General features: G+C 45.9%; 1 protein-coding gene, 1 long non-coding RNA gene and 1 pseudogene across 5 annotated transcripts; 2 read left to right on the forward strand and 1 right to left on the reverse strand.

The window, feature by feature from the left end:
- Positions 1 to 23,405: 23,405 nt before the first annotated feature.
- On the reverse strand, positions 23,406 to 25,763 carry LOC125091776 (uncharacterized). The gene is made up of 3 exons (XR_007124753.1): positions 25,619 to 25,763; positions 24,758 to 24,874; positions 23,406 to 24,524 (listed from the first exon to the last, which is right to left on the reverse strand). It is a non-coding gene; the product is annotated as an uncharacterized LOC125091776 (long non-coding RNA).
- A 94-nt stretch (positions 25,764 to 25,857) lies between these two features.
- Positions 25,858 to 72,684, forward strand: PRAG1 (PEAK1 related, kinase-activating pseudokinase 1). 4 transcript variants are annotated; one of them, XM_047715759.1, is made up of 6 exons: positions 25,858 to 26,137; positions 30,298 to 30,788; positions 32,831 to 34,665; positions 53,860 to 54,017; positions 64,508 to 65,265; positions 71,316 to 72,684. In XM_047715759.1, the coding sequence occupies exons 2-6, from the start codon at positions 30,459 to 30,461 to the stop codon at positions 72,507 to 72,509; spliced, it is 4,275 nt and encodes a 1,424-aa protein (XP_047571715.1). In that variant the 5' UTR covers positions 25,858 to 26,137; positions 30,298 to 30,458; the 3' UTR covers positions 72,510 to 72,684. The 4 variants fall into 4 exon arrangements, with proteins under 4 accessions (XP_047571715.1, XP_047571723.1, XP_047571731.1 ...); XM_047715767.1 differs by having other exon boundaries at positions 30,336 to 30,788; XM_047715775.1 differs by having other exon boundaries at positions 30,372 to 30,788.
- Positions 72,685 to 119,431: 46,747 nt separating this feature from the next.
- On the forward strand, positions 119,432 to 120,709 carry LOC125091799 (aspartate aminotransferase, mitochondrial-like; annotated as a pseudogene).
- Positions 120,710 to 143,814: the final 23,105 nt, after the last annotated feature.

The raw sequence follows: 143,814 nt of genomic DNA on the forward strand, positions 1-143,814 counted from the left end.
GAGTCAAAATCAGCCAAAGAAGATCTGAGGAACCATTAACAGCCAATGGGAGCCTAAGAAAATCTGACAATGGAATGTCATCTGGGATCCTGGATAGATCCTGGGACAGAAAAGAATATTAAGTAGAAATTGAAGAAATCTGAGTAAACTAGGACTTCGGTTAATCATAATCTATCCATATTGGTTCATTAATGATAACAAATGAACTTACTAATATAATGTAAGGTGCTCATAATAGGGGAAATCAGGTACAGGATGTATGGAAACCCTCTGTACCACAGTTGTAAGTGTTCTAATCTAAAACTGTTCTGGAAAAAAAAAAAAGACTGTTCTGAAATAAAAAATGTTTTTATTCTTAAAAAAATCTAAATAGGTCATGGGTAAAAGGCCAAGTATGATGAATCTTTAAAGAAACAGGTTGAAGGCAGACTAAGTAGGAATATTCCAGAATGTTAGGGTGTCTTCTGGCCCTTTTCTGCCATTAGAGGTACTTTGGTAGCACGGTTTATGGTGTGTAGAACACTACCTTAAACTTTGGACTTTGCCTAAGATTAACTCCAAGGAAACTTCAAGGATTTACAATCTCCCCGTTTAAGGAGTGGAACAAAGACGAAGACTGGGCGTCTCTAATGATTAACCAACATATTTACATTCTCCGTGTTGGAAAAAAAAGAACTTCATTGACACAGAATGAAATCGACCACTCATGGGTAAGACTTACTAAAATATTTTGTTTTCATAATATATAAGTGTGATAAATAAAGCTTCTTTATTTTAGAAATATTTCTTTTTCACTTTTAAAATCCTTTGGAAGGTTGTAGTGACTAATATTTATGTAGTGACTTGGCCTCATTTCAGCAATCTCCCTCTTTTTATCTTTTACTCTTTGCAAAGCTCATATCCTGGGTAATTCTTGAGGTAATTCATCAGTTTAGTTTATATTCAGTACTCGAAAGCCTTTCAAAATGTGTGGCATTTATTTCTCATTACATAAGGTCCATAGTACCTGTTAAATTATAACTTGTGTTTTAATACTGAGTAAATCATAACCAGCTCTTAATAAAATCGCCCCTCAAACTAAACACATGTTCTACTTTGTCCAATACCATTTTAGACTTTGTAAGTGAAATTTGCCTCTCTTCCTCCTCTCCTTCGTTCCTTTCCTCCCTCCATCCCTTTCCTTCCTTCCTCCAAAATGCTTACTGAGCATCTACTCTGGCCAGGATTTGGGAAAACATTTTATTTTATTTACTTAATTTTTAAAATATTTTATTTATTTCTTTGAGAAAGAGAGAGAGAGGGAGAACAAGCAGGTGGAAGGGAAGAGGGAGGGGAGAAGCAGGCTCCCCACTGAGCCTGGAGCCCAACTTGGGGCTGGATCCCGAGTCCCTGGAATCATGACCTGAACTGAAGGCAGATGCTAGTGGACTGAGCCACCCAGGTGCCCCTGGGGAAAACATTTTAAATAACATATGGTTGGTCAAGGACTCCCAGTCCAATAGGAGAAGCCGGTGATGGGCAGATAATTAATCCTCATTAAATGCATATTACGCTAGAGGTGTGCAAAGGATGCTTATGAGGGCAATGTAGGACAGAAGGCTGTTCCTCAGGGTGGGGGAAGTCCTCACTATTATTACTCAGGATGGGGGAGGGTTCATCCCCTCCCTCACCTGACACTTGGCTATTACTTTGCCGGGATTGCTTCCTTGCCCTGAGGTACATCTGAAGTCCGGTCATTTTAATCATTTGACAAATGCATCAGATGTAATGGAATCAACCAGCCCTTCCCTCTTATCCTGTCCTGACTTTTCTTTGTAAAACCTCCTAGAGGTAAAAAACTAACAAACAAACAAACAAAACACACACACACACACACACACACACACACACACACACAAAACCCCAGAAAACAAAGTGTTTGTGATATATCCTATGATAAATCCTGGAAGGAACAATGCATTCTTTCTGTCCTCTGGCCCTCTCCACATTAAATACATAAAACAGAAGGGGTTTAGAAAAGTGATCACATTTAACTGCTTCCCGTATTAGCCAAACATTTGAGTGGAAAGCCAAATTTCTTTTAGGGTTTAAAAGTTTGTGAAATAATTTTTTCAATAGTCCTTTTAAAGAATGCTTTTCTCTGAAAAAAGCACTGTGGCCTTTCTAAATTGTGAGTGATTAGAAAAGCCTGATTTTTACATCAACCCCCAAGTGATACATAGCTATCAAGCCATAATCTGATAGTGCTGGTCTCATGACTGTCTTGGAAAAACAATGTCCCCATTGTAACGTCACAAAGGGGCAAAACGGGAGCCTCTCAGAAGGGTCTTAGTGTCATGCTTCTGCTCCAAAATGTGCTGAGTATCAGGGACCCATGTCACATTGTTGGGTAAGGCAGTGCCCATGTCACTACACAAAACCATATTATGTAGGCTTGACAAGGGCCATGACAAATCTTAACACTGACATGTGAGCTCTGAGACTGTTAATCAGCCCCCGTCTTCCAAAGATCAAGGTTAGCAGTAGACTTTCTAAAGGTTTTTGTCAGGAAGTGTTTTATTAAAATTCTTGTTTATTATTTAATTCAGCAAAGAGACATTTCTAAGTATGTGAACATGAGAGGGAAAAAAATATTTACATATGAATTACACATGCCCCCCTGGGCGCTGTCTCACGTTTAAATCAGATCCCACAGACACTTTGCCCACATGAATCTTAATCCAAGATGTTTATGAAACCACCAGACCGACATCTGAACTCTCTTTTCCGGTGCCAGTGATTTCTGGAAAGAAAGACGCTGTAACTTACACTATGTGCTTAGTATATATGATCTGCCTTGGCTAAACCCTGGGTGTTGAGTCTGCCTGCAGTTTTGATTTGTCAACAATAGTTTCACTAAATAAGGAAAGTCCCAAGGGCAGGTCTTTGATTCCATGTACCACTGGTGGGTCTGGCCTCTCAGCTGGTCCAGATAAAGGGAATTCGGTGAGCCCACCCCCCCAAGTTTCATAGAGGGAAATGCTGACCGCAGGCTTCCCCCCATAAAGCACTGTTAGCAGAAGACACAGACAGAGAGCCGTGAGAGCTTGACAGAGGTCAGAGGTCACAAGGCCCTTTCTTGATCTCAGGGATGGCTTCCTCAATCTTCCCCTCCCAGCGTTCGCACCTGCAGGTAGTGCGCAGGAGGGCGGAGCCAGGAGTTCCATCACGATAGGCTCTCTGACACATGTGACCCCACGCGTCGCCTTGTCCAGACTCTTTCTTGCTCTTCCATTGGGTTCCTCTCCACTTTCTTGGGAGCAGCTATTACTCATTCTTTAAGATCCTTATCAGATACCACGTCTGCCAGGAATATATCTCTTGTGCTGGGATAACTAGCTGTTCCCATCCCCACCCCGCCCCCATGTTCCTATCACGTCTTACAACAGGCATCACCCTTGGGGCGGGTGGATGTCTTTATGGTGTCCTTACGCCAGCAGTGCGTGACTCTTCCAGTCACTGCCTGGACGTTTGTCCAGGAAATGAAGCTAAAGAGCTGGGAGAATGGGGATAAGGATGGGTGACGGGAAATTATTGGGGAGGAGAATGAGTTGCAGGACTGAATGCGAGGTGCTCTGAGATCATCAGTGTGGGATCAGCACGAGAGGAAAAGGCCAAAGCAAATATAGTCAGTCTCGGAGTGGAACAGAAGAGCCCTAGAACGAAGACAGGGTTAACTCTGGTCTTTGGAAGCAACGAGAAATGGAAAAACAAACAAACCTCAGCTGGGTTGCCTGAAATGTGTATGTGTGTGTGTGTACATATGTGTGTGTGCATATGCATGTGTACATATGTGTGTGTACATATCTCTGCATATGGCATAAACATTGTTTTGTAAACGAGGGTAACAGCCACCCGAGACACATTTCCCTTGCTTTCGAGAGTAATTTTCTTGGCATGCCACGACTTGTGCTAATTCCAAAGAGATAATCCCAGTAGAATCACGTACTTCGTCATTCCCAAACCCAGATGATGTTCCAAGTTTTAAAAGTAATTTCTTTTGTCCTTCTCTCAAAGGTGGTTGGGCCATATGACTAATTCCCAAACTGATAAAAAATCAGATCTTTGAGAAGTCTGTTACTCAAGGTACTGGCACTCATAATAGATCCAGAAGGATACTACATAGGAAGACTGACTTCTGCTCAAATATGGTAAGCTGAGACCTAAGTAAGATTGTCTGATGTTTCTCAAATCCTTTACATCCAGTACAAGGAGGCCAACTTCCAGATAAATGTGGAAGATAGGGCTTCTTGACCTGGTCAAATTACGTGTGATATAACTGTCATATTTTGTCGGTATTACAGGTCAGCAAACATTTTCTAGAATGAGCCAGATGGTAGATATTTTCAGGACTACAGGCTATCCTGTCTCTGGCACAACTACTCAGCTCTGCCTTTGTAGCATGAAAGTAGCCACAGGACAAATGTAAACAAATGGACATACGTCCATGCTCCTGGCTGTGTTTCAGTAAAACTTTATTTACAAAAACAGGTGCAGGGTTTGCTGATTCCTATTAGAGTTGATGATACAGCAGAAATACAAAAAAGATTTGTAACCCTTCAGCTTTTAAAATGCCTGTTCTGCATTTTTTTAAGGTACAATAATAGATCAGGTTAATGATTTTGTTCTGGATCAGACCCGGATTTGAATTTTTGCCCTGCCCCTAATTACCGGTGTGACACTAGGCATGTTACTTTACCTTCTAAACCTTTATTTCCCTGTCAATAATACCAGTTATGATATTATGATACTGACTTCATGGTTTGCTTTGAGGATTAAAATATGTCACCCACATATAGATATTACACAAATAATATGTGTCAAGGCCCGAGCGCCACTGCTCCATAATGTTATCTGTCTCATGCATTTACATTGTCTTGGAAAAGGCCACGACCATCAGCAAGAAAGCCCAGCGCGGCCTCGCCTGCCTGCCTGTGAACCTTTAGGAGAGTTACACGCTAAAGGGTGATTCAGACCGCTATATAGCTCAGCTCCTTAGAATTTCTACCCATGACTGACCTTTTCAGGGTTTCACAAACCTCAGGAGATAGATTCAGTAGCAACTTGGTTACCTAATAGTCACTTTTCAAGGATAAAACTTCAGGTCTGCCAAGGAAGGGAAACTGAGACCTTTACATGGTTTTAAACCAATGTTGTACTGTCATTCAGTTCTGCTTCTTCACAGTTTAGCTTTTCTCCTGGTCACAAGGGCTCCCTTGTCTCTGATTTTCCCAGTGATTAGCGCACTGACTGTCATGCACCAAGCACTTACTAAATGCTTTTTGAAGGGACATTGGCAACCAGAAAGAATGAGGAACCAACAGAAGATAAAACTACATGTCCGTGACTCTTGGGGTATTTCCTTGGGACCGTGACTTCCTAACTTTATATCCAGACCCTTCCAGGGATAGGACTAGTCTCAAAGCAAAGAATCACTTTCTCTAGTTTCTTTTTCAGTGATGGATCAAAGCAGATGTAGATCTTATTCTATACACTTAGCTGAGCAAGGAATGTAACTAGATTTTCCTATAACCCAGCTAAAATTTTGTTTCGTACCTTTTCTCAGTGGTAGGGACTTTAACCCAGTTAATACCAGGTGCCCTCTTGTGCCTGATTTTTGTGTCTAGGGCCTGGTGGAGTCTGGGATTCATCTAGTCCTTGGCCACTGCCCATCTGGGGAGGCATCTCCGAGAGGCCGGTTTTCCTGGCTGGCCCTGGTCATCGGGCACATCAGTGTCCCATCCCTCCTTACTACAGAGGCCCATTCCTTCCATTGCAGCGTTCTTTCTTTCTGCCGTGTCCCAGAACGGACTCTGTGCTCAGTGTTCCACTGTTTTCCTTCCTCGAGGCAGTAGGCAGGAATGTCCTAGGTGATTTATGAAGGAAGGACACAGAGGGTACATAGAAATGTGGTGGAAGCAAACACACCTACAAAACTAGTTAATATTGCAAAATTGCTCTGCCACATAGATCGTTCAAATTAAGATGAATTGGACAAGAGGGATGCACACCTGTGTGCGAATAGCCCGCCTAGCTCCCGGGTGCAGGATTGGGCCAAAGGGGAGAAGACATTGCTACATAGATGGGGCTTGTCTTGGAAACAAATAAAGCCTCAAAATGTGTTGCATTTAGAACAAGCCACAGATACAAACAACTGCCTCAGTAGCCGTTTGGTTCCTGGGCAGAAAACGTCAGCGGAAGCTCAGTGCTTGTTTAAGTGGATGCCAGAGAAGAGATTTACAGCTTCAGGGAGGGTTGGAAATGGTCTTTAATATATTCCCAGCTGTGCGAGTTTTGTGATTCTTTAGGAGTTTGTGCGTGCATGTGTGTGTGTGTGTGTGTGTGTGTGTGTGTGTGCGCTTTTGGTTTGACATCGTGGCGACAAGTCCCCTAAGAGCTGTGCTATTACCTTCTTGTGTGACCTCAGAGAAGGTTCTTCCCCAACCTGCTTGTGTCCTCACCTATAAAATTGGGATAACGATGCTTCTCGTGTGTTTGGAGGATCGATTACATTGGGTAAAACTCTTTGCAGAGTGACCGATGCCTTTTGAATATTTGATAACAAGTAGATAAATCTTGATAGAAACAAGGACTCCCAAAACTTTTGAACTCAGCTATTTTCAGGGTTTCTAGAAACAGTACACCTCTTGTGGGCCAATTTTGACACAGACTTGGACTCAGATATTAATTATAATGATAATTGCAGCTAGGTTCCCAGAGCCCTTGCTCCTCCACGTTTCCGTAAGGTAGGCGGAATTGTCACCCAGATAAGGAGACTGAGCACACAGCTGATGACTGGCAGAACCTTCCTTTGAAGTCAGATAATTGGCTCCAGAGCTTCTGTCATCAACCACTGCACTCCATCTGCCACTGACTTGCAGTCTATATTAGTCAAGGTTCTCCAGAGAACCAACAGGGTATGTGTATATATGTACATATGTGTGGAGGAAAAGGGAGGGTTGGAGGGGAGAGAGAGATTTTAAGGAATTGGCTCATGTAATTGTGGAGGGGTGATAAATCTAACATCTGCAGGGCCAGCTGGAAACCAGGAGAAAGTTGCAGTTCAAGTCCAAAGGCAGTCAGCTGGCAGAATTTCTTCTTGTTCCTGAGGTCAAGGTTTTACTCCCTTTTGCCTGCAACTGACTGGACGAGGCCCACCCACCTTATGGAAGTAATCCACTTTACTCCAAGTCTACAGATTTCAATGTTCATCTCATCACCAAAATATTTTCACAGAAACATCCAGAATAACGTTTGACCAAATATCTGGGCCACCCATGGCCCAGCCAAGTTGACATATCAAATTAACCACCATGTTGTGGTTCTCCACAAAAATCCACTGATTCCTCCCTAGCTTTCCATGACCTGACAATCAGGTAATAGAGCAAGTGAGTTGATTCTGAAAAGAATTCTCGAGATGCTAAGATAAAAAGTGCTGTACAATTACTCAGGTTTTCTACTTCCTTCTCCACTCCCTACCCCCTTTTCTCTGCCTTTCCCCCTGCTTCTTCTGGGAAAAGAAGGAGGTTGGAGAGAGAGAGAGATTTAAGTTTCAACAGGGATAGTTTTGCAATCCAATACCACAGCATGTCGCAACACTGTGACGCTTGAGGCAAATGTATCTAAAAGACAAATTCCATTTTAAGTGCCTACACTATATAATAATTCAGCACTTAACATATCTTGGTACTTTGAAGTCTTTATGGGTGCTTTCCTCCTCGCTTCTCAGGTATGCATTTTTCAACACGTAGCAGAGTTTGAAGAATCAAAGTTGAGTCCCTAGTTTTCTCTGGGTGAAGTTGCAAACCTGCTCACGTATGATTATTCACATCATAGCTTTATTGCAAAAGGGACCAGGGGATCTCAGGCAGCTGCAGCCACCACTTTCTCAGTCCCTTCAGCCCCCAGCACATTTGCCTATTCAGATATGGAGAGAAAGCCGTGTTCTGCTCTCCCCGTGGAGAGTCGTGGGCCTGGAATGACAATACAGAAAGAAGGCTGCCTATTGCAATGTCTGTGACAGGTTCCCATGGCCTTGGTTCTCATCCTATTTCATACAAATGCTTCTGCTGAAAAGGCAAATTGCTAATTGCTATATGAGTAAGTTATGATAAGTTATTAAAAACAATATTGAGGGGCACCTGGGTGGCTAGTCAGTTAAGTATTTGCCTTCAGCTCAGGTCATGACCCCAGGGTCCTGGGATGGAGCCCTGCATCAGGCTCCCTGCTCAGTAGGGAGCCTGCTTCTCCCTTTCCCTCTGCCTGCTGCTCCCCCTGCCTGTGCTCTCTTGCTCTCTCTCTCTGTCAAATAAATGAATAAAATCTTAAAAAATATATATATACATATTGACTTAACTTGCAAAAAAATCCCTTTTGAAATCAATTTTTATTCGAAGCTGCGAAAACGCACATATAAATCAAATATCCATCCACTGGAGAAGGGATAAACAAGTTGCAGTATAGCCACGGAATGGATACTGCTGAGAAGTGAAAAAAGAACAAATTGCTACTATGTGGGGCGCCATGGATAAATCTCAGAAGTCTTATACTAAGTGAAAGGAGCCAGATACAAAATACTACACAATGTATGATTCTCCTAATATGATAGTACGGAAAAGGAGAAACTCTAGGGACAGAAATCACATTTGCAACTTCCAGGGGCCGGAGGTGGCAGGAAGGGACTGATCGCAAAGGGGCATGAGTGACCTTTTTGGGGTGATGAAACTATTCTATATCTTGATTGTAGCGGTGGTCACAGGACTGCGTACATTTGCTGACATTCATAGACCAGCAACACCTCAAAAGGGTGAACTTCCTGTATATAAATCATGCCTCAATAAACGTGACGTCAAAGAAAAAGATGTAGGATAATGCAAACATCTGGAGAGAGCCAAAGACGAGGATTCCCAGCAAATGCAGAATGGCAAGTGAAACAATGGCCATTGCTAACCTCTCATGCTCTCCCAGACCTCAGGGGAACAGTGAAGAAGAAGGAAGACAAAGGGAGCAAGCAGAGGGCAAACCTTATTTTCCACCCCATTCTAAATGCTTCTACCAAGATTTGCCACTGCTTTGGTTTATTACCAAACACTCTCACCGTCTGCTTGAAGGTGGAAAACATCAAGTCGGTGTTGACCTTCTCGGTGCACGAAGAGATTGAAATCATGACCCACCCCAGGATGGGAAGCCTTCTTCCCGCTCTGGCTTCATAAGGGCACTAAAGGGACAGCAGCCAAGGGAGTCTGGTTTCCCTCTTTCCATGTCTGGACTGCACCTCAGGCAGGTATAGCAGGAAGGCCAAAAAAAAAAAAAAAAGGAAAAGAGAAAAAGGAAAGAAAAGATGTTTTTTCATTTGCCCTGAAGGGCTACAAAAGCGAGGTGCATGGGGGAGGGGCGCTGCTAGAGTAAGTTAGCAGAGGAATACTTGAGCCTGTAAGAGCGCTACTGTTATCAGTAAGTCTCACTTCTAAGGAGCAATCTGCTATCCCGTCTCTCTCTCCTATGGTGATTCCCTGTAACTTAGTTCTTCACTGATCTCTACTGACCCCTACTAGCCCCCTTCTAAGTAGAGAGATAGAAGGTAAAGAAGAATATATGTTCTTCGCAATGTCTGGAACTTACTTTCTGTGTTCACACTGTGCTCGGTGCTTTCCGTGTATTATTTCACGGACTATCAAAAACAGCCCTATGAGGAAGGTACTGCGAGCACTCCCATTTTTCAAATGAGGATACAGCGACCTAGAGAAATTAATGAACTTGCTGAAGGGCGCTCAGCTATTTAGAGGGTAAAGCTGACAGTCAAACCCACACCAATGCCAAAGCCAGAGTTCCTGCCCACTAAGCAAAGACTGCTCTATCGTTGCAAAGCCAAGTCATTCCTTTCAGAAGAAATGGGCATCGCTAAACATCACCTTCTATCTTTCAAAAATATGCAGGATATGTGACTAGGGCTGTCCAAGAGAGTCAAACACAAGCTCTACAACCTCATGGTTGTGGGAACTCGTGTGAGTTGCGTGCTTTCCCCAAGTCTGTTAACTGTAAAATTGGAATGATGACACTTATCTTACAGAACCATCTTGGAAAATAAATGGGATCGTATGTATGAAAATAACACTACAAATTATATTTTTTCCTCCAAAGAATAATCCCCCCGAAGTTTAATTATTTGCTATTCTTACCCATGGCAAATGGACATGGAAAAAAGGCTGGATACATTTAAAGCAATCGATCTGTGTTTTTCAAACTTTTGGAGGTTTTAGCGTGCCTAAAACCTGGAGAATGTATTGAGTGTTATGCTGGATGTGAAGGCAGAAACAGAAATAGTATTGCCTTTTGCATAACCACCATGTTCTCAAGAAAGACCTACTCTTGGGAAGTTGGACAAACCTTCCCACACCCCCCCCCTTTCCAAATCCTGCCCTTGCATGAAATCTTGATTTATCTGTACATCTGAAATTGCAATCTTATTTGTTCATAGGTGCTCCATCCCTAGAAAGACATAAGTGAACTGAAAACCATAATACACTGAAAGAAGTTTGGAGTTAGAGTAATTTGTATATAGCATTAGGGAACACCTACTTTTTAGTTCCATGTAATGCAGGAATCTCTTCCATAATATCTTGATGGATTATCTGAACTCAAGTCCTTACATCTTACCAAGGTGGGGAGCTTGCTGTCAGGGTCCGTAAACTTACTGCCCCTCCCTATGATCTACCCTCACTAGTCCTAGCTTTCGTATAAATGAAGGCCCAGTTCCATATTATCCGGCCCAGTTCCATATTATCCTTCTATCATGTATCGATGAAATATAACCCTGCTGCCTCCACTTTCTATCAAATCCCCTTTTCTGTGGGGTACAGCTTCCAGGCTCTTACTGTTTCTTTTCAACAGTTTCCAGACTCTTGACTCTGCTAGGCCTTAGCTCTGCCCAGTACCCCATCTCCCGCCATTACATTGGGGCTAACATTGTCTTGACCTTTTGGCAACTCATCACTTTGTGGTTGGCTTAACCTCAAGCCTATAATGTGAGAGACTGCAAAGGAAAAGGTGAGGCCCCTGCCTCAAAAAAGTGGTGATGAGAAACAGGTGTTGAGGACTTGACCAAGTCAGAGAATGCAGATTCTTTTCAGCACCCTGAATGTTGGCCCTGCAGTGTGTGGCAGGAGAAGCCTATGAAACTGATACACTGTATAAAATCCAGGAGGCCAGTGGGTTAATTTAGAGTGAGGGACAACTGCTTCAGGATCCAGAAATGACTAAGACTCAACACAATTTATTTTTCTCTCTTTCACACAAAGATGTCATGGAATTCTTCATCAAATGCCTCCATGGAGTCTGTAGGTGCACCCTAAACTGCATGGTCTTCATCTATCAGCCCAATGGTCCGCTGAATCTCTTTTCTGCTTCTTCATATTGAAATAATGAGTTTCTGCTTTTCCCTCCGGTATCCTGTGTGCAGAGACAGCAAGACAACAATCCTGGTGGAGAACAAACCTGAAAAGAAGACAGACTTCCACTAAATATTTTCTTGACAAGGACTGGCAGGGAAAGCATCAAAGACTCTGAGACACACATATGACTCCTCTTCTATGGGAAGTTCACTCCTACAGGCGAAGAAGGATGTGAAATGAGTGTGAATCAAGGTTTCTGACCTTTAAAAGAAACTTGTAAAATGGTTAAGAACAATGGAAGGAGGCATGGAAGTGACGAAAGGGGACCAACATAAATGGTATTGGAGGTCACAGTAGACGGTGCTAAGAGCAAAAGGACATGGTGCAGGTGGGGGCAGGGGGCAATGACCCCAAAATGAACTTTGCAAGATGAATAGAATTTAGATGGGCTGGTGGGGGGTGAGAAAAGAGCTTTATAGGTAGAACTGATTAAAAAATATGGAAGGAAACACTCATCAGTAGGGTGAATGCATCTGTCACAGAAGACAGATTTAAGGAGGCACGTCAACACAAACTAGGTACGGAAGCTGAGGGGAAGACCCAGAGAGATTTGAGGGAATCAGAGGGGGAGGAGAGTCTGAACTGCTTTTCTGGATCCCAGAGGGGAAGTCAAATTACCCTTTGGAGGTAGAAAATGACAGCATTTGGACAAAACAAAATAAGTATTACTTTGCAGAGTAGTTGGAAACCTTATAGAACTTGTTAACCTTAAAAGATACAGACTAAATAAACATATATTTCAAAAGTGTGACTACAACCTTGCAGTTTATACACAATGGATAGGTTGCTAAGACAAACTAGGGATGTGTCTATATCCTGATCTGACGTTAGCATCACAAAAGGCAACAATATCTTTTCTTTTCTGAAGTCCATGTGATTAATCTCTAACGATAAAACCCAACGTAAGTGGTCTTGACTTAGATCTTAGACCCGGGATCCCATGACACAGAGATGATGTTTCTGGGCACAAATGTTTTCTAATAACCTCATCCCCAAAACAGGGTTGTTCGCTGCTTAAAAGTGTCTGGTTTTCTTTGAAATAGTTTGTGTGCTAACAGGGACTGGCCTTATTTTCTTTCTCAGTGGTCTTGGAAAGCCATTGAACTTTCTGGTCTGTACATTTCTAGCTATTCCTCTTGAAAAGTCTTGGATGGTGGAATTGGGGATAAATGTTGAGATCTTTCTGTTGTACTGTAACATTGGTTAAAAATAAGTGTACTACAGGGCGCCTGGGTGGCTCAGTGGGTTAAGCTGCTGCCTTCGGCTCAGGTCATGATCTCAGGGTCCTGGGATCGAGTCCCGCATCGGGCTCTCTGCTCAGTGGGGAGCCTGCTTTCCTCTCTCTCTCTCTCTCTCTCTCTCTCTCTGCCTGCCTCTCTGCCTACTTGTGATCTCTGTCTGTCAAATAAATAAAATAAAAATCTTAAAAAAAAATAAGTGTACTATTAAGATGCTGTTTTTATAGATGATTAATTTTTTGTCTGGAGTGTCACCTCAGAGTACCTCAGTTTTAGGTACTTTCTCCTTCTACACCACAGAGAGCCCAGGAGCTGTTGCTACATAATACTAGTAACAAATTCCTATCACTCCCGAGTGACTATTACACACACACACACACACACACACACAAAAGCAAATTCTGCTTTTTAATCTTTAAAGTTTATTTATTTATTTATGTTTGTCTGTTCATTTGTTTATTTATTTACATAAGTAATCTTTATACCCAATGTGGGGCTCAAACATACAACCCTGAGATCACGAGTCATATCCTCTACTGACCAAGCCATGGGTGCCCCAGATTCTTCTTTTTTAAACATTCATTTTATCAAATGAAGGTTTGGGGTTTTTTGTTTGTTTGTTTTTGGTGAGCAGGAGATATGCGTCTCTCACTAACATTTTGTTTTTAAAATATTTAAATGCCACGAGAAACACAAAGCACAATTTTTTATCACGATTCTTCTAATAAACAGAAAATAGATACCTTGGAGGCTTTGATATGATGTTTATTTATTTTTTTTAAAGATTTTATTTTTTCATTTGACAGAGATCACAAGTAGACACAGAGGCAGGCAGAGAGAGGGGGGGAAGCAGGCTCCCTGCTGAGCAGAGAGCCTGATGCAGGGCTTGATTCCAGGATCCTGAAATCATGACCTGAGCTGAACGCAGAGGCTTAACCCACTGAGCCACCCAGGCGCCCCGACACGATGTTTAAAGGACAACACATTTGCGTTTTTCACAAAAGTGTAAACAGAAAACCAGTGTGCCTGGCAGGGGAGGGCGGCTGAAGCAGACAGGCATTGGCACCAAGAACAGCGTCTTCAGTCACTGTGGCTAAGGGCAGTAAGGAAATGCCAAAAAGGCCTTCAGGAGAAACGTATTTGCCTTACACTTGGAGCAGCCACAAGAAGGTCTGGGGCAAGCAATGAAAGGACAAGGAATTGCCCAGACTCCAGATGCCAATGTCAGCTGGGTGGCTGAACTTGCTGTCTACCCTGAGGGCAAAGGAAAACTTTCCTTTGCTGTGTGCTGTCTTCAATTTCTTAACCCCTGGACTCGGAAGGAGAGCAGGGAAGAGGTTAAACGAATGAGGCTCTGTGGAGACCTCCAGCTTGGCTGCTTTGGGAGCTGCAAGTTTATTGGAGCTAATGACTCAGAACAGTTTTGAACTCTCGGCGGGGTTCATGTCTCCACGGCTTGCCCCGCATTTGGCACAGATAACTGAGCCTTGGCTGGAACAGCCGTTCTGATAATACGGTGGAGAGTTCCGTTTCTTTCCCAGAGATTGCCCTCATGATGAGATGGAGACAGAACCTTCAATTGGTGTTCACTCTGATGTGGATTTTAATGGTTCCATAAATGATTAAATTGGACATCTTCCAAAGTGGAAAAGTCATAAATAAAATTTAAGATTTTTTTCCCTTTCTTTTCTTTTATTATAAATTTCTTTCTCTCTGCCTCTCCCCGCTCCCCTTTCCTCTCCTTCCTTACCTTACCTTACCCTTCCTCCTTCTCCTCCTTCTTTTTTGTTACACTATTAAGGAGACACCATAGGGATCTCTCATAATTTTGAGCTTTATTAAGGAAAGACCTGGAATAAAAAGGCCTGGATTATAGTCTAAGTTCCACCACCTACCGGGTGTATATTCTGGGTGAATACAGTTTTGTGAATCTCAGTTTTCTCATCTGTAAGCTAGAACTCTTAGCCAGAAATGAGATTCGGCTCACCTGACTCAGCCCAGTGCTCTGTGTGTTTACCTCAGGATCTTACTGGTGCCTTTGTATTTGCCCCCATAATTCTCCCCCAGGTGTCTTCTCTGCAGACCCCTTAGCCTCTGTCCTTTGCTCTGTCTGCATTCCCCGTGATGCCAGAGAGAACAACTCACACGCCAAGAAAAGGGCTGGAACTTGGTTCTTCCAAATCCATCCCAATAAATACCCTAATCCTGCAAGACTGATAGAGAACCACAACACAACCACAACAGAACAGATACCCTTAGCCACATCCTGCTTCCGTGTGTCGCTTCGCTTTCCAAGTGGTCACCCGTCATGCTTGCAACCCAAGCCACAGCATCCATCATAGGGAAGACCTCGTTAACTCCCTGGGGAATGGGGTTCCCCTGCTCTGCGACCTTAGAGTATTGTTCCTTCCAACATGGAAGGATGTCATTATTTGCCATCAAAAATGCACCGTCCCTACACCTGAAACTGACATAATACTATATGTTAATTACACCTCAATAAGAAAAATTTTAAAGAAAGGAATATAATTAAAAAGAACGCATGGTCCTGTTTGGCCGTGTCATCCCCCATTCCCCGACTCCCCCACTCTCTGCTATACTGTCCAGCTCAGAAAGTCAGGAAGCTTATCTGTTTAGCTCATCACTGTATCATCGGGGCCTTGCCTGGAGCCTGGCACAGGGTGTGTCCTCAGTAACAATGTGCTGAATGAATGATGATGCCTGCTCTAACAACACCCATCACTCACGGAGTATAGTATATTCTGGGAACTGTAGATTAATCGTTTGGTTTACCCCAAAATTCATATACCTACCTACCCCTACCTACCCCACAGGGGATGGTATTAGGAGGTGGAGGTCTTTGGAAGCTGATTAGGTCATGAGAGGGGAACACTCCTGAATGGGATTAGTGCCTTTATAAAGTAGACCCCAGGGGGTTCCTTCACGCCTTCCACCATATAAGGACACAGCAAAAAAACAGCCTTCTGTGAACCAGGAAGGGGCTTCTCACCAGACATTGAAGCTGCCTTGGTCTTAGACTTCCCAGCCTCCAGAACTGTGAGAAATAGATGTTTGTTGTTTATGGTACTTTGCTGTAATAGCTCAAGGGTGCTAAGACACCAGGTTCTGAACTAGGTGGTTTACAAAGCTTACTTAATTTTCAAAACAATCTCTTGAGGAAGGTATCACTTCCTGTGTTTTACAAACAAGGAAATTGAGGCCAGGAAGAGCACCAAGAGGGAACATCCAAGTCTGCTTCCAGAATCGGCAAAGGCTTTCCAAAAGTGACAATGATAAGATTTATGATAATTTAATCCCTTCCAAGTCCGGCCCAAACCAAATTTAAGTGGCTGAATTTCTCTGGCAGGTTAGCATCTTAATAGGGAGAGAAAGACAGACAGACAGACAGATAAGTATCTCATGTATGTGATCATATAATTGATATTTATCAAGGAAGGTTCTATCAACTATAGGAAATATTAATAAATATGAGACATAACCATCTGGTATAGATCCGGACTAAGCTGGTTAACTATGGAAAGTATGGGGGTTTTGTCCTTTTGCTCCCCCCGCCCCCACCACCTGCCACCACACTCAGTATAGCCTCTTGGAGATCAGGAACTGGCCCCTTCTGGCTTTCTCAAGATACTGATGCCAATCTGTCAAGCCCAGGTTGGGTGTATTACAGCCCAAAAGATGTGGATCTCTGTATTATCTTCCCTCTCATACAATAACGTTGTGATGCCTGTCTTTTAATTGAATTACAAACAAAGCAACACTATGCCCCGATTTGAAAAGTCACATTTATTTTCATTCTGGACACTGGCTCTGTGGGATCATGCAAGTGAATGGTGCTGTCATCCCCACTTGGACTCAGTCAGCTGAACTGGAAGAGATTTTGTGTTTGTGGTTTTCTTTTTCTTTCTTTCTCTTTCTTTCTTTCTTTCTTTCTTTCTTCCTTTTTTTTTTTTTTAAGAAAAGAGATTAGTGAATGCGTGTCTGTTTGAAAGCAAATTCCTTTTGGAGCAAAACACCAGCACTGTGTCCTGGTGATGAGTCCTCTCTCCTCATCTTGTGAGCCTTGACCTACGGATGAGAATATTAGATAATAAAAGGTTTCTTTTGAGAAGAATCAGAGGTAAAACTCTACAATTCCCTCATCTCACAAATGCACGTTTTTCTTTTTCCCTTTTATGCTCTTGTGTTACATCTTTTTGGAAGCTGTTTTCTCATTCAAACAACCCCTACAGGGCCAGCAAGTCTGGAAGAGCTGCAGGTGTCCCCTGGCCACTGTTTAAAAAGCCTACTTGTTAATCAGCCCCATCACGTGTCTTTTGACCCCTTTCCTGCCCTGTTCGCTACATGTCTCTCCCTGCCAGCCACCACTGCCACTTCTAAAAGGAGGAAAAAAACTGAACAGTCGGTCAAAAGGGCCATTATCCTAAGGCCTCCTTAATAAAGCCTGGGGCTTTCCAGTAAATTAGTTGAAGGTTTTGCTCTCCTCCCCCTTTCTAGATATGGTGGTCCCCTCCCCCCCATTCATTGGTCACTTGCAAAGCTTGGTGACTCTGCTACCTTCTGTGACCACTGGACATTCTACCAAGCATTCCTCCCGGAGCCTCTCAGCTACTCTCTTGATAGGTCAGAACCAGTTAGGGCTGTAAATCCACAAGCAGATTAGCCTGACCTACACAAAGTACAGCAAGGGGAATATTGTGGGCAATGCTGTCTGGGAGTTTAAACAGGGGTTCTAGCAAATAAATAAACCACTTCCCCCACCCCTCCAGTCTTCTATACTTGATTATTGACTGTTCTGACCATGTAAATCCACCCCATATGAGAATGCTAATTCTAGGAAATTCTGACTTGGGGAGAATTCATTTACTGGTAAGCACCAGTGTCTGGAGAAGGCTCTGGGGTTGGATAGAAGGTTCTAGATAATCTATGTCAATTACATAGTGTGGGCCTAAAATTGAAGGAAGCTTGCATGTATCTGCAGGTCCTAGAGAGGAAGGTTTGTTTGCTTCCCCCCATGTCACCCTACCCCACCCAGCGCAGAAACCAGGCACCATCTGTCCCTTCACTCAGTTCATGCTCTCAGAAGCATGAAAGGAGGAAGCAGGTAAAAGTATTTTTGGTTTCCTCATGTGGTGGACCATAGAGAGAAGTAAGATGTCCTCAGAGTCACTTGGGCTGTACCAAAATGGGATTTTACTCCTAGAAAGGGCTGAAGCTGGTTATTAGTAAAATGCTGTAAATGTCCAAAAGATGGTCTTTCAATCCTTTTGTAGTAGATTTCCTATGAGAACCCTAAGGAAAAAAGAAGGAAAGAAGAAAGACCACCTCACTTTAAGGGTGAATAAGTAAAGGAAACAGTTTGCTTTTCAATAGGCTTATAAAACTTTACAATAGATGGCGAATGATGTATCTTTCTAGAAAAATAAAATAAAAAACTTTCTTTTCTTCTACCATTAAACATTCCTTGGGAAAACATGATTCAGAGCACTGGCTTACCTTTGTAAGTAAAACCCCTTAGATACAGTCCATATAATGACAGTCTCACGGCTGGGTTTTGACGAATGATGACTAGGTCGCGGAAGCCAACAAAAACAACGCAGGGGTCAGGACACTCAGAAACCTACTGACCTAGTAAAATGCAAAACCAAAGCTGCCTTGGGGGAGACAAGAGGAGAAGGATGTTCAGCGGTGGGATGGTTGAATGGTGAAGCGTGTGATGTTTTCTCATCCATGATTTATCAGGTGGCAAATAGGCCTGGAGTTTCTGTGACTTTATAGAATTGTGGATCGATCTGTTTCCTACAGGAGCTTAAAAACTGATGGTCTTTTGAACGACTAAGGCTCACTGACTTAAAGGTAACATGACATTTGGGGTGCCTGGATGATTCAGTCGGTTGGACATCCAACTATTGATGTTAATTCAGGTCTTGATCTCGGGGTTGTGAGTTCGAGCCCCATGTTGGGCTCCACGCTGGGTGTGGAGCCTACTGAAAAAATAAAATAAAATAAAAATTAAATTAAAAAAAAAAAAAAAGAAACATGAGCGTTTCCAGACCTGTTTGATTCAGCAATAGGTAGTTCACTTACAGAAACATAAGTGTTTCTCTCAATCTCTCTCTCAATTATAGGAAGTATATGTAGCACAAAATACACCACTTCAACTTTTTTAAATGTACAGCTCTGTGGTACTAGGCACATTGACATAGTTGCCCAACTCTCAGCACCACCCGTCTCCGAAACTTTTCATCTTCCTATACGGAAACTACACCCATTAAGCAATAATTCCCTACTCACGCATAATTTCCCCCCAGCAACCACCATTCTGCTTGCCCTCTCCGTGAACTTGACTACTCTAGGGACCTCACATAAAGCAGAATCATACAGCAATTTTCCTTTTGTGACTGGCTTATCCCACTTGGCATAACGTCCTCAAGTTTCATCGTGGTGTAACAGGTGTCCATTTCCCTCGTTTTTAAGGCTGAATCATATTCCGTTCTTTTTCCTTTCATAAACAACTTCATTAAGATATAATTCACATCCTACGAAGTTCGACTCTTTAAGTGTACGATTCAATGATTTTTAATTTTTCAAGTTGTGTGATCATGATTCACAGTCCATTGGTAGAACACTTCCATCATTGGAGTGAGAACCCCCGTGCCCATTGATAGTTAGTTCCCGCTTCCAGACCCCATTCCCACTCCCAGCCCAAGGCAGCCGTTCTTCTACTTTCTGTCTCCGTCAAGTTATTTCTCCTCGATATTTCCTATAAATGGAATCTCATGTTAAGTAATCTTTTGTGCCTGTCTTCTTTCAGGTAGTGTAACCTGGAAATACATCCATGTTGTCACAGGTATCAGGGATTTATCGTTTTATTACTGAACAGTATTTCACTGTATTGACAGAACATTTACTTATTCATTCACCAGTTGATGGACATTTGGGTCTTTTGTACTCTTTAGCTCTTACGAATAATGCTGTGTGAACATTTGTGTGGGAGTTTTTGTGTGTCCTTAGTTTCATTTCTCTTGGGTAGATGTCTAGGAGTGGAATTGCTGGGCCAGAAGACAAAGTTATAGTTGACTTTTTAGGAAACCGTTAAACTATATTTCCCGAAGTGGCTGTAGCATTAGGAGGTTTTCTTAGAGTAATGAAGCAGATCTTTCAAATGGGCTTGTTTTTTCTTTGTGACTCTTCCTAACATCAAATATTCTGCTTCTTTCCAACCCTGGCTCTAGCTCAGTCAGAAAGCCAAGCAGCGGGAGTCATGAATTAATTCCTCAAATAATCCTCATTTTCACACCCTTAACTCACAGTGAGTCCACATTAAAAACCAAACAACCTTGACATCTCAGAAGAACAGGGTTATAAAATGTCTCAGGAGACCTTGGGCAAGTCATGTCAGTCATTGGGGACCTCAACATCTCCATTTTGTCCCTGAAGGATTAGACCTGGATGATCTCTCCTGTCCATTAATGATATCTCTGGAATGTACGTGGACCGGGAACAATCCTTTGATGGGCTTTGAGGTTCATCTTGATTCATACTGCCTGGGTGTGGAGATAAAGAGTTTCTCAACCATGCAAATGCCAACCCAGGTATGGAACCAGGACTTTCTCCTAACCATGGGCCCTGAAACCGGAGAGAGAGAGAGCTATCAGTGAAAGAATGGCCATTCTCTTCCTAGGGCAGGCTGAACAAAGGGACATGCTGACTTTATTACAGAAAGCTCTTTGGCCTTATATCCTTAGGGGACATTAATTAACCTGTCTCCTGTGTGTCATGCTCTTTGGAGCTGATTTTTAAAAATCTTTATCTTCTGTCTAGAAGCAGGAGTGTATATCATTCATTGGCACACTTTCATTTTAATAACTGTATTATTTTCCTAGGGCTGCTCTAACAAAGTACCAAGAACCAGGCAGCTTAAAACAGCAGAAAGGTATGGCCTCAAGGTTCTGGAAGCTGGAAGTCTGAGATTAAGGTGGAGGCAAGAGGCAGGCTCTCCCTAACAGCTCTGGGGTAAAACCTTCTTTTGCCTCTTCTAGCTTCTGGTGTACGCAGGAAATTCTTGGCCTTCCGGGGCTTTTAGAAGCATCGATTTAGTCACATGGCCTCTTCTCCCATTGTGTTCTCACACAGTCTTCCTTTTTTGGGTGTCTGTCTCTTCCCTCCTTTTTATGAGGACACCAGTCACATTGGGTTAGGGACCAACTGGATGACCTCGTTTTAACTTGCTTACCTCTTTATAGACCCTAATTCCAAATAAGGTCACACTCTGAGAAACTGGGTTTAGAATGTCAATCTGTCTTTCTGGGGGGAGTGGGAGAACACAAATCAACCTATAACAGTAACATTTTTGAAGAAAATGAGGTTTGCAATAAGGTATCTGTCACCAAATACACAACTAACCGTGTTTATGCTATAAAAGGAAAAAAAGAAAGTGTTTTCCTTCTTCAGCCCTTGACGTCTGAGCTCTGTGGCACTCGGACACAAAGGAAGATCATAACAATCTTGAACCCTTGGCTCTCAGTCCCATGTGGTTTGAGATTCTGACATCCAGCAGTTATTTAAATAATAGCTTTCAGTTTTGGTGAAAAAAATCTATTCAGTGCTTGGAATATGATACTGTCAATTATTTAGAATATTTTATCCTGTGGAGAATTGCCTAGGACTAGAGTCGGGGGGTAAGGGGAGAATGGGATGTTGGAAAAGGTTTTTTAAAACACTGGGACACAAGGATGTAATGCCATAATCACAGGACAGGGGTTGGCTGATGAAATTCCTTGAATTTCCACAGTTCAGAGAAGAAAAAGATAAGTTGGGTTGGCAACCAAAAGAGCTGATTATCACTTGGGGAAAAAGAAGGAGGGGAGTGGGGCTGTGCACACTTGCTGGACCAACCTTTGGCTGGCTCGCTGAGACGACCAGCCTCCAGCTCAGATGACTCCCTCCCAGCAATTTTTAGAACTTTTTCCTTTGCTTCTTCCCTGACCAGTCCCCTCTGGGGTGGCTTTGGGCACCTGCCTATGGCTTCCAGTGATTCCATCCTATCTCATCAGCGGCCCATCCTCCTCCCCGTTAAATGCCCTTTTCTGGACCAATAGCCCACTGGAGGAGCCCACCTTCTCCATCCCATGTTCCTCTGTCCCTGATTTCCTTCTTCTATGGGGTCCACTGGAACTTCCTGCTGTTATAAGCAGAGTAACGAAGAGTTTAAGCTGGTCTCAGACACTCTCCATCTGACACAATTCATTGCAACCTGAATTCCCTTCACGTCACCTCCTTCCTGGCTAGTCTCCCTCTGCACACGGCTCTAGGTTTCAGAAGGTCTCAGAGAGAGGGCCCATGCTCTTTTTCTCCATGGCGTCTTCTAGATTACGTGTTTGCCAACACTTTGCCACTTCATATCATCTCTTCTCCAATGTCCTTCATTTTTTTCTATGGTTCCAAACGTCACAGCTGGCAGGATACCGTCCTTCCCCGGTTGGCTGCCATACACATCAGACACGAGAGCCCACTTCCCTACTTGTACTAGCACAACCATTAGTCTACCAGTCTCTGGAGGTTAAAATTCTGCTGGTTATCTTTGATTCCTTCCTCTCCCCCATAGTAGCACCAACCTGGGAATTTCTGTGAGCTTCCTATGAGAAAAGGCATACAAATCTGTTAGCACACAAGGCCTGACACAGAGTGGATGCTCCACCGTGCAAGCTGTTATTTGTAAATATCTTAGTGCCCTCAGTGAATTACTAAGCAGTCAGTCCCCAGATCTCCCTCTTCACATCTTTCCAAACCATCCATCCCACATCCCTGCTTTCCATTCCCACTGCCCCTTACCTCCTATCTGGACCAAAGATAGAAACTCCAAGCCAGTCTCCTTGTCTCTCACCTCTTCTCCCACTTCCTAATCTATCTGGGATAGAAGATCCAGGTAGAGCCAATGAAAAACTAGCTTGGATGACGTCATTCGGTTGCTCAGAAAAGTCAGTGCTCCCCCATTGGTAAGTTTCCTCCTTCCTGCCAGTCCCACGCTGTGGTTTCAGCCTCATCTCCTATAACCACGCTCAGCCATACCGCATGGGGAATCTCTGCAAAGTCTCTTGCCTCTCCTCTGACCACTCTTTTGTGGATACCATTCTCTCAGTCTGGAAATTTCCCACTGCCCACAAATTGAAATCCTTCTCATCCTCCTAAGCCCCCTGCCTCTGTGAAACCACTTTTTGGGTTTCTGTCTTCCTTCTTTGAGCCCCCACTGTCCCGGCATTACCTCCAGCTCACAGACCTGTTTTCCCTGTAGGACCTCATCCTGAGCTTTGTAAGTAGAAGTGCTCAATAAATGTTTGTTTACTAACACTGAACCCCTTTCTCCCTTTAAGGGGAGAGACACCTCTCTGCTGTTTGGAGCTCTACTTTCCGGCTGGGGAGAAATCAGGCATTAGATTACTTTGGTTCAAACTTCCATGGTCCAACCCCTCCAGTATCCCAGCTAACCTCTTCTCAGTATATTTTCATGTGTACACTTCCTCATTCTGCCATTTTGCCGTTCTAATTTCAAACAACTCTAGCTTACCGACCACCAAAGCACTACCTATCCCGGCCTTTGTCCTAATTTCCCCCCATTTCACGGCTGTCTTATACAGACTGGTGCTCATAGACTAAAACCTTAAAGGGAATCACTCTTCTTCAAGGTCTGATCTGTATCTGGGAACCCGAGCCCTGCAGTTAGAAGTGTCATGAAATGGACCGATAAGTAACTAGAAGCAGAACGCTGTGTACACACCAATGACATTGCATTGCAGAATGCATTGTGGAAGTTCGAGCGAGAATTGTTTATTAAAATGCATGAGCTTACCGTGGCTTTACCGAGGAGATAACATACTTAACAATCACTGGTGGAACCCTGCATGAGAGAACGGGTATTTTATGTGGCTCTAAGTGGGTCTTTTGAAGTATTTTTTGATTCTTTTCATTAGGCAAGATGAAGCCATCTTTAAGACCATGTTGCTGGCATGAAAAGATTCACGTGATATGCCAGTAACTACGGAATAATGCATTTATTTTGTGTGAGCGCAGCAAAACACTTGGGGACACGGATTATTTGGCAGAAAGACTGAATTAACCCTTCCATTGCCATCCCACGCCACAGAACTGCCAATCTCGTCACACCGTTGCCTTTGCTTCTGATCCTTATGTTCTTCCGCCTGTTTGTGTGTTAGGGATACGTTAAGTAAAGAGAGGAAGATCAAGGGGGAACGGGAATGCTTTCTCTATGCTCAATCCTGTGAGGTGGGTGTCCCCAGCCAGGCCTTATAGAGGGAGAACTAGAGGCGCATCTAGCCTGAATCATGGGAACAAGGAACTTCTCGAATCCCAGGGGTGCGCCATCTCCCACTGTAACTGAATCGCATGCATGTCCTTATGCCATTTTTTTACTTCTCTGGTACAGACCACTTTGTACCTACCTGCTTATCAACCCCCCGGCCCCCTGCGCCCTCCCTCCACCAACAGGTCTTGTAAAGAGAGGCCTGGCCCCTTCTGTTTTGTTGGATGCTGACGGAGGCTAGCCAGAGTTTCCTTCCCTGTTTGTTCACATGGTTTCCTCTCACTTTGAGAAGAAGGAAAAATCGGGCTGGACTGCCAGGACTTGGAGAGGGCAGCACGGCAAGACCGGAATTGTCCACCAGTGGAACCAGATGGCTGTTGCTACCGGTCCCAGTATTACCGCTGTTCAGCTGACAGGCCCTGGCAAATTCTGTGGTCCTCTGCGCGTCAGGTTTCTTCCCTGTAAAATGGGGATGGCATCCCTCTCGTAGGGTGGCTTGGCACAGGGTAGGTACTTGAACAATGTTAGTTCCCCTTCCATCCCTCTATGCTATCTCCCCTCCCCCCAGTTCTATTCACACTAAGGAGAAATCCAGACATTGGACCATGAGGAAGTATTCCTTATATCCCTCTACCGTTCCTCTTTTCTTGCACCCAAGCCAAACCTCAAGAACAGGTCCCCCCTCCACCTACCTCCTCACCCTCAGTCCTGCTTTCACTGCCAGATCTCATGGAAAGCCCTGGAATCTCAAGGGAAACCAGTCTAGCACCTCTCAGCTGGCTGGAGCCTCACGGGCTTACCCCTGTGGACTGAAAGGCAGAGGACCTAATTGGAGTTGCCATACATTACCTCTCTGGGGAGCAGGAGGGCCAGAGGGGAGGCCACAGGTGTTTTTCCAGGGTTTTCTTTCTATTCCATTCCACCACATTGCCCTTACCCAGGCGTGCTTACGGTGGTGACCCTGGCGCTCGCTAATTCCCTGAGGAAACACCCAGGTCCAGGTTCCGGGCCCGTCACAGGCCACTGGAGGAGGCGAGGAGACTGACTAGGTGGTAGGCGGTCATACTCTGTTACAAGAGTTTTTAGCCCGGGGACTCTTTCGAACTCAGTTTATCTCAGTGAGTGAGTCACTCAGGGAAAACTGTAAACACAGGTGTAATACGGACCCGCGGAAGCCCTGGCTGTCGGTCCAGGTGAGGTGTTAGACCAGCTCTCCCCAGCCCCAACCCTTCCTTCTATGTCCAGAAAACTGAAGTTCCTGGGGGTGAAGCGACGTGCCTGACGCTCAGTCCCGGGATTGAGCGGGACCAGGAATCCGCGTTCGGGAGTCCCAGCCGGGCTCCCTCGCGTCCCCCCACCCGCCTCCTCCCCCGCCACAGTCACGGCCAACATCGGTGCCCACGCAGCTTTCGCGACCCGGGGGTCTCCCGACCTCTCTGTTCCACTCCCGATCCCTCGCTTTCTCGTTCCCCTGCCCAGCGGCCGGGCTTTACCGCCCCGGGGTCTAGCAGAGCCGGCCGGATGAAGGGATGCCGGACACCTCTGATACCTACACACGCATTGTGCTCAAAGGAAGGCAGCAAGCCGGGATCGCCGCCGCGGCGGAGGCGCGCACCGCCGCCTCTGGGGCGGGGGCAGGTGGGGGCTCGGCTCCCGGGTCCGAAGGCACCCAGCGCCGGGGCCAGGGGCGGGGCCTCCCGGGCGGGCGGGTGGGCGCGGGAGGGAGGGAGGGGCGGGGCGGGGAGAGTTGGGAGCGCTCGGGGCCGGGAGAGCCGCAGCCCTGCAGCAGGGAGCCGGAGGCGCGCGGGCCTGCGGGGGGCTAGGGGCGCGCGGGGCGCCGGCGCGGACTGCGGAGGTGCGGCGGGAGCCCCGGCGCGCGGCGGAACCGGAGGCGGAGGGGGCGGAGCCGCGCTCGCAGCTGCCACCCGGCCTCCGGGCCCAGGCAGAGGACACCCGCCCGCGGCCGGGCACGCACCGCGCGCACTCACTCTCCAAACAATGCTCCGAGGCGCCCGGCGGGGCGGCTGGCGGCTGGGCGACCGGCGGCGAGGCCGGGGGAGCGCGGCCCCGAGGTGAGCCCGCGACGCTTTCTCCAAATCCCGTCTCTTTTTGTCTGGCGAACGCGGCCGCAGAGGGGAGCTCCGGGGCGGCGGGGAGCGCCTTGGTGCCCGAGAGGGCGACTCCCCTGTCGGCTTCCCCCGGGGTGACAGGCGGCCGCTGGCGGAGGGTGGAGCGTCCGGACCGCGTGCGCCCGGGGGTTGTGCTCGAGGTTGGAGGCGCTGAGCCGGGAGCACCCGGGAGCCGGAGGGTGTTTTCGATTCATTCGAGAATCGCGCTTTTTTTAAACGGGGAAACTTTCCTTCGAGTTCGGGGAGGGGAAGCCGCCTGTTCAGCCGGTCTTGTTGGGCTTGCTGTTCTGTCTGGGGCAAGAGACCGAAGCGCTTTGCGAGTTGCTAATGGGGAAGACTTCATTTCTGCCGCAGGAGTATTGTCAAAGGAGCGGAGAGGGAGAGGCCGCCGGGGCTGCTAGGACGGGGACCCCGGGGGCGAGATGGTTTGGGGCCCCAGGGTAGCCGCCTCGTGCGCTGCCCCGGCTTAGATGTCAGCCTCCGAGCCCCCAGAGGGAACGAGATGATGCCTTTCTCCCGAGCGCTGGCTGAGCCCCCTGAAAGGCGTACTGTGGGCATGTTCCTAACCTTTGCTCCTGCTGCTTGTGTCCCCAGCTGGACACACACACACACACACACACACACACACTCTGAGAAAACAGAACCTCTCCACCTCTCCGCTTTCAGGTCCTGTAAAAGGGAATGGAGGCAGGGCCGGCTAGACGTGTTTATTTTTCTCAGGTAGAGCTCAGCCGGCGAAGGCATGGCTTTGCAGAGCTGGAAAGCCCAAAGGTCTACGGGCCAGGAGTTTTGCAATGAGATCAGGGCAGAGCAGGTTCCACGGACCTTATTGATCACTGGCCCGAGCTATGGTGTCAGCCTTTTCCCTTTTTGAGAGGGAGATGTGACAGGAAGCCCTGGGGAATTCTGTAGCTACTTTGTTATCAGGGGATCCTGTGGAATCCGGCTGTCCTCCTTGCTGGCGCAGGCTGTAGTGTAACCCATGAAAATCACATTCCTACCACTGAGATTAGATTACATAGCATTGGAGAAGGAAAAAATAAAATTAAAAGTTGGGCAAATATCGTGACACCCTGTGTGTGGGGGGGGGTGTTAGGGAGATGTGTTAAGGTTATCATTTTGTTCTTTCTGCCTGGGCAACCCCTACCAGTGGAGTATTGAAATCCAGACACCTTCCACATGTACTTTTCTTTTTCAGTGTTGCATTAATTTAATCTTCATATATAGAGAGATAGATATAGATATCTGAATATAGATACAGAAAATATGAATATTTTCTGGAATTCTGTCACTTCAGAGTAAGGCATTAACAGCCTTTGATGCAAGTGTGAGGGGCATTTTGAGCCACAAGATTTGATTTTATGGATCTGGCCACCATTCTTCAGATTCTTTCGAAATGGGATGGGAGTGTGTCTGACAACTTCAGTCTTGCAAACTGTAGCCACAAATCCCGTGCAGAAGTTTGCAGAGGCAAAGCTATTTTATCATGACTTGGATCAGAAAGAATGCTGGGATCTTTTTCTAATCTTACACTGCTGCCTCCCACTGAAATGGGGGAATTTGCATAATTCTGGGGGCTGCCTCCCCTCTGAGGTAAGGAATGTGGGCAGGAAGGTGCCATTCCCAAGCTGTGGAGAGTCAGCGCTGGGAGGCCCAGCACTGCTACCACCCTGAGAGCGTCACTTGAGTTTTTCACCATCTTTCGCTGAAAACAAATAGGTGATAATTCCAGGCAAAGAGCTCTCTAGACAGAACTGGAAAAGGATCTTTTCTTACTTGACATGATGGTAAATTCTTTTTGCTGTGACTGTGAAACCAGTTTTCACAGGAGGCAGTGAATTTGTGATGGTGGAAGTCTATCGTTTTCATTCTGTTCTCGTAGTCAAAGACTTCCCCTAAAAACCTTTGCATCTCTGAGCAGTGGTGTGGAGAGCTGTGCCCATGTCAGAGAATCTCAGAGCTGGGCATGGGAGCCCAGACAGTGTGCGTAAGCCGGCAAACGTTCTGAAGGAAGCTGCCTGTACCTCAGTCATCCAGAGCTGATCCAAAGTCCCAGGGCTGTTGTGGGCCATCGGGGACAGAGAATGGGGCACTCTGGCACCAAGCAGATGTGACAAGTTTGTGCTCTGGGTGGCCTGCCGGGGGAGGAAATGAGGGGCGGCCATCCCAGACTGCCTCTCTATGAGTCTGTGGTAGCCTTGAGGAAGTGGTTGGACGCCCACCTCCACAGATAGCTCAGCCTTATAAGGAGCTGCAGGAACGTGAAAGGCTCCCACAAAACGGGCTTCTAAGGTGTTCTTTCCCCATCCCACCAACGGGGCTTGGGAGCCTTTGCCTGCAGTAAAGGGGAGCCTCTCTTTCCCTGTGGTCAGGAAGCCAACCGCTCTCCAGGAGAGGACCAACTCCCCGCCTTGGGGCAGGGATATGGACACTTGCTCTCTGAATACCAGTGTGCTTCCTCTACTTCCCCCAAATTCAGCAGCAGAGCCGAAAGCTCTCTGTGGCTCAAGATTATGGGAGGAAAGAAAAATCCTTGCTCTCCTCCTCTGCTTGTTGAAGCTTAGTGACCTCTTCTGGGGAACTTGGTGAGGCGTGAACCTGCTACTCAGATATATTTAGGGGAGGAGAAGAACGCAACCCACAATCATCTTAAAGAGAGGGATGCCTAAGCCTCCACCAGCAGTTGCTGAAAGACAAACACTTGCCTTTATTTTGGAGCGTTCATTTAGCTTCACGAGGCAGTGGCTTCACGGTGATCCTTGGAGGGAAAGGAGGCAAATTTAGCTCTGGTCCTTGGTGATTAAACACCCCTGTCCGTGAGTGTGGAGCACTGGAAAGAGAGCATGCTCCCTGCAGATGCTGGAATGGGCTCCTGGCTCATTCCACCCGGTTAGTCCTGTTGATAATTTGTCCGGCATCAGCCCCAAAGCAAGTTCTCACTGGAGGAGAGTGGAGAGCAAACCCCAGGGCAGAACTCCCTTTTTGATGAGAATCTAATCACCCGCGGTTTGTAGAGATGATTTTCTCATGAACGTTTTCCTTCTGAGGAGGCCAGTTCATTTAAATGAGGGAAGGAGAGCGAGGAGCGGCAAACAGGCGATGGGCAGCCACCGTGTGTCACGAATGACGTGATGAAAGTTGAAGGGCTTCCAGCACAGTTGGCCTTTTGCCTTCTAGAACCACCAAACTCCCTGTGTCTTTTGGACAAGTCTTAGTTTATGTCACTGCCGTTGTTTCCTCATCTGTAAAATGGGGATAACAGCTCCCTGCCGGGCTGTTATTCAGGCTAATTGGCTAATATCTGCAACCCCTTTGAGCTCATCTTCAACAGGTGAATTTACTAGGTTCTCTGGGAGAACCTTCTGCTCCCTGTTTCGCTGTCAGAGACAACTCTTGCAACAAGCCGGCTGCCTTACCCCTAGGGCTATCGTCGGGAAAAACAATTGTGTGATAAGCTCTTCCCTCTGTTATATTTTACCTGGCCACCCTTAGACCAGAGGGCTGTGGTAATTGGGCATTTCTCTTTCTGTTTCCCTCCTGGCCTGCAGCCCCAGCTCTGCTGACCTCCCTGAGCACTGGGTTGAAGTAAGGGGAGGAGGGCCAATTCCCAAGATGCTGGATCTCCTAACGCAGTTCCCCTGAGGGGCAGGCCGGCCCCACACCTCTCCCCTTTCTCATCCGTACAGTGTCCGCGGGGCCAGAGGTATGGCTTCCAAAGCTAGGCTCAGGGCCCAGGCCTTCCTGCCCACTCACAGTCCTTGCTTGGTGTGAAGTCGTGGCTTGTCCTCTGGAAGGTGTGAAGTCGTGGCTTGTCCTCTGAAGCCACCACATTTATTTGCTGTACAGCTTTGTAGCTCTTGTCCCCAGTGCTAGACCCCTTCGGCCCTGGGGACTGAAATGCCCACTGGGCTCTGTACTCCCGTCCCAGAGCTGTGTTTGGTTTTTACAGCTTCTGATAAGGCTGCCCCACCGGAGAGTGACTAAGAGCCTTACGGCAAATCGGTGAGGGCCTCCGAAAACGCAGAATTGCTAATCTTTACCTTTTATTTTTTTTCTCTCCTTTCCTCCTTCCTCCCCCTTCTACTTCCCCTCGAAATAATCAGACTCCAGCTGGTAATGCAGCTGTCCTCGGGCTGGGCAGCCCTCTGATCGGCCCAGTGCTCTGCCACTATTCCGGGAGGCCGCCCTGCGACCCACCTCTGTCCCCCAGAAGCCCACGCCGGAGAGCTGAGCGCAAAATGAACCAGCGCGCCGCGGGCTCAAGATGCACCAGACCGTCCGCCTGAGCGCCGAGAGCCCGAAGATGTCCGCGTGCAGTGACTTTGTGGAGCACATCTGGAAGCCCGGGTCCTGTAAGAACTGCTTCTGCCTGAGGAGTGACCACCAGCCGGCGCCCGGCCAGCCCCAGCCCAGAGCCGGCCACCTGCCCCCTCCGCCTCGCCTGCCCCCCCGGCCTGACGCCTGCCGCCTGGAAGATGAAGCCGTGAACGGCTCGCCCTACTCCAAGCCCACCATCGCCGTGAAGCCCACCATGATGAGCGCCGACGCCTCCGACGTGTGGACAGAGGCAAACCTGAGCGCCGACGTCTCGCAGGTGAGGCTGACTAACGCCCGTGGTATGTTTACGGGGGCTGCTCTTGCTGTAACGGGATGGCTGGCCGGCAGCCAGGGAGGGCTGTTAGAGCATGACTCCCGAGGGGTGGCCTCCGGTCAGCCCACCCCACGACTGCTCTTTCCCAAGTCCTGCCCTCCATTCCTAGCTGCGCTCCCTTCCATCTGTCCCTTCAGGCTGAGAACCATCAGGCCGGTCCCGCAAGTGGCATTGGAGAGTGTCTTAATTATATAACTGGTGGCACACAAAAATGCAGCTTTAAAAGGAAAAAGTTTTTGAACTTTTTTTATCGCTAGTTTACAATGCATACACGAGTAGCAGTGATGGCATAAGGAATGCCCCATGTCCACGGCCATGAGTGTCCGCAGATGAACTCATGACCCCGTCTTGCTTCCTCTCTGCCCCCAGCCCCACCCTCTCCTCCCTGGGATTTTAAAGCACACCCCAGGCATTGCACCATTTCTGCCCATGTCTTTAAAAAATAAAGTCTTCCTAAAAAAGGGAACCACAAGGCCATGATCACACTTGACCTGTGAGTGGTCATCCCTTCATATCTACTTCCCAGCCGGTGTTCATGTTTCCCGTTGTGAAGCTTGGATTTCAGCAGTTTTGACCTGGGACCCCTAGAGACCGTTATATCCCCAGAGATTAGACTGGTCTTCTCATCCCACAGGTCCCCCTTACAGAAGTATAATTATTTAGAAGTCATGTAGAGCCTGCTGCCTCTAGACAGGTCTAGGAAGCTGGAAGTCTAGGACATCTAAGAACCTCTGGGGACTTGTTTGACCTTTTTGCCTATTCTGCTTTTCCTAAACCATCATGCTGAGTGGATTAGTAAGGGTGTTTGAGCCCATGTGAAATCAGAGGTCAGTTTTAAATTGGAGGAGGCTTAACTGAGGAGCGGCATTTCCTGTGGTTGCACTTAGTTCCATGTCCTTCCAGAACCACTCCATCAGTCGGAAGCTGGTTACACCCATTCACCAGGCTGCACTCAGGACCTTTGGTCTTCGCAGACATATGCCGGGGACTCCTTCAGTTCAGAATCATCTTGGAAAGGAGGCAAATGGTGGCCCAACTTTGAGGCTGCTTCTTAAAGTTTTGGGGCACGGGGAGACTTTAGAAGGGGAGGGCAAGGGGACCGTGACTTCAGTAATGGGAATGACCATCTACTTCTTCTTCTTCTTTTTTTTTTTTTTTTTTTGAGAGAGAGAGTGTGTGTGCATGTGTGTATGAGTGGGGGGAGGGGCAGCGGAAGAGAGAGAATCTCAGGTAGATTCCATACTTAGTATGGAGCCCCACATGAGGCTTGATCTCATGACCCCAAGATCATGACCTGAGCTGAAATCAAGAGTTGGACACTGAGCCACCCAGGTGTCCCATGACCAACCTGCATCTTTGCCTCAGAGCTCAACTAGTCCAGCCCCTTTTGCAAGCTCGGGCTGAGTCACACTGCCTGTAACTTGGAGGGGGAGTAGCTCTTCGGCAAGGCCCAGAGAGCAGTAAAGGAGCTGGGGACCCAGTTCAGAAACCAGCCCTCACTCTCCTACCCTACCACCCTCCCAAGCTGTTTCAAAAAGCCCCATGACTTTGGTTTCTTCAGCATTGTACTGTGACACGGTTATCAAAAAACTAACAGACATAAAACAAAAATGCACCCAAACTCAAAACTCTTGTTTTCAAAGCTCTTAGGAGAATTTCTCTCATCGGGCCATTTTGAGGGAGAAAGCAGAATGTCCTTTTTCAGATTTTTTTTTTTCCCCTGCCTCACAGACTTAAGCCAAAAGAATTACAGACCCCGGGTGGGAAGCACAGCTCAGTGTCTGGGAAGACCACTGGCTCCGGGGGGGCCCCAGCCATGAAGAGAGTCTGTGGGGAGATCAGAAGGTAGGCGTGCTCTGCAGGGAGGGAGCTCTGCAGCACGGAAGACCATTCACAATGTCATGGCACTTCCCTCTCACTTTTTCTCTCTTCCTTTTTTCTCTGACAAGGTCTAATGTAAGTCTTTTAACCTTGGGGCTGTGTAGGTCATCTGGAGACGAGCCCCCGGCAAGCTCCCCCTCCCGCAGCAGGACGACGTGCCGATAGTTTACCTGGGCAGCTTCCGAGGCGTCCAGAAGGCCGCTGGGCCCTCTGCCTCCACAGATGGGCACGCTCGCTGCCCCCCCGCCTATGCCATGGTGGGGCTGCACAGCCTAGAGGCCCGTGGGGAGCGGCCCACCGCCTTCCACCCCGTGAGTTTCTCCCCTGAGAAGGTGGGACAAGAAGAGAAACCCATGTTTCCCTACCAAGAGCTGACCTCCGCTCAGGAGAGCTTCCGCCAGAAGGTGGCTGCCTTTGCTGGGATGACGTCTGGCTGTCACAAGGGCCCTGGGCCCTGCCCCTCCCTGCAGCCCCTGCGGGAGTCCCTGCCCTTGGAGGATGACAGCTATCAGAGGTGCTCACCTCCGGGGGACAGCGAAGGGGGAGAGTATTGCTCCATTCTGGACTGTTGTCCCGGGAGCCCCATTGCCACGGACACGTCACAGGCTGAGAGTTCTCCGTGCAGACCCGGCAGAGGGGACCACTCCCCGCCATGCTGGGAGCAGGGAGTGTGTGCGGGGCCCCCCGAGGAGGAGAAGCGGGTTCTGGGCTTCCGGAGGGAGGGTTCCGAAGAGAACCCACCCCGCCTGGCCCCCAAGAAGCTGTCCCTGACCTCCGAGGCTGCCAGCTCTTCCGATGGCCTCTCCTGCGGGAGCACCAGCAGCGGGGCCGGCAGCCCCTTTGCACCTCATCTGGACAGTGACTACTGCTCCCTCACGAAGGAGCCTGTGCCAGGGAAGCCGCAGGACTCAGGCTGCCACTTGGCAACCTCTAACAGAGGCCTTGGACTAACGGGGGAACCCCAGCCTCCAGCTCCCCTCCGAGAGGTGGTACAGCCTGAACCCATCTATGCCGAGAGCACCAAGAGGAAGAAGGTGGTTCCAGCACCTTCCAAGCCACAGGCCGCAGTGGAACAGGCAGCAGCTGCTCAGGGCCAGGGCCAAGGCCAGGGCCAGGTACGGACAGCTAACACCTGGGCTCAGAAATCAGCATCTGGCTGGGGCCGGGACCGGGAAGGCCCAGACATGGCTCCCCAGGTGGCAGCCACCATCACAGTCATGGCAGCCCACCCAGAAGAGGACCACCGGACAATCTACCTGAGCAGCCCTGACTCTGCTGTGGGGGTACAGTGGCCACGAGGGCCCATGAGCCAGGACTCTGAGGCAGGGGAAGAGGAGGCTTCAGCTGGTCAGGGGACGAGCTCCAGGGAAGGCGCCCGTCCCGACGCCAGTGAGAACACGCCCAAGGGGAAGCCTGCCATTCCCCCCAAGCTGTCCAAGAGTAGCCCTGGAGGGTCCCCCGTGTCGCCGTCTACCTCCCCTTTCTCGGACCTCAGCGAGGGGAGCTCCACAGGTGGTCCCGGGCCCCAGACTTCCTCCAGGGCCCCCACAGACTCTGCTGCTTCCTGCCGGGCCAACAGCGTCGCCGCCACTGGTGACTCTGCCCGGTGCCACCCGCCTGCTGCCGCCGCCTCCACCTTGGACCAGAGGAGGCCCCGGTACCAGACGGGAGCCTGGAGCCGCCAGTGCCGGATAGAAGAAGAGGAGGAGGTAGAGCACGAGCTGTTGAGTAAAAGCTGGGGCAGAGAGATGGAAAATGGCACCGCGGAGCCCTCAAGCTCCTCCACCTGGCACCGTCTCCGCCCCACGGACAGCTCCTCTGCGCAGAGCAGCAAAGTTGGGACTGGGATGAGCAAGTCGGCCTCTTTTGCCTTCGAGTTCCCCAAGGACAGAAGTGGGATTGAGGTATTCTCACCTCCGCCACCGCCTCCGAAGTCGAGGTGAGTACAATGGTCTGTGTGTCCCTCAGGGCCCTTCCAGAAAACTTTGCTCTTGTCCTAGACCGGAAGCCCTCAGGCCCAAGCCCTGAGTCCTGCGCTCTGGGCACCAGCGTCAGCCCAAAGGCTCTTGTGCCTTTATATACGCTTCTGAGTTGTTCATGTTTGTGCTCAGCAAACAAGCCTACCAGGAGGGCCCTGCCCGGTCTTTTTGAAATGACTCTTTCCAAGAAGCACTGCCAAGCTGGTCCTCCTCTCTCCCGGTGCTCAGAGCTGTGGAAACTCGTGCCGTTTTCCTCCCCGTCTCTCAGAAGTCTCTCTAGCAGGCTTTTCTGGGGGAAATGCCCTGATTCCCCATTTCTTTAGACATGCAGAAGAAGGCCAGGGGGGACTACAAGGCAGCATTTGGAGAGGCAAAGAGATGGGGAGGCCCATGGGCGCTGCCAAATGTGTTCCAGAAACAGTTAGGCCTTGGAGCCAAGAGCAGAATACTAGGAGGCTCTGCACGTGGTTAGTAACCTTCAGATGTGGGTTTTTACGGGGAGGAAAAAAAAGAGGAGTTCATTTGAGCACGCTGAAACTTATAGCTTTTCTACCACTTCTCTGCAGTCTCCTGCCAGTTTAAAGTACCTTTCAGAGGCCTAAGAAAAAATAAGTGCCTTTTTAATGATACTGAGTTGTGCATGGAATATAAATTCTGGGAAAACATAATTTCCCTCTTAGTCCAGCAAAATGGATTTCTACCAGGGAAAGGAGAAAGCTTGCTGTGTTTTGTTGTTGTTGTTGTTATTCTTTTGTTTTTAAAATGACAGCCTTTCCAAACAGGCCTTTTCTAGTTGTGTCATTTCCAATGATTCTGTTTCAGCCCAGTGCCTCTGGGCTGCTGTCGGAAGCAGGGAGCTGTCCACAGAGAGATGCAGCTGTGACACTTGACTTTGAACATCAAGGCGTCTCAGGCTGTGATGCTCTCTAACATGGGCTTTTTCCGTGACCACTGCTTTGTTGTGCTATTGCACTGGCTACCTGCCATGCGGCGTAGACGTCCTCCAGGTCCTCAGGTGGTTGCAGACTCCTTTTGGCCGCAGTTTTAACTTCCTGAGTGAATGAGGGAGCCAGCAGCTAAGAATAGCTCCCGTTTATATGGTGCTCACTATGGACCCGGCGTAGAGCTAAGGGAATTAGACCTATTAATGCATCTGATCCTCAGAACAGCCCCAGGAGGTAGGAATTACCACCCCCAATTTATAGATGACAAGGCAGAGATAAAAGGAGCTGATGTCACCTGCCAAGGTTACACAGCTGTCCCTGGACAGCTCTGCTCCTAACACATAGGGCACTTCAGCAGGTGTAGGAAGCGAACAAGGCATGAGAGGAAAACATGGGCATTGGATCTGTCTGCCTCAGGCCTCGTTAGGTTAGTGGGATGCACACGCTTTGAACTTGATCAGAAAATCAAGTTTAGACAGCATCTGTCTTATCTATGGGCTGAGTGATCTTGAGCAAGCCACTTGGGGGTGACTGAGCCTCCCTAAAATTGGATGGGAATAACAATGCTTTTATAACACCCTGTTGTTGAAAGACTCGAGTGTGATGAACAGACTCCAGTAGAGAGGTTAGTTACTATTATTATTACTTTTTTAAAGATTTATTTATTCATTTGTTAGAGAGAGAGAGAGAACAAGCAGGGAGAGCAGCAGGCAGAGGGAGAAGCAGACTCCCTGCTGAGCAAGGAGTCCAATATAGGACTTGATCTCAGGACCCTGGGATCCTGACCTGAGCCAAAGGGAGACACTTAACCAACTGAGCCACCCAGGCATTCTGAGAGGTTAGTTATTATGTAGGCAAGAGCCACATAGGGCTACTGGTGGTGCAGAGACACCCGTACCCTATGGGAACCTCCTGACCCACTCCTAGGCATATCGCCTGAACACTACCTGGTTCCTTGGAGAAGAAACTAAACCTTTCTCATGGAAGAATTAAGGACTTGGCGAAACCTAGTCGCCACAGCAATGTGACTCAGGTAGGGTTTGTGTTAGCGGCTGGGTTGAGATGAGAGTTTTTTGGCCCAGTTTGTTACGATAAAACCATTGGGTTATATACAGCTCAAACCTGGTGGGAATCTCAGAGGTTCTGGGTTCCAGCTCTTAAAAACAAGAACAAACAGACAAACAAAAAGCAAGCAAACCGAAAAAGTTCTTATTTTCAGGACTTTTGGGGGAAGAAAATCTAGGAAATAAAAATAGCTTAAGGGAACCAAAACAAAACAAAAAAATAGCTTAAGGGAACCTAGAAAAGAGCAAAGAGCGCCTGGTACTATTTAAAACAAACTCATATACGTATATATTTTTTCATTTGGGGAAGATGTTTTAAGCATTACTGATATCTCTTGAATCATCTCCCTTGTGAGAAGATAAGAGGGTGGGCTTGGGACCATAAGGTGACTTTTAATTCTGGAACTCAAAAATAACTGAATCCCTCTGAGAAAGGTGCCGGAAACCCAGAGTCTTTGAATCTAGCAGGTCAGGGTGAAGGCAGATCACCCTATTCTACAAGAATAGAGCCCACGGTGGATCCGGAACCAATACCAGTAGTACACTGGTAACTACGGCAGGCTGATGTCAGTTTTCCAAGATGGAAAATGTTGGAAGGTCTGTGAATGACATTGAAGGTTAACTCAATTTCTTTGCATGGCCCATCTGTTAATGGGTCCTATTTCTAAGAATCAGCCTCACCCGTGAACAAAAATAGCCAATCTCATATGACTCTAGAGAAAGGGTTTGTTTCATGTAAGACAGTGTTACTTTTCACTTACCTTCACTTAGATCCTTCTGCTTTCTTGGACTATTATGGAAGAATGAAGAATCGTTTTATGGCTTGGAGTTCAAAAAAAGGGGGGGGGGGAGGTTGACTTGGCTTTCCTGGGATCTTGTTTTGGATGTTTGGCAGTAGCTTTTCTGATTGTCTGAGATGTTGTCCTCTGTAAGCTCCCATTAGGGTTCTGGAGAAGACTCTTGCCATAATGCCATATAGGCTAGATTTCATACCCTTTTCATACCCTTTATGCCCATTTCATATCCTTTAGAGGTCTTTAAGTGCACCCAGTGTTCCTCCCAGCAGATGAGGCATGGTCCAGGTCTACCAAGGCGGCCACCTACAAGTTCTGGCTCACTGATTTAGACCAATGGACCTCACCGAGGGAAATAAGCATGGGCTTCTTAGTTTCAATGTCACGTTCAAGACTTAAGGCAGTTTCATGAGAGCGGCAGCACCTGGGGAAATAATTAAGATGTAGAAGAATCAAATTTATTTCTGCCTTTTATTTCTTCGCAGATGCAAACCTGGTTTTAAAAGACTTATGGCTTTTGAGTGACAAGGTCAGTTGAGGGAGAATCCTCTGATTAGCACAGACAGAAATTTCATAGAGAAACCCCAAATTAGGATGAGAGGCCTGAACTCCGAGGAGGATTGAGAGCATGGCAGGTGAATAAGAAGGAAGACAAGTTTATATAGTTATAGTGGCCAAAGGTCTGGCCCCAGATAAGACTAACCAAAAGAAAAGAGTTTCCCCCAAGAAAGTGACAGACGTTTACTTTTGACGTTGTCACTCATGCTCGTTGTGATTTTACCCCACTGCTTAACTACATTCTCCACCCTCTGCGGGGATTCTGGGGAGCAGAGACCTAGTCTATCTTTGGGCTTCTGCTCATTCTTGAATCCCTGCTCTCCCTCCCATGTCACTGCTCCCCAGACAAGTGGTGACAGTGTCACAGATGAAGCACTTTTCTGTCCCCAGAAGTGGCCACTGGGCCATTGGAATAAAAATCAAAATGACTTCATTGTGTGGTCTCTTAGTAAAATGGTCTCTCAGCATGAGCCCCAGGGATGGAAATGGAATGATGGAAATCGGTATTTATCTTCAGACTCCATATCCAATCTGAGTTAAGCTCCAGATGCTTTATTCCTGAGGCATTTTCTGCTATAGTGGATTACTGTAGAATGGCAACAATTTACTAGGAAATCCCATAGTCTTGATGTATAATGGGCTTTTCTGTGTGGCATTTTAGGAATCACAGTTTGTATTAGAAAGCACTATGTGTGCTCTGAGAATCTTCTCTGGCTGTGTTTAGCCTTTTCGACAAAGCTGATATAAGGTAGCTGGAGGTCGAATCGATCCAGGGAAGAATGAATACTGGGGATAGTTCAGGGAGAGAGACTGCTCCGGCGTATACACTCAGTTTGGCAAACAGAACAAAGCACACCAGCAAGGCACGTTTGTATTCTGCTTCCTGCCAGGGGCAAATTAATAGTTGGCTTCTTCCCCGGAGTTTATGGATAGAAACTGAAAACACTGGACATCTAATGATGCTGTCTGGACCAGGGAGGATGAAAATTGATTCCTTTATTTCTATTCTGAAATTTAGAAAAATCACCGGGTTGAACAGTAGTCTATATCAAGAATTTTGGGACTTCTCTCCATTATGGAGCACACATCCAAGGCTAAGGTTAGGTAGGGATTAGATTCCTTCTGTAATTCATCAGGTGTCTACTTCCTGTTATGTTCTGTGTAAGGTGCTAAAACACCAGTGATTGGATTCTGGCCCTCACGGCCCCCGAGGGTTGAGTGGGTATAAATTAAATCAGCGGATGTGTTGCCTGACCACCATGGGCTCTGCCCATGTTGTTTTGGTTCCTTTTGATGAGATTCATTATCACAGCAACTGGAGTCTCAGCACATCCTCGTTCTGTTGGGTAACACAGAGGTAAGTGCAGCTCGGTGTCCCAGAAGAGGAGCGAAAGAATAGTCCTTCCTTTCAGTGCCTTTTGACCCCATTCAAGATCAAGGTTAGTACTGGTTTATAGATAACCATTTATTTTTTAAAAGGCAAGATGGGGTGGGAAGGCAGATGCTCCTTGATGGTCAAGTGCATGCTTAGCCATCTGTAAAAACACAGTAACCTGTTTGGTGCCTGGTACATAATAGATGCTCAAGAAATACATGTTGAATTGTAGGCAGAGAAACATGCTCAGCTTATCTCACTTTCTGCAAAAGCACTATGCTTTGACATCAGGAAATGTTGAGAAAGGAAGAAGTAGCCTTAAATTCTTATATCCAAGTATTTTTCTGAAACCCAGGTTTCTGGTTTGCCCCAGTACTCTGTTTAGGCAGTTAACACAGTATGACTTACACCATGTTCAATTGGATCCCTATTTGTATCTTGTCAAGAAATTGTAAATTCCTGGGAGTGCAGGAACCATGTTCTGTATGTTTTCCTTTGACTTTCCCATAGGGTGCCTCAGCATAGTACCTGGGACATAGTAGGTATTCAATAAAGGATTATTGAATTGGGGGGGGGGGGGGCAAAAGGCCAGAGAGAATTACAGAACTTGGCCTGATTTTTCACTAGATAGCCTCTTATAATTCTGTGCCTAGCCTTGCTCAACAGAACATTGTCACCTTGAGCGAAAGAAGCCGAAGTTAATAATTATTAATGCTTCAAGATGGGCATTTCAAGGTGCCCTATAGGCACAATGCATCCTTTCATGGATTAATTTCTCTCCAGCGCTTATACATTTCAGTTTTGCAACTGGGCTCATACTCTGCTCTTTTTTTTTTTTTTTTTTCCCCAAGCTGAGCAGGTGTGTGGATCCAGCCCTCTCTCTTGCCATAAGAATGTTCCTTTCAGGTAGTTATCACCTAAGCACCTTTCTCCCCACCAGTGAGTCGCAAGGAAGTCTGGGTGTGGTTTCACTGCTCTTGGGAAGAGATTCTTCATGCTTCCTGAGGTGGGTTGAAAAACACATGGGTGGGCCATATGCTTGAGCCCCCTTCGTCCATTAAGTGATCTGATGGACTTTTTCCTAAAATAGCCAGCCTACTTTTTGGGTGTAGGACTCACCAGTTGGTGAGAAATTATCTATTTGTGGTGCGAGTCGTTTGTTACACTGTGTTAGGATCATGGGTGTGCTCAGGGAAGGATTTCCTCTTATCAGCGTTGATAGACCAACTGCGGAGAATACTCCACGGCCCTTTCTGCAGCTAATAACCTTCAGAGTTTAAGATCAGTCTTCATCCTCTGCACTAGAATTGCTTACTGTTTTTTTATATTGACTCTTGGTCACATCCCTAAAGCTGTCGGTTGTTAAGGGTGTTCATGCTCTTTTCCATACAAGTTTGTAAAACTCCCTGCTTCGATGAGCTTTTGTCTGATGGCTTGGATGGCTTGACTCTCTGTGCTTCTCTAACGGGCTGACTCCCAGAAACAACTGTTCTTTGCTGGGGGGGAAAGGGGAACTTCCAGACTGAAGACAGCTGTAAGAAATCCTTCCCTTTTTACTCATCTTACTGTCCAGTACCTATCACTGTCAGATGATCCCCTGACTTCCAGGTAGTTTGGTTTTTGGCCACTTCGTGCTCATGTATGCTTGTGCTATAAAAACTTATCTGAAGTTGGAAACCTAGGCAGATAATGGGCAGTGTTACCACGTATGTTCCCGGGTTGTAGAACGCCCTTCAGAATGGCTTCCGCTCTTTGGGAAGCTCTGGGTGGTAGTCAAAATGAATGAAAAAATACAATGACATTGGATAGACCCAAGGATAGTTGGGATAACTTGACATATTAGTAAGTAATAAGACTTTGAAGATCAGGGAAAAAGGGAGGAAGTCTTTGGAATTTTAGAACTGGTCACAGTGGGGATGTCACTTAAAGCTTATTCATATGTGTAGCTCAAAAGGAAGATTCTGTGATGGCATATTCTTGAACCGTGAGGGCAGTGCGGTTGCACTCTCCACACCAGTTCCCATCAACGGGAGTGACAGCCTGAGCCCCACATGTAAAACAGGGAGACCCTGGGCCCTCCCTGCAGGAAGGTTCACCATGGTCAATGAGTACTGTCCCCACGTTATGCCAGCACAGGGTGTAGACATGTGTGGCAGGTATTTGTTAATTTAGGTCTAATAACTATTCCCTACACTAATTCAAGGATTTTACACCTGAGAGAGGATCTGTGTTCTGTCCAGCTCAGGCCGTCCTGAGCAGACTTCAGCGGACTATGGTCTCTCTTTGATTATAACCTCAAAGTCCAGATAGTTTGAAAATGAAAATTCCATATTATAAATGTAAATATTATATAGATTTATCATATAAATGTAACATAAATATATTATAATATAAATACATGTTTTCATAATGCATAGTAGATATAATTTTTCTGCATCTTCCGGGCTGGTGGTGAGCTAGGTTGTCTGTTTCAGAGATGTTCAACTTGGGGATGGAGCATATCTCCCGAGGAGCAAGTACAAGAAAGCCAGGACAGAATATTCACTGATCTGTTACATTTGCTTCGTGACCTCCCTCCCAGTCTCTCAAAATGCCTTCTCTATGTTCATGTCCTCTCCAAAACTTGAAACAGAAATTGTCTCTACCAGTGAATCCTAAATCCAGCCCCTTGATCCTACTTCTTATCCTATTTCCGATGCTTGCCCATGCCTCTTATAAAAGCAAAGAACCATAATGAAAGAGGCTCTTCTTACAGTTCAGAGTGTGAAGTTTTCTTGGTTTTAACAGTTGATCAGTCACTAAATATTGAGGACTCAGTGTAGGTAGAGCTAATATGAGTTACTGAGTAAAATTCAGTGTAAGAATACATTATGTCCTGCACTCTCCCTTCTTCCCTGTATGCCTCAGAGAAACATTTGGGTCCATAGAGGAACACATATGACAGAGATCATCATAACATTGTTCCCAGTAGAGGGTAGGTGGGGCAAGCCCAGATATTCCTATCTAGGAAAACAGAAAAGTAAAAGGTCTAGGAAAACAGAAAGGTAAAACATCATGAGTATGAAATGAAATACTTAATGGCAGTCAGACATTATGCACTGGATATATATGCAGAAACATGGAAGAAACTTAAACTAGCCTTGAGAGAAGTAACTAAGAAACAGAACAGGATCTGTAACACAAGGTAATTCTATAAATTGAAAACATGTAAAGTAACAACATGTCTTTTTAAAAGATCAGTCCAAGGGTATACATCCAAGGAAACACAGGGAGTACGTGCAAGTGGGAAAACGGGAAAGTGGAGGGTTAGTGTAGAGATGGGGAGGAAGGGAAAAGCTAAAACAAGGCAGATCTGTGTAAAGGTGTATGGCATAATCCAGATCTCACCTCTCTGCCCTGGAAATGAATAAGAACATAAAGAAAGACTGAATCATGGAGAATGAAGACTTACTTGCAAGAAGTAAGGATGGCAACTAAGGTTATCAAGAAAACTGTTGAATGTTTGATATAGCTGCTTTGTTGCATGAGAGGTCAAGTGCAAGGATTGCCAGGGAGCCCCAAGAGCTTGATGAAGGCAGGAAGCATATATTCATTGAGGTCCCCAGCTGCTTGGTTATGCACTTTCCTAGAGAAGCAGTGGGCTGCCTGGTGCAGGAGTGAAGATGGAAAGTGTTTGAACTTACCTGGTGCAATATTGTGATTTGTAAGAAATAAATGTTTGGTCTCCATCCCTGTTTCTGGCACAGAGCCCCTAAAACCCCTGGAGTTTGCTAGGTGATGAATTTCCTAGGAGCCATAAAGGTGTGTTTTATTATGTTAATGAGGTGACTTTTGAACCCGCCTAAGTATGGGGGCTGGTTGCCAGGAAATCAGCCCTGCGATTAGAGGGTTGGAACTTTTAGCCTCATCCCCCAGCCTCTGGGGAGCAGTGAGGGGCTGGAGGTTGAATCCTTCTTCTGTGGCTAGTGCTTTAATCAGCTGTGCCTCTGGAACGAAGCGTCCATAAAACCACCCAAAGGATGGCGTTTGGAGAGCTACGAGGTTGGTGAACCCTCGGAGATGCGGGTGGAGTGGTGCGGACCTGCCGAGGTCATGGGTGGTTCCGAGCCCTTTCCCCACACCTTGCCCTGTGCGTCTCTTCCATCTGGCTGCTCCTGGGTTATATTCTGTTAGTGAAGTGCTTCTGTGAGTTCCGTGAGCTGCTCGAGCAAATGAATCGGACCCAGGGAGGAGGTCATTGGAACCTCTGATCTGTAGCTGGCCGGTCAGAGCACAGGTGATGACGTGGACCCAGGATTGTCATCTGCCACAGAGGGCAGTTTAGTGGGGACTGATTCCTTAACCTGTAGAATCTGATGCTGTCTCTGCATGGTTAGCGTCAGCACTGAGTTCAATGGTAGGACACTCAGCTGGTGAGAATTTGTGGTGTAGGGAAACTCCCCTCCCACCACCGCCATGTTGGAATTAGGCGACCAGAACCCTTACCTGGGTTGTGAGAGGTTTCAGCCAGGGCTGTGGGAGATGGGAGGTGGGAAAGAGCAGCTAACAGAGGGCTGAAGAGGTGACCCGTGAGTGGGAAAGAAACCTCATCCTTTTTGGGCAACAGACTGGGCCAGAGTAGGGAGTGGAAAAGATCATCTAGTGGCTTTGTTACAAATAGCCTCACTCTCCCAAGCCAGGAGGATAAGAACAAAGTCTAACGTAAATACACATGGATTTCTTAAGCCAATAGTTGGGCTCAGAAATTGGGTCAACAGAGTGGACTTGGAGCATTTGCTGAATCAAGAGAAAGAGGGAAAGATCATTCTGAAGGTGTCGTTGCCAAAACCAGTAGTCTAGAAACAGAAAGATTCTGGTCAGCCACAGATTGTATTGGTGGATGGGTTCCAAGAGAGATAGGTCAGGAGTGGAAGAGCAGTAATTCCCAAGTTGATGAGTAAGAATTTGCTGCTGCTTTGGTTTACTCAATCACCAGAGTCCTGGTGAGAGGGTGGAGAGGCGGTGTGAACAGGGAAGGAATCATGCGAGGTTCTTTTTTGCAGAGGAGAGACAGGCTAATACAAGAAAAGAGGCTCTTCTGTTTCTTAATTTGCGTGTAATGGAGCTAAGCAACCTGGTCATCTGTGCAGTACCTTAGCCCTGAGCCTGGGGCCATACTACAATTTAGCGATGTCTCGAATCATAGATTCATACTGAGGTCTGGTTGATGGACAGATTCATTCTTCCTCATTACTTTAGAAAAATGCCTATTTTCAAAGCATCATCCTGATGAATTTTCTTCTTTGATCTCTCGCTCTCTTTTTAAAGATTTTATTTATTAATTAGAGAGAAAGAGAGAGAGAGAGAGTGTGTGTGTGTGTGTGTGTGTGTGTATGTGGGAGAGCACACAAGTGGGGGGAGGGGCATACGGAGACGGGGAGGGAGAAGCGGACTCCCCGCTGAGCACAAAGCCCAAGGCCTGGGGCTCCCTCCCAGGACCCCAAGATCATGACCTGAGCCAAAGTCAGACACACCCAACCGACTGAACCATCCAGGTGCCCCCTTTGAGTCTCTTCAAGGACCATAATAAAAGTAGAGATGTCAGAGTGAAATCTGGGACCCATGTGCTCTTTTCTGCTTCTATCCAGGGAGCAGAATTACTCAGTTTACTGGAGCCTGCTGAAGTCCTCCCTCTGTCTCTGTCTGTCTCCAACCATCCATCTTTCTGTGCACCTGGTACTGTTTTTGGCATGTAGCAAATATTAACTCATTGCCTCTTGCCTAACAGTCCGGTGAGATAAGTACGATTGTTACCCCATTAGGAGAAATGGGCTGGACGGGCAGCTGAAGCATGGAGAGCTGCAGTGCCCAGCCAGTAAACCGAGGAGCCAGGATCCAAGCCAAGCAGCAAAGCCCCTTGGGGTTCACATAACCTCCCCATAAGAAGCCTTCCTAGATGACTCTGAAATCCTTCTGGGAAGTTCCGCAAATGCTTGCACGGCTGTTCCTCCCAAAGGCTCCCGCAGGTGCTCCCACACCGTGCTGGCCCATAGGCGGCCCAGCAGTCAGGGTAGCCCTCTGGATTGCAGCTGCTTGGTCGTCCATTTGTTCCTCGTCTCCTTTTCATCTTCTCTTCCTCTCTGCCCTCGTGTGAACACCTGTAAGAGCATCCTCCTTGACTTGCCAGGCCAGGACTCGGGGCCTCTTTACCTCTATAGGAGATAACAGGTGGTGCACTGGGGGTGGGGTCTCTCTTACCTGCTCCCCGACAGCTCCTGGCCTGTCCTCAGCCTCAGCTCAAAGCTCCCCAGGCCAGGTAACTGCCAAACCTCTGCCTGCCTTCCTCCAGCATCAGGCAGCCCGGACCCTCTCTAGGAAAGTACACAAAAGAACAGCGCTGCCTGGGGCCACGGATTAAGGAATTTTAATTTGGGGGGACCTGAAAGGTGATCTTTTAAAAACATACACATCTCTCAGTGCCAAAGTAGATCTGTATGTCATCAGGGCAAACGCCTTCAAATTTCCATTTGACCAATTCAAGCATTTTTATCCTTCCCTAAAACTAATGATTGACCTAAATGTGTGCATGTGCACATCCCTATCTTTAAAAATAAGTATGGGTTTATTCCTGTTTTTAAGTGGTTTGCATTGAATGCAAACTGCGTTCATCATCAGGTTGAACCAAAGGGTTTTTCAGCTTGTAGAGCTATGGAAGTCACTAGTGCATTAACTGCAAATGCAAATTTATTAATTTGCATTGTGGGGAACATTGAGGTCATTTGACCAAAAATGAAACTGATTTCCTATCTTTATACATGCTAATAAATCAGTGGGGAAGCCTGTCCCCCTGAGTAGACTGGACTTTATTAGCCCTTTCCTGTGACACTGAGATACTTGGAAAATAACTCCCCTAGCATTTTCATCAAAGAGAGCCAAAAATAAAAACAATAAAAACCTTTCAGCGTAGTTATCTGCCTTTTTCAACCCATCTCCTGAAAAAAAAAAATTTTTTTTTGAAAAAAAATTTTTTTAACTAGAAGATTTGTAGAAGTTCAGGATATTTTGAGACTATTGTATTTTGTAAATATGAGAAAGGTCCAGCTATTCGATCCAGCCTTACTGGGGGTGTTTGCTCCATGTTCCTGCCTTTTGCAAGTTTTGCTGGGCAAGTGTAATTCTTTACCAAAAGGAAACATTTATGCTCCCAGATGCCACCGAGTTATTGAAACAGAGGCAGATAAACTTAGTCAAGAAGTATTTAGTAATTACTGTGTGTTCCAGTATATTCTGAGTATGACACAGCTCCTTGAACAATTTATAATTTGGGCGTGGTAACAAGCATATTTCACATGAAACAATTAGAATAATCTAACCAGAATTATAACCTAATGCCCAGTGATGTGAATCAGACTCAGCTCGGTGTGCCTTCCAGAGGAGACGGGCCAGTCAGAAAAGACTGCAGTGGTTTGGGAGGGATTTGTAGGTAAGTGATACTGGCCCTGGGTTTTGCGGGTATAAAAGCTTTGAAAGGGAGAGACAGTTGTTTCTTCAGAGCTAGGATAGGCAGGGGACAGTAATGTAGAGTGCTTTGGGGACGATGAGAGATTAGCCCAGTTGGAGCAAAGGATTAAGGAGGAGAAGTAGTAGTATATAAACAAGATGGTAATAATTTTTTTTCCCAAACAAGAAGTCTAGCTATATATTCCAATATATAAACAGCAGGGGAAAATGTTTTAAATTGAGATTAGTGAAGAATATCTAGGGTATGTATTTCAGTCACCACGGAGCACCCAAGATCCAATATGATGGCCGAGGTTAAGCATACTTAGCAAGAGCTCTGTATAGAGCTCATCAGCGTCAGCCGTCATTATGAGAGCAGTGTTTTAGAGAGATTTGGAGTCAGGATGCTCAACTCCCAAGACTGCAAATGTATTCTGAAGGTATAGACTGAACCCTCTATATACTTTTTTAGGGGAGTTGGATAAGTATTTATCTCCCAGGTCATAGGTCTGTTGAAGCAAGGATGGCATCGTCTCTACTCACTGTTGTAACCGCATTATTTAACACAGTGCTCAGCACAGAGTAGACAGTCAAAATTTATTTCTTGAAAGACCTGGGAATGCTTTTCAGGACAGACAGAACAGGGGACATGCTGCAGGTAATAGAGGCATAGGATAAGTTAAAAAAAAAAAAATGAGGTGCTTTTATTCACCGAGCAAGCTTAGCTTGAATCATTTAATGATCTTGACCTCAGGATGTGGCTACATAGTACAGAGTGAGTGGGGTGAGGCTGACTGTGTTTCAGAGCGTATTTGAATTGCCGCTAACATTGGAGCCCAACAAGACAATTGGAGATTGAGAGCTGCAGGTCAGAGGCAGAGCCGTCCCTGTTTTCCTGTGCTTTTTCAGGAAGTGCATTTTATAGAAAAGTCAGAGAGGAACTGAGGGGAAAGGAGAGCTCTGAGCCGTGAGTTCCCAGCCAGCTGACCACGCATTCCCAGCACTGCCACCGAAGCTGGCCCTCCTCTTCAGGGCTGCTCCATGGGACCCTGTAGCCCCTGGCCCAGCCTGTCCCTGGGCTCTGGGGGGCCTTGCCAATGAGGATGACACGACGCGCCAGAGTTTATGATGGTAAGAGGTTCTCCTTCTTTGATTTAGGCATGACTTATTTGCATCTGAAACTAGCCTGTTTTCACTTCTTCTGGGCAATTTTAAAAAATGGGTGTAGTGTCTTCTAACCCATGTGTGCTTTCAGATCTAGTTCAGAGGCTTTCTCCGAGTTATCACCAAACTTAGCAGTGAATTTGACCAGCCCGAAGGCTTGGTGTGCAGGTGCACCCGGGTCTGGAGTCCCGGGTCTGAAATCACGCTTTAGCGTCCTTTGGGGTTTCATAAGCTTCTGCTCCGGAGGCAAAAACTTCTCAACCGAATGTGTGTGAACTGAACACAGTTCAGGACAGTGAGAAGGAAACTTGGCCTCTGTCATACTTTACAAACCGTGATGTCCAATGAGAGCCTGGTGGCCGTGCGAAGCTTGAGCCGCAGTCCCTGCTGCAAGCTGGGGCTGGGCATCCGCTAAGAATTTTGGACATTCTGGAAGCTCGGTGTGTATTTTTAGATGAGTCTTGTTCCTATGAATGAGGAAGTCCGGCAGATGGCTCTTGTGCCTGGATTGTTTTTTTTTTGTTGTTTTATTTTTCCCCCCAGCTTTCTACTAATACAGTTTGGAGAAAACACTGGCAGGGCTTCTTTCTTGAAGGACAATGGGGGGAAAGGCCATTCCGAAAACACCGGGCGGCAGCTGCAGGGCTCAGTCTCTAAGGACACCAGGCCGCGGGCTCTGTATTTCATCCTCCTCTTCTGTGACTCTAGCTCATCGACGGGAGGCAGGAAAGGAAGTCTGAGTAAGAACAAGTCGTTTATCACCCTGCGCGACCAAAGACATCTGTGCAGGCCGTGCTCTCCCTGCCGCTGATAAGAGTGTTATTCACCACCCAGAGAGGAAAGACCGGAGTCTGTGGTTTCGGCTGGTTGAAGCTACTTCCTTAAATGACATGACATCAGATTGCAACTTCTAGATGGTTGGCACCAGTTTTATGAAGAGCAGATCAAATTATTGTTAATGAGGGGAAAGCGCCTTTAGAAACAACTAGTAGAGTCTTGGCTGTGGCCTTAGGTCCGACAGAAAAACCCAATGGCGCTCAGAGAAGTCACCTTTGGAATAGTGAGCCTTTCCCGGGGATTCTTAAGCAATCTCTTGCTTACACCGATGGAGCACACAAAAACAGCTTGATTGTAGGTGTGTGCTCTGACGGTCAGCTTCCCCTTTCACTGTGAAATCTGAGCTAGTTTGGCTCATTCCCTACCTAAAATGGCAATGCATTAAGAGCACAGATTCCACGGGCTTCCAAGAAAGAAGGTTTTTGATGCAATTCATATAAAAGAGTCATCACTCCCAAGATCTCACTATTATGAGAAAGGATTACCCCTTGCTTCCCCCATTTACACCGGAGCATTCCAGATGCCTACTGGGCTTTCGTGACCTGGCGGGAGCCTGGGCTTCTCAAGCCTTTTTAGTAGAGAAATGGTAGTCTTCCCAGAAGCCATGAAAACATGAAAATTCCCCCTGTGCGTAGGTACTGAGATTTACCAAGTCTACTTTTGAGGCTCCCCATGTCCATACACGTACACACATACTGCCGAAAATTTATCCTGCAACCCAGAAAATAACTTTGTCTGCATTCACTTGGTGAGTTCAAAACCGTGACTTCTCCATTCTAGTGACTAGACGCAGAAGAACTGATTTCTGAAGTCTCAGAAGAGTGCTTAGGTCCGAAAAATAACTTTTTCCATCTATAACGCTCTTCTGTGATATTACTAACCTTCTCTGAATCTGCCCATCCCACCATGGGTCCTTGTGGAAACCCTGTTGGGTCCTCCTTTCTGTCCCTCGCCTTTCCGAGGCTCAGCAGCAGGTCAACGAGAATGGCCACCCCTAGGTTCATGCAGGCCCTACTGACTTTCTGTCCTCCTAGAAATGTTCATTTTCCATTTATCAAATATGTTAAGCATACAGGGAAGTTCAAAGAATCCTCCAAAGATTTTTCAAGTGTTATTAGCCATTTTAGATTTTGAAAACTAAAACGTTACAGGTTCAGGGGAAAAGGACTTCATATCTAGTTTCTGTTTCCATTTCCCACTGTTACCCAGAGTGTCACTAACTTGAAGGTGATGAGTATTATTTCCATTTGACTGCATATATAGGATAAACAAAAAAATTGCAGCGTCATTATGTATTTTTAAAATATATTTAAATGGCATCACACTGTACTTGAAACCTTTTGCAAATTACTTTTTTTTAAAATTGAACTATATAGTTGGCATACAATATCATATTAGTTTCGGGTATACATAGTGATGCAACAATTCCATACGTTATGAAATGCTCACCATGATGCCTACTTACCATCTGTCACCCTATGAAGTTATTATAATACGATTGACTATAATCCCTGTGCTGTACTTTTCATCCTTGTGAATTACTTATTTTATAACTGGAAGTTTGTACCTCTTAATCCCATTCCCCTATTTCAACCGTTCCCCCACTTTCTTCCCCTCTGGCCACCGCTAGTTTGTTCTTTGTTTTTATGAGTCTCTTTTTCTGTTTCTTTGTTCATTTGCTCATTTTGTTTTTTAGATCCCACATGTATGTGGGCTCATAGGGTATTTTTGTCTTTCTCTGACTGATTTCACTTAGCCTGATGCTTTCTAGATGCATCCATGTTGTTAGAAGTGGTGAGCCTTCTTTTTTATGACAGAGTGATATTCCATTGTATATACCTATGACTTCTTCTTTATCTGTTCTTCCATCAGTGGACACATTGGTTGCTTCTGTATCTTGGTCGTTGTAAATCACACTGCAGTAAACATAGGGGTGCATCGATCTTTTCAAATTAGTGGGTTTTCATTTTTTTTTTTTCAGGTAAATACCCAGACGTAAAATTACTGGATCATATGGTATTTCTATTTTTAATTCTTTGAGGAAACTCCACACTGTTTTCCACAGAAGCTGTACCAGTTGGCATTCCCACCAACAATGCACGAGGTTCCCTTTTCTCCACATCCTCGCCAACATTTGTTATTTCTTATGTTTTTCATACTAGCTATTCAGATTGGTGTGAGGTCATTATCTCCTTGCAGTTTTGATTTTCCCCAAGCTGCTTTTAACATTCAACATTTAAGAATCATTTCAGTATTAGTACATTAAGTCAAGTTCATTTATTTTTTACTTATATGTCCTATTCCATTATAAGATTATACCGCAATGTATCCATTATTTTATTGATGGACACTGGACTGTTTATGAGTGTTTTTGCTGTTAGTAACACCATGAAGAACCTGTCCATGTATGAGATTTTCTTTAGATCTGCACTGATTGGTATAATAGTCAGTAGCTTAAAATGCGGCTACTCTAAATTGCATTGTGCTGTATGTATAAAATACACACCAGACTTTGAAAATTTAGAATGAAAAAAAAAGTAAAATATCTCATTAATGATTTTTATACTCATTGCCTATTAAGTTGACCGTATTTTTACATACTTTGTTTAAATAAAAGATATCATTAAAATAATTTCACCTATAATTTGGCTACTAAAAAGTTTAAGATTATATATATATGACTCGCACTGTAATTTTGTTGGACAAGGCTGGTCTACATCAAGGCCAGTAATTACCATCTACAGTATGGTAATCTGTGTTTGTAAATAAAGTTTTCTTGGAAAACATGTCCATTCATTTACATAGAGTTGATGACTGCTTTCCTGTTGCCATAGCAGAGTTGAGTAGTTGTAACAGAGACCATATGATCCATAATCCTAAAATATCACCCATCTGGCCTTTTAAGGAAATGCTTATTGACCCCTATTCTAGAGCAGTGATTTTTTAACCATTTTTTAACAATGACCCACAATAAGAAATTTATTGGCTATCATGACCCAGTAGGCACACACCTGAAACAAAAGTTTCACGAAACAATGTTTCTAAAATCCTTACTGAAATATTTTCATGTTTTCTGGTCCCATAGCAGCCTATTTTGTTAAACTGCTGGTAAATTGCCATGACTCACTAAATGGACTGGGCCACACGTTCACTACTAGTGATTTGAATAACATTTCTCACGGACATCTATCCAAGGGGTGTGTGTGTGTGTGTGTGTGTGTGTGTGTGTGTCTGTCTTCACAGACACACACACACACACACACACACACACACACACACACACTCTTACATTTTTTTTAGTTTTATCTGTTTGTATACATTTCATCCAGTGTTTTTCTAGGTTTATGGACTGGGGAGCTTTGCCAGCTCAGCAGCTCTGGCGCCGGAATTTCTCCCTTGGCAATTTTCTGGGCCTGAGGAGCAAGAGACTCCAAAGGCCACTTTGGAGGGGGCTGGGTCGTTGCATTGCCACAGAGCTGGCTTCTCTCCTAGACCCAGGAGTTGTCATTACTCACAGCTGCATATCTAGGCTTTATCTGCGAAAGCCATGATTGATAGATCAGATGAAAATAAAAATATTTTACAAAACTTTGCATGATTTTATTTTGCCAGAGTGTAAAATAAAGATAATCTACTGCCAGAGCACTTCCTGAGGATCTGATATTTCCCAGAGCCCTACAGAGACATTAAAACGTAAGGCATAGTATTGGTCGTGACCTGGCCATCACTGTCACAGCTTACACTTGACAGCTGTAAGCTATTTCTCAATGTGGGTTCTAAGAATTGAGGGTGAGGAGAAGGACGTGTCCCTGAAGAGTATTTTCATGGGAGCTAACAAACTTTCTCTAAACTTTTCTGGTGATCAGTACAGCATCCCTGGGACCGCAAAGACCAATGGAGGGTCTGGCAATGTTGAACACAAAGAACAGTCGATACGTTCTTGACTGTAAGGTCATGTGCATTAAATAAGGCAGCTCTGATGCCAGATCAATACTGCATTGTATATTTCCTACAGCCAATATTGAGATATAGATCTCCTGTAGTGGGAACAGGACTGTCATCAGGAAACATCAGTTTGGACAAATCTGGGTTACCACCAACAGGGAGAGAGCTAGATTGATTGTGGTCTGCCTCACTTGGTGGCAAAAATGTCAGGTCAGAGTGAATATTCATGTAGTCCTTGGAAAAAGGGAAGGAGAAATCAATAAGCTAACTGCTTTACCTGATAACGGGCCGTGTTTTCTCCAAGGCAGGTTATTTTTCTCTTGAACTTGGTATTCCGGTCCGTGATATGTTGGTAATGGTGTCTTAGAGATCCAACAAAAGATTTCATAGAAAGCCTAAGGGCAGATTCTATGCTTCAGGAAGAAGGGTTATGTTAACGTGTTTCTGAGCATTGTACTAGAAGTCTGGTTAAATTGATAGAAAGTTTTCGTTAATTCCAAGGAATAACCTAGACCCTTTGAAGCTCTGTTAAGAGAGTACCAGACAAGAGGAAATCCCACGTTTTTAGTCCTAATTTGCAATTCATTTGCTCTGTGATCCTCCAGAAACTACCCAATCTCCGTATATCTCTGTAATTGACTCGTATGATAATGTTCGTGTTTTTCTTCATAGAGATGTTGTACAGTCTACAACAGGGGACATAAATGTTTTGGCCAACAGGGTTAGAATATGAAGGTGGTTCCTCCCAAATCATGATTTTGGATTTGTCTAAATTTCATAGAGTCACCCGTCCTAACCATACTTGACAAATCTCCTACCATTCGCGTGCATAAGGTTTCAAAAGTGTGCCCGTTCTCTCTTCCCAGGATCATCTTTTTTTCAAAACTTGCTAGTGCTTCAGCTTTCCAGAGCATAGTAGGTTCATGACCCATTGCCTGGCTTTTGAACTGAACCCAAATTAATCGCTTTTCTTCTTTGTTCTTGCATTTTCCAGGCACCTTTTAAAAATGAACAAGAGCAGCTCTGATTTGGAAAAAGTGAGCCAGGGCTCTGCAGAGAGCCTCAGTCCTCCCTGCAGGGGCGTCCACGTCAGCTTCAACACGGGCTCCACGGACAGCCTGGCCTCAGACTCCAGGACCTGCAGTGATGGAGGTAACAGACTTGACCTCGACGGGGAGGCTTAGATTCTCCCAAGTCTGGAAGGCCAGCCGTGGGCTCACTGCTAGGATTTGGAATGGCTGAGCTAGACCTACTGTCTTGGTCCTGCTTTGCCCCTGAGGTAGACTCCACCGAGGGGCAGTTGTCATTAATTCCCTGTTGGATACATGACGAGGCATCTCATGCCGCCCTGCCTTTTCTACCGACACACAGTGCGTCCACTGGCTCCTGGGGTGATGAGCCATCTATGTATAGGTCTGTCTTCCATTTCTGTCCTCGGGATGTGTTCTCGGGGGATTAGTACCACCAACCACAAGCTTTTACCCTCCACGTTTCTCTCTCTCCCTCTCCGCCATCTTGGTCACTCCTTCATGTGCATGAGGGCACACCCCCGTGCACATGTGCACACACTCACTTGGAAATGGCAGGCGCTTACGTATATGTTTGTTGAATTAAAGCATGGAGGCTTCATGAGACTGCCAGCCACTCCGTGGAGAAAGCTCTAAGGTGTACTATGTGGGTATGTCCTGATTGGGCACATTCCTGAGAAGGAACTCTTGTGTTTCTGTAGTTGTAATGGGTAGTGTTAAAACCTCTCACCGTTTCAACATTCTTTGCATGTGTGTGTGTCTCTGTGTATTTCTTCTGCTTTTCTCTTAAACTTGCTTTAGCATGTTAGTTTTCGACATGTGCTAACATGACGACCTCTCACTCCAGTGGAAATATTTCTTCCTAGTAGGCAATTTTGGAGTCGAGACTTCCATCGTAAAGTCACAGTCACCAACGTATTTCTATTGGAAAGATGAGTACCACAAAGTCTAGAGCACATGCTGTGTCAGTCTGTGGTGTGTTCTTATGGGAACCTTCTGATAGCTCAGACTTTAAAACAGGAAATCGCTTAGTCTTGATTGGGGTGGGATGTGGCAAAAGAGGGCTTTCTTACTCTGCAGATTTTCCCCTTTTCATGGTTCTGTCTTTATCATGTGCCAGTTATTCAATGGGAATGCACTTCAAAATGGGGATTCCTAGATCAACAAAAAGTGTATGCCTTGTTACTAGAATTCGGGTCCTTGGAATGAACAATTTTATTCTGCTTATGAATGCTTATGCTTTCTCCTGCTTATGGCTCCTGCTTATGGCTCTATACCTTAGACCATGCTTCCTTTCCCCACCCTCCCTTTGTCATAGCTATTAAACATCAGTCTAGAGACCATCTAGAACCACACTGGTCATGAAATGTGAAGAAGCCTTCAGTCTGCTTCTCATCATTAATCAAGGTGGCTTGCTTCCGGTCTATTCCTAAACAGTTATCTTTCAATCCCATGAATTCTTACTTGCTTTTACCTCTTAGAAAGAATTTTGAAGTATTTACCCATCACACCTTTTGTGACTGTATCTAGCCCTGAAGCTGAGAGAATGGATCTGAAGGGAGGTAGAGTTAGTTCAAGCTAAAGTTCCTAGAGACCAGAATGTAGTATCTTCTTTAATATTAAATCAAAAGATATCATTAGACTATTTGTTTTGTTAGTAAGAATTCACTAGTGAAAAAAGATGCATTTTCCAGACTTTTTGTATCTGCAGTAAAGATGGACCTGAGTGAGTTGAGGACAAAGTCACTCCAGAGTGTTTCATAATAGTTTGTATAAATTTCTTGGAAGCTTGTCAGGGTTAGTGGTTAAAGTTAGTTTTCTACTATTTGGGTTTTGTGGCAAAAGAAAAAAAAAGTTTTAAATTTTATTTAAAATGGGGGGTGGGCACCTGGGTGGTGTAGTCGGTTAAGTGTCCAACTCTTGGTTTCAGCTCAGGTCCTGACCTCAGGGTCATGAGAGGGAGCCCCGCGTTGGGCTCTGTGCTCAGCGGGGAGTCTGCTTGAGGTTCTCTCTTTCCCCTTCCGTCCGCCCCTCCCCCACTTCTCACATGCATGAGTGCACACTCTCCCTCTTTCTCAAATACATAAATCTTTCTAAAAAATTTTATAAGAAAAACAAACATAATTGAAATATATTACTTTGTTGAATTTTAAAAACCGGTGTGTCTAAATTTTAGGTTTACAAAGTGTCATCTTTATGTCAGTGTTCACTTCACTTCTTCAGGCTTGTACCCCATGTCACTCCCCTCAGAGGACATCTGTTATCCCATCTGTCCATGCGGGCAATTCAGCTGAACAGTGAGTCTACTCCGTGGAAGGAAAAAAATCCATGAAAGCAGTTGTTTGGTTGGTGCTTGGCTTGGAGGGACAGACTGCACATGTCAGGACAGGTCCATGCACGCCGCCGAGAGGTGACCTGTGGGGAGTAGCCGGGAGGCACAGAGGTCGGCTAAATGATCACCACAAATGGTCATCAGAAGACTCTCATGCTGTAAATGGTTCCTTTTAAATAGGTGAACCTAATGCCCCATGGAGATCATTTTCCTCTTCGATTTAGGATAACGTTAAAATTCGGTGCCACAGTTTAACGCACATCCCCAACGCCAGGTTCCCACAGTCCTGCAGATTAGAAAGTGCTCTGTCGAACCGAAGCTGTTGGCACCAGCAACGGGTAAGAGGTCTGGCCACACGGTGAATTTAGTTGTGGATTCACATGAAGGTCAGTGTTTGTGTTTTTATAGCTAGCAGACCAGAAATATAGCCAGGTTAATGAAATATCCTCATGGTAGTCAGCTTCTTTTCCTCAGTAGTTACGCCAAAGGTTTTTGGGTTTGTTTGTTTTTTTTTTTTTAGATTTTATTTATTTATTTAAGAGAGAGAGCACACACAAGCAGGGTGGAGGGGCAGAGGGAAAGGGACAAGCCCACTCCCCGCTGAGCAGGGAGCCCAACGCAGGGCTCGATCCCAGTTCTCTGGGATCATGACTTGAGCTGAAGGTAGCCATTGAACCCACTGAGCTACCAGACACCCTCCCCCCAAGAGGATTTTTAAAATATATGCATTAGTTCAGTCATTGACTTGATAGGTACTTGTAGAATCCAGACCTCGTGCTGGATATCATTTTAGATGTTGAACGTAGAGCAGTGACAAAAAAGGCCCAGTTCCTTCTCTCCGATTCCAATGGGGAGAGATGGACAAGGAGAAAGATAAAGGGCTAAAGTAAAATAGCCAGTGTGTCAGATGACAATGAATGCTATGAAGAATCAAGCCAGGAAGTGGGCGGGAAAGGGTGGGTGGATCTGTCAAGAGGAGAGACAGTCAGTCCACACAGATCAGACATCAGTCGGGAGTGACAGCCTGACCTTCACTGAGCATTTGCTCCTCTACTCGGGCTGTTACCTGAGACTCCGTAAGAAGAAAAGGCGGCCCTGAAAAAGGCCTCTCAAACTCCCTAGCTGAAAATAGTGTGTTCTGACTATCAAACAGGCTCTCAGAGCGCTTGATCCTAAATTGGCCGGTTTGGTCTAATAGATTCCATTTGGTGTTTTGCTCTAACACAGTGAGGCCCGCCTCATCCCCCACCCCTGTGGAGACACACTGAGTCATGGGATCTGTTCTGGGAGATTGATTAGTGAAGGAGGAAGAAGCTATCCCAAAGGAAAAGATAGTCATTTTTAAGAATGTCTGTGGCCTGAGCCCTTACAATATCGCCAAAGTGAAGCTTTACCTTAGCTTAAACTATTCCCTTTAAACTGAATTTTAAAATATATTTTATCACTTCAGTAAAGTCAGTATGTGTCTCTGAGTAACAATTCACTTGATGGGGAAAGATATGACAGGAAAAGTCAGAGTCATCAGATACCCTCTAAATGAACTCCCACCTCTGAAATTTTGAGGATATTTTTCTATATCTTATCAGAAATTCTTACCCATATTTATTTTTTTTAATTTTTAAAAAGATCTTATTTATTCACAGAGAGAGAGCACAAGCAGGGGGAGTGGCAGGCAGAGGCAGAGGGAGAAGCAGGCTGCCTGCCGAGCATAGAGCTGGATATGGGGCTGCATCCCAGGACTCTGGGATCATGAGCTGAGCCGAAGGCAGACACTTAACTGACTGAGCCATGCAGTCTCCCCTTTTATCTGTATTTAAAATGTTATAAACCTCAATGGGACACATCCTTACACTTAATATATATTGAAGTCTTTCAAATCAGAACCTCTGATTTGAATCTCATTCGAATCAGAATCTCATTTTTGTTAATGCTGCGTATTTTGTCATTGTGCAAAGTGGTTAAACCCCTCTCTTAAACAATGCATGTTTAGGTGTTCTTCATTACCAATCTCCGGTAAGATCCTGTGACACACCTTAAGATAATTTGGTGAGCATATCTGTAAGATAAATTCTTAGAAGAAGTGGAATCGATATGTCAATAAGACGCATTTTAAATAGACATTCCCAAATTTTCCTGTAAAATGTCAATTTACACTTCCATCAACAGCATGGGAAAGTGCTTCAAACTAATTGTTAATTTTACTGTTAATTTGGAAGAAGACCCCTAAATGATACTGTGTTCTCACAGGAGATGGGGAGCACAGGAGTCCAGGGCTGCACTGGGGCGGTGGGCATGGAATGTTTGCCAGGAGCCTGTTTCCAAACTGAGACCTCCTCTTTTGCATATAAATTGCATTCACGTCTTGATTATTGTTTCTTGGGATGATTAAGTGTTCTGGAGAGACTCCTCACAAATGCCACATCTCCTTGCCAGTTGTAAAATGTTAATAACATGCTTCCATTTTCAGACCACGTTTACCTTCTTGAGAAAGCAAGCGTTCTTTTTCAAGGGATACTTGACTGCTTTTTTTTTTTAACATTTAGAGTTGAGCCTTTCTGATTATGTGACCAAAGAGTTTGCACAATTTTTCCAAGCTACATGTGAGGCTAGACCATTCCCTCTGCCACCCACTTCATGTATCAAGGGCTGGGAAGAGAGGGTTTAGTAGAAACCATCAAGAGTGCCATTTCTGTGTGCCATGGGCAAGGGGCCCGCATAGATGGCTTTCTCTGAATGACGCCACAGGCCGTAGGAGAGGTTTGATCCATCTGCTTTTTGCCCTGTGCCTTGCATTTAGTAGGTGCTCAGGAAACATTGAATGAACGGGTAAATCTCTACAGCCATTTCCAGCTGAACAGTCCATATCCTCATTTAAAAAAAAAAAAAATGATCCATGGAACACTCCCAAGTTTTTCAAATAAAAGAGAATTCCATTTGCTTTACCTTACCTGCAGTTGGAGAATAGCCAGACCCAAAAGCTAAGAATTTGGAGCTTGGGTGCTCCTGGCCCTGACTCTGCCCTCGGCCGCCACATTTGTCCTGTGCAGCTGCTGTCAGAAGGCAGAGCAATGCACTGAGGGAGACAGACGGGCTCATTCACACAGCTCAAAACTGGACTGACCACTTCCTCCTTAAGCCTGCCTCTCATTTTGGCTGAAGAGAACAATGAAGGTACCTATTAAAACCCAGCAAGAAGAGAGGACTCTATAATAAAAGAAAACATCCCAGTACTATGTTTGAACTTCTGGCCTACCTTTCTGCCTTGGCTTTAAGCTGTTTATCCCAACCACTAAAATCCTGATTTCTTCTCTGTTTTTCTAAATACAATGGCACCAAACTCGTATTCCTTCCCCTTGGTCTTTTTAGGATCCCACCCGGTGTCCCATATGTGATATGTAGCTTTTCCACCAGAAACACTTTTTTCTTCCCTGAAATGCGCACCCTATAGAGGTACAGACGTGTTCTACTCTATAGTTGGCTACTGGCTTTATACGCAGAGTTAGAAATGGGAAGAAGAACTTTTGGAGCTCTCTGGCCCAATTAGTATGAAAAGTCATTTCAAAACCTACCGGTGATGTAACTATGATGAAGGCAAACTTCCCAGAGAAGTATTTTCCATTTTCACCTTTTTTTACACTCTTCACTGTAAGCCAGAATTTGGAAACAGGGTGATCTAGCACCAGCATAAAACCAGGATATATTTGAATTCTTTTCATTGCTGTTGAAGCTGAGTCCTGAGAATATGGGCTTTGGCCAAAGTTTTTTCAGGAGTTTAGGGTTGGGTTTTTTTTTTTTAGTCACATTTTCCTGAACCAGTGTTTTGCCTGTGATTTCTGTAGCTATTTTAGGTGTCAAGGCATATCTATCCCCTTTTTTCTGGCTCTCCTGAATGCAGAGTGTGGCAACTGTTGCAAATACAGTGGATGGACCCTGGGAAAACATAGGGGTTATAACACCAACCCCCGCACAGTCAAAAATCCACATATAACTTCTGCCTCCCCAGAAATGTTAACTAGTAATAAGCCTACTGTTGACCAGAAGCCTGATAACATGAAGAGTCAACTCATATGTATGTTGTATGTTGTAGGTATTATATACTGCATTCTTGCAGTTCAGGAAGCTGGAGAAAGGAAAATAATAAGGAAAAGAAAATACATGTACAGTACAGTACTGTATTTATTAAAAAAAAGAAAACACATAAGTGGACCCATTCATTCTGACCCCATGTTGCTCATGGGTCCACTGCAGTAAGAATGTAGCTGCTATGTTGCCTACAGCCACGTTCATGAGGAGGGTGAGAGACTGAAGAAACTGGTGGAATCAGAGTGGGTCTTTAGGGGTGCCCTCTGGCCCCGTAGCAAATAGGTACTGCTTTTTTCATGGTGGAGGAATTGCAGTTTCGTCGAGAAGGGCTGCACGTTGACATCTCTTTCAGAGTAGCCCCAGGATACCACCAGCTGAGCTGTTATGTGGACCTGGGTGCCCGGGGCTCTCAGAGTGAAGGATGGGCTTCTCACTAGTTGTGGTTCCAAATCTAGAGGAAAACTTCAAGAAACCGGAAGGAAGGGAAGGGAAGGAAGAAGAAAGGAAGGAAGAAGGGAAGGAAGGAAGGAGGGAAGAAAGAAAGAGGGAGGGGGGAGGAAAAGAAAAGAAAGAAGAAAGAAAAGAAAGAAGAAAGAGAAAGAAAGAAAAGAAAAGAAAAACGAAAAGACCTTAAGAAGGATGCCTCTTGTTGGAAGGTGGTTGTGCCTGTTACAGAATTAGGCAATTTTTTTTAACCTCAAAATCACCATATGTATACAAAATCCCCAATTATACGGGTGAGGTGCACATTTCGGGTAAGCCTCACTTCCCTGAATGAGGTTTGGGTGACGGCAGCCCTGCCCTGCTGGGGACGTGTGTGGTTGGGGGTCACTCAGAGGCAGTGCCATCCGCTAGTACACGCTTTGTTGGGTGACAGACACATAGCATCTAAGAACCAAAGAAAAATGAACTGTTCTCCACCTAATACCCAGTCCTCCTTCCAGATTTACCCATAGATCTGATCAAAGCCACACAGGAGAGCAAGGGAACACCCAGGGGGTAAGGGAGAAAATCACTTCCTTCCCACGGCCTGAACACACAAGTTATTTTTGGTGTGGGAGCAGAACCTCTCGATTCTCTTAGGTAATCTAGGGAATAAGAAGTGTTACAGATTTTATTTTATTTTATTGTTTTATGATTCCTGCTATCCCTGCAGATTGAAAAGTTGACCCCAGGGGCAGCTGAGGGAGCTAGAGATAGAGAAACCGTGGAAGGGAGAGAGCCCTCTGTCTAGCGGTATTTTATTTCCAGGGCAGCTTTGAGACAAAACGCTTGTTGGGAGGGGTTGAAAATGGAGCAAGTGGCCAAAATTATAGACTATTCCCTGCTGGAAGGGACCTCCACCGTGATGCCATTTGGTCAGTTTTTAAATGAGGGAACTCAGTCGGGTCAGGGCAACGGCGAGTCCGGGGCTGGTCCTGCTGTCCGCCCTCAGACCGCAGTCGAGGCAGAAAAGGTGGTGATGGGGGTGTCACGGAGAGCTGTACAGGGAGGCAAGGATGGGGAAATAGCATAGGGCTTAAAGAGGCAGCGAGCCCAGAAGTTCGTTTATCAGACACATCCCGGCCAGCAGGACTGGGGACCAGAAGGAGTCCTCTCCATAGGCAGGCTGTCCCTGTCCCTGGAGACACTGATTCAAGCATTGACCAGAGACTCTGATCAGATGCTCCCTGCCTGCCCACATCCCCCTACCCCTGCGTCTGTTGATAACAAATGGAGAATCTGACACTTAGACCCATTCTGCTGTCCAGAAAGCAGAAAAGGCAGGAGATGGGCCTGCTTTTCTCCTGGCTGCCCTTCTGCTCATCACCTGGGAACCTGATGGCTAAGGCTTAGTGTCCTTTGAGAGCCACATATGTAAGGGGCCTTGCTCTTCCATTCTTCAGCCCAGGAGCTAGCGAGGGATCCTCCCCCGGCTCTCTCGGCCTCTGCTAGAGGAAGGAAGTGAGTGGACCGCCCTGGCCTTCTGCTGCCCCCACTGCTGGCTGCACCCTTGAGAGGAGAAATGTTCCTTCCTGGAGAGTGTGGGGTAGGGGACACACAGAACCAAGGGATTCAGAACCTGCTGAGATCAACTGCACTCAGGGTCTCCAGTCCTCTGGCTGCCCGGCTCTCGCTTGCCCCGCTTCTGGCTGTGGGGGGAGGTACATGGGTGTGTAGAATTGACTGGCCTGACCGTGAGCCACTGCTGCTTGGTTTATCACCAACCTGGCCTCCTGCAAGGGTATAAATCAGTCGCGCAGCCTTGCTGGCCGGGGGCCCCACCTGTCATTAGCAACGCAGGGTGAGATGGGAAGGAAAACTGACTGTGATCTTGATTAAGCCACTGAGCAGCATGGGTGCTTGCCTTGTGCGGACGCGGGAGCATGAGAAGCACTGTGCTGTCCCTGGGGTCTGGGAGAAGAGACGGCAGAGCCAGGGAAGGTGCTGGCGTGGAGCCTGATGGCCTCACTGTGCTGTGTGGGCTTCTCTCCCCATGAACCTGTTGGTTCCTGGCTCCTGTGTTCATCAAGCTGCCTGCATCTACCTTACCCTGAGGTGAGCTTTGCATCTGGGGTTGTCCCAGACAGGAAGCCCCCACTGCTGGCTCCCTGACTGCGCTGTCATTGGCGAAGCCACGGCATCAGTGTCAGTGCCTGCGCTGCCCAGGGGCAGGGGAGCCCTAAGGATGTGTGTGTGCCCCTTGCTCCCGAGAGGGACCCTCTTCCCTATGGAGTGTCCTGATAAGGAGACCCCATGTTGATCGGAAGGGCCTCGCGCCTGTGCGTGTCCCTCGGGGCCCCTTCTGTCCCCACTTTGGTTGGAGAAAGCAGAGGGGGACTCAGCATGGGCAGAGAAAGTTGTTGACACTGAGGGAGCAGCCCTGGAAAGATTGTGCACGTCGACGCAGAGCTCCTAGTTTGCTTCCTTGGGGATCTTTCCCTGTGCACCGGGGCCCATGTGTTTGTCACAGCTCTTGCGAACTGGTCATGCTGCTGAGGTGGGGAGAGGTGCAGAGGGACACCGCATGCCCTGCCCTTAAGATGACATGGCTTGGGGAACTCCAGCAGGGGCGCATGTCCCTGTGCTGTGTCCTTGAATGTAAGACCCGTATTGCTCCCACATTTTAACCTTTGGGATCCTGGGAGGCATTTTACAACCTGTGAATACAGTGAGTGCTTCTGTTACTGCCCTCAAAGCTGCTATCGGAAGAGTGGGGACATCCTCCAGTCGGTTCTGAGAGTGAAGGAAATGAGGACTATTTCAGTTTGCCCCTTTCCGTGCCCAGTGGCAATGCCTTTTTTCCTGCGTATTTTTACCTGAACTCTTGTTTCATTGGAAAAACTCCATTGTCTACGCTGATATGAAGAGTGAAGTCCAGTTTTCGTCCTGTCTAGACTGGCCCTCCAGCTCCCCGTCTGTGATGCTTCTGAACATTCCCATGCTCTGGGGGTGGGCGAGGGGGCTGAGGCCGTGATGGAGTCCCCCACCCTGCCCCCCATCAGGGTCAGCATTCTGTGTGCCCCACTCTGGGAACTGGGGGTCTAGGAAAGACTCGCTTTCCCTTGAGATCTGTTTCGTCATTTATAAAGTTACGTACCTCCACCTTCTAAGATATTTCTGGGTCCACTCTGCCCCCCGAGGCACCAGGGTGTTTGTCAAAACTCGTAGAAGTACACACCAAAAGGGAGAATTTTGCTGTAGGTAAATTTACCCTCTATTAACCCGACTTTTTAAAAAAATCCATTCAAAGCAAGCATTAAGGTTTGCTGTTGTCATTATTGCTTGCAAAATGTTGGAAACAACCTAAGTGTCCATTATGAGGGGATCGGTTAGCTAAATTATGATACTTACATAGGATGATATATTATGGGTCACTGTTAAAAAGAATTAGGGTAGATCTGTACATCTGGTGTGAAATACCTTCTTTGAGTAAATGTGTGCTGTGCATTTGTTTGGGTCATTTGGCAGATCTCCGGAAGGATCCCTGATAATTGCCAGCAGTGGTTTCCTCTGATGAGGGAGCCTGGGTGCTAAGGGACGGGTGAGGAGGAAGACTTCACTGCACTGTATACCTTTCTTGCATTGTGAATTTTGTTCATTGTGCATTTGTTGTCTCTAAGAAATAGATACAAATAAAATAAATTGCTTTGACTGCAGGGCCCCCTAACTGAGTGTCATTGGCCTCTAGCCTGATTGTTGCTGTTTCTCTGTTTCAGGCCCTTCGTCTGAGCCAGCGCACTCACCCACCAGCAGTGGGAAGAAGCTCTTTGCTCCTGTTCCCTTCCCTTCAGGCTCCACGGAGGATGTGTCCCCCAGCGGCCCCCTCCAGCCCCCGCCTCTCCCCCAGAAGAAGTTAGTGAGCCGGGCCGCCTCTTCCCCTGATGGCTTCTTCTGGACCCAAGGGTCCCCCAAGCCAAGAACGGCAAGTCCCAAGCTGAACCTCAGCCACTCAGAAACCAATGTCTGTGCCCACGAAGATCCCCACTTCAGCTACTCCTCAAGTCCTGGGAGCCGCCATCATCCAATCTTCTCCTCTTCTGAGCCCCTGGAGAAAACATTCAGAAGCAACGGCCACTGGGTGCCAGCACCAGGGCTGGCAGGTAGCAAGAGCCGCTGTGGGAGCCCCAGCCTCCGGTGCAGAGGGGTCCTCTCGGCCTCCTCCTCCCAGCTGAGCGTGTCCAGCCAGGCATCTGCCAGCAGCGCGCAGCTCCACTTCCACAGCCTGCTGAGCAGCATCAGCAGCAAGGAGGGCACCTATGCCAAGCTTGGGGGGCTCTATGCCCAGTCCCTGGTCCGCCTTGCGGCCAAGTGCGAGGACCTCTTCATGGGCGGCCAGAAAAAGGAGCTGCACTTCAACGAGAATAACTGGTCGCTCTTCAAACTGACCTGTAACAGGCCCTGTTGTGACTCGGGGGATGCCATCTACTACTGTGCCACCTGCTCTGAGGACCCTGGCAGCACCTATGCTGTGAAAGTAGGTACCAACCCACCCCTCTCCTTCCATTCTGCACTGTAGCCATCTGGCCCCGGCTTCGACAGGGCTGCAGCTCGGGCGAGTCCTCTCAGTCCAGGCCGCCGGCGCAGGCTCACAGCCAGAGTTCTTGCTAACACTGAGTGCTCTCTGATTTCTCGCTCAACCCTGCCCGGGGCCCTGTGTGGGAAGACTTGTAGTGTGAACGTGGCATTCCTCCTCTGCGTTTGGGAGTGAGCCCATGTGGTCTAGTTGGATTAGGGAGACAAGTTGTCTTTTTAAGGCAGCAGAGAGTTCACTGCATTCACTTATTCATCAGATTTTTACGGAGGGCCAGTCGTGTGCCACGTGTTTTGTAAAGGTCTGAGTAGACAGAGGTGAACATAAGGTTCCTCTGGAGCTTGTAATTCAGGAAGGGAGACGGCCACTGAAGATACTGTTCTGCACGTGTTAGAGCTGGAGAGAGCCAGGCCTAAGCATCATCTTGAGCAATAAGAGTAATTGTATCGATTAAGCATTCGCTCAGCAACAAGTCTCTCGGGTGTATTCACTCCATGACCGCACAGTGTCCCAATGCAAATAGGCTTTACAGATGGGGGATGGGAGGCACAAAATGATTAAGTAATCTGCCCACAGCTAGCCAGCAGCTGAGATGGCTGCGAATGGTACTTTGTTTTGCCAGCAACACCTCTGCTACCATCCTGTCAGTTAGGAAAAAGGAAATTCCGAGAAGTTAAGAGACCAGCCCAAGGTAACACAGCTCTTGAATCTTTGCCACTGGATCAGGGCTGTTGCGAAGGAGAAAGAGAGCACAAGCAGGGGGAGCAGCAAGGAAAGGGAGAGGGAGAAGCAGGCTCCCCGCTGAGCAGAAAGCCCGATGTGGGACTCGATCCCAGAAGTTCAACCCGAACCGAAGGCAGACGCTTCACTGACTGAGCCACCCAGGTGGACCATGGTTTTTATATTTCTTTCTTTCTTTTTTTAAAAAAGATTTTATTTATTTCTTTAGCAGAGATCACAAGCAGACAGAGAGGCAGGCAGAGAGAGAGAAGGGGAAGCAGGCTCCCCGCTGAGCAGAGACCCCCCCCCCCCGCCAATGCGGGGCTCGATCCCAGGACCCTGAGATCATGACCTGAGCCGAAGGCAGAGGCTTAACCCACTGAGTCACCCAGGAGCCCCGGTTTTTATATTTCTGAGAGCTTGTCGCGTGCGCTGGGATATCTAGGCCCTCCTACAGTAATGCAGTTAGCCCCGTTCTCCGAAGGACAATGCATAACACCCAGCTTTCCCAGAGGAGGTGAAAAGCAAGCCTTCCTCCTTATTTCATTAGAGATGTAAACCATAAGGAGACAGGAGATAGCCCCCGCCCTCTAAGGAAGGCAGTCCCCGGGGGTCTGATCTGACTTTGCCAGAGACTCGCCACTCAAGGACTACCTCTGTCACGTACCAGAAGGAAATCCGGAGACCAGCTTCAAATATTCAGAGTCTTAGGGAACAACGGCATCAATTTGCAAGCATGCCAGGCTGGGTAATTGTGGGGTGGGGGCTTTTGGAACGTCCTTTCCCTTATGCAGCTGTTGCACTTCATTAACGCCACAGTCTAGACGGAACTCAGTCATCTGGACGCTGCGGGCCGGAGCGGGCCCCCTCCCGTGCCGCTGCCTCCCCGTCTGCAGCTCACTTCGTCTGTGGCTGGGAAGCAGGAGCCTGGTGCCGAGTCCCCATGAGCCAACACAGGCTCACACCTGCTCCCACGAGACGCCGGGCCCCCTGTTTATGGGCTCAGCGCCCTGCAGCAGCAAGGAGATTAAAGCCAGCTCTCGGAGCCCCGCTCCGGGAATATGCGGTAGGGGAAAAAGAAAAAAAAAAATCATCAGCTGTGTGCGAGTTTCTGGAGCTGCTTTCTTCCTCAGTCAGCTCCAACTCCGGTTCGGTAATTAGGGACCTGTGTTAAGCCAGCTGGGCCTTCTTTATTTAACAAACGGGACTTCGCCCAGATTTTTAACCACGAATGAGGCTGTGGTTCTGAAGTTAAAAGCGAGACTTGGCTCAGCAGAACGTTTGAAATTGGAGCTGAACCAAAGGTTTGTGTGGTCTTGCACCAAAACCCAAGCATAAACTCCCTGAAGATGAGGTGGAGGGGGCGGAGGGTGGAGAGAAAGCCTCTCTGCCCCCGCGCCCCTTCCTCTACCCACCCCCACCATGCAGTGCTGTGAAAACCATCTCAGGGGGCGCCCATCCAGGCCCCCCCACCTTTGCACTGTGCTGACTCGCCGATGTGCGCAGCGAGGAAGCCAAGGGTCCTAGCAGAGGACTAGCTCGCTGATTTTGAAATGCATCCAGCCCGGTTGCCATTTACTCTGCTCCTTCATTTACATGTCTGTGCAAGCTGTCCGCGTGTTTGCTGGGCCCCGGCCTTTGATAGCCTTGAGAAAAGGGCTCCTTGGAAACAGTTCCCAGGCCCTCGCCAGCTGCACCCTCCAGGTTTGTACAGTCACCCCCCAGCCAGCTCTGGGTTGCCTCACCACGCAGCTCCAGCCAGACCTGCAGAGCAATCACCATGGCAACCCTTTCCAGTGAGTGCTGACCGAGGGCCAGGCACTGTGCTGGGAGCCACACCTGCCTTGTGTCATGGACCGCTCACGGTGGCCCCGGGGAGAAGGGACCTATCACGGCCCTGACTACAGAGGAGAAACTGGACTGAGACACACCAGGTCGGTCCTCATTACTTGTGGATTCTGTATTTTTGAATCCACTATAATTTATTTGTAACCCCAAACCCTTTTCTGTGGTTGCTGCACACGCAGAGTAGGGGGAGATTTGAGTGACCCAATGGACGAATTCCCAGCCCGGGTGTGACAAGGCAAGGCCCTGGCTTCCTGTCTCAGTGCTCACCTGTTAACTAGGGGTCCTTGCTGTGGTCTCTCGATGGCCTCGTTCCTCCCATGTCTGTGTTTTGGGTTGATGATTTCACGGTTGAAAATGACCAAGCTAGGCACTGTAGTCCTGTCTGGGGTTCCCGGGTGCCAGAGGGCTGTGGTGTGGGCCCTGGGAAAGTGTTAGATAAGCTTCGTTTAAGAATGAGTTAGGTGCTGTTTGCCGTGAGTTCTTGGTTAGCGAATCTGCACTACCAGCTGCTAAAGAGTCTTGAAACAGAAACACCCACAAAATGAGGTTCCGTACTGGCGAGTTGGCAAAAATCCCGTGACCGGACGCTTGTCAGAACTTTGCCTTCTGTTTCGCTTCAGAGCACTGGGTCAGTGTTCGCTCATATGGTGTTTGTGGCTACTTGAATCACTGCCAGTGTTTGCAGAGCTCGGAGGTGAGCCCAGGTTTTTCTCACTCCTGCCACCGGAACACTTCTCACTTGTACAGTCTTGGGCAAATCATTTAACCCCTCAGAGCCTCTGTTTCCTCTTCCGAAGCAGCATCTGCCTCCTCTTTCCTCTTCCGAAGCAGCATCTGCCTCCTCTTTCCTCTTCAGGTTGTCTGAGATGTAATGAGACACTGTGTGAGAAATGCTTGGCGGGCACAGGGCCTCACACATGCGAGCATGAGGCTGCTGTCTGGTGGCCGAGAAGCTCTCACAGGAGAGTGACCTCGATAGGTCCGTGCACTATAGTTGGGATCAAGATGTGATACCACTTTTTGAGAACTGTAAATTCCCTTTCGTTTTTTTTTTTTTTTTTTTTTTTTTGGAAGAGTTTTAAAAATGTATTTATTTGAGAGGAAGAGAGAGAGAAAACAAGCAGTGGGGAGGGGTAGAGGGAGAGGGACAAGGGGCTTGATCCTGGGACCCCGGTATCATGACCTGAGCCGACGGCAGATGTTCCACCAACTAAGCCACCCAGGTGCCCCCCTCCCTTCCCTTAAAAATATTTCAGAAGACTTCCATTTAAAAAACCAAATACAGTTGGGTGGGCTAAAATGAAGAGTCTGCAACAGGGCCCCTCAGATATGTGTTCCAGAATCATTTCTGTTCGTGTAACAGGGAGCAATGTCTGGGAGAAAAACATGCGCCATTTGATTTCCGTTTTACTTCTGTGAGAGAGAGAGAGGACTACATGAGGGTGTCCCCTCCCTTCTTCCCCTCTCCCCATTACCGTTTTTAAGTTTCCTCAGAGGCTGGACTCTGTTACGCTGAGAAGGTGTGTACAGCCGCAGTCCAAGTAAGTCTCTGGGAGAGGATGCTTGCAGCAGGACTCCTGAAGATGTCCCTCCCCCTTTAGCAGGTGGCGCTTCACAGACACTCCTGTGATCCCTCGTGTGCGGCAACACAGCAGCCCAAGGGGTTATCCTGGGTCGTCTGCAGGACGATAAGTTACAGGTAGAGGCGAGGGGCCTCTCTCTGTGAGCCTGCACACCGATCGTCACCTTGCCATAAAGCGTGGCTGAGGCTGCAGTGTATCCTTTGGAGAGAGGGGACCGCAGACCATCTTCTGCCCCTTTCGTGTCATTACAGGGACATTGAGGCCTGCCGGAGGGCCATGATGTCTGGCTCGAGACCCTCCGGTTGTGGCAGCCAGAGGAGAATGAGCGTTGCTCGAGATGCTCGGGTGGCTGGTGCTGTCATTAGTATTGGACGATGTTTGATAGGCAGGGGAGAGATGCTCATGGGGTTCCCCAGAGGAGCTCGAGATCATCTGCTTGTTTATTCCTACCTTCAGTTTCTAGGGTGCCTTGGGCACTTTGGCATCCTTAACCCTGGAGAGCTTTCTATTTTCTTTGGGCTCTGGGACTCAGCCTCAGAGGCTATAGCGTGCGGCTTCCGTATAGCAGTGCCAATAAAATCGGCTGGCCCCGCAGGCCGTGGCAGCTCGCAGGCCTGGCATATTTACCTGGCTAGAGAAACCAGGGCAGCCTGAGGGACCTGGGCCACATCCTCGAGGGGCCTGCTTCTGTCTCTGAGATTCCCTAAGAAAGGAGCACCGCCGTGGTCAGACATACTCGCTGTCAGGTAGCTGCCGTCGGGTGCGAGGGATGGGGAGTCAGGCTGACAGCCTCGCATGGTTTTGTCTGGCTTCCTGAGAACTTGTCCAGGCCACACCGTGAGCAGACAGATGTCTTCCTACTGAGGAACCCCTCTCCTGCTGGGTTGTATATGAATTTCATGTTTAACTTTTTTTTCAAAAGATTTATTTAGTTTAGAGAGAGGATGAGCAAGCAGGGGAAGAGGTGGGTGCGGGGGAGGGTGGGCAGAGGGGAGAGGAAGCATTGCAAGCAGACTCCCTGTTGAGCACAGAGCCCAACTTGGGGCTAGATCTCAGGACACTGAGATCACATCCTGAGCTGAAATTAAGAGTCACCCACTTAACGGATTGAGCCACCCAGGCGCCCCTATGTTTAACTTCTAAAGAGATTGCCAAACTGTGTTCCAAAGTGATGGCACCATTTTTCACTTCACCAGCAATGCATGAGGGCTCCCATTTCTCTACATCCTTACAGACACTTGTTACTGTCTGTCATTCTTATTATAGACGTTCTAGCGGGCGTCAGCTAGAAGCTCACTGTGGTTTTGATTTGCATCTCCCTAATGAATACTGATACTGAGCATCCTCTGAATGCCTGTGGCTATTTGTATATGTGTTTGGTAAAATGCCTATTAATATCTTTTGCTCCCTTTTGATTAGGTAGCTTATCAACTAATTGTTTAGGTAGCTTATCAACTAATTGTTGAGTTGTCAGAGTTTTTTGTTCAGTTTTACCAAGGAAATCATTTATCAGCTGTATATTTTGTAAGTGTTTTCTCCAGCCTGTGACTTATTCTTTTCTTTTCCTTAATGGTATCTCTAGAAGCACAAAAGAAGAATTTTGATCATTATCTACTTTTTTTCTTTTGTGGACCATGCTTTTGGTGTGGTATTTGACAACTCTTTGCCCAGCCCAGAGTCCCAAAGATCCCTGTGTTTTCTTTGAAAATGCGCATTTTGAGCTCATACGCCTAAGTCATCGTGGTCCATTGCATGTACAGAGTAAGGGTTTCAGTCCCAACACCATTTGTTGAACAGGATGATGGAGTCCCCTCCTGACCTGACTTTGCCTTTTCCCTGCAGATCTGCAAAACCCCTGAGCCCAAGACAGCCTCCTACTGCAGCCCTTCTGTGCCCCTGCATTTCAACATCCAGCAGGACTGTGGCCACTTTGTCGCCTCGGTGCCCTCCAGCATGCTTACCAGTCCGGACGCACTCAAGGACCCTCTGCCTGCACCGCCCTCACATCCCCCTGCCCAGGAGCAGGACTGCGTGGTGGTCATCACCCCAGAGGTGCCCCACCAGACTGCCTCTGACTTTGTGCGGGATTCAGCCACCAGCCATCAGTCGGAACCCGAGGCTTACGAGCGGCGCGTGTGCTTCCTGCTTCTGCAGCTCTGCAACGGGCTGGAGCATCTGAAGGAGCACGGCATCATCCACCGGGACCTGTGCCTAGAGAACCTGCTGCTGGTGCATTGCTCCCCGCAGGCCTCCCCTGGCCCCGCCACAGCCACCCACACGCCCCCTGTCTCAGTGGCCACCTCCAGTGCCCCCGCCCCCGCCGCAACCCCTTCCCCTGCTGCCTCTCCCTCCCCTTGCCCGGCTGCCGCTCCCCCCATCGGTGGCACTCCCAGCCTCTCTGCGGCCCCCGCCTGCCAGGACGGGCCCCGGGAGAAGTGCCTGCCCCGGCTCATCATCAGCAACTTCCTGAAGGCCAAGCAGAAGCCAGGTGGCAGTGCCAACCTGCAGCAGAAAAAGAGCCAGGCCCGGCTGGCGCCTGAGATCGTGTCTGCCTCCCAGTACCGCAAGTTCGACGAGTTCCAGACCGGCATCCTCATTTATGAGCTGCTGCACCAGCCCAACCCCTTCGAGGTGCGCGCGCAGCTGCGCGAGCAGGACTACCGGCAGGAAGACCTGCCCCCGCTGCCCGCCCTGTCCCTCTACTCGCCAGGCCTGCAGCAGCTCGCGCACCTGCTGCTGGAGGCCGACCCCATCAAGCGCATCCGCATCGGCGAGGCCAAGCGGGTGCTGCAGTGCCTGCTGTGGGGGCCGCGGCGGGAACTGGTGGAGCCGCCAGGCGCGTCGGAGGAGCTGCTGTGCGCCACGCTGCACAACTGGATCGACATGAAGCGCGCGCTGATGATGATGAAGTTTGCCGAGAGGGCGGTGGACCGCAGGCGCGGCGTGGAGCTGGAAGACTGGCTGTGCTGCCAGTATCTGGCGTCTGCCGAGCCGGGGGCCCTCCTACAGTCGCTAAAGCTCCTGCAGCTTCTGTGAGCGCAGCCCCCGGCCCCGCCCTTGGGCTGCCCGCTTCCCTGACCCCAGACCCCCCACCCCCCAACGCCCCACCTTGCCTTGGACACACCTGCCTGCCCCCGGGAAATGGTACCGACGACTGTCAGACTTGGATGTAATATATATATATATAAAATATCTAAATCCAAAAGACGGCGGCTGTCATTCATTGCCCACCTGGCCTCTCCATTTCCCCCGTTTCTTCTTACAATTATGTCCTCTTCTGGCTCAGCACCAGGGCCTGGGGACGGTTCTGCCAACACAGAAGAGCCTGTACTCTGGCTCCACAGCCTCATCATGGGATCGCTTCACTCTCTGATCAAATGGCTATTTTAAAAAAATAACAAAAAACATTTTTTTAAAAATGGGGAATGGAGTCATTAGCAAAGCTCTTTTATTGCCAAGTGCACCGGTGCGTTAATATCTTGGTGGGTTACATTGCATCTAAGCCTCTGAGCAGTGGCTTCAAGACCACTTGAGGTGTCCATATCTCACACTTCTACTGAGATACAGAGGCAGGCCACTCCGCTGTGGCAGGCCACATGCCCCCAGGCATGTGGGCACCACTTCACCTTCCCTGCTCCCCTCCTCACCCAGCAGTCTCTTGGAAAGAATCCGGACTCAACTGTGAGCCCAGCAGAGGTCCAGAACTCAACCCCACTGCTCCAGATCCGTTTCCAGTGTGCTAAAGGGGTTGCCCTTTGTATCGGTCAGAGCCCTGGCTGAATTGGAATCCACCCCAGATGGTTCAAGTGAAGAAACTCTAACGGGGCCACTTAGAGAGGCATGGGTTAAGAGCAAAAAGGAAAAGATGAGGCAGAAGCAGGGGCTGAGGTGGGAGAACTAGCTATTCACCCTCCCTTTCCGACCTGTCATCCCCAGGTCAAGCCCAAGGGGGGCTCAGGGATGGAGTTGGTGGGAATGGCCTCCGCCAGGGAGGGAACGGGGAAGGCTGGGCTGGGGGACACGGGGCAGGCAGCATGCCACCTCTTCCCTCGACTGTGATAGAGAACAGAGGTGCCAGAATAAACAGAGGTGTCCCTGCTCCCAGACCAGTAGTCTCCCTGCTGTCCTAAGCTCAATTCAGTTTCCATCTATAAAACTCCTGTATTCAACACGCTTACTGGCCCCTACTCCCTACTGCAGTCAATGTTTGTCACTGTGCCTTTAAAGCACATGGAGAAAATTAGAAAGCTCCGGATCTTTCCTGCACAAACTAGACACACAAAATGTTACTAATTACTCATTTGAAGGGAGAAAGCCCCAAGACCCTTGGATTTCTACCTAAAGGGTAATCTTCCACCTTGCGAGCTAATTAATTTCTTAAAACCTTGTTAATAACTATGGACAATTGTAAAACAAATGCAAAGATCTTAATGGATGTCCTAGAAATCTGGGGATGTGGTTAGCAACCAGGACAGGGAAATCTCACAGGTCCTCTTCTGCATGTTAATTTCACTCCTTTCGGACTACAGGTAAATATGCCCCCATTTCCCTGTGACAGCCATGAAGACAGCACCTGTACGGGGCATACTTGTCGATTGTCGCCTGAACATTGAGGAAAGAACTGAATAAGCCAGCTTCCAACTCTATTTAGACAAGAGAAAAGAGCCTTCGGATATGAAAATCATTATTCTTCATAGGACCTATCTGTTTCGGGGGCAATATTTTGTCAGTGGTTTATTCCTGGGAATTTTCCAGGCACACTCTCCACCCTTGATTTGCTGTCTTTGCTTTCTCGTCTTTTCTCGCTTCAAGGAAATGAACAGTGGGGAGGGAAGAAGCAAATATTCTGCCAAGGGAATGCAGTGCTTCTTGGAAATGCATGTCTCAGGAAGCACATTTTGAATCTCTGAATGAGTGACACCTTTTGGATATGCCACCCACTTCAGGAAAAAAAATTGACATCGTGGAAAAGGTTTTAAAACCAAAATGAATCCAAAGATAAAGGTGAGAAGTAATTATCACGATAAAGTCCAATTGAGAAGAATGGTAACAAAGATCAAACCTACTTTCTGAGCTGTCAGCCAACCCAGAAAAAGCAGAAAACAGCTGCTTGCGGAATTCTCTGTGGGATGGTAGGAGGCAGTTTAGTTCGTCATGAGGAACAGGCCTTTTCCCAGTGTGTGGTTCTGAAGGGAATTTGTCAAGGATTTCCTTGTTTAAAGACATTGGATAATGTCCCCGATAGCAGGGTTTGTTTTTTGGTTTTTGGTTTTTTTAAAAGACATTTTCCTAGATAGGGCAATTTCTTATATTCATTATTGGCAAAATCCGAGTGGGTAACATAGTCCCCCCCCCCATTTCCATCGGGGGGACTACACAGGATACTCGCCACCCTTCGTCTCCATGGGTTGTTGGCCTTTTCCATAAAGACTGCACATTTTCAGTTGGGCAAATAGCATTAGCCACTCTAAATTCAGGGCTCAACGTAATTGGGTTTTGGAGTTTTGCTTTATCTTTTTATTTTTTTGCCTCAAAGTACACCTGCAATGCACAACTTTACCTCCCAGAAGGCTCAAGCGCTACGTAGATGAATTCCAGAAACAATATTTTGTTCCCCAGGGCTGAGGTTCAGAGACAAGCCAGGACTTCGGTATGAGGCCGGGCTCCTACCCCTTGGCTCCTCCACGCTCCTGGCATCTGTATACTCATCGCCTCCTTTTTGCTTGGCTTAAGACCCAGCTACTGGTATTTAAATCTCCAGATTTTTGTTTTTTTCTCTCCAGCTCTGAGTCAGGTCGCCCCCATATCCTGTTCTCATTTGTAATCTTGGTTGTTAATGGGGCCTTTCCCGTTTTCATGCCAAGATGTGGAATCTTTTTTCTTCTCCTCCGTTCTTTCCTGTAGGCGTTATGAAGCCGCACATCTGAATTATTCTATCTTTGCCAGAAGCAAGATATGCACTTCAGGTGATTACTTATTTATCATAACACGTGGCTCAGATCTAATAAGTCAGGGCTCTGGGGAGCCGCAGTTACCAGTCTGTGTAATACTTCCTGGTTTTCCAGAGCTCGGGGCTGGAGAGATCTCTTTTGTAATATGCACTTGCACACAAACAATTAAAATGATCTCGAAGAGGGAAGACATATGTTACTTTAATGACTTCTCTGAAATCCCTTCTTTAAATATACAGCTAATAAATGAGACAGGCCTTTCCCACTCTGCTATCTATAAATCTTTGAAGATCTCAGGATAAGCTTATTAATCTCATTAAAAGTAGTAGATTTGTCATATAAAACCTGCTTGGCATACTTAATAGAGGGCGATGTGAATAGAATTGATTCATTAGAAACCAAAATTTAACACGACTGATGTCATTGCTAAAAAATAGAAGACAAGAATTAAATGACTGGGGAAAGTACCATGGGGTGAATATTTGTTAAGAACAATGACTCTTCTCTTCTCCAGTGCTGATTAATGCAGGTTAAGGGACAGCCAAGGAGACCTACTGCAGACTAAAGATGTTCTGGAAGGACTTGCGCTCTGGAAGGTTATTTAGAAGGTAGCCAGATGGGTTCTGGGGCCTCAGAAAAGGAGTCCAAGTTAACCTAAAAATGATATCATTTATTTAGGGAGAACTGGGATCTGGCCAGAACGTCCATGATCCATTTGGAACCTTCCTGAGAACTGGTTGCTCAGTCTTCTCTGATCCACATCTTTTCCTCCCAGAGCTCGACGACACCTGTTCCAGCTCTCTGGAGTAGGGAAGGCAAAGTCAAGTTTACTCGGAAGCCTTCTGCAGGGCCACAAACCAGCGTGGCATTGAATTATACCAGTGGGAATTTGAACATACAGTGTTAGCACATGTTATAAAATGCTGGGTTCACATATTTGTAGATCCTTTCCTAGAAATGAGTATAGCTATTTCAAAAACAAATAAACAAACAAAACAAACAAAAAGCAACAACAAAAACCACTGTCCTGAACCTGGCTGTGCCTAGACCATGAAAAGTTAGATGTTCTGTATTAGGACTTCTTGAAGGTTATTCTTCAGATTTCTGACTTACTGCCTTATCAGGGATAATCGGGCATGGAGACAAATGGACAGAATGCAGCATGGAGGTGTAAGGAGGGAAGAGAAGACAGGAAATAAGAAAGCAAGAGTCAAAGACAAACCACCTTCTTTACTACTTGCCTGGAAAAAGCCCGGATAACTTCCCACAACCCCAGAAGGGGATTCATGAGTCTTAGTCTGTTTAAACTACTACAAAACAAACAAACAAACAAACAAACAAAAACAACAACAAAACACACACACACACACACACACACACACAGACTGGGTGGCTTTTAAACAACAGAAATTTATTTGTCATGCTTCTGGAAGCTGGGAAGACCAAGATCAAGGTGCCAATAGATCTGGGTCTGGTGAGGATCCACTTCCCAGTCATAGGTGGCCATATTCTTGCTGTGTCTTGGTTTGGTGGAAAGAGCAAAGGAGCTCTCAGGGGTTTCTTTTTTAAGGGCTCTAATCCCACCGATTAGTTTTCACCCTCATGACCGAACCACCCCCCCTTGAGAATTAGATTTCAATGTATGAATTTTGGGGGAATGAATATTCAGTCTAGGGTAGCACTCTTATCAGCCCTTTCCTGGAATTATCTGGACATGTGTATGTCTATTCTATTCTCAAAGATCGCCAGGGAGTGGAGGCTCTACAGAACTCAATGTGGTATAGAGTTCAATTTCACTTTGTAACAGATTCCTTTAAAAGTCAGAAAGGCTTTAAGAATTTGTCTTTTACTTATGTCCTTTCTTTACTATTCCCATCACCATGATGATGGGGACAATTTTCTATTTTCCCAAAGAAATAACAGAGATTTCCTCTCCCCTACCCCTCAGTTTTACTTGTTTCATATCTTCTGAGTATATAAAAAACATCACACATCACTAAAAGCCAAAATTACTCAAAAAGAATATATATACTCAGAGAAGTATCTCTCCCCCAAACCCTGTCCCCTTCTTCCATCTTTTCCCCTGGCTTCTGCCTATCAGCCGTAGTAACCAAATTCACTCATTTCTTCTTTACCTTTCTTGTGTTTCTTTTGCACAAATGAGTAGATAGAATACGATTTCTTCTTTCTTACATAAATGTTAGCATGCCAGAGAGAAGGGCACTTTGCTTTTCTCTTTTAGCAGTGTCTCAACTAAAACTTCTTTTTTTAAGATTTATTAATTTATGGGGCGCCTGGGTGGCTCAGTGGGTTAAGCCTCTGCCTTCAGCTCAGGTCATGATCTCAGGGTCTTGGGATCGAGCCCCGCATCAGGCTCTCTGCTCAGCGGGGTCCTGCTTCCCCCACACTCTCTCTGCCTGCCTCTCTGCCTACTTGTGATCTCTGTCAAATAAATAAAATCTTAAAAAAAAAAAGATTTGTTAATTTATTTTAGAGGGTAGGGGTGGAGGCAGAGGGAGCTGGAGAGAGATACCGAGAATCCTCGAGCAGACTCCCCACTGAGTGTAAAGCCCAACACAGGGCTTGATCCCAGGACTCTGAGATCATGACCTGAGCCAAAATCAAGAGGTGGCCGCTTTACCCACAGAGCCACCCAGGCACCCCTCAACAAGAACTTTAAAGCAAGGAGGCCACTTGATCTCTTGCTTAACTCAGAGAATTAACATAGTTTCATCACCCACCAAGGTGGTAAAATCAACATTTGCGGTGCTTGGGGAGCATGAATTCACCAACGTTTTAATGATCCCTTACTGGTATTACCCCTTGGTTCTCAGAACAAGCCATTTTATTGTTTTTGGGAGGTATGGACTGCTTTTCCTCCCAGATGGAAACCCTGAGACTTGTCCCAAACTGCAGTCAGCAGCAGCCACAGACCCCTGAGGTCAATGATGAAATTCATCTCACGTTCTTACTCCTCTCTAGAGTGACTCTGCTAGCCTTTGCCCTTGGAACCTAATGCTTCTTTGATAAATTCTGTGTTGATCCCTTAGGCCAAACCCAACCTAGAGATGATGGCCAGGTCTTCAAGGAAAATACCTCTGAGATAATCTCCCAGAAAGTCTGCAAAGTAGAAACAGATTATGGGACTCCCTGAGGCTTGGCTTTTCCGGGGTCCCAGTGTGGTCCTCTCTTTGCCTGACTTCAGAGCCTTGCAATGTAAACAACAAGGACTCCACTCATGGAAATTTGTTCTGGAACTTGGGGTTAACTCGTACACAAAAGAAGCCTGATGCTGTTGGTCTTGGCAGAGTCCGACAGGAGTCATGTGCTGCTTTAAGGACCTGATGAAAGTTGGGTAGAATGAAGGAACTTGCGGGGTGTTCTGTCCCGTGGAAAGGTTTCTTGTGATGGCAAGGGTTGGGGGAGGGGCGTGGGGGCTGTGAGCCGCGCTCTGGGCGGGGAAGGGTGCAGCGTAGAGAGCGCCCTTCTTGGCAAGGGCCGACTGCACCCCTGCAGCTGGGATCAGCAGCCTCCTCCAGCCCCGAATCTCTCGTTTGATAGCAGCCCTCAGGCTGCATACAGGCTCGGCGTGCGCCAGCCTCTGCTCCCTGGCTCCTCACTGGACAGTCCCCTTTGTTTCAACTCTGAAAAGGCAGCGGCCCACTGGAGAAAGCACTGGAATGAAGAAAACCAAGGGCGCTGTTACATGGGGACTGCAACTGTGGTAAGATAACCATTTCTGAACAACACGCAGCCCACGAAGGTTCCTGAAAAGGACTTTCACGTGGGCGCACACCGGCGTCTGGGAGTGGATCTCCCGGAGCAGGTTGCCAGAAGGCTGGGATTATCTCCTTCCCGGGACAAGCTTTGTCAGGTCCAGAATTTCTCCTTGGTGATACCTGTAAAGTTACAGTGAAGGGAAAGAAAGGTGGTAGGAGAGAGACACTTGATATTCCTGGAATGATGGCATTAAGAGCATGCCGCAAGCCCTCAGAACGCCTGTGGCTTGGCTCTGCTGTGTGTCTGAAAATGGACACCGTGTTGTTTAGCAAACAAAAACTGGCCTGCAATCCAGGTCCTTTGTCTAGTTTTGACTCCCTACCTGTCCAGTTTTCCCAACACCACTGGATATTTTTTTCCATTGGATATTTTTTCTAGCTTTCTTGAAGATTAGTTGACCATATGGTTGTGGGTTCCTTTCTAGGTTTTCCATTCTGTTCCACCCAATCTATTTGTCTGGTTTTGCATCTGTACCATACTCTTTTGACTGTTGCAGCTTTGTAGTAGAGCTTGAAGTGTGGAATTGTGATGCCTCCAGCTTTGATTTGCTTTTTCAAGATTGCTCTGGCTACTTGGGGTCTTTTGTGGTTCCAAACAAATTTTAAGATTGCTTGTTCTAGCTCTGTAAAAAATGCTGGTGGTATTTTGATAGGGATTGCCTTAAATGTATAGATTGCTTTGGGTAGTACAGACATTTTAACAATATTTGTTCTTCCAATCCATGACCGTGGAATGTTCTTCCATTTCTTTGTGTCATCTTCAATTTCTTTCATCAGTGTTTTATAGTTTTCAGAGTACAGATTTTTTTTGCATTTTTGGTTAGGTTTATTCCTAGGTATCTTACGGGTTTGGGTGCAGTTGTAAATGGGGTCTATTTCTCTTTCTGCTGCTTTATTATGGGTATATAGAAATGCAACAGATTTCCATATGTTGATTTTGTATCCTGTGACTTTACTGAATTAATGTATTAGTTCCAGTAATTTTGTGGTGGAGTCTGTTGCATTTTCTATATAGATTATCATGTCGTCTGCAAAGAGTGGAAGTTTGACTTCCTTCTTGACAATTTGGATGCCTTTTATTTCATTCCGTTGTCTGGTTGCTCTGGCTTGGACTTCTAGTACTGTATTAAAGAATAGTGGTGAGAGTAATATTCCTATCTTGTTCCTGACTGTAGAGGAAATCTCTCAGTTTTTTCCATTGGGGATCATATTAGCTGTGGTCTTTCATATAAGGTCTTTATGATGTTGAGGTAGGTTACCTCAATCCCTACTTTGTTGAGGGTTTTCATCAAGAATGGATGTTGTACTTGGTCAAAAGCTTTTTTTTTTTTTTGCATCTATTGAGAGGATCATGTGGTTCTTATCTTTTCTTTTATTAACATGATGTATGATGTTGATTTATTTGTGACTACTGAAGCACCCTTGCAGCCTAGGAATAAATCCCACTTGACAGTGGTGAATAATTCTTTTTTCTTTTTTTTAAAGATTTATTTATTTATTTATTTGACAGAGAGAGAGAGAGAGATCACAAGTACACAGAGAGGCAGGCAGAGAGGCAGGCAGAGAGAGGGGGAAGCAGGCTCCCCACTGAGCAGAGAGCCCGATGCAGGGCTCTATCCCAGGATCCTGAGATCATGACCTGAGCCGAAGGCAGAGGCTTTAACCCACTGAGCCACCCAGGCGCCCCGCGGTGAATGATTCTTTAAATGTGTTATTGGATTTGTTTGCCAGTATCTCGTTGAGAATTTTTGCGTCCATGTTCATCAGGGATATTGGCTTGTAGTTCTCTTTTTTAAGTGGAGTCTTTGTCTGGTTTTGGAATCAGGGTGATGCTGACCTTCCATTTCTATTTTGTGGAATAGTTTGAGAATAGGTAGTAACACCTCTTTAAATGGTTGGCAGAATTCCCCTGGGAAGTATTTGGCCCAGGACTTTTGTGTTTGGGGAGATTTTTAATTACCGATTCAACTTCTTTGCTCGTTATTGGTCTGTTCAAGTTTTCTATTTCTTCCTGTTTTAGTTTTGGTAGTTTATACATTTTTAGGAATTTATCCATTTCTTCCAGATTGTCAGATTTGTTGGCATATAATTTCTAATCATATTCTCTTATAATTGTATTTCCATGGTGTTGGTTGTTATTTCTCCTCTCTCATTTGTGATTTTATTTATTTGGGCCCTTTCTCTTTTCTTTTTGATAAGTCTGGCAAAGTGTTTACCAATTTCACCAATTCTTTCAAAGAACCAGTTTCTGCTTTCATTGATCCCCTCTACTGGGTTTTTATGTTCTTTCAGTTTCTACATCATTTATTTCTGCTCTAATCTTTATTCTTTCCCCTTTTCAGCTGCCTTTAGGCTTTATTTGTTTTTCTTTTTTTAACTCCTTTAGGTGTTAGGTTAAGTTTTGTATTTGAGATTTTTCTTGCTTCCTGAGGTAGGCCTGGGTTGCTATATACTCCCCTCTTAGGACCACTTTTGCTGCATCCCAAAGGTTTGGAACCATTGTGTTTTCATTTTCATGTACTTCCATGTATTTTTTAATCTCTTCTTTAATTTCCTGGTTTACCCATTCATTCTTTAGCAGGTTGTTCTTTAACCTCCATGTATTTGTGGTCTGTCCAAATTTTTTCCTGTGGTTGACTTTATGTTTCACAGCATTGTGGTCAGAAAAGATGCATGGTGTGATCTCAGTCTTTTTGTACTTGTTGAGGTCTGATTTGTGGCAGAGTGTGTGATCTGTTCTGGAGACTGTCTCGTGTGCACTTGAAAAGATTGTGTATTCTGCTCTTTTAGAATGGAATGTTCTGAATGTATCTGTTAAGTCCTGGTCCAGTGTGTCATTCAAAGCTATTGGTTCCTTGTGTATTTTCTGCTTAGATGATCTGTTTTGTCTATGGATGTGAGTGGGGTGTTAAAGTCCCCTACTATTATTGTATTACTATTGATTATTATTATTATTATTTTATTATTGTTGTTGTTGTTATTAATTGTTTTATATATATGGGTGCTCCCAAGTAGGGGGCATAAATATTGATGATTGTTAGATCTTCTTGTTGGACAGTTCCCCTTATAACGATAGAGCACCCTTCTTCATTTCTTGTTACAGTCTTTGGTTTAAAATCTGGTTTGTCTGATACAAGTATTGCTCCTCTGGCTTTCTTTTGACATAATGGGCAAACCTTCTTTCATAGACTTCCTGGACTGCCTCAACAGAAGTTTTCAGTTTGGCATCTAATGAAAATATCAGAAAACAATCAATGACATAATAATAGTCTGTTTGCCTGACTTCTCTGTTCCAAAAGACTTAAAGCCTTGGTATTTGAAATATTACCTTCTCACAACATTTCTCTAATATATGTAGGAATCCAGAGAGGTGACGTGCATTTTGAGAGAATATTGAGATCTAGAAAGATGAATCAATAGATGAAGTGTAACCCAGGACAAGTCTCTAGGCTGCATGCCTTCCATTCTCTGCCAAGCATCACTCCACCATGTGTGAGGTCAGGTGTCCCCTGGGGACCTATCAACATTCTGGCTGTCCTTCAGTATTCAACTCAAGTCTTACCCTGACCATGAAAGTTAGTGTCCCTTTCTCCTCTGCGCTTGCTCACTTCTAGGTCATTCTCTACCCAGTACTCTTGACCCGCTACTGATCACTTTTGGGGAGATGGGTATTGTGTATTTATCTTGTTACAATGAGAGTGGTAATGCAGAGTATTCTTCCTCACTGAGTAGACTATGAGCCCCTTGAGGGCAGTGACCATGTCTGAAACCATGTTGTTTCCCCGTTCCTTAGCCCCTTATGTTGTATACATTAGGTGCTTGATAACTGTGTCAATAACATTTATGGTGATGCATGGTTTACAGTTGAGGACACTGCTTTGGAAAGATGGCGCCTCACAAATTACACATTGCTCTATGGCTGAGAAAGCACTTTTCTACAGCTTACCTTATACCACCCTCCAGGCTCATAAACATCCCCAAGTGCAGAGCATGACAATGAGCTTCAGAGAGACTAAGTGACTTGCCAGAGAGTCCTTGTGACTGATGAGTGGTAGGACTCAGACTGGAACCAGGTCATCTGTCTTTAAGCCCAGTGTCTCTCCCCCAACAACACAGCTGCCCCATGGTTGTGCGGTTGCTGCATGCACCTGCCCCGTGCACTTGCCTTTGTGCTGGGACCCCCACAGTCTCTGTCTTCGACACCAAAGCTGCTCTGTTGGGCAGTTTCCACTGCGATAATGACTGCATGGTGCTCTGTTATTAATTTCAAAAGTTAAATTCAAAGGAACATTTTATGTATTTTAGGCATGTCATGCAAATACCAGTCATCTCTCTGAAATGTGTGGTGATGAGGTGGGTAGTAACAGATGCACATAAGCTTTATTAGAACAATTTTCCATGGAATTACCTCAGATGCACTCCCAGAACGATGATGCCTCCTGTGCCATACCCTCTGAGGGAGCACATTCTCTCTCTTGGACCATCTGCTCTTCCCTGGGCCACTGGCTCTGCCAAACCACCAGCCCCCGCTTCGTGAAGGCTTCATGGGGCCTCTCAGATGGGCATATGGAGGATGTCCAAGGTGATTGCCCAGTTGAGCCCTGCCCAGGCCCTGCTTCTGGGCCCCCAGGAAGCATGTCTTCATTGAAATAGCTGTGATTCCATGGTCACCTTCCTGAGATGTCTCCCTCTCTCAAGGTTGTCAGCCGGGTGGCCAGCCTCAAGCAGGACAGCTAGACAAAGGAAGTAGTACAAATTGTATTGTTTGTTTGTTTGTTTTTGTTTTTGTTTTTTTGTCATTTTTTGTTTTGTTTTGTTTTTTGTCAGACCATCATAAGACACCAGATTCCATTTTCTGCACCAAACTGAAGCTACCGGGCAGAAAAGGAGCAAGAATCTTCAAATTTCCCAAGCTGCTGACTCTACACTCTGTACTGTGAGGGTTTTTTGTTTTTCTTTTTTCTCTTAAGGCTAAGTCTGAATATTAGTATGATGCCAGCTGGATGGGACATCTCTGGTTTATGATGAGGCTATCCCAATATTCCCAGCAATTGAACCTCTTTTTTTTTTTTTTTAAGATTTTATTTATTTATTTATTTGTCAGAGAACGAGAGAGAGAATGTGCACAAGCAGGCAGAGTGGCAGGCAGAGGCGGAGAGAGAAGCAGGCTCCCTTCTGAGGAAGGAGCCCGAAGCGGGACTCGATCCCAGGACCCTGGGATCCTGACCTGAGCCCAAGGCAGCGGCTTAACCGACTGAGCCACCCAGTCGTCCCAGCAATTGAACCTCTTAATGAGGCTCCAGATAGCGGGGCTCAGTGCTGAAAGGAATGGTGAACACACTGTAATCTTAGGTCTATAGGAAACACATTTACTAAGTGACTTGCAGTAGAGAACTCCCTACACCACAAGTCCCTATACATGGGATTCCCTCTACAGGAAGTACATTTTTCTTTAATGCTTAGGCAAAAATTCAGATGAAATTTTCTGAGAACCACCTAAATCCTTAAGTGTACAGAAGTTTACAAATCACTGTAATGTTTGTCAGTGACTTTACAGGAACGTTGTTGAGGGGAAAATTTTGTTATACAGGGTGTTGTATATACCCATTATACAGGGTTTCCCCAGATTTGGATGAGCTTTAAATCACACTTTCATTTCTCAGCCATGGCAAAAGGGTGCCTTGTTTTTGAGCAGCTTCTAAGTGTTATGTTTTTATGACAGAAATTCAATTTTCCAAAGTAATGTATCTTTATCCTGGGATAAAGGCATCCACAAACTTCTTGAGTCTCTCCCAGGGTCCCTGACAGCCACATTGGTTGGAGTTCAGACCTCTGCCTGGTATCTCCATTTTGGGTCAGAAAGGTCTGTGAAAGTGAGCTAAATGCTCAGCAGATTATTCTGTCAGCCTTAATCAAGTCATGTCAGGACATTGCCAAGAAGAATCTGGTTTCAGAAGCAACTTCCTTTTTAAAGTGCCAGGGAAATCGCTTCTACCCAAACTCCTGGGGATCGCATTGCAGGAAGCAAAAATAGGATAGCAGGACATCTTAGCAGACAAACGTCTTCCCTCTCCTAGCCCTGCCTCCAAACAAATAGCTCTCAGGAGGTGGGGGACAGTGATGTCTGCATCACTCAGTGGGCCTCCCAGATGGGGAAGTGTTTTCTTTGGTTGTGAACAGCTATATTCTCTGTATCCAGAGCCAGGGGCTGACTGCAGCGGACTCTTTCTAGCTGCGGCAACGTGGATTTTCAGGAGCTGTGCCTTTCTCCCAGCTCCTGTCATCTAGAAAGTTCAGAGGAAGTTAAGACAATACGAGGTTCTTGACAAGAACTGAAGATGTCCAGAGTGTGCTGAGGCTGTTGGGTGTGCCATAGAGTTCATAAAACTTCTTTTAAATCTTCTTAGTTGGTACTATTCAGTTCCTGGTAAAATCTGGGATCTTGAGAGATGCTAAAAATAGATTTTTTAAATAATACATAAGATGTAGCAATAGATAAATCTATTTATCTCATTCTTTCATCCATAGACATCCTCAGGAAATTAGTTTGCATTCAAAAGTCAAGGAAACATGTGACATGCCTTAGTCCTGGGGTGAGAAGTTTCTCTCTCTCAATCACTGAGCTGTAATGTGATCACTGCTCCATGTCCCAAGCCCTCAGCCATTTCCTCAGTCATTGATTGATTGATAGACATTCATAGCAATGTTCACTTATTAAGAGCTATGAAAATCTTAGAAGGTTTCCCTACATTGCTTTTACACCCAGGGAAGACGCTAACTCTTGATTGTGAGGTATCTGTCCAGCATCCTTAATTAGGAACAGGGTGACCCTATGGGAAATAAAAACTGGAGATCAAAGGCATGCCCAAGTCCTGTGACTTTTATACATGATATGGAGCGAAGCAAGGAAACGATTATTGGCTTAGTCAGGAAACAATGGCCAAAATTAAGTCAGTACTGAGTCAGGGCTTAAAAGAAGTGATGGTCATTTTCTTTCTTTTTTTTTTTTTAAGATTTTTTATTTATTTATTTGACAGAGAGAGAGAGATCACAAGTAGGCAGAGAGGCAGGCAGAGAGAGAAGAGGAAGCAGGCTCCCTACTGAGCAGAGAGCCCGATGCGGGGCTCCATCCCAGGACCCTGGGATCATGACCTGAGCTGAAGGCAGAGGCTTTAACCCACTGAGCCACCCAGGCGCCCCAATGTGATGGTCATTTTCTTAGAGAGTCCTAACCATTGGAACTTGGACAAGCCTAACCATATTGTATTGCACTTGAAGTCTGTACACACACCTCTCAAACATTTTTTTTTTTTAAGATTTCTTTTATTCTTTTGAGAGCGAGAAAGAAAGAGAGAGCGAGCACGAGCAGGGGGGAGTGGCAGAGGGAGATGCAAACTCCCTGCTGGGACCCCAGATGTGGGGCTCGTTCTTAGGACCTGGAGATCACAAGCTGAGCCCAAGGCAGATGCTTAACCATCTGAGCTACCCAGATGCCCCTCAAACATATCTTCTTAAAATTTTCTGGGTAATGTCTCACCAATTCTTATTCAAATTCTTGGGGAAAAAAAAAAAGCCATGCTTTATGTCTTTTACATCCTTCTAAACATGTTGAGGCAGTGGCTTCTGCTTCCTGGGGAACCTGCTAAAACTGAGGAATCTCAGACTCCACCCAGGGCATAGTGAATCAGAATCTGCCTTTTAACAAAATCCCCAGGTGACTTGTGTGCATATTCAAGTGTAGGTAGTGCTGCTGTGTGCCTTTTGTATCTCTAGGTCACCAGCCTTTAAGCCTAACAGTTATCATAGAAATGCTTTCCTTTTCAAAAACTTTACTGAGATATGATTCATACACCATACAATCACCCATCTATAGTTCGCAATTCAATGGCTTTTAGTTGGTTCAGTTTTATATCCATCACTACAATTTATCTTATTTTATTTTATATTATTTTATGTTATTTTATTTAATTTTTATTTACCACAGTTGATTTTAAAACATTTGTATTACTCCCAAAAGAACCCTTCCCCGCGAGTTAGCTATCGTGTCCCAAGCTCCCATCTCCCCCAGGCCTGCACAATTCCTAATCTACTTTCTATCTTCATAGTTTTGCCTATTCTGGATTTCCCGTAAATGGAGCCATACTATATAAGCCCTTTTGTGACTGTCTTCTGTCACTCAGCATATTTTTGGGTTTCACCCATGCCATCGCATGTATCAGTACTTCCTTTCTTTTTATCGCAAATAATATTCCATTGTGTGGCTATACCACCCTTGATTTGTCCAGGAACACTGTGGATCGTTTCCACTCTTTGGCCATTAGGAATAAAACTTCTGTGGATATCATGTTACAAGTGTTTGTGTGGACAGATGTCTTTTTCTCTTTGGAGTATATACCTAGGAGTGGAATTGCTGGGTCATACTTTGTGTTATTAAGTATTTTCACGTCATGATTCAGAGAGCACAAGGACTGCTGTTTCTATGTAAAAGATGAGGAAATGGAGTCCAAGAGCTTGGCTTGCTTGTGGAGGATGAAGTTGTCTAGTTCTGTCTTGTGACTTTCAGGTCAGTGGGTTGATAAATGGTCTAATTAAAAAAGAATAGTTAACTGTTTTTTTCTAAGATCACCCAAAAGATATAGTTTAATAAAGAAAATTGTGATCTTGAATTTATAATTTTACTCCTCCAAGTCCTAGATAGTGACTGGGAGCCGAAGACAGTGTCTCTAGCTTTTAGACTGTACTCAAACTTTCAAAATACAGTGTTTTACAACTTTTAAAGGAATTAATCAATGAATGAAAACATTGATTAGAAATTGAAGGCAGTCTAACAGGGAAACATTTTTAAAGCTAAACACAAAAAACCCAAGTCCAAGAAAAGTTCTCTATCCCCAGTTTTTCCTTTACTATTATGCTAATAAACTGCATTGTTCCTTCTGCTTCCACCAGGCCTTATGAATTTATGTCCTGAGGAGTTGCTTGTCTTTAGTTAAACAACAGCTTGATGCATTTATTTATGATTTGTTAGGTTTCTGCAGTACTTTTCCACCTAATTAAGAGCCCATGGCACTGGTCATGTAATCTTTAGGATGTTATTTTTATCATAAACATTTCTAAGCATCCTTACGTTGACTAGACAATCAACAAGAATGGTCCCCAGTACAGCTGAAGAGAAGAGGCAACGAAGAAATTATTAGAGTGACATAACAATGAACTATAAACATAAAAATGTGAGCTAGGTACAAGGAGGTACATGGGGGCTACAGAGGAGGAAAATCTAATTTTGTCTTCTGAGGTGAGAGAGGGGAGGAACTGGAAGAGATCCCAGAGGAAGACATATGGAGGTGAATTCTCTAAAGATTTTATTTATTTATTTGACAGAGAGAAATCACCAGTAAGCAGAGAGGAAGGCAGAGAGAGAGGAGGAAGCAGGCTCCCCGCTGAGCAGAAAGCCCGATGTGGGGCTCGAACCCAGGACCTGGGATCATGACCTGAGCCGAAGGCAGCGGCTTAACCCACTGAGCCACCCAGGCGCCCCTGGAGGTGAATTCTGAAGAATAATTTAAACAATGTAAGATAGACAAGGATGAAAAGGACATATTGTTTTTTAAAAGCTATTTTTAATATTTATTTGATATACAATTAAGCTGTGGACACTTAAATTTCAGATTTAGTAATTTTTTTAAAAGATTTTATTTATTTATTTATAGAGCAGCACAAGCAGGGGGAAGGGCAAAGGGAAAGGGACAGAATCTCAAGCAGACTGTGCACTGAGCAGGAGCCCAATGCAGGGCTCAATCCCATGACCCTTAGATCATGACCTGAGCTGAAATCAAGAGTCAGATGCTCAACTGATTGACCCACCCCAGATGTGGTAAATTTTGACACATATGTGCACCCATGAAATCATGCCATAATCCAAGATATTGAACGTAATCACCACTCCTAAAAGTTTCCTTGTGGCCATGTAATCCTTCCCTCCTGCCTTGCCCCACCCGGCCCACACTCAAGGTAGCCCCAAAGTAGCCATTGATAGGCTTTCTCTCACTCTTGCATCAACTTGCATTTTGCTAGAATGTGTATACACAGAATCATAGAACGTGTACCCTTTTCATTCAGCATTAATCATTTTGAGACTAACCTAGAGGTAATTCATTCCTTTTTATTGTTGAACAGCTTTCCATTGTATGGATTTACCCCAGTGGTGTTCATCACCTTTTGATGAATATTTGAGTTTGCTTCTAGTTTTATAAAATTGCTGCTGAGAATACCCTATGTACAAGTCTTGGGTAAGTACCTAGTTGTGGAATGACTGGGTCATAGGGCACAGTTAGTTTAACATTTTAGAACCTGCTGAACAGTTTTCCAGAGTGGAATTACCATTCTATATACTCACCTGCAACGTATGAGAGGCCCGGTTCCTCCACATGACTTGGCCCGGCCAGGCTTTTTAATTTTAATTTCAAAACTAAAATTTTGTTTTGTGGTGGGAGGGAGCATTTCTGATGATTCTCTTGGGAGAGACTCACTAAAGCAATAGGAACATTTTTAAACCTCTTGCTTCATATGGGAAATTGGTTTGCACAAAATTCTTTATTCATTTATGCTCCTAAGTATAGGAGTATAGTAAGGAGTATAGTAAAGACTTCCTCTTACTGGCCTTCTTTTTTTTTTTTTTTCCTGAGAGAGAGAGGGAAAGAGAGAGAGAGAGAGAGTGAGCAGGGGAAGGGGCAGAGGGAGAGGGAGAGAATTCCAAACAGACTCTGTGTTCAGCATGAGCTCTATGAGGCACTTGATCTGACAACCCTGAGCTCATCCTCTGAGCTGAAATCAAGAGTCAGATGCCAAACCACCTGAGCCACCCAGGCACTCTGGCCTTCACATTTTAAAATCCTTCCTTGGGGCGCCTGGGTGGGTTAAAGCCTCTGCCTTCAGCTCAGGTCATGATCCCAGGGTCCTGGGATCGAGCCCCGCATTGGGCTCTCTGCTCAGCAGGGAGCCTGCTTCCTCCTCTCTCTATGCCTGCCTCTCTGCCTACTTATGATCTGTCTGTCAAATAAATAAAATCTTTAAAAAATAAAATAAAATAAAATCCTTCCTCACCTCCCTGAAAATTCCTGTACCGAAAGTTGCACATACCACCCTTCCCAGAACACATGTGCAAAGCATCTTTGAGGGCTTCCTAGTATTATCATCGGCCTCTACTGTGACCCTACTCTAACACATATCTCTCCAAGGCAAAGGACTCCACTCACCAGAGAGCAGGAATTTGGTGGGGGCAGAGAGCCAGAAACACAGACCATGGTGGGAACGGGAAGGTACAGTTTTGAGGACCCAGGGCTGACTTCCATACCATGAGCTGGTCTTTTGGCCCAATCATAAGACCTGGTGTAACTTATAGCCTGATTAAAACTATAACTTTATTTTTCTGTCTCTCAAGTACTGCTCATTATTAGGAACACTTATAAACATGTTTATTTTTGTTATAATGAGTCAATCTAAAATCTTTGGGGGGAACAATTTAGCCCAGGGTTTACATTAGAAGATAATCTGTAATGTCTTTTCCAGTTTTGTGGCTCTCTGGATGCTATTTCCCTAAAACAAAAACAAAAAAGAAAAACAAACAAACAAAAAGACGACTGCTGCTTCCGTCTGTTCAGCAGTGAATGTCTCTGCCTTTCACAGACCTTAGGAAACTTCATCATTAATGCAACCCCAGTACCTTGCCTTGACATTTAGCTTGACAATTCTGGGATTTATCTTTCCTCTCAAGTTTTAACCCACGATGCTTCTTCATAGGGACAGTCTGGCAGTATTTTGAGGTTTATGTCCTTGGACAAATGGCTCCTTCCAGCCTAAAAAGGGAGTAGACACATGGTTCTTTTTAAACACAGCTGAGGGCTGTGTGCAAGGGATGAGGCCTTCCTGGCTCATGAGTGACCCTAATCAGAGGGACACTGATTAGAATTAGAATTAGAATTAGAATTAGAATCTGCCTTTTGTTGTAGCTCTAGCGGTCTATGTGGTCGGTGGTTCCGGGGTAACATGGGAGTCGTAGGTGTTCTGAGGTCTTGTCCTGGGCGTATGGGCTGGACGTAACCATTCTTTTAACTTATGGGTGAAGTTACTTAAATATCGGAATAATTAAGATCCTCTACGGCAACTATTAATAATTAAGGGCCCTAAAGAAGAGTCTCGATCCTGTTCTCTCTCACCACCCTTCCTCCCCAGATGGCTGAATGGCTTACTCTAGGAGAGACTGCCTCAAATGTTAACATTGGCTTTCTCCTGACGGTGAGTCTCCCTACAGAGGGACATTGTTTTTTCTTCTTTCCTCTTCTCACATTATCTTTCCCTCACCCTCTTTGCCTTTCTCTTGATTTCCACTTTCCATTAGTGGGGAGACATTTTTACCCATTAGAATACTGCCCTGGGTGTTCCCTGACCCATAAGAATTTGACAGTTGACCCATCCACCCTGTTTAGGGGGCCAGCCCTCAGGGGATGCAGTGCATTTTTTTCTGAATCTGCCCACCTTCCCAGGCAGAACCGGACCCCTGAAATCCTAACCCAGCAGCGAAAACCCACCAAGAAATTTCTCCACTACACCTCTTCTTTCCTGGTCATATTATCAGGTCAACGCAAATCCCACTTTGGCATAACCAAACTCTAGTGGGTTTTGACTATAATGCCACCGTCTAAGCGCTTATGTTCTTTCTGTCTCCTTTTGGGTGATGTCAGGAGGTGACACCAGCTCCACTTAAATAAAGAAGGAAAGAGGAGGACACGAAAGTCACCACATCATCTGGTTATGCAATGGCTCAGGAGCCAAGTGAGAACTACATTTTCAGCTTGCTTTCAACATTTTATCGGAGTCAGTAGACCTATTTGAACCAGTCTAACCTTTCCCATTGCCCCTCAGAGGGCTCTGTTTTCATGCCTTCACTGAGATTCTCCACACAGATTCATGGAGATGGGGAAGAATCCCCCCAGATCCACCCCTCTCCCTCAGCCCCTCTTTGCCTTCCTGGTGCTCCCCCCAGACTGGCTGAAGGGGAGGGTCCCTCAGCAGCCTCTTTCACCACACAGGGGCCTGTGACCAAGAATGTGTCCTACTATTCCACAAGTGACCCCAACTGTGGAACAGAACCCCCAAGGCACTGCTCTGGGGAGCTCCCCTTCCTGGTCTGCTCTGCACAGGTCTCCCTCTCGGGGCGAAAGTGTCTGAGAAGGTGAGACTTCAGAATTCACATGAAGGCTGCTGACTCTCAGAGAGAGGGTTGGGGTGAGGGGCGGAAGCAGCAGTGGTCATGAACTATGCCCTCGCAGAGGGGGTTGAGATCAGGGCCAGCTGCTGAGGTCAGCCCCATGGAATGCTTCTAGGTGACACACCCTCCCTTGTCAAGGGTGTGAGTCAGAGGATATGACGCAGCCCTGCCCATTTGTGAGCAAAACTGCACCCCAGAAGCACGAAAAGGAGGAAAACCAGGCTGCACCGCCCCCACCAGAGCGAGCAGGTCGCTCTCCTCTGCTCTGGGGCGCGGGGGCGGGACTCCACCTCGTTTCGCCCATTGAGTCTGCGCCGGCTCTCTTTCTGACCAATCAAAACGTGCGTTGGCTGCTTGGATGAGTTTGGTCTTCCGGCTTCTTGGGAGCTGAGAGGGGGAGGCCACTTGTCTCCTGCAGCAACTTCTGGGAGGAAGGGAGCTTCTGCGCAGTGGAGGTCAAGGTCGGGGGGTGCCCAGCTCCGGGCACACGGTAGGCAGTCAGCAAACAATGGACCCACCCCGCTGAGGAATGGGAGGTCTGCATGCGCCCCCCTCCTGTCCACACATCGCTCCCTCTTATCCCTGCAGTCACATTTTCTCAACAGAAGAACTGCTTCTCAGAACAATTCAGGGACTCAGAAACGGCCCTGATGAGCTCAGCACTTTCCCTGATGAGATCCGGCAGCTGGAGGCCCGACTACAGTGGCCTAATTGTGGGACACGGCCTATGACTTAAAAAAAAAAAAAAAAAAAAAAAAAGTGGTGAAAAGAAAACCACAGGCCCAAAATGGCATCTCCGAGGCCAGATCACCAAATGAGGACTCAACATCTAAGCGATCTGCAATTTCACTCTCCCCCAGAAATGTAGTCTGAATGGGTCAGTTAGGAAATTTCTGATCAGCACCCATGAGGTGAATGTCCTGCGGGCCCCCTCCAACTCCCGAGGAAAGATGAGGTCATCCTCCTAACAGGACCCTCTGCCCTTCCCCTAAGGAAAGGAGACCTCGCCTGGAAGAGTCAGTTATTTTCTTTAGCGAATAACTTCCTTCCTAGAAACCTTCCATTTTCTACAGCTCCTCAGGGCTCCCCTCTACTTGCTACATGGCAGGTTGCCTATTGGTAAATTGTTTTTTAGATAGAGCAAATTGATCTCCAGTTCCTCGGTTGAATTTTTGTTCTTTCACAGTGATTTCCACAGAGATGCTTCAGGCCTTACTGAGATGGAACCAGTGCCTGGACTTGGGCCTCCTGGCCAGGGTGACACTGAGGGGCCAGGAGCCTATTGCTGGGACAGGTAGGCTGCTTGGAGCACGGAGCGTGGGGCCCCAGGTTCCGAGGGCTCTAAAAGCCACTGCTGTGAGCAGCGCAGGCCTGAAGCACAGTGCCCGAGATGGGAAAAGGAGTTCTCGAGCAGGTAGGCAGGCCGGTTGGCTTTGCGGGTCCTGGATGCCCATTTAGCCGTATTTATAAGCACAGGCTGGCTCCGTTCTCAGAGTCCCTCCCCCTCCTGGGAGGGGCCAGTTGCATAGCCGGAAGGGGTGGAGAACCTTGAACCTGACCTCAGCCACCCTGAGGCATGGGGGTTAGAAGGAGGAGCCCCAGCAGCACCAGCCAGGTAGATGCAGGTTTTCAGGGTGAGACCCCAAGGGCCTCACTCCCAGGAGGGCGGGCCCTGACTTCTTCCTTAAAATGGTCTCTGTTCACCCTTCTCATTTGCTTCTTACACGGAGATATCCTGCTGCCCTAGATGGACGGGAAATTTGGCTCCCCATACTCAGTCCCGCATCCTTTCCACAAGGGCAATCTCACCTATCACCCCTCATCTCTTCTATCATCCTACGTCTTCCTTCATTTGGTCTGTCCCGCCACCACCTGGCTGAGTGGGCACGGGGGTGTGCCAAACCCTTTGCAGGCCTGGGGATACAAAGTCCCATCCTGCCAGGGACTCTTGCTGGCATTCAGGGAAGAGCCTCCATGGCATCACCAGGACCCTACATAAATTTTTGACTTTGGCAAGAGGAAAGGACAGCAGAACAAACAGTATACCACCAAGGAAGTGGGGTGGGGAGACCTTTTGTCGGGGGGTCGGGACCTGAAAGGTTGAGCTGATTTCCCCAAAGACGGGTGGGCCTCATTCTGGGAAGAAGGGAAAAATGCACTGGGGCCCAGGCTGCGAGGAGCATGCTGATTTGGAGAAAGAGCGCAGCTGAGCCGCCCTGGGTTTGCTGAAGGCTCAGGGCTCAAGGTGAGCTGGGGCAGGGCTGGTGTCTCCACATGCTGAACTTCTGTCCCCCCTCTGTCCTGTTGTGAAAGGCTCACCCTGTCCCTGAATTTGGGGAAGCGTGGCACACTTTACTCTCAGCCACCTCCTGCCTCCTCCTCTGGGATAATTAATTAATACGTCCCTCCCTCCTAGATCCGGCCTCCCAGGCGCCAGTCCTGCTAGTCCTTGCTTTGACTCTCAAGCATGACCTGCCTTCCCATTTTGCCTGGGGCGGGAAGGAAAAAAAAAAAAAGAGTTGAGATCAGCAGCTATAGGAATGAGAAAGCAGCCCTCTCAAAAATCCTAGCAAACAAGTGAAACAAAAGCAGGAAGGATATTTTAAAGGAAAATCCTCACACCGGAAGTAGGGAGACAAAAATAAAAAAAGGGAAAGGGAAAAGCAAACCAACTTAGATCACCTGTGAAAACCACTAAGTTAATGAAATACAGGATGTGACAAAATGAATCAGAAAAAGCTGGGGAAGTTATCAGTAAACCCTTAAGTAAATTAAGTAAATTCAATATACTTAAGTAATTAAGTAAGCACTTCAATAGCAGTCACAGTGTAAGCCCTTTTCTAAGCATGAAACATATTAACTCATTTAAGCCTCACGGAAACCCTATGTGTTGAGTACTCTTATTATTCCCATTTTACAGATGAGGAGACCAAGGCACAGGGAAGCAAGGGAAGTAAAGTAGTGAAGAATGGCTGTATGCGGTGGATAGGAATTAGTGGCCTGCATGTGTTGTAACAGAAGTTCACAAAGAGTAAGTTTCCTTGAGGGGGTTGGGAGAATTCTTGCCTCATGTTCTTCCTTTTCTCACCTGAGAGGGTCGCATTATATGGAGAGTCATGCCTGCCGAAGTCCAAGTTTGGGACTCAGACATGGCCTGGGTAAATGGCAGTCTTTTTACATGACAGCCAGAATGAGTCCTGGGGGAGAAAAAAAACTACCCATACAGAAAACTGGTCCTAAGAGAGGGGAGGGCAGGCAGACCGCCTTCTTCTAAGACTAGAGATGGAGTGAATGGCTGTGCTTAGCTTCCAGATCTGTCTCCGGCTGCAGCCCCGTGAACTCATTCAGGCCTGAATCTCATTTCAAACAGATGATGAGCGTAATGGCAGCTAAATACAGAGCCGTTTCACAAAACCCTTGGGTGTGTCGTTTCTGGGCCAGTGTATAGGTGGATAGCACTAAAAGGAAGTGAAGGATTCTTTCCCACTTGTTCAAGGAACATTCTACAACTCAGAAACCCCCCAACCAACCCCTCAACCTGAGGTTTCAATATCTCAGTGCCTTGTGTCTGGGGGAAAGAGAACGGGGAGAACAATGGTACCCACAGGACGGCAGAGACTAGCCGCCAGCAGCCTGGCGGTGCCCAGCAGGAGTGTGTCCTAGCCCTCAGGGCACACAGTGTGGTGTTCAGAAGGGGCCACAAGTCCCCACCAGAACCCTGGTACCCAACAAAAGCTGCTGTAGTATCTAGAAGCAACGACAGGGCTTGGTCGCTACTGACGTGTCTAGCAAAGCTGTAGCCACACAGAAGAAATATAAACAAGAGGAATAATTTTATTCACAAGTAAATGTAGGAAGAAACCCCAAAGAATCCTTGGGGGAAAAAGATCTGTGGCAGGTTGCCTGGGTGGCTCAGTGGGTTAAGCCTCTGCCTTTGGCTCAGGTCATGATCCCAGGATACTAGGATCAAGTCCCGTACTGGACACTCTGCTCACCCTGGCAGCCTGCTTCCCCTGCGCCTCCCCACCCGCCCCCCGCCCCCGCTTTTGATCTCTGTCTGTCAAATGAATAAATAAAATCTTAAAAAAAAAAAAAAAAAAGAGGGATGCCTGGGTGGCTCAGTTGGTTAAGCAGCTGCCTTCAGCTCAGGTCATGATCCCAGCGTCCTGGGATCGAGTCCCACATCGGGCTCCTTGTTCTGTGGGGAGCCTGCTTCTCCCTCTGCCTGCCACTCTGTCTGCCTGTGCTTGTTCTCTCTCTCTCTCTCTGACAAATAAATAAATAAAATCTTTAGGGGCACCTGGGTGGCTCAGTGGGTTAAAGCCTCTGCCTTCGGCTCAGGTCATGATCCCAGAGTCCTGGGATCGAGCCCCACATCGGGCTCTCTGCTTAGCAGGGAGCCCGCTTCCTCCTCTCTCTCTGCCTGCCTCTCTGCCTGCTTGTGATCTCTCTCTGTCAAATAAATAAATAAAATCTTTAAAAAATAAAATAAAATAAAATAAAATCTTTAAAAAAAAAATCTGTGGTCAGAGCAATAAGTACATGTGACTTTAAAAAAAACCACAAATTCAACTAGTCTTATGGAGAAGTATTTGAGTTGCTTTCATTTCAACTTCGACTTCAGGCAGAATCTGTGTTTTAAAAGAAAAACGTGTTCACAAATAATAAATTTTTCTGAGACAAGACAAGATATTTTAAGTGATGATAACATCAACCCAAAGGAGAGTTCGTGTTTAAAAAAAAAAAAATTAGTGTCTTAGAAATCCGTGTTCATTTTTGTTTCCTTAAAGCTTTGCTAATTACTGTTGAATCTTTTCTGTTTTCTGTTGTTTGGGATAATGGTAGCGTTTCTGTGGACAAAATCCAAGACTCGAGAGTACAAAAAGAAAGCTCATGGTATTTAGGTCAAGATCTGCTGCTCACCTCTCCCCTCCCACCCCCCCACCCCTCCGCACCTCCCCACCCCTCCCCCCCCACCCCTCCGCACACACTCGGTTTTGATTCATCGTGGTCTTGGAGGCATGACCTTATCTATTAATCTCAGTGACATTCTGGGTTCTGAAAGGGCAAAACTCTGAATGGCAAATAGTAAGATGAAAGTATTGAATCTCTTTAGTCCGTCTGGATCCTAGAGCACTTTATTTTCAAGGGCAGATAGTCTGTACAACTAACCCTCAGGGTGATCACTCCGGTTATAGCTAATGCAACAAATACTATTCAACTTTCACAAAATAAGAATTTTATACTGTCTGGCTTGTTCTTAATTCTTCCCTAAGGGCCTATTTGGTTTAGCATCAAATATAAGATTAAGAGCCTCTAAATTTTAGCTGAACAGCCACTCAAGGGATTTAGATGATCTCTTTACACAACAGAGAGTTAGTGTGTAGCTGACACCTCCCGCTCAGGGAGCACAGGCTTACACATACAATACACCTCAATTTCCCAAGGTTGGTTGCTTATTTGAAAGCAAAATGGAGAACACTATTACTCTGCTCTCAAAAAATCAACTCTGTTAGTTGCGGAAAACTTGGGGCCAAACAAATCTCTATCAATTTTTTAAGAGATTTTATTTATTTGTCAGAGAAAGAGCAGCAGGCAGGGGGAGAAGCAGACTCCCCACTGAGCAGGGAGCCTGATGCGGGACTCGATGCGAGGACTCCAGGATCATGACCTGAGCTGAAAGCAGATGCTTAACCGACTGAGCCACCCAGGCATCCCAAGTCTCTGTCAATTTATAACGAATAAAGCAGAAGAAGAGAATGAATTTTATACTGACTATATAATTACATAAAAACATGTGTGTGTATCTACACCTGTGTGTATTTGCATAAATCTTAAATCTGCATGGCATAAAGGAAATGGGGAATTAATAGTGCGACAGGAATTCAGACTTTGGTCTTTCAAGACTGATTCTGATGCTCCTTGCTTTACTCTGGGATGGAACCCAAACGGGGATAGAAACTTACAGGCCAGAGGAGAAAAAAACATGCAGGGTAGTAGCTCTCAATCCCACCAGCTGGCCAATAAATAAATAAATATTTTTTGTATAAGTAGTGAATCATAATATGTGCTTTTCTTGTGTATTTGGACTTAAGACTGTTTAAGTGATTTTAAAGAGATAGCAAGGATAAAGAAACGGAGAAGGCAAAAGGTAATAATAAAGATAAAAGGAATGAAAAGAAATCTCCCTCTCTTTCCCTCCCTCTCTCTCTCTTTAGAACAGCTTTTCTCCAGACATTCTAGAACCATATAAAGAGCTGAAAAACTCCAAAGGCCTCACTGTGAAGTTACAAAGCAGAGGAGAGCTTTGGAAATGGAAATGGGAATGGAGGAAGGGAACGGGGAAGGTTCAGGAAGACAGGACAACACCAGTTGGCCAGACCTGGCTCAGCTGAAAATGCTTTCGTGCCACTGTGCCCCAGCAGAGCGGAATCACTCTCCTTATTTGCAGGTGAGAGAAAATATGTTTTTTTAATATCTGACTGTATTATCTTTGCAAGGTGAATGCAAATATTTGTATGCATAAACACATTTGAATGACGGCCATTGACGGTTACATTTTCCAGAATTAATTATTTCCATGTTCATAATGCTTGAGTGCCTATCCAGTTGCGGGGTGGAGGGAGAGAGAGAGCCCCCCACCAGGTTGTACGCTGTTCCTTCATTCACGAGGAGCAAAAGGGTTTGGAGATCGCATATGGTCTACATACTCCCAGCTTACGTAAGGTGGTATTTTTAAATGTGAGGGTGTGACTAAGCCTTCAAAAACTACTTAGACTGCCTTATATGGCTTCAATTCTCCAAAGTCGTGCATTTTCTGCAAATGGAAGTCAGGGAGTAACCTTTGCTACACCTTCATTTCCTCGCACAGGGGCCCCCCCTTCCGCTCAGAGGACCTCTCGCCCTGGTAAGAAATGCTAATGGTATGGCCACAGCAACCAAATAAAAGATTAGGAGCTGTTAGGGAAAGACTATTACTCATAACTCGGTATACATCCTGTCAGTTATCCTGCCCCGATGAACAGTATGTGACGGGAAACTAGGAAGTGATAAAAGACCTCCCAACCCCATCTCCTTGAAGGGAAGGCGGAGCGTCGAGTGACGGCATACCGGGCACCTTGCCACACACACTAAAGAGCGGGGGCCAGGCTCATCCATCACTCAGACCACTGCAGACAGCCTCTGAGCCCTATAAAGTATGGGTATGAAAGGGTTTGACATTCAGATCTATGTAGTTAAGTCTAGGGTATAAAGGGTCCGAAATGAATGTCTGTCCCAAACCAAAATATTGATTAAGAGCAAGGGGGGAAGCATAATCAGGCAAGCAAGTGAAAGGGTGGCTTTGCCTATGAAATACATTTTTTATCCCTTCTCTTTTTTCCAGTTTGTAAATCACGTGATCTAATCCATGCGCCATGATCGAAACAAAATTTTCACATCTCTGAGTGTGTCTGAAGATAGTAGCTTAATTTTTGAATAGCAGACCCAGAATTGCAGGTGTCCAGGTGGCCTTGACATTGAAGTTCTCACCCAATGAAGGGATTCCTGTAACACTCTGGAGAATGACCCCAATCCAGTTAGTCCTTGAAAATTGCCAGTTTTATGGACATATCGTGACCTAACCGGACACGCCATTCTATTTTCAAGTAGTTCTAATTACTAGAAAAGCTCCTATGTGATAAGATAAGGTGAGGTATTAGATACTTTTCAAAGTTTGCATGTCCCTCACTAACTTTCCATGTGCGTGGAGTGATGTGATCGGGAGCTTGTTTTGACCAAGCGGCGAGGAGAGAAGAGAATAAAGACCACACAGTTTTCCTACCAAGCCCTTAGGCCTGGTTGGAGCTCCAAAGGAGATAAGGATTAAGAGCCAGAAAATGAAGGACTCCTTGCGAGAACTTGCTGCTGTAGAAGCTGGGGACCAACTACAGTCAACAGAGAGCCCTTCCCTGCGCTTCTCTGTGGAGCCCAGCTCTGCGGTGGCCCCCCGGATGGACAGCTTGGGGAGCAGAGGGAGAAGGAGAGAGGCATCTGTGACTCAGTCAGCTAGAGCAAGAATGTGGCTCCTTCAAGTGCTTGGGTGGGCAGCTCTCCTGGACCAGGGAGAGGCAGAATACAAAGTGAAGAACGTGACAGATGCCTCTGGGGGTATGCTGTGGACAAGCTGGTTATGGGAAAGTCCCAGAAGTACTGAGGTTGCGAGGAGGCAGGAGGGAGGTCTTGGTGCAGGGAGCCAGGATAGTGTGGGCAGGATCAGTTGCCTGTGTTACTGACACTGACGCGTCTCCAGGCTGGTGAGCCTCCAGCAACATTTGGGCCACATTTATGCCGAGTCACAATCCCTTCTGTTGCAACAGGCGCTGATTAAATTACTCGTCATTTCCCCAGACTGGAGGGATCAAATGTGTGACCGACTCTCTGAGCGTTGGTTTTTTTAAACATAAAAAACACAAATTGCTCTTGTCCATAGAAATGATTGGTGATTCCTGTTTTTTCACGATAGAAAACATATTTGAATCTTCGGGGCTCTGAGCCGTGAGGAGCATCGCAATGGGGCTACAAATGGTCCCTTAAAGGAAAAGCAGCCATATCCTGTGTCTGCCAAACCAGGACACTTTCGAGGGTGAAAGACAGTGTTATTAGTTATTGTGCTGGGACAAGAGATAGTAACAGGGACTGTTAGGATCAAGCGAGCCACACAGATCCCCTACCTGAAGGTGCCTGGTATGACTAAAGCTAGTGGCCATACTGTGTTTCTCAAACAGCTCACAACATGGCCTGAGTAGCGCTGAGCCACCTTGAAACCTTCCTCCACTGACACCAGCCCTCCCTGACAATAATGCTGCAGTGCAGATGCTTCCAGAAACCGCAAAGGGTTATACAGATACTTCTTACAGGTTTTCTTGAAAGGGAGGTTCAGTGGTTTCAAGGAGTGCTTTATGTATACCACCAAGCCTCCAAAAATTGTTCTTCCCCTTTCTGGCTCCCAGGTCCCCACTGCAAAAGGCTTCCTGTTACCCCCATCACGTCCTTCCTCCCGCCACAGTTGTCTCACCACTATTCTCCACTGTCTCTTTTCCCTCTCCCCCCTCAAATCTGTCCTCTTCCATTCTGCCCACTCCTCCCCACCATTGAACCCGGGCAGTGGGGGAAAGCAGGAGACTGTGAACACTCATGCATTAATTTGTTGTGTGTGTTCATCACACCTTTTAGAGCCTTGTTATGATTAAAAAAAAAAAAAAAAATTTGTGTTAGGGAAAGAGGTGACCCCAGCGTGGGACACCTGGGGGACTGGAATTCAGATGGAAGAAAGAGTAACACAGGAACTGACGTTTGCTGAGCACTGGCCAAGGATGGGGGCTTGATTTGCACAGAGTGAAAATGGGCACTTCTGGCCTTGGTTTGCTGACACAGGAAGACAGTAGATGCTGCGTGTTGGGTGAGATAAACAATTCCATGGATATTTTCAACCATGTCAGACAGTTCACCTGTGCCAAGGGCCAAAAGAGTTGCGTGGTCAGAGATTGAAGGGATCTGTGGAGATTACTTATTTTGAGACTGCTGCCAGTGTGTCGTAAGTTCTGCCCATGCCTCTTACCTAGACCAGCACAGGGGCTGGGAAGGACCACTTGGAAACCTTGCGTCCCAGCATTAGATGGAGTGGATTTGGATTTGACTTGTGGCCAAGGAACATAAGGTCCAAAAGTGCCCCACTCTCTTCTGAGGGCAGAGTGAAGGAGATTGATGGGTTGGTCAACTCAGCTGTTTGAGTCGGCAAATAATCCAGGAGCGTTTCCCATTGACCTCATCTGCTAAGCCCCTGCTGAAGAGAAGGCATCAAGTCTTGCCTTTGAACCCATTCAGGGGGCCTCTAGCCTTCAGGAGAGGAGAAGCTGAAGGTGCTCTCCTCTTTCGATAGGCTTGAGAGGAGAGTGAGCAACCCCAAAACAAATTTCATTTGCCCAGGCCAAGGGAAGCAGACCTGGGAGCTGCCCCAGGTGGGAAGGTCCTGGGATTGGCAAACCATGGCCAGCAGGCTTGCTGCCTGCTTTTGTAAAGACATATTGACTGGGACGCAGCCACAGCCTCTCTTTGGTGTCTTGTCTGTGGCAGAAGTGAGTAGCCATGACAGACTGTATGACCCATGAAGCCTCATACATTTACTACCTGGCCTTTCACAGGAAGCATTTGCGGATGGCTGGGGAAGGTCTTCAGAAAGCACTCAGAAATGCTCCCAGGCGGAAGAAGAGTCAGACTTCAACTGTTTTAGAGCAAATAACCATCTGAAAACTGCCCACTGCTGCATCTTGCTCCCCTGTATCAGCCTGACAGGGTCCGAAATGTCTGTGGCAGAAGGAGAAGTGGCCTGGACCCAGCCCTCCCTTCCTGTCATGAGTGGTCAGGCTTCAGCAGCCCAGGCTTGGGTGTGTGCATGAGAGGATCAGACAGCATGAGATTTTTACTGAGTCACATTTGAAATTTTGCTTATTACGGAGGCCTGGGCACTATAAATGACTAAACTTGAGAACGTGCTGATGAAAAATAAATGTGTTTTTCATTCAGAGGTAAGGAAGGAACTTCTACCACTGAGCAAATACACAGGAGCAGTGGGAGACAAAAAATAAACTTTGCTTTAAACGAACACCCCAAGGGTCCAGCCCATTTCATCAGTTTGCTGGTTGCACATACATGTCTTCAGGGAGGAAAGCCAGACTCGAGATGGAACTCTCCCACTGTTTATATGATACAGGGCGGTTGCTCAACCTTTCTAGAATTTAGTTTTCTCATCTGTAACGTGAGGATTGCACCAGCTCTGGATGAGTCTGTCCCATACTGGTAATCTGTGATCCCAGAGCTTGGTGGACAGCCATCGAGATGGATCACATGTCTTTGGGACTGTGTGCAATGGAGCTTGTGGGTAACGGGCATCTAATGATGGGGCAGTGGTGCACAGCATGTCCCCACCCTTACCTCTAAGATCGTCCTTGACTATGAGAGCCTCTCCTGTTATGTGGGACGAAAGGAGCTGGGGTACACAGGCCTTTGTGTAAGGCTCTATGTTTTTCTGGCTGTGTTTGCTGTCTGCTATAGCTGTAATGTCTGAGGCTAAAATTCCCTTAAGTGTCCTGGCTCTTGTGCCCCTTCTTGTCTCTCAAAAATTCCTAAAAACCCTTAAATAGGGTCTGAGGCTTGCAGTCCTTTAGTAGTATTCACCTTTGGCAACACGGGAGCCCCGCTGGGGTGGTGGCGCGGTGTGGGGGCAGGGGAGGCATTTATAATGCTGTGATTAGGTCTCAGTCTGTCAGGGAGAGGGAGCTGGAGAGGGTGAGGCAGGTGGGTGAGGCTTGGATAAAGTAGTTTCCCTTTGGGCAGTCTTTGTTAAGGAGAACAAAATGCTCTGGGTTCATTCAAAATGCACGGCCAGACACACACGGGATTTTTCTTCAGTCTTCACAGGAGAACTTGGCAGAGCTCGTGGAGGTCAAATTCATGAAAGTGGGGGGGGCCCAGTCTCGGGCGGGGGTAGTTCTAACTCTCAAAGTAAACTGACTCTCGCTGCCTACCCGGCTCTCTCCAGTGCGAGGGGCAGCTGTCGGCTCAGGACCTCCGTTCTCTGATGGATCCAAGAAGAGTTGTTGATCTTTACTTTGCTCACCCTTTTTCTTGGAAGGACAGGAGTGATGCGTTGCCTGCTCTTCCCATGTCTGACCAGAAACCAGAAGTCTTCTCACTAATATAGGAAAACAATATGAAATCATGGAGAGGCTACAGTTTTTGTCCAACAAAATGGCCATTTCACTGGCTCAACCACACTCAAGCAGATGAAGAAAATTCGTAGAGTGCAGGGAAACTGGCAAGTGTGAGATTTGGGGTGTGTTGTTACCGGGCCTCCTGAAATGGCTTTAAAGACCTATTATGATGTTTTGGATTACAATTCCGTTTTGGATATCCAGTTCTGTAACTCTCTAAAGCAATTTTCTGAGTACTGTTTCATAGGGAATTCTTACTCCCAAGTCCTTCAAGCAATAGCTGACACATATTTTATTTTAAAATTATAATCACTTTTAGCACTTTATACTTTACAGAGATTTTTCACATACATTTTCTCAAAGGTGGGTTGAATCTCCAAGGTGGGTATCTTTGTCTGAAGAACTTCAAAATTTCCTCGTGGCCATGGGACCAGGAGAGTGCCACTCTCTTCTATGACAGATACTTGTGGAGGACATGCATTTGCAAACCTAAATTCATGGACCCCAGGAATGGAACCACTTCCTTAACTAAAGTAATTCTGATTTGGGATTCCCATTCTGAGGGGAGCAGCAGAAAATTCTGTTTCTGTGGTTACCAGTGTCCCTCTCTCCTCTCTAAGACACCAAGAGCCTGGAAGGCCTGAATGGTACTCAAAAGAGAGAAGGACCACCTGTGTTTTGAGCCCATCCTGACTGTTGCTGAGCACATAATTCTCTGAGCCTGTGACCCCCAGACAGGAGTACACTCTCAACTCAAGCAGCTTCTTCCTGCTTTCCCATGAAGCACAGGTGTCTCGTTACGCCAACATGGGTTCCCCCAATGGGACTGCCAAAGTGAGCGTGTGGGTCTTCAATGTATCTGTACCTCATGATCTCACTACAGAAAGAAGGAGGAGAAACAAAGGTAGGAAGGAAGGAAGGAAGAAAACAACAGAAAGAGTTTCTCCCCTCCCCGGACACAGAATATATTGAATCCAGTGAGTTCCAACTTTTGTAAAAGGCCGGTGGCAGTGTTGCCCTCCATGAGCTTCCGCTTTCTGCCCTGTCAGAAGCCCCTACAGTGAGGGCCAGTGTCCAGGAATTATGAACACTACAGGGAAACAGGAAGAAGAAACACATTTTATCTTTTCAGTGAATTATCCTGCCACGCATCCATCAGTTAAGAAACCAAAACCTTACCCACAGTAATTTCTTAATTTGATTCAAGGTAGTTTAACTCCTGAAAACTCTTTCCTTCATTTCCCAGATATGCATACTAATGACAGAAGTCATGTGATGGAATGACACTGTACAAGTGAGTCCGTGGGGTGACACCGAATAACGCTCAGAGGAAGATCAGTTTCCTCCGAGCAAAACCACCCAAGGACAGTCACTTTACAACATGCGATTCAAGACAGCGGGAAGAATGGAGTAAATATTGCCTTGAAATTAAGACAGAGCTGCACACATAGAGTTTTAACAAGCAGGTGACACAATTAGCTTGATAAAAAGAAGACTCTGAGGTAGCTTCTGATGGAAAGTTAGAACGCTGAGCACAGAGAAGGAGGAAACGGAGTAGGGAATGAAGAGGAAGGAAGAAAGCCTTACATGGAACGCAGTTACCGTATTAAAGAAATTATATTGTGCTTTGTCATTGCGTGTTTATCTATAGGAGTTGAAAATGTTTTCTTAGTCAAGAGACTGGCATGCCTAGTTGGAGGATACTTTTCCTTACTTAAACTATACTTCAAATACCTGGAGTGTCATTGCAAAGTTCTCTACCACCTATCACAATCAGTCATTAATGGTCAATATCCCAGCGTCCTCTAAGACATAGGGATGTCTATGTTTTGGGGTTCCTGACGTAGACCTACCTTTTCTTTTTGTGCCTTCATTTCTGTATTTGGCAGGCATTCATTAGTATAATTATTAAATTATTCAATAGCCCAGAAATTCAGTGAAGCATATGAGTCTCATTTTATATTTCCACTGGAGAACAGCCTCTGAATTCTTGCCACTGGACATGACAAAAATCCAGTCAAAGCAAAAATCTATCTTAGAATGCTTTCAGGGTATCGGGGCAGATAGAAGAGGGGAATGAGGGTGAGGCAATTCACTTAAGACACTGAAATCATTCAAGCAGTAGGGAAAGGTCCTGTGAAGTGTTAGATTTTCTTGAGTAAGCCAACAAGTGCCCGTGCACGTGCGCATGTGCACGCGCACACACACACACACACACACACACACACACACACACGCTTACAGAAGACCAGTTCTATTTCTGGAAAAAATAAGGCAGACAAGATAATCAGATAAATCTCTTTAAGTATAACTCATCTAAAAATCCTAGATGTATATTTATATAAACATATATGTAAAGATATATAGGTGATAGAGAGATAATCACATGACTCAGCTGGTAGAAGTAAGGAAATTCTCTAGTGTCCAGAAATGACAGGAAATCTTGAATCCATGGGGCATGTACTGGCACTGGAGTTTTCTCTGGGGGTACCTTGTTGACCTGGCGACAGAGAGCCTGAAATTTAACAGCCCATATATGGGTGTTGGGAGACAAACCCTAGAGCCTGAACTTTGCAAGGGATCACATATGAGACCCCTTCCATAAAACTGTACCTCCAGGAGTGGCATGCTCAATTTGGACAGAGAACTTCCTTTGGAGAGGAAGATAGTGAGCAGAACTGCCTAAATTTTGGTTTTGGTGCAAAGTGACTAGAGGAAGGTGGGAAAAAACTCTTTATGAAAATTCCTAACCTCAAGACCATACTAACAAATATTTAAGACCAGAATTTCTACTCTCTCTGTGGTCTGAAAAACCATAAGTTTACATTTAACGTGGTCCTGAGTTGGTAGGATGTTTAAGGGAATAGTGTTCTCAGACCACTGGTAGAACCTTCACCCTCTAAAGCCAGACCTCTGTCCCACAGATGGGGTAGTTAACAAGGAGGATTCAGCAGAAACAGGAAACTGTAGAGTCAGATATGCAAAATGATGGATATTGGAATTGTCGAAGAATATAAAATAAGTATGTTTAGTATGCTTAGAGGGAGAAAAAAGCAAATTGAAAGAATGACAGTGTAATAAGAGATTATGAAAATCAACCAGATGGACGTGAAAAAGAACCAAATGAATATGTCAAGATGAAAACCTGGAAATTGGAAATTTAATGACTGGATACATAGTTGATTATGGGGAAATAGAGCTGGTGACATTTCCCAGATGACAGCAGAAACAAACATGGAAATGGAAAATCTGAACGACTAAATGATGTGGACAGTGGACCAAAATTGGCCAATGTTAAAATATATTTACTGCTTCCTAAAGGAGAAACCAGAGAGGGGAGGAAAGAAGAATTTGGAAAGATAGTAATTGGGAATTTTCTAGGACTGATGGAAAAACCATGTCTTGGGATTCTGAAAACCCAGCCAATCCCAAGCAGAGTAAATAAAAAGAAATTCAACACTAAGATATATAATAAAATTGCAGAACACTACAGATAAAGACTGTCTTAAAAGTAGCCAGAGGGAAAGGATAGATTGCCTGTTAATTTGCTGACTACATACCTTAACATTTAAACCAGGATACTTCTGGGAAGGAAAGGGGGATGCTAACCAAACAGGAGACCAGGGAAACAGGCATAATCTGGGTCTGCAACAGACAGAGGAGAGTGTCTGGTCACCAAATCTGTAAAAGGATGACAATTTAATTGACAGCAAGGACAAGGAGAGTCAGGCAGACACTGGATAATATTTTTAAAGTACTGAAAAAATTATTCAGTTAGAATTGCATATCAGTAAAATCTCTTTTAATAATAAGGGTTGGGGGGGGCGCCTGGGTGGCTCAGTGGGTTAAGCCGCTGCCTTCGGCTCAGGTCATGATCTCAGGGTCCTGGGATCGAGTCCCACATCGGGCTCTCTGCTCAGCAGGGAGCCTGTTTCCCTCTCTCTCTCTCTCTCTCTGCCTGCCTCTCTGTCTACTTGTGATCTCTCTCTGTCAAATAAATGAGTAAAATCTTTAAAAAAAAAATAATAAGGGTTGGGGTGCCTGGGTGACTCGGTCCGTTAAGTGTCTGCCTTTGGTTCAGATCATGATCCCAATGTCCTGGGTTTGAGCCCCTTGTTGGGATCCCTACTACAATGGGGAGTCCGCTTCTCCCTCTCCCTCTGCCCCTCCACTCTGCTTGTGTGCATTCTCTCTCCTAATAAATAAAATCTTTTTAAAAAATAATAAAGGTCAAAAAGGACTTGTTTAGATAAGCAAAAATGGAGGTCACAATCAGCAGACCCTCTCAAAAGCAAATTCCTTGTAAGAGAAAGGAAAATGAGCCCAGAAAGAGTCTGATATGCAAAAAAGTCAACGAAGAAAATTGAAATTCACATTGACTGATAAAGTAATAATAATAATAATGCCTAACGTATAAGGCTACAAAAATTAAGACAGATCTAAATTTCTGTGCAAAAATAGCAAAGAAGTCCAGAAGGGAGGTACCTTTTTTAAAAAGCTAATTAAGACTCTTAGCGCTTTTGGAGGAGAGTAAAGGTATTGATTAATTTTACATTTTGTTAAATGAAATATCCATGTTATATTTTCTGGGTCAGTACTAAAAAATAGAAGCAAAGTATTACTTAGAAAATACAAGAAAGACAATGTTAAGGTATGTAATAAAAATGTAATCCAAAGGAAGTTAAGAAAAGCATAAAAGGGAGATAAAAGGGTTGGGCGGAGGGTGGGTGGGGGAGAACAATTAGAAAGTGTGAAATAATAAGTGTATTAATTATAAGTAGACTAGTATCTCCAGTCTGAGGATAAAGATAGACCAGATTTTTTTAAGAAATGCAGCTATAGAGCTGCCTGGGTGGCTCAGTTGGTTAAACGCCTGGCTATTGATTTCAGCTCAGGTCATGATTTCGGGGTCATGAGATTGAGCCTTATGTCAAGCCTTATGCTTAGCAGGGAGTCTGCTTGAGATTATCTCTCTCCCTCTGCCCCTCCCCCTGCTTGCACACACTCTGTCTCAAATACATATTTTTTTTTCTTAAGAAAGAAATACAGCTACATTCTGTTTACAAGAAACAACACTTCAAAGCACAGTAAGGTTGAATAAAAAAAAAAACGGGAAGGTAATATGAGGCAAATTCTACAAAGATGAAAGTAGGGTGGCCATTTTAATCTTAAATGAAAGAAACTTTAAAGCAAAAAGCATTAATGACAAGAAGGTCACTACATATTGATAAAAATTTTAATTCTTCCAGGAAATTACAGCAATTCTAAATTTGTCTAGGTTAAATAAAATAGCCTCAAAGTATATAAAGCAAAATTTGGAAGAATTACAAGAAGAAATTTACATATTAAATTTACATGCCATGATAGCGGGAAATCCTAGTACTACCTCTTTAGCAATGGACAGATCAAGCAGGCAAAAAAAAGTAAGCTTGATTAGAAGGTCATTATATTTAAAAATCATGTTTGGGGCCATAAAGCCACTATCAACAAATAATTTTTAAAATCGACTTCATATAGGGTTGTCTGGGTGGCTCAGTCGGTTAAGCATCTGACTCTTAGTTCCCACTCAAGTCGTGATCTCAGGGTGGTGAGATTGAACCCCGTATCAGGTTCTGTGCTCCGGGCTGGGTCAGCTTAAGATTCTCCCCTTCTCCTTTTGCCCCCTCCTGCTCCTTTCTCTCTCTTATAAAAAGAAAATCTCCTTCATATAGATGGCAATGTCTGACCACAGGACTATTAAAGTAGCCACCAATACTAAAAAGGTAATCCGTCACTGCATCCCTCAAAGTACCTGAACTGGGGAAATAATAATAAATAATCAGCAGGTCGAAAGAAGTCTCAATTTTTTTAGAAACTAGAATTGCGAAGTAAGGTAAATGCTGCATACCACTGCAGTTAAAGCTATACTTAGGAAAGGGTGGGGGAGCTTTAAATGCTTACATTTTCAAAAAGAAGGAAATATATGAGCTTGTATCCAGTTGAAGAAGGTAGACTAAGGTAGAAAAAAAAAAAGCCAAATAATGCAGAAGGGAAATACTACTCCTTTTCTGTTACTTTACAGTTTTCACTTAACGGCGTTGTTCCCAGTTTTCGTTTCTTTCTTTCATTGGTCTGATAATAGGGCTATGCATTCCATTTTCATCTTGTTAATTTAGCAGTCTTACCATCACGTGCCGTTCAACTAATGACCTGGCTTTTCCCTGACTGAGTGCGTCTGTTGCCCTATTATTTCAAAGCTATTTCTCCCACCAAGACCCACTCTTTCCCTACCGATTTCCTCTTGCTGATTTCCTCACATTTTGCTCACAGCCTAATGGAATGAAATCTTTAGAATTCTTTCGTTTTCCCCTTTTCTCTTTCTTCCAGGCATCTCTCGCCCCCTAATTAAAGCCTGGAATGTTTTCACTTCCTCCTGTACTCTTAATTCTGAGCCTTTGCCGAAATAGTTGTACGAAGAATTTTACTTAACAATTGTTTCTGTGTTTGTCTGTCTTCCAGGTCCACATGCAAGGTTTACATTACACATTATATTCTTATCCATTAATATTTAATGATATATTTCTAAAACCAATGCATTATTCATCTCTGATTGTTTTCTCCTTTCCCCTTCCTCATCTTGAAGTCTCTGTTCCGGTTCACTGGTCTCTGGAAAGGGTTTTTTCTCAGGTATTTGCCTCAGATGGGGGCATTCTGTGATTTATTTTCTGAATTAGTGCATGTCCTTGAGTATTTTCTGCTCCCTTTAACAGGTAAACAATAGCAAAAGCCTAGTATAGGATTCTGGGGGGTTCTTTCAATCTCCTCAACTTCCAGTGTTGCAGATAAGAAGTCTAGCGACAGTTAAAAAAGTAAAAGACTAGGAACTTGTTTTACCCAGATATGCCCAAGCATGTGTTTGCTTCATCAATCTAATGAAAACTGAACATTTTTTACTCTGCAAACTTATCTTTCTTTGGCTTAGGAAAATTTTCTCCTGATTTAAAATTATTTCTTCTATCTCATACGTTCTTTCTTCTTTTACAATGTCTATTATTCAAGGGGCGCCTGGGTGGCTCAGTGGGTTAAAGCCTCTGCCTTCGGCTTGGGTTCTGATCTCAGGGTCCTGGGATCGAGCCCCGCACTGGGCTCTCTGCTCAGCGGGGAGCCTCCTTCCTCCTCTCTCTCCTTGCCTCTCTGCCTACTTGTGATCTCTGTTAAATAAATAAATACAATCTTAAAAAAACAAAAACATGTCTATCATTCAAACAGATGGTATCCTGCAGCCATTTCCCAAATTTTCACCTTGTAACCTTGTGATTTCCAGCTTGTGGCATGTTTTACGCTGTGATTTCTGGATGGTCTGTGATCTCAAAGGCCACTAACACAAACTAACACACATCTCATCACCAGTCACCATCAACCCATTCATGCACTGAATTGGTGAGGTTTTCATTTGTTATTCCATAGTTTTGTCCCTAAGGAATTCTTTTAATTTTTTAAAATTTATTTTATTTTATTTTTTTAAGGAACCCATTTGTCTGATCCAGCAAGCCTCTTGCATTGGGTGTGAAATGTGATTGTTGACTCTGTTTGTCCTCTTTGGCTTCTGGTCATCTTTAGGTCCTTGATTCTTGTTTTTTTGTTTGTTTGTTTTGTTTTGTTTTGTTTTTTAACTCCATTGGCCAATTGGAGTTCAAGCCTATTTATTTTAGAGCTGCCCTAAAAAGGTCTCATTCCCACGAGCCTAGTACAGAGGCAGACAGCCCTCCCTGAGGCACCTAGGAAACAGCCCTGCTCTCAGGTCACCCTGGGCTCTCCCAGCACCCATGGCAGGGAAGACTTGCCTGACTTTTATGTCCCTGGAGAATTTTTACAAGCTCAAGTAGGATATGGTGGTCTATGTAGGATATGTAGACCCCTAGGGTCTACATCTTGACTGATGAGCCCAGTCTCTTTCTCAGAGCTCACCCAGCTCCGCACTACTTCCTAAGCAAGGGAATTTTCAGAGAAGGGGAGTCTCCACTGAGAGTTCGAGGCCTCATTTACACCCACGGTAGATCCTGGCTCTTGAGAGGCCCATCTTTTGGATTTGGAACTAGAGAGAAGGGGAATCTCATTTAGAGTGCCATATTCTGAAAATCCTCTGCCCAGCACTTTCTTCTATAAAATGAGAAAATTTAGGGGCTCTTTCACCTCCAAAAATCTATAAACCAGAGCTTAAATAAAAAGCATTCATGACTATGATGATTTACGGGAACAGGGTTTGCATAAAAGAAACACTTTGGGGCAAAAAAATTTTTTAAAAAAATTTACTTATTTTAGAGAAAGAAGAGGGCATGAGCAGGCGGAGGGGCAGAGGGAGAAAGAGAGGGAATCCTCAAGCAGACTTCCTGCTGGGCATGAAGCCCTTTCGCTCCATCCCAGGACCCTGAGATCACTACCTGAGCCAAAATCAAGTTGGTAGGATGCTGTTCCAACTGGGCCACCCAGACGCTGCTTTTTGAGTAGTTTTTGAGTTGTAATGCCTTTATGAAAACCCAGCTAATCTGGTGACAGGAGATCTAGCTTGGAACTCTATGGCAAGATCCTCTGAATTTTCAAATCTGCTAATTCTGATCATTTATAGAACATAAAATGTTTTCTTTCCATAACCTAGGATAGTGCTTCTCAAACTTTTCCTGCGGCTGCAAATGGCCTGGCATTGTTACAATGTAGGTTCTGATGGAGTTAGTCAGGGTGGGGGAAGGGATGGCCAGAGAGAGAGTCTGTATTTCTTACTAGTGGGTTTGCCCATGCTGCTTGCCCTTGGCTCACATTTCAGCAGTAAGGCCTGGAATATTTGTAGGGGTGAGTAGACCTCTGGTGGCCGTAGGAGAAACGTGCCATCATTTTGCCAGGCAGCTGTAAATTCTTTTCTGGGAATGTTAAAAAAACATCCCCCCAAAAGCCAGCAATTGCTGGATCTCTGACCTGAAATGGGCAAAGCCAACAGAGTTTATTAACTTGGACGCCGTTAATCGGGAAATTTGGTGCCATCCCAAACAGACTACATTGTCAAGGATAAGCAAAGAAGACATGTGTTTATTAAGTGCGAAAGCAAATGTATTTTATTTTAAATAGAAACCAACCTAGTGGTGGCCTTTACAAACAAAGCGTGAATGAACTCCAAGTGATTAGTCTTTATTTTATTAAAATTTTTAAAAATTCTTTAAGGCTTTTCATTTAAATCTCTTATCCCCGTCAAGGGTGACCATAAATTACATTTCTTATGAAACAGTCACTGAAAGGCCCATTTCTGAAGCAGAATAGCCTACTCTTTAATTAAGAAAAATGAGGGGAGTTTCCTAATAGTTCTAAATTTTTCAGTCTTTTGGCTCCTTTCAAGTCTGTGCTTCTCAAACAGAAAATAAAAAGTGCCATGCCACTTGACTACTGTTAGTGTTTCAAATTAAACAAAGAATCTATGTACATTTGAAAGGTATTCAATTCTGGAAACTATTTTTTCCTATTGTGTTTCTTCCCCCTAGCTACAAATATGCTTCTTATTTTGAATGTCAATAGATCTATTTCCTGGTTTTGCCATGGTGAACAGATAAATGTTCCAGAAATCATCCATTTTTTTTTTTGAGATAACACAATTAGTATCACGTTAGGAAGAAAGATAAACATTCTACGTCAAGAATGCGCTTATTCTCAAACTTGAAGCCCATCTGATTGAAACAAACTTGCGTATTGGTATCAGTATGAACTTGAGAGTGGCGGAAATCTCTGTCCTCCTAAGCAGCTTCTGGAAAATGGTTCATTGGCTCATGGAAATATTCTTGACTTTAGTCATGCATGCCCCAGTGTCCTTGCTTTTGGACACTAAATGAACCCCCAAAGCAGGTCTGTTTCCTTTGTTGGCTTCCAAAGTATCGTCCTATCCACTTATGTGATGGGAGTTACACAGATCTTATATACTGGGAGAAGTTATGTAAGTTTATTCAAACCTCTAATGAGTCAGCTTCCTAACAACATCTGGAGTCATTACTGCTACTGACCCAGACTTGGCAGTTATCGAGGTTTGGTGGAAAATGCAGGTAAATGGTTAATTACAGATATTTTTTCTGTTTTTAGAGTCTCCAAGATCCCACAAAATTTTATATGCATCCCTGACTCACGACCGACATGTGGTTTATGTGTACAACCAGACCTCTTCTGGTAATGGCCTTGATAACCATTCGTTACTAAATGAGAGGAAAAACTCTCTTCCTCTGGTCTACATTCACACCACTTCTGACACCAGGTGTGTGGGGGTTTTCTCACCTTGACCAATCCACTGACACCAACTGGGTGTCCTGCAATTCAGCTCAGCTCTGAGACTGTCTGTCTGGGGTTAGCAGAAGATCCCACCAGTAAGAGCTCAGTTTCACAGGACAACCTCATTTCAGACTCTGATTGTCGGTGCTGGTGCCCAGGTCATTCACTCTTCCTTCTGATTTGGCTACAACAAGTTGGGGGTTCCAGTGACCCCCACCTCAGGTTCAGTAATTTACTCTTATGTCCCACAGAGCTCAGGGAAACACTTAGGTACATGTACCAGTTTGTTATATAATAAATAATATGGTGGGGCGCCTGGGTGGCTCAGTGGGTTAAGCCGCTGCCTTCGGCTCAGGTCATGATCTCAGGGTCCTGGGATCGAGTCCCGCATCGGGCTCTCTGCTCGGCAGGGAGCCTGCTTCCCTCTCTCTCTCTCTCTCTCTGCCTGCCTCTCTGTCTACTTGTGATCTCTCTCTGTCAAATAAATAAATAAAATCTTTTAAAAATAAATAAATAAATAAATAATATGGTAAAGGACACTAATGAAGAGATACAGGGGATGGTCTAAAAGGGTCCCAAACACAGGAGTTTCTGTCCCCATGGGGTTATGACCTGTGACCCTCCCAGCACATGAATATATTTACTAACTCAGGTGCTCCTGGAACACTTCAGGGATTTTTATGGAGACTTCATCATGTAGATATGATTAATTATTAACTTGTTTTCTGGCTCGTCTTCCCTCCCTTGAGAATGGGGAGTGGAGATGGAAGTTCCAGGCTTCTAATCGCGGTGTAATCTTTCTGGTGACCAGCCCCCATCCTGAAACTGTGCAGGACCACTCAGGCTCTCCTCATTTGAACCAGAGTCACTCCCACCACCCAGGAAATTCCAAGTGCCAGGAATTGGGGCCAAAGGCCACTTTCCATGGTTTCATGGTTGGTCAACCAAAGTCAGGAAGCAGACAGTCCTCCTTCTGATGTATCCTCGGAAGGTTAAGATAGCTTAAGGCCACATCACAGTGCCTACATCACTCCCCTCACTTCTGTTCATCACACAGGCATTGTATCATCTCACATCATCCCAAGAAGAAGGGTGAGTACAGTATAGTAAGATATTGAGAGAGACCACATTCACCTAAATTTTATTATAGTATATTGTAATAATCATATATTCTAAATATTGTATAATTGTTCTTTTTTTTAATTGCTTGCCGTTGTTAATCTCTTACTATGCCTGACTGATAAATTAAACTTTGTTACAGGCATGTGTGTACAGGAAAAAACATAGTATCTATAGGGCTTAGTACCAGTCGTGGTTGCAGACATCCACTGGGGGCCTCAGAACGTATCTTCCATAGACAAGGCGAGGGGTTGGGGGGGAGCTACTGTACTAAAATTCAAGATACAATTCAAGTACTTCTTTGGCACTTTAAAACCCAACTTACTCCTTTATTAAGATAAGTCTAATTTATTCCTCTTCTTGCCGTTCATTCTGTGGAGCTCTTCTATTAAGTGGGACAGAAAAACACAAAGGTAATAATCAGAGTGATCGTTCAAGCTATATGCCAATGCACACACACACAGAAGGAGCGCGTTTTCTCCTTATCTGTGTACCCACTGTGACAACCATAGAAGTCATTTGAAAAACCAAAACACTTAAGGGCTCTGTGATTTCAGAAGTAGAGTAAGAGATGTGAAAATGGAGGCAGCTGGGGCTACACCCGGGAGATCCTACCTCCCGGGTAGGAGTGGCTTCTGCCAGCTTGAAACATCTTGTACCCTCAATACTGAATACTTCACTTTGTGTCAATACCTTTGTTTGTTTCTAAAATCCAGAAATAGGGACGTCTGGGTGGCTCAGTCGGTGAAGCATCCAACTCTGGGTTTCAGCTCATGTCCTGATCTCAGGGTCATGAGATCAAGACCTGAGTGGTGGTGGTGGGGCGGGGGGGGGTTGCACTGGGCGTGGAACCTGCTTAAAGATTCTCTCTCTCTCTCCCTCCTCTGCCCCCCCTAAAAAAAGTAATAAAATTTTAAAAATAAAACCCAGAAATATGCTAAAATACAAGCGTAAGGGTACAGCAGGTATCAGTAATTAACACATGAGATGGAATTGATTCAGCCAGATTGCTTTCCTCCTACATGGGTAGAGCCCTGAAGGAGCAGAGCATTCATGGGGGAGAGGGGAAGGAGAGATGAGCCTCCGGCCCAGAATTCTCTGCTGTTGTTGCCTCCCTGGGGCAGGGGGGACTGGCCTTGGTCTAGGGCCGGGATGGGGCTGAAGAATGAGGCATCTGTAGCTGGCAGTTGAGGTGCCGTGTACAGACAGATAAATACTGAAAGTCACGTTCCCAGAGGAATGCAAGGTCAGAGCCAAAGCAAACATTCTACCCGGGTCAGCAATTCCAGGGGCCAAATAACAAGTAGAAACTACGGTAAGGCGCCAAATGGGTTAGGAAAACAAACTAAATGGGGTGAACTGCCGAGCGAGAGTATCAGGCGTGACCCAAGGAGGCAACAATTTGAGGTCATGCTGACTGCGCTTAGAAGAACTAAAATAGTTCCTGGCTAACACCAACCCTGCCATCACCAGGGTTTCCTGGCTAACACCAACCTTGCCATCATCATTGCTTTCTCCTGTAGGGTTTCCCTAGATTGGCCTGGTGGAAGGCTCTGGAGAAGTCAGAAGCTTGCATTTCCAAGATGGAAGGTGGTGCCCATTGTCACAGTGGATGGCTTACAAGCCTTTAGCCTTTGCCGGGATCCAGCGTTCAGGGCGAATTGTTGTTGGGCAGGGCGGGGGGTGGGGGGTGGTTGCTGGGTGTAGCAGGGATCTGTGGAGCATGGTGGGGATGTTTGCCGAAGGAAGGTGGAGACAGAAAGCTTGAAGGGCCCAAGTGGGCTTCTGGTTTCTAAAGTGTTGGGTCTTTAATATTCTGGAGGAAACCCAGGCATCTTGCTTCAAGATGACCTTCTCTAGGGATGGAACAGCTCTCAGTTTATGACTCCTGACTGTCCACATACTGCAGGGTTTTCCAGAGAACTTTCTAGGTGTCATAGCTCCTCCTGCTCCCAGGTACCTGTCTCAATGCCAGGCCCGTTGTTACAGAATGGATATTCTTGGGGAAGAGGTGGGGGTTTGTTATACAGCAAGTGCCACTGAGCTGAGATGTGTTGGTTGGGATGTATTAGTTACTTGGTCTCTGTTGAACTGTAGGAGCTTCCCTCATTGCCCTTTTATCAAGTTAATGTCCGTTAGCTATTCATATAAGTCAAGCACAGAGAGCCCTAATTCTGTTCAGTTATCCCCCTACCTACCCAGCCATGTGCCCCAGGTGAAGTCGCCCCACACTCAGCACAAGGCTGGCTCTGGTTTTTCTGAGGCTCCTGCCATTCCTTCTGACAATTTCTGTTTCAGGAAGGAGCATACGACCACATTTTGGCCAACAGAGTCTGACGGGGAAGGCTGCCAGGGGTTCTGGGAATGTGTCCTCACTCCTAAGAGAGAGCCATGGAGAGAAACTTCTTTTCCGTACTCTATGATGAACTTAAATCTCATTCCTGGAATCTTGCTGTTTGCCTGGGGTTGGAGCTTACACAAGGAGGGGGTGGACTGAGAGAATCTCAGAGAAATGCAACCAGGGCTCCGATCTACCATCCTTCCTGTGACATGCTACATCTCCTTATTGTTTAAGCTGGTTTAAGCAGGGGGTTATGCTTATTGAAGTCAAATCAACCTATTGATACAACAATAAAAAGCGGCCATGTTTTCCCCCATGCTACCATGGAGCAAACTGGAGCTTGAAGAGGTTAAGTAATGCTTCCAAAGTTGTATGGCTTCTTAGGTAGGGTCAGGATTTGAAGGTGACCTGAGTGCATTTGTCCAAACAGACAGGACCTCTCTGGGGGATGGGCTGGACCTGAGTGCAGAGCTACCTGTGAGCGGGGGACTAGCCCAAGCCCAGGCTGCAGGAGAAGGTGGGAGACCTGGAGGTCTACAGGGAGCACAACCACTGTGACAGAGTGTAGACGGGAAATGGAAGGAAACCAGAGGTAAACCTCATCTATTTCAGAATGTGAGCTAGAAATTCATATGTAGAAAAAAGCAGCATTGTGTAACCTCTTTATCATCAAGATAGACACACACAGAGAGAGAGAGAGAGAGAGAGAGAGAGAGAAGGGGCTTGAGCTAATTCTTTTGTTACCACCCTGAAATTACATAAGATTTTCTGGACTCGTTTGAAAACTTAACTGTCACTTGTCATTTATTTCTTATTGGAAAATACTTTAAGAGTACCCCCCCCAAATAACTACCACGTTTGAACTTTTGATAAAATATAATCATCCCTTGGTATTGAAGTGATTTTGTTGGTGCTGGTGGCAATGTGGACTCCTTCTCAAACCAAGTACAATGCCTAGACCCTAGCAGGTGCTCAGTAAGTAACTGTTCAACGGAGGAAGGAAACTGATCACTGACTCTACTTGATATCTGTGTAGAACATAAACAGAAAGAAGTGAGTTTATTTTAACAAGGTGCAGATGATGAAGGATATTTCTACAGTTGGAATTCCCTTCAACCAATATTGGCTGAAGAAGAAAGAAAAGTGCTTAAGGAACTTTAAGGCTGTTAGGAGAGGAGGTATCAGAACATTGTCTGCCCAAGGCCGGTTTGGGGCCTGCTGTTCTCTGCTCTTTCATAATCATCAGGTGTCTATTCAGCAAATCTCATAGCACATGGTAGGTACCCTGAGGTGTTCAGAAAGAGCTAGAACACACAGCTTCGAGGGGAAAGAAACACCACAATCACATTGACCTTGTAACATCAGAATATGATCATGTCATTCTCCTGCTTAAAGACATCCCACTAGTGGCCCTCTGCTCTGCCCCGTAGCTGCCCACCGCTTTCCTCCCCTCAGCCCCCACCCTGGCCCCCTGCAATGGCCCTGCCACATCCTAGTTGAATCCTGCCCAGGGTCGCCGCCACTTCCCACCCAGACTTTGCTACCGTGGCTTCTGCCAGAGCCAGCTCCTGGTGGGCCCATGTGGAGACGGGGCCCCAGATCCCACCCGGGTGTCTCGGAAGCCTTTAAGAGAGACGCCAACAGTAAAAAGAGGCATCTGGGAGTTGGTGCCCATTAGGATGATCATGGAAAGCTTTATGTGCTCCTTATGTCCGGAAGGCAGAGGCCCAGATTACTGCAAAAAATTTGGGCAAAGAATACGTGCCCATTGAAGGACTTGTTGAATTTCGTTAAGGCATATAAAAAAACTATCCCCAGGTGAGGACACTCTATCCCCATGTGTTGAACATAGCCATTATGTCACCCCGCAGACCTTTCTGGAACTGGCTGGAGGATTGGAGCTAATTTTCTTCAAAGATTTTTAAAGTTCAGCCAAGATGTCTTCCTGCCCAAACAGTCCCGCAGAAACCACACACCAGTCTTCAGGGATGCTGGCATGCAGCTACATGGTTCTCGTTACTATGACCCCCAAGACATGCAGCTTTGATGTCACAGGTGCTATGGAGGACATTTCCTAAATGCCACAGCAAAGTGTTCTTCTCCTGCAGGACTGTGCCCACAATCCTGAGGGAGTGGACCCTCACCCTGAGCAGCAGAAGGAAATAGCAACAGTGGTGGAGAAAAACAATCTCTTCACATTCTTTGACATGGTCAACCAAGGCTTTGCCAGTGGTGATGGTAACAAAGATGGTGGGCTGTAGGCCACTTCATCGACCAGGGCATTCATGTTGGTCTCCGCCAACCCTGTACCAAGAACATGGGTGGGCATGTGGGAGGCTTCACTGTGGTCTACAGAGACACTGATGCCAAAATTGTGGAGTCACAGTTAAAGATCTTGATCCGTCCAGTATATTCCAGCCGTCTAATCAATGGGGCATGGGTTGCCTCAACCATCCTGACCGGCCCTGACCTGCAAATTGATGGTGGCAGGAAGTCCAAGGCATGGCTGGCTGCATCATGGGCGTGGGGACTCAGCTGGTCTCCAGCCTCAAGAAGGGCGGTTCCTCCCACAGCTGGTAGCCCGTGACTGACCAGATGGCATGTTTGGTTTCCCAGCACTAAAGCTTGAGCCGGTGGAGGATGACCAAGGAGTTCACCATCTGCATGACAAAGGACAGCCACATCTCTGTGGCTGGGGTCAACTCCGGCCACTTGGGCCACCTTGTCCATGCCATTCACCAGGGTCTCCAGTAGTTTCCCTGCTGAGAGGGAACAGACACAGCCTTCCTGCCTACAGACCCCACTGCTGTGAGAGTCACACAGAGAAAGGATCGCAGACAATGGCGAGCAGGTCATTGCTTTCAACCATAGTCTCTAACACTCAACCACTGACTGTGTTTCTCAGAAAAGAATGTGTAGTGAAATAGGACAGGGGCATCTGTGGTGGGTGTCTGAAACTTTGTGGCTCAAAACCCAAACTCCGGCTCATCCTTTAACTCTAACTGTTCCAAAAGAGTTTACATGTACAAGAAGACATAGCACCCCCCTCCAAAAGCAGTTGATCATGCCACTGCGATATTCCAGAAGCTTTGACTACAGCCCCTTGTGGTGCTAGGGGTACCTCTGTAGATCCAGCTTGAGATTAGCGCCCATCGGATGCATTGTGGGAAGAGCTCATTCGGCCAGGAGATCGTGTTTGTCCTCCCATGATCCCACAAGCTTATCAACAGCCCTTGTTACAGAGATCCTGCTGCCTGAAAACCAGCAGGGCTGCTGCCCCTGTGGCAAGGAAAAGATGCTGTTTCCTGTCTTATTTAAGAAAATAAATGGGGGCGGGGCTCTTCTTTTTAATACCTCCAGGCATTTTAATGTCCCTCTCTTCTCCCTTATCATTGCTATTCTTTTCCTGAGATGCCGAGATCTACACCTAGACTAGATTTTCATCCTAGTCTACCGCTAGCTTGGCCAGCAACCCCATCCTATAGGATTTACTTATTTGAAGAGTAAAGAACCCGATCTTCCGTTCCTCCGCTCTCCTCGCCTTTCTCATCAGAGAACAGTGGAGGGTGGGCAACTGCTCTTTCGGTTCTGCATCCTCTACGAGGAGAGCTGGTCTCCTGTCGGGATGCTGTCTCTGTGCAGTTGGATCTCTCCCTTCCTTCTGTGTGGCTGTGCAGACTCTCACCTCCCATCATGAGCAGGCAATGCGGGGCACGACCAGGAAAGAGGAGTATCTGGGCTTCGGTTTTAACCTTTCTGTGCTGCCAGCTGGGCTCAGGTGTCACCCTTGGGAAAGATCGTCTACTCCAATCATGCAGACTTACTGCAGCCTGGTTTCTCTGTTGAAATGAAGTTACCATAAGGGCATCTGGGTGGCTCAGTCAGTTAAGCCTCTGCTCAGGTCGTGGTCCCAGAGTCCTGGGATCGAGCCCGGTGTCAGGCTCCCTGCTCAGCCAGGAGCCTGTTTCTCCCTCTCCCTCTGCCTCCCCACTCATGCTGTCTCTCTGTCTTGAGTTCTTGCTCTCAAATAAATAAATTCTTTTTAAAAATAAAGTTACTGTAGATCTGAAAAAAAAATCCCATTTCCTGTAGGATAAAGAGAACAATCTTCTGCATCCTATAAAAGTGAGAGGTGTTTAGGGTTCTGAACCTAGTTCCTGAAACTGAAACTGAAAAAGTTTAGTTTTCCTGAAACTTTATTTTTCTCTTTTTACCTAGCCTTCCAGTGAGATCACATGGCAGGTGCTGGCATCCTTATGTTCATGATTCTGCCAAGACGTCTCCATAGAATCCTCCATCCTCAGAACAACCACCTTCCAGACATCCTCATGTTGACCTTGTACAGGTACCTACGCTTCAATTTTGATGCAAGCCCTTTGTAAAAGCCTTGTTTGGTTACTGCCATAATTTCATACCTTACTCCTTTCCTTGCTTTTCTCCGCAACCAGCAACTCTGAATGCAGGCGCCTCTCCTTGACCCACTGGGCTTTGCACAGCTGGGATCAAACATACGAGAAAGAGTTTGGGGAAGATGGAATGCAGGCTTTTCATGGGGGGAGTAACATGAAGAAACTACTTTCAGGAAGCTTTATTTCACTTATTCAGTTACAGTATTAGATTTTCACCAGTGACTTAGATGAGGAAGCCGAGTGAAATATACATGAAGGCTGGGGAAGAAGATATATTCACAAGGTTTTGATTCAAGGGAAATTTAGTGCTTTGGAAAGGTAGCAGAAACAGAATTCAGTTAAATCAGAGGAAAAGCAGAGTACTGCAGAAAGAGGATAAACTTAAGACGGAAAAAGGAACATTTGCTATGAGCGAGCATGGCTATCAAACACCGAGAAAAAGAGAAGAGAATCCTAGTAGAAAGTGCCTTTAAATTAGCGCTCTGGTGCCACGCTTTCAAAGTGAATTTGCTTCTAATTGTAGAGGCTCCAAAAAGCACGGAAGGAGGAGAAACTAACTGGGGCCATGGAAAGATCCCTGGACCAGGCGTCCAAAGCCAGAGAGAGACTCAAGTCATGGCTCTTCTGCGTAATAAAACCTCAGTAGCATCGGAGGTCATTGACTTGGCTGAAAGCCGAGAAGTCATCCAATCCAGATTCTCATGGAAAGGCAGGGAAGTGGAGCCCATGTGAGAAGGATGTCCAAACCCAGCAGGAAGTGGTCAAGACAGCGCTCCTGACCCCACTGTCCCCCCACAGCTGGCTACCAGTCCCTGGCTTCTGGCTCAAAACTTAGGAGATGCTATTTCTCTACCAGCCTTTAAATATCACCGTTTTGGGGAAATATAGTTAAAAGGAGCAACCACGGGCCGCCCTCATTTCTGAAGTAGCACTGATCAAATTGAAAATAGCAACCATCATCAAAATAAACACTTTGGCTTCCTCCACTTCCACAGCGCTGTTGGAGAGCCTAGAAAAGACCTGAACCAGAGCCAGAAAGCAGAGGCCCAGGTGGTGGTGTACCAGGCTCTGAGGAATAGTTAAGACACTTATTTTCTCCCAGGAATATTTATTAAACACGTACTACGGTGCTCAGACAGGTGCTACAGTGATTCAGAAAAGACAGATCTCAGGGGAACCTCCCCTTGAGCAAGAGGAGGTGCTGGGACACTCACCAAGGTGACTTCCATGCAGCAGAAACAGTTCTGGGCCCTGCAGGTCCCCAAGGAAGAAAAGGCGACATCTCCCACGGGAGCCGCGTGCACAGCCGCCGTGTTAGACCAGAACTGTGTGGAAAGGCTTTGAGAACCGAGACAGGCGGAGCTGTGCTCAAAATGAAGAGAGAGAATGAGCTCCCTTTGTAGTAGCATCAACAGAGGTAAACAGAAGTAGGCAAAGTGTCTTTACATTGAAACTTAATCCAAAAATTATTTGCTATAAGTGCTGGAGAATCTTTTTTCTCAAAAAAAAAAAAAAGGATTATCATTCAACTGGGATGGCTTAACTATGTTCACTAAGGGTTTCAAGACTCATTCAACTCATAAAATGCTATTTTTACAAAAACACAATTAGTTGAAAAATTGTGTGATTACTTAAGTGCTCTAAAAGCAAACAATTAGCGCTTGTGAAACAGTGAATCATCCTCCACAGAGTCTCCAGAAGACAGACTGTTCTTTCTAGTCACATTCGGAAACTCTGATACTTGAACTTGGAACGGGCAAGCGGTCACAAATAGGAGCACGTCTATTTTTAGAGCAAAAACAGGACAAACCAGCAGAGGGCGGTATCAGCTACGCACCCTCTTGGTAGTCTGAATAGAGCAAAACTCTATGGTTTTGCCCGGGAGTTAGCCATTAGTCTAGGGTGTGTTTATTATGGTTACATTGAGCATGTAGGTCCTTTTAGGAGCACTTTTTATTCCATTCCCTCCAATAAATGCAAACACAATAAGGTTGTTAAAAGGCTCGCTTGAAGAAGCACACACACTCACAATGGAAAGAGCCACAGAAACAACCGAAAACGTGTCGGAAAAGCACGTGCACAGGAGACATTACTCATCCACCCAGAGGAACAATTCAGTATCACAAAGAATGTGTTGAAAGAGCTACTCTAACCAGTCGGTCACGTTTAGCAAAAGACTGGGAAGAAAAACTACCAAACTTGGGGGCGGGGGCGGAAAGACATGGGGGGTGGGGGTAGGGGGAGGAGGGTGGGTGCTTGGCAGGTTTAAGAAAAAGGCTAGTAGGTCACCCGGCATTGAACATGGGGAAAGGAGCAAATCACTAGGCTTGGTGACAAGCCCTGATGACAAGCCATGGACGCCCAGGCCTCTTGGGATCAGCCCACTGTGGTGCTGTGTCCAAGGTGGATAGAAGACTCAGAGCCACACAGGGGTGCAAGGCTTAGTGAGGGGAACAAGGGCGGAATTCCGCTCCCCTTTTGCCACCTGAGCTGGGGGACCAATCTGTGTAAACAAACTGCGAGACAACTCCAACGCATGTGCCAGTCATCCTACAGAGGGCGTGTCTGCCCGACAGATTTTCCTTACGGGTGAAACTGATCTGATTTGGAAATAGGTGTCGAGTAGAAGTTAGACCACTGAAGGGGAGCAGAACGTGCCACCCCGAAATGGGCCACTTTGGTATAAGGCTCATTTGGAGCTAAAGGCACTGAAAAACAAGAAAGGTGCTAAGAAAGGTGCCCTAACCAGCCTTTTTGTTCCCGAAAGCAACATAAAAACTCCCCTGTGAGACACGTTCTCTATCAGGAAGAAAGAAACATTCTTATCACCAGGGAGGAGGGAGTAGAAGCCGAGAGGATTCCGAATACAGGGATTGTATTAAATGACTCCCAGCTTCCTCTAACTTCCCCAAGTGGCTTGGTTGCTTTTTCATAATTGCTTGTCTTTGTTCAACTCACTATAAAAGCATTTATATCTTGCCACTTCTTTGAGTCTTCATTTTTTTTTTATTTTGAGGTTTATTTATTTGGCAGAGACACAGCGAGAGAGGGAACACAAGCAGGGGGAGTGGGAGAGGGAGAGGGAGAGGGAGAAGCAGGCTTCCCGCCTTTTGTGTGTGTGTAGAGACTTCCATGAACATGTAGAAAGAAATGTGTATGCTTTTCTCCTCTTAACCAGTCTTACGTCTATTTGATCCTTGGACCCAACTGGGGACCCCCAAAAGATAAGAAGTTAAGTTTTGGCTCCCTTACATCAGCGGGGAGGAAAAGAGCCTATCTGATTTTAAAGGTCTTAAAAGAATAATGTGTTCACCTCTGCAATGACCTGTCGGAGGACCACAGCCATAAACTTCTCTTGGCCATTGGAGCCTACAGAAGAAGGAGAAAAAAATGCTTTTCAGGCTGTGGTTGGTTGTATGCAAATATGGCCACCAACACTCTCACCTTGGATGCATGTTCTTGCTGCTTTCAAGCAAGTGGAACGTGGAATGGGTTTCCTCTCCCCCTTGGATCTGGCCTGGCCTTGCAATTTGTTTTACTTGCTTTAACTTCTGTCCCTGTCAGACTGCAACAGAAATGACATTTTGGGAGGTCTGAGCCCAGGATTTAAGAGTTTGGCAGCATCGGCTTTCTCTCTCACTCTCTCTCAGGAAGCCAGCTGCCATGTAAAAAGTCTGACTACACTGAGACTGATGAGTTGCAAAGGAACCCACGCTAGCAGTGTGGAAAGATCACAAGGAGGGGAACCGAGACCCCTGGCTGGTCCCCCAGCCCACCGGCTGACAGAATACACACCTGCGAGCAGGTCGAGGCACTGCCAGGAAAACCACCAGTCAACCTGCAGAATCATGAAATCATACTAAACTGCTTTTGTTTTAAGTCTGGAAGTTTTGGGGTCATTCCTTTTGCAAAGTCTAGATCACTATAGTAGAGGAGCTTCTGTAATAACAGGTATGAAAACAGAACAGAAATATGCCGCCATGAAATTTTATGGAAAGCAGCGCGAGAGGTTGGTCAGCAAAAAAATCCACACGTGAGGTAATAAAGTACCAAGAAAAAATTTCCAGTAGAACTTCCGGAAATGGGACGCCTAGGTGACGCAGTTGGTTAAGTGTCTGTCTTCCGCTCGGGTTGTGATCTCAGGATCCTGGGATCGAGTCCCGCCTTGGGCTCCCTGCTCGGCGGGGAGCCTGCTTCTCCCTCCCTCACTTTCCCTGCTTGTGCTCTCTCTCTCTCTCTCTCTGTCAAATAAATAAATAAAATCTTAAAAAAAAAAAAAAAGAAAAGAACTTTCAAAAATGACATGGGCTACATTGTCCCTGGAGGGACAAGACAGGTGAGCATGGATCTAGGCCATCGGAAGGGATTCCTGTCAGGTGTAGGACACAAGCATAGATTAGTGGTTTTCAACTATTTCGGTGATGGAACTCCAATATACAAAGTTGATAAAATACTATGTTATTAGTATATTATTTTATAGTTCAAAGCATCACTTTCACTTATTCAAAAGGCCATCCATGAGACCAATAAATGCATTTTGATTAAAACAAACTAATGGTAGCTATATTTCTATCCTCACTCTCCACTTCATTTCTATATTTGGTTTTGAATACATCATATCTAGAAAATTCTAATTAACTTAGAAGTATGCTGAGAGGAACTCAAGTTCAGGGATTTTGCCCCAAAGCAAGGGAAAACATCCAGGACATGGTAAGTGCTCAATTAATACTTCCTGAATGTACGAAGAAAAGGTGTAGGCTTCAGGAATGGAGTTCCTGGTTAGGTGCCTTTTTCCAGAAATGACCATTTCTGGGGCTGGCAGTGATGAAGATTTCTCCAGCCAGAAATGGTCTCAATCTGATTTTCTTCACTCATTGCTTAGTTCTGGAGTCATCTAAGGGAGCATGTGGGTGCCTCTTTTATCTATTCGAGGTGTAAGGAACTTACCTCAGCCTCCCCTCCACCCACCAATTTTCCCCCCTTGCCCCCCCCTTCTTTCCCAGGAAGCCTGGCCTCCAGGCAGCGGAGACCAGCACCTTAATCAGGCTGTTGTTCGTTTTCTCACTTTAATACAACCGATGGGGCTATTTTTGTTATCTTTGGAATTTTATCTCCCAACCTGCTGTTTGTGTCTCTTCCTGAAAAGAGATGACTTCATTACTTTTATTTTCATTAATTCAGACTGAATTTCATTCATTTCCATCGTACATGGTCGGGTGTTAGACACAAATCCATGGCCTTACTTTCCCATGTCTTGCACTAATGCTCTCTGAATAGTGATTTTCTTTAACCTCAGCTGCCAATACGAATTCCAAGCAGCAAACGATGATCGGGAACCTATTTGGTGGAAGGACGACACTGGCGTTCGCAAATGGAGCCCATGTGTTCTGTATGCTGTGCTTAGTTTTAGCCTTTGATGAGCGCAAGATTGGAGACAGAATTGCTTGGGGTCACTGCAGCTCCCTTGATATTTTTAGCGGAAGCTATTTTTACTGAGGCTGTTCTATCTGTATCCACAGATGTAGCATCTTGTGATATAAAAAGGCTCCACTGAACCGGTTTTCTCCCTTCCCCCGGCCACTTGCCAAGGCTCAGGTGGCTGCAGGAGACATGGGTAAAAGCAGGAAGAAAATGCGAGAAACAGCCGCAGCTGCTGGCATGACGACCTCGAGGGGCTTGCTGGGAGACAGTCCTTCTGGGCCAAGTCAAAGGTTCAAAGATCTTGCAGGAGGTTTTCTGGACTCTCTTGCTTTGTCAGTCCTTCTGCTCTCCCCAGTCCTCCACAGCAGTGTATACGTTTTCTCTTTTAAGTGTCACATGTCACTTCGCACGGCAACTGTGAGTCTGTGTCTGCGTTGTCCCGTGTGTCGTGAGCTCCTCCAGGGAGGGAACGCTGTGGTGGGCATCCCCTGTCCCTAGCCGAGTGGGTATGAAAGAAAGGCTTGCCAAAAGTACTCCCAGTAGTGCCCTTTCTCTTGCACTCAATCCATGGTTTTCAAAAGGAACCCTATTTCAGATAGCACCTTAATATCAAAGCATTTTAGGGTCACCTGGGTGGCTCCATGGGTTAAGCCTCTGCCTTCGGCTCAGGTCATGATCTCAGGGTCCTGGGATGGAGCCCCACATCGGGCTTTTTGCTCAGCAGAGACTCTGCTTCCTTCTCTCTCTCTGTCTGCCTCTCTGCCTACTTGTGATCTTTCTCTGTCAAATAAATAAATAAATAAATTAAAGAAAAAAAAAATCAAAGCATTCTAAACTGAAAGGTAACAGCAAAGCTTCTAAGATCTGCATAAATATTTATCTGTGATTCATTAAGGGCTTTTTCTTTTGAAGGTTTGCTCTAAACCGTGCTTCTGTTTGGTCTCTAGAAACATGTAGATTTATATGCCAGTTTTGTTTTATTGATACAATTTTTAAAAAAAATTTATCTATTTATTTGACATGCAGAGATCACAAGTAGGCAGAGAGGCAGGCAGAGAAAGGGGGGAAGCAGGCTCCCTGCTGAGCAGAGAGCCGGATGCAGGTTCCATCCCAGGACCCTAAGATCATGACCCGAGCCCAAGGCAGAGCCCAGGCGCCCCTATTGATACAATTTTTAAAACTATGTATTCATACAATGCTAGCTCCTCGCTCTTTAGATGATAAGCACATGATCCTCCACGCGCCACTGGGGTCTCTCTCTGAAGGCTCCTCGCTGCCCCACGCAAGGCTGCAGGTGTCACCCTGGTCGATGTCCTCTGACAATGTCCCCCGAGACCGGTTCAGTCACACCCTGCCTTCTTCCTCTTCCTTTCAGAAGATCACATCCTCCTAGTTTTCCCGCCTCCTCTTTGTCGCTCTGTCGATACTGTGTAACACACTCCTCTCTCTAATTGTTCTTTTCTACCTTGCTCCGTTCCACCCGGCAGACAAGAGAGTACCCCTCTCCCCGCTACCTTTCGAAGGTAAAGGAAAAAGAAACAAAAACACAACACAAAAGGAAAAATCCTTAACTCACAGGTGAAGAGTGGAAGACGAGCAGCCGTAGTAAGGAAATCCACGTATCCTCACCAGCAATTACATGATGATAAGTAGCGCTGCCGATCTTTAACACCCAGAAATGTTCTTCAGAATTGGATTGGTCTTTCATCCACCTCCTCACCCGTGTGACCGGAAAGAGACCCCTTTTCAGCTCCCCACGGAGTTTACACTTTTAAAAAAAGGACTCCATAGTTCCTTGCATGTTCATTTTTTTTTTTTAATTCCTGGTAATAACATTGTTATTTTTCCTACCATTTCTGTTCGTCAATATCTGGCGCTTTGGCTTCAGTAGCAGATCAGGGACCACTGGTCTCAAAGACCAGCCTGGAAATCGTTAAAACATTGTTTCCACGGAGAACTGTGTCCCGAGGTCCAGAAAAGCCATTGAAAGCATGCTCTTAGAACACAGTGTTTGCAGTGTGGGGAACAGTCCATAGTTATTAGTCTTTGTGTTCAGAAAAATGGGCCATGCTGCTAATTCCTAACTTTCCTCTTGTGTGGACATTTCTTCTGAGTAATTTACTCTGTCTGGCTTAGCCTCTTCGCTTTATGTGATAGTCTTTGGAGTGTGTGGCATTTTGAAACGAGTTTTCTACATTCAGCGATTTTTTCCTTCAGTTACATACACAGGCACAAAAATCACATCAAAAAAGGTAGGAATTTGGAATATTGACCCTTATTAGATACCCACTTTATTCTGCCTTGTCACAGATTATTTAGAAAAAGGAAACTACAGACAAAAAGCAAATTCCTTTCTATACTACTCTAGACGTAAAGCAAATTCCTTTCTATACTACTCTGGATTTTCGGTGTTTAATATTTCAAAGGAATGTTTATATTTACATTAGTTTACTTTATGTTTAATTTATTTAATTATATAATTTTTATTATATTAATGTGTATATTTATAGATGTAACCATATATGTAGTTGACTACATATCTTATTTTTATTTATAATTTTCTCTTCTGTGTTATAAATGGGAGAGCTAATAAAATTACAGATAAATAAATAAATTTATGAAACTATATGCCACTCTGCTGAGAGAGGCTGGAGAGGAAGGGACAACCTAATTGGTCCCACAAAGCCTGAGGTGGGTGCCTCTGGCCTAAATTCTAATGTGATCCCCCAGAAGGCAAATGCTAGAAGTGTTGCCCTGGAGGGTAAGCTGAGCTGAAAGCTGGGACAGTAGATTCAAGCCACATTGCCCATGAAGAAGACCAGGAGAAAATCAGGAGCTAAGGTTTCGAGTTGGAAAGGAGGGCTTCGGGGAGGCAGGAAGGCAGTTCCAGCAGACAGGGCACCAAAGCCTGTATCCTGGAGCAATTGAAAGGGGCCAGAGACCTTGAATTTTTCCCAAGAACTCAAACTTGGTTTAACATTTTTAAATTGACCAGTGTAGGTAAAGATAGCAACAATCTAAGTGAGAAAACAGACATATGATCATCTCAGTAGATGCAAAAAAGGATTGACAAATCCACCATCCATTCCTGTAAAAGCTTCCAACAAACTCAGAAACGAAGGGCACTTCGTAGGGGAGCCTAGGTGGTTCAGTCAATTAATCGCCTGCCTTTGGCTCAGGTCATGATCCCAGGGTCCTGGGTTCAAGCCCCACATCAGGTGCTCTGCTCAGTAGGAGCCTGCTTCTCCCTCTCCCTGGTGCTCCCTGCTTATACTCTCTCTCTCTCTATCAAATAAATAAATAAATCTTAAAAAAAGAAGAAGAAGAAGGGCACTTCATCAAACAGACACAGTGTATCTATGAGAAACCTGCATCTGACCTCACACTTAATGGTAAGGGGCAAAGCAGGAATGTTTGAACTACCTATATTCAACACCATACAGGAGGTTCTAGGCCGTGCAATAAGGAAAAAGAGAAATGAAACACATTCATATTTGAAAGGAAGAAGTGAAGCTGCCAGTTCACTAATGACACAATGATGTTGAAAATCTTAGGAAATCCGCCAAAAGCATGTTTAGAACTAATATGTGCACTTAGTAAGTTTGCAGGATACAAGGTCAATATCCAGAAGTCAGTTACATCGCTATATACTAATGACAAACATTTGGAGATTAAAACATTTTTAAAATACCTTTCACAATAGTAGCGAAAATGCAAAATACTTTTGGTCATCTTTGAGAAGATGTGTAAGATCAGTTCATTGAAAATGTCAAAATAGTGCTGAGAGTAAACATCTAAATTAATGGAAATATAAATAATGTTCATGGGTCAGAAGACTCAATAGTCTTGTCTGTTAGGTTAGTAACAGATGTATAGTAATAGTCCAGAATTGCTCCTGTTTCAAAATAGCAATGAAATTTTAACAGCTCAGGAAAATCAAATAAGCTGCCTTTCCCAGCTTCTCTCTCCCTCCCTGCTAGCCTCTGTCCTTCTCCCCTCCGCCTCTCTTCCCATCCACTTCTCTCTCTTCCTTCCCCATGGACACGTCCTGGTAGGTAGAGCTCCAGGCTACCAGGATGTATGTCCCGAGAGAAACTGGCGGAAGTTTCCTGTCTGCTTCTACCCACGTGGAAGATCAAATAGCATCACTTTTGCCACCTTGTAAAGCCCTGGCCAGGTTCAAGAGGAGGGAACCTATCTATGCCAGTTTTTTTTTTCTTTAAGATTTTATTTATTTATTTGACAGAGCACAAGCAGGTGGAGCAAGAGGGGGAGAGAAGGGGAGAAGCAGGCTCCCTGCTGAGCAGGGAGCCCAATGTGGGGCTCTATCCCAGGACCCTGGGACCATGACCAGAGCTTAAGGCAGATGCTTGATGACTGAGCCACCCAGATGCCGCTCTACACCAGTTCTTGATGGCAGTGTCAAGGGATTTGTGAATAAGTTTTAGAACCATCACGAAAACCCTTCCTCTCAAGGCTGTGTGTGCACATAGCCTTCTTCACTTCCTTTTCCTTCCCACCATCCTGCTGCCTGGATCGTGGCTTTTACCATCTTGGTCCCTGAGGCAAGGCAGGACCTGCTGAGCAACAAGATGGCGGGCCTCTGGCTCACCCTCACACCAGCCCTTTACTACCTTCTTGGACTCTTACTTCTATCCTGTTCAAGAAAATGCTATTTTGAATTTTCCATCACTCACAGCCCACCCTAAACTGTGCTGATTAGCAAGATCAGCAGGACTACGGAGCGAAAACTTAAAAACAAAACAAACAAACAAAAAAAAAACAAAAAACAAAAAACAAAAAAAACCCCAAGAGGAATCTTATGAGAATACAGGAAAAACGACATTCCCCTAGCCTACCACTCTTGAAAATGGAAGTTGTTTTTGTGGCTCTGTAGGGGGAAATCTCACATTCTACTTCCTACAGGTAGTCAAAGGGTCAACCTTGAAGAACCAGGTACATTTGCTGGATTTGAATGGTACTGGGTGTGGTGGCTGTGTGGGGGTGGTGTGTGTACCTCGAGGGAGGTGAAGCTGGGGACCCAGTATGCCTGCTCCTCTGGCTTATCCCATCAGATTCTTTGATGAAAAGTCTCATAAATTCTCAAATCAGAATACTTCCGTTGAAGCCAAAAATCATCTCTTAACCCAAAGCATTGTTTAACATCCATAGATGAGATTTGGGGCAGATTCCAAGGGCTACTTAATGGTAAGGAATTATTCAGCAAGGGAATTAGATGACGCCCGTCTATATACAATACATATATGAGTAACCACAGGGTCACCCACTCCCACCAAGACTACATTTTCCTACATAAAATATTCCTGCAGTCACTTTTTTGGAGAACAACTTTCAAAGCACCCTGTGAAATGATTTCATGAATTGTCTATCCTTTGACCATTCATCAACTGGGGGTTTCCTGTGCTTTGTATCCTTTTGTGTGAGCTTTTTTCTTAAAGCAAGGATCCTAGCAGAATTAATTCTGATGCATTTTAATGCCATTCTTCATTGTTAGTCATTCTCAGAAAATTATAAATATTTCATGTTGGGTATCGCCAAATGTTACATATCATGGTTCTCCATGAATAATCTTTTGCTGATAATTGCTAGTGAGGCTTATGGTCTCTTGACTTGCTAGAGTTCATGGAGATGTATTGACTTAGAGCTAATTAAATTGTTGCCTGCTGCTTTTGAAACTCTGCTACAGAAACATGCCTGTCATTAGCGCAGCCTTTGTGCGGGAAGCCTGAGTTGGATTGAAGACAGCCATTTTCCCTAAGTGCTTGCTGAGGATGGGGTGGGGAAATGAGGTGACTTCACAGAGATTAAGGTTCTATGTACAAAACTTAACCGCGGGCACCGTTTTGGTGTTTCTTGTTTATGTGTGTATAATTTTGGTTTTCTGAGACTTTGGAACTATACGTTTAAACTTGCTACATTTTCCTTCCAGAATTTCTCTATGAATAAGAATTCTACTTGGGGGGCGCCTGGGTGGCTCGGTGGGTTAAAGCCTCTGCCTTCCGTTCGGGTCATGATCCCACTCTCTGCTCAGCGGGAAGCCTGCTTCCTCCTCTCTCTCTCTGCCTGCCTCTCTGCCTACTTGTGATCTCTGTCTGTCAAATAAATTTAAAAAAAAAAAAAAGAAATTCTACTTGGTGGTCATCCTGATTTCTTTTAATGTATGACTTTTAGGAAAAGTTTAAAAGCCAGTATATTTTGCTGTAGGATTGTGAATACATGAATCACTTGGGATCATTTTAACCCAAGACAAAATATATAGGTTTTTCAATTTAGGGTATGACTGAAGAAGCTTTAGGAGTAGAACTAACCATCCTTGGAAGTCACATTAAACCTATGATGTCCCTGCGCACCTGGGCGGCACAGTTGGTTAAACGTCCAACTCTTGGTTTCTTGGTGTCGAGTCAGGTCATGATCGCAGGGTTGTGAGATCGAGCCCCATGGCAGGCTCCACACTCTGCATGAAGGCTGCTTCAGACTCTCCCTCTCCCTCTGCTCCTCCTCCCCACTCCCTGTTTGCACGTGCTCTCTCTCTAAAATAAATAAATGCGTTTTTTTTTTTTTAACTAGCCTATGATGTCCCTTCACATCAAGTTTTTCAGATTAGAACTGATGGAGAAGGCAAGCTGTGGCCTGGAGTACAACCGCCTTGGGCCACCACCCAGCTATGTGGCCTGTTTGTCAGTGATGTGTCATTTAAAGCCCTCTGCCTCAGTTTCCTCCTCCAGGAAATGGTGATAGTAATTGTACTATCCCGTCGGGTCATCGTGAAGATTAAGGGACCGCCTAGTCACAGCCTTTAAGATGATCAATAAATGTTGGCTGGTTTTGTTTATTTTGACTTTCATCCTCATAATTATAGTACTAAAACTCTCATATATGCTGAGCTCTGGGCTTAACAGAGTTTTCCTGTCTGCCGTTTCGTTTGACCTCAACCAGATGTAATTAAGTTTCATATTATTTTTATGATTCTGGCTTAGAAATGAGGAAACTGAGATTCAAAAGGTTAAGAGGGTTTTTTTTTGAGAGTCCAACAAAGTTTGAGTGTTAAAAGTCACATCGAGCTCAGCTGACTCCAATCTTTTACATTACTGTGTTTTCCCATAGTATCACTGAATTTAGAACTGGAGGAAATGCCAGAAAGCATTTTTCCGAGTCTTTAATTATAGAGATGGGGAAAATGAGGCCCCCCAAGAGTAAAGATTTGCCCAAGATCACATGGTTTGGAGAAGACCCAGATTTCTTCCTTATCATCTAAAAGCGTTTGGCCACAACTGGTATCAGATAATAGGAATTCCAGGAAAGCCCCAAGGACATGGTGATAACGATGCCACACGAAGAATAAGATTTCCTTTCAGTATCTTGAGAATTTTAATAGCATGACTTTTCTGCAAGCCAACTGTCACGGGATTGCTATAAAAGGCAAATAACATCGTTCCCATCAGTGAGGTATCATCAAACCCAGAGGATCCCTTTCAGTTCCACTTTGTAGTGCTTTGGCTTTGTCTTCTAGTAATTTCTCCCCTTTCCATGGGAATCAAGGGATCCCAGGGGAGCTGCCCTGCCTCACGGTGATTATGCTCATTGTTTAACGCTTTCATGGGTTATGACGTGGGGCTCCAACACAACGAAGTCAGTCCTCACATGAAGCTTCTGGAAGCAAAGAGGAATGAGGGCGTATTGTAGCACCCATTGTCTTGTAACCTCAGGGGGATACGTGCTCGCACTTTAGTGGTGGCAGCTTTCTGACACACTTCACAACAGAGGGGGGTCTCACATTTTGTGTGAAGTCAGCTCTCCCAGTCTGGCCCTATGTTCTGGGAGACAGAGGGAGGAAGTGATTTAAAGATAGGAAATACGTCTATTATCGTGCCTGAAGGGGTGATTGAATTGCTCACCGGAATGGAAAAATTTCTGGAAAGGGCTTTCCCTCCCAAGTCCTCTGACACAGGGCTGCAACTCCAGAAGACTGCTCCTGCCTTCAAACACGACCCATCTTTCCCACCTCAGAGCCTTTACACACGCGCTCTCTTTTCACCTGTAACCCTCCTCCCCTGCCCGGCTTCCTTCCTTGCTTCTCATGCTCATCAAAATGTTTTCCTTGACCACCGTATCTAAAATAGGTCACCCTGCCCTGTTCTTCTTCATATCCTATTTGATCCTTTGATAGCATGGGTGACAATTTTATATGGCTTGGTTATTGCTGCAATAAATCTTCTCTCCCTCCTGCTAGACTTTAAAATCCGTGAATCTCGGTGACATTCAACTTGTAATTTCAGTTCCTAGGAGATGCTGTTAGTGAGCACGTGCCGAATGAATACGTTTGGTTTGGCCAGTTGGGTGAATAAGTGAGATCGTCGCTAAGGGTTAAATGGATATAGGACATTTAGGAAAAATGAATTGAAGATGCTATTCAGGTGTGATAGTAATGTAACAACTGATGGTTTTAGAACCAGAAAATCTGCTTATTCAGGTTTGTCCAAATAGGTGTAATTCAGTGTCAGAAGTAGCCTAACCTTTGAAATCAAAGGAGAAGTGGCGTAAAGCTACTCCATGGGTGTGATTTCTCGGAATCCTGCCAATTCTCTTGGGGTTTGGGGAGAGGAGCCTGGTTTGGGGTCGCTCTGGATTGCCTTCCATTTTTGCTGAATTGTTTAACTCGTGGGGATCTGGACTGCACATGCCCTCCTTGCCTTGACCCCCAGGGGCCACACACACACACACACACACACACACACACACACACACACACACACACGGCTCTGCTCTCCTCCGATGTCACAGCCCTCCTGGATCCTTTTGTAAGCAGTTCAACTCTTTCCTGCCCGTAATAGCTTAAGGATTTTACCCACAAATTCTAAGCTACTTTGCAAGGTATTTTTCTCAGGCAAAAACAGTTCCATCCCTAAGAGAAATGTGTTGCCTCGCCTTGCTGCGTTAGTTAAAGATCATTTGGTGATGAGTAACAGAATCCAAATGAAACTAAGATAAGCAGATTAAGGAACGTGTTGTAAGAAGAGTGTGGTTTCTACTGGAAATCCAGGAAGAATTCAAGAACCAGGACTCGGGAAGGTGTCTCCTAGTAAAAACAAGTAGTTTCTGAGGATCGTAGGCAATTCCCACAGAGGGGGAAATCCACATGAGTTGGCCAGACAACCCCAGGAATGTCTGTGCTGTGACCTGCTGAGTGCCCAAGATCTGGACCCATGTCACGTGGGGCACTGATTAGAGAACACTTCACGGGACCAGTAGCACTTTTACACATAACCATCTGCAGAATTTTAAAAACACGATCATTGTTTCACTTGGGAACAAAAATGAAAAAAAAAAAATCCTTTACCATTCAAGTGAGATATGGATGAGAGAAGAAATAATGCAGATTAAAACTAATGATGCCAGAAATTATATTGACCTTTGAAGTGACCATCTTGAAAACTGAATATTTATTCTGTGCTGCCATTCTTAGCATTCTTTGTGCACCCACTACCTGCCCCTGTGAGATACATAGTAGATATTTCACTCCTACAAAACATGAGCTACGTGGAGGAGTGCTGACAACAGTCAACTCTGGCTTTGGTTCTCCATCTTGTTCTCCCCTCGGGCCCACAGGTGACGCCACTTTGGATAACTAGAGGAGATCTTCTGGTGCCCAGGTGGCTCTTTTTCTTTTTTCCTTTTCCTTTCCTTTCTTTTCCTTCCTTTCCTTTCTTCCTTCCTGTCTTTCTCTAACATTTTTAATAGGCTTTACTTCACTTTATTTTTCTTGTTTGAACAATGTGGTGGCCACCACTGGAGCCTGGGTCCTCCACACGGAGACCATGATGTGGGCTTTACAAGACGGCCAGTGAATTCCTGATAGGGAGACTTGGTGAATACTCTCTTTTCCCAGAGATTAGGGGTGAGAGAACTGTAGGTCTCGAAAATGGCATTAAAAGTGGCCTTGGCGAGATGCCCACAGTGACAGGACAGCTGAGGTGTAGCAGTCATGGGCCATCACCAGGAACTTCCTGGATAAAGGCTGAGATGCTGTCAGTGTCGTTGGGGGCAGGGATGAGGCCTGCCAGCACAGGGCCACGGCAGCCAGTCACCTTGCATGGGACAGTGTGGCGCTTACCAGTCTTGTTTTCCCAGTAGCCTCACTGCAGAGGAATGATGGAGATCTCGGCCAGTGTGATGGCCCCACGGAAGGCAGTGGCTACCTCTTAGAGCACTCAACACCCAGACCAACCTGTCCATTGGAATCTCTGTTGGCAACAAGCGCCTTGAACCTGGCTCGCCAGCCCGCCTGGTCTGCTTTTGCACAGACGGGATCTTCAAAACCTCATTGAGGGAGGCCCCCCAGGAAAAGTTCAAGGTTTCAGATTCCTTGGTGGACAGAGAGAGACAAGAGATAGATCTGCTCCAGGGACTTGATCATGTCCTTGACTGGGTGGCCCACCTTGGTGAAGGGGACCCCCTCCTTGTCCTCAGTCTTGTCTCCAGGAGTTCCATGGCCTCAGCCAGCCCCCACTGGGGTGGGGACCCCAGATGGGGATGCTACTGCCCCTGCCTCCGCCAGAAGCCCTGCACCGTGGCCTCCCATTTCAGGCCCCTCGACAGCACCTGTCATCCCCCATATGGTGTTTCTTCAGAGAGGACTCCAGGTGTGCCCCTTTTAGATAACTACCATGTGACCCCACCACGTTGCCCCTCCCTGCATAAAAGCTGGGGGCGGAGGTCGGGGCTGGGTGGAGACTAGCTTGGAGAGTGGCCGTCTTCTGTCTGGATCCACGGGCGGGGCCTCTGCCTGTCGGTAAGTTATTCTGAATAACCGTGTGATCAGTACTGAGTGACCTGCTTCCTTTTCTGGTCTCATAAGTGCCTTCTGGGTCTGGAGAATACACTGCTGTCCCTCCCCCACCTAATAACCATTGGCTTAGTCAACAGGGTACCCAGAAGGGAGCAGGCAAGGGTAAAGGGGCCAAGCTGGGGGAAAGCTCCAGGTCTGCAAGGGGCCAGCGCAGGTTGTCCCTGCCAGAGGAGAGCCTCTTGTCCAGACCTGGGCAGTGGGAGGGGGCGGGGCGCAACCTGTTATCCCTGCAGTTGGTGGAGTTTCTGAGCCGCTCTGAGCTGACGGTCTGACAATGGCAATGTGGTGTTTCAATCCTGGGGGAGCTGCTGTTATGTGAAATGGGTCTGAGATAATAAAAAATGGTCTTGGTCACTGCTCAACCTGACTTGCAAAAAGGACTGTATACCATAGGCCTGGGTGAGAATCTGTCCGCACGTAGCTCATTTGGTTGATTGGATAAGTGCCCGCATTAAGATAACCTGGCAAAGGGAAGGGGGTTGTTCCCTCTGCTAGGCTTGCCATCTCTGGAAGAACTGCTGGGGATTCCTGGTGAACCGGGAATGAAACATGAGCTCTGTGCCCAGCATTTTAGAGGCCCACACACAGACTTCTTTTCTTCTGGAATGAAAGGTAGTATCTTACAGTCAGTGCTGGGCACGTGGTCTGGGATTTGAGTATCTATTTTTGCCGCTAGGATTAGTCAGCCTATCACTACAGCAGCCCTTGTGGTGGTTGATGTAAGACTGAAGGACTTGCCAAGGTGGAAACAGATGGGTTGACAATTGGAAAAACAGCGTCTTGCTGATGACAAAATGGTGGAAAGGGGGCCCATCAAGGTCTCCCGTAAACAACTGTGGTGAGATCTAATATTATCCTGGACTCCCCACCGCCCCCCCAACCCCTGGAGAAAATATGAACAACCTGATTCCGTGCTCTAAGCCTGTTGAAAGCATTGCCTAAGGGAAAGTGGTTTTCTCCCTTGGTGGAAGGCTCGAACAAGACAGGTGGGTCACAAAGTGGCCCCAGCCACTGGGGAATTTAGGGGCTGGCTACCCCCGACTACAAGGGGAGGATTAGGCCAGCATTACCCTCTAGTGTGAGAGATAGGGGGCAACCAGAGGGCCCCCCAAAGTGGAATTAGCCATTTATTGGTCTCCCACTAACAGCCTGTCCTAGATCCCCTAGACAGTTGAGCTGAAGGCACTCTCTCCATGGAAATCTCTCAAAATTTGGGGGAGAAACAAAAGCTGTTGATGGCCATGGCAGACGAATTGTCTGGATCAGACAAACTAGTTGTCGCCTACCGGTTGGCAGGCTTCCTCCGCACTGTTTTCTAGCCTCAATCCTGTGCACATTTGGGGTGTAGATAATCTACAGGATCAGGATCTAACTTCAACCACGGGTGAATTCAGGTTGCATAACTTGTGACGATTTACCCTCCCTGTCTCAAGCAGTCTCGTCATTCTAGGCGTACTTACAGCCATGAGCATGGGCGATAAATACCTACAGAATCCAAAGGCTACATCAGTCCATGAAGCTCCTGGGGGAGACCAAGGTGAAGCTGGCAGTGGTCATTGACAAAATGCAAGCCTTCCCAATCCCGCAAACATTAACGGAATGACAAGTTTTAGTTGGTTTACTGGGTTACTGGAGACCTTTATATGCCTTGATTAAGAAGGGAAGCCAAGGGGTCGAGTGCTAAACAAGAGGCTTTCTTAATGGCAAAAATGGTAGTAAAACAAATACAGGTCGTGGGGGTGTTAATGCCAGATGTGAGATACAAACAAGTTCATAGCCAAAGGGTTTGGTCAGGGACTCCTGGCAAGGACAAAATGGGAAATCAATTATTTGGATAAGTTCAATAACAATCTGTTCTTCTCTTCTTAAGATGGCATCATTGGAAGCATTGGTTGTATTCCTGAGGCTTTGACTGAAATGCTGTGTTTGAGAGAGACACATCTAGACTCCGGTCTGACCAGACAGCTTTGAGGAACTCCAGTTAACTTGATGGAGCCAGTGAAGCCCCTTGTGGGGAAAAATGAACTGGTACCTTGCTTACAGGGTTCCTGGGAGCCTTACCAGGTGAGTAAGAGAAGTCACTTCCTGGCAGGCTCCGGAACCTCAGGAGACTTAGGGGGGGACCTCCAGAAGAGAGGAAGTAATCCAAAACTAGATATGGCCAGCAAGTCTGACGGTGAGGATTTAGCTTGGCTCTTCGCCTTGAACAGCTATTAAAGGCTCACTCTGAAATTCCTTATGAAAAGTTCTAGCAAAGCCAATTAAAAAGAATCTGAATGACCAGTCACTATTCTTACTGCCCTAATGTAACTGGGCCAAGTTGGTTAAAACTGGACTTGTTTTACAAACAACTTAGTCTTAATTTCGGTACCTTTGCTAAAAGTGGGAGTGACTTTGGAGAAGAAAAACCAAATTATTGCCGTAACATACCTCTGTGGGTATTAGATTCTAGTTCTGGTTAATTGTCCTTGAATGTTTATTATTTATCTATAAAACCAGGCGGGATCCTGCCTTCCGGTTTCTTTGCATATCTGGCTAATCTTCTACCTGATCGCTTGCACACTATAAGCCTGACTTTAAAAACCCAGCGGCAGGCCCATCTCCTGAAATGAGACACTTAACTGACCTGACCTAATTGACCTTGTTATGAAATGCGGAACAGGTGCTGTCTCAGACCATCCAGGAGGGTCCAAAACAATGGCTCTGTGAAGGATGGGACCCAACTTAGCACTAGGCAACATCAGCAATTGGATGCAAACCCATTTCATTGACCAAATCATGATCTGTGCCCCCTTTCCAGCAGGAGGTAGCTAGAGCAATCATCACCCTTATACCTCGAGAATGAGGAATGGAGAAAGCCAGTGCAGGTGCTGGCTCACAGAGACCAAACAGCCACTGTGCTAAAATGAGATTTGTCCAGCTGCCCGTAAAGCATCTTATGGCCGCTAGGCTCACATTGCTGATGTTCCTTTCTGCTGCCTCAGGAAACGTCTTCCTGTCACAGAACCCCACTTACACTGAAGCTCACAATCACTACAACCGTGAAGTCTGAGGGAAGGACCGCTGTACCAGATCACTCACGTTTTATTGTAGGTGTGGGGTAGGGCTGCATGTCCGCTCCCGATATCTGGCTCTAGGAGCCTCAAGGAAGATTGGCATACCAAGATTACAGGGGCGGTAGAAATGTTGGGGTGGAGTGTAGGAGTGCTGACAACACTGACTCCATCTTGTGTCCTCCATCTTGTCCCCGCCCCCGCACGGATGGGGCCACTTGAGATAATTAGCAGAGCTTCTCGGCCACACAGATGACACAACTTCAGATAACTGCCCCGTGACCCATCATTGCCCCTCACTTCATGAAAGCTGTGCTTGAGGTCCAGTGGGAGGACCCTGACCCTGGGGCAGATTTGTCAGATCCCACCTGTCAGTAAGTTATTCTGAATAACTCTCAACTGTAGGGAGTGGCTTGCTTGGGGTTATTATTTTTTGTATAAAAATGCCTTCTGAGGATTGAAGAGACACCGCTGACCCTCTTCCACCTCGTGACTAGTTATTTTGCCATTTTATACATGAAAGAACTCTGCTTGGGCATTAAGAACCCCTGGAAGATTTCACATCTAGCAACTGAAAGCCTGTTGTCCTTGACTTGACAGCCCCTAGTGTAAACCTCCTGAAAGCTCTCTTTCAGGCTTCAGAGACTATGATTAAAAAGCGTTCCCCTTGTAATAGGAAGGCTATTTTTAAGAGAATGTCTTCAAACACAGTTTGGCCTTATCTAAAAGCATGTTTTTTGTCCTAAAGGAGCAGGTGGGAGGGATGGGGTGGCTGGGTGATGGACACTGGGGAGGGTATGTGCTGTGGTGAGTCCTGTGAGTTGCATAAGACTGATGAATCACAGAGCTGTACCCCTGGAACAAGTAATACAGTATATGTTAATATAAATAACCTACCCATCCAGCTTCCTCCAAAGTGGAGGGCATGGGCGCTGTCTCATCTTAAGATGTGGCAGCACCATCTAGTGGTCACAAGAGGCATAGACCTAGGAGTTGATTTTCTTCATTGGACAATGATCCCCATTTTTTTTTTTAAAGATTTATTTATTTGACAGAGATCGCAAGTAGGCAGAGAGGCAGGCAGAGAGAGAGGAGGAAGCAGGCTCCCCGCAGAGCAGAGAGCCCCATATGGGGCTCGATCCCAGGACCCTGGGATCACGACCCGAGCCGAAGGCAGAGGCCTAACCCACTGAGCCACCCAGGTGCCCCAATGATCCCCATTTTTAAGGGCAACCAAGATGAATCTGGGGCTTCCAATTAAAGATGAAATGACCAAATATGTTTATCTCCCTTACTTGGGAAAAATTCTTCCACAAATACTGAGAAGACCAAAAGAGTACAAAAGGACTTAACAGAGGAAGTGAGAAGCCTTAGCCCGCTGAGGGCATAGGGGATGGGAGCCCGGGCTCAGTGCTGAGGCATTATGATGTTTGAATGCAGGCGTGAGGCCAGAGACTGGAAAATGGGGTGAATTAAAACGGTCTCCACCCTGCCACCCTATAGGAGTCAGGAGGTTTACACTAGGGGCTGTCAAGTCAAGGACAACAGACCCTGCTTAGATCGGGGGGATGAAGAAGGAAAATCCACACTGTGAATGGTGTGTCTTCCAATGCTTCCCACAGTCAGCTCCCACATTCCTTTCTGGAGGAACTGAAGGGCTCTGGGGGAGACTCTGGCCATCGAGAAATCCCTCAGGGAGAAGGCTGCTGTCTTCCATGAGGCCAACATTCAACAGCCCATCTCTGCTTGTTTGAGTCTCTAAAAATGAGTGGATGGCCCAGAGTCCTCACAGATTTGGGAGAAACAGCAATATGAAAGAATGAAGATCAAAACCAACAAGAAGTTAGTGGGAACAGAATATACAAGGAGGGGGACAAAAAGGTCTACATCATAGTGTCTCTTTTCCCCAAAAGTAGAAATGGCTAGTTATTTCGAGGCTTTGTCTCTCATGTCAGGAAGGACCTTGCCTGCCTGTCTTGTCTCACATGGGAGGAAGGGTTCAGAGCAGTTGGAAACTGCTTAAGCCACATTTGGGTAACAGGGACTATTAGGGGGGAGAATGGCTCAGGCACTTCTTCTCTGAAGCGTGTATCTTCCCCAGGTTGTGGG

Source organism: Lutra lutra, chromosome 2 (genome assembly GCF_902655055.1).
Source record: "Lutra lutra chromosome 2, mLutLut1.2, whole genome shotgun sequence".
NCBI classification, from domain to species: Eukaryota; Metazoa; Chordata; class Mammalia; order Carnivora; family Mustelidae; genus Lutra; species Lutra lutra.

Excerpts from the sequence above, each read along its gene's own strand:
- PRAG1 (XM_047715759.1), top strand. The coding sequence starts at position 30,459 with ATGCACCAGACCGTCCGCCTGAGCGCCGAGAGCCCGAAGATGTCCGCG. Across the intron at positions 30,789-32,830 it reads TGAGCGCCGACGTCTCGCAG|GTCATCTGGAGACGAGCCCC; the intron begins GTGAGGCTGACT and ends GGGGCTGTGTAG. Across the intron at positions 54,018-64,507 it reads CAGGACCTGCAGTGATGGAG|GCCCTTCGTCTGAGCCAGCG; the intron begins GTAACAGACTTG and ends TCTCTGTTTCAG.